This window comes from Scleropages formosus, chromosome 9 (assembly GCF_900964775.1).
Source record: "Scleropages formosus chromosome 9, fSclFor1.1, whole genome shotgun sequence".
Classification (NCBI taxonomy): Eukaryota; Metazoa; Chordata; class Actinopteri; order Osteoglossiformes; family Osteoglossidae; genus Scleropages; species Scleropages formosus.
This window is the reverse complement of record NC_041814.1, coordinates 5,810,932-5,935,607: the sequence shown is the minus strand read 5'-3', so window position 1 is coordinate 5,935,607 and position 124,676 is coordinate 5,810,932. Positions and strand designations below refer to the sequence as shown.

The 124,676-nt window shown below is 42.5% G+C and overlaps 7 protein-coding genes across 11 annotated transcripts; 5 read left to right on the top strand and 2 right to left on the bottom strand.

Moving 5' to 3' along the window:
* Window positions 1-28,137: 28,137 nt before the first annotated feature.
* On the top strand, window positions 28,138-48,727 carry kank3 (KN motif and ankyrin repeat domains 3). Of its 4 annotated transcripts, none has more exons than XM_018745926.1 (12): window positions 28,138-28,234; window positions 38,340-38,440; window positions 39,124-39,199; window positions 39,286-41,121; window positions 41,385-41,487; window positions 41,672-41,896; window positions 41,974-42,064; window positions 42,279-42,498; window positions 43,621-43,763; window positions 45,570-45,770; window positions 46,873-46,971; window positions 47,909-48,727. In XM_018745926.1, the coding sequence occupies exons 3-12, from the start codon at window positions 39,163-39,165 to the stop codon at window positions 47,969-47,971; spliced, it is 3,018 nt and encodes a 1,005-aa protein (XP_018601442.1). In that variant the 5' UTR covers window positions 28,138-28,234; window positions 38,340-38,440; window positions 39,124-39,162; the 3' UTR covers window positions 47,972-48,727. The 4 variants fall into 4 exon arrangements, with proteins under 4 accessions (XP_018601442.1, XP_018601444.1, XP_018601445.1 ...); XM_018745927.1 differs by lacking the exon at window positions 28,138-28,234 and adding an exon at window positions 36,327-36,488; XM_018745928.1 differs by lacking the exons at window positions 45,570-45,770; window positions 46,873-46,971; window positions 47,909-48,727 and having other exon boundaries at window positions 43,621-44,007.
* A 65-nt stretch (window positions 48,728-48,792) lies between these two features.
* Window positions 48,793-50,104, bottom strand: rps28 (ribosomal protein S28). Its single transcript, XM_018745930.1, has 4 exons — window positions 50,036-50,104; window positions 49,565-49,612; window positions 49,302-49,454; window positions 48,793-48,889 (listed from the first exon to the last, which is right to left on the bottom strand). Exons 1-3 carry the CDS (start codon window positions 50,072-50,074, stop codon window positions 49,332-49,334), a joined length of 210 nt encoding a protein of 69 aa, XP_018601446.1. The 5' UTR covers window positions 50,075-50,104; the 3' UTR covers window positions 48,793-48,889; window positions 49,302-49,331.
* A 300-nt stretch (window positions 50,105-50,404) lies between these two features.
* ndufa7 (NADH:ubiquinone oxidoreductase subunit A7) lies at window positions 50,405-52,553 on the top strand. The gene is made up of 4 exons (XM_018745859.1): window positions 50,405-50,511; window positions 50,844-50,893; window positions 51,077-51,214; window positions 52,391-52,553. The coding sequence occupies exons 1-4, from the start codon at window positions 50,428-50,430 to the stop codon at window positions 52,476-52,478; spliced, it is 360 nt and encodes a 119-aa protein (XP_018601375.1). The 5' UTR covers window positions 50,405-50,427; the 3' UTR covers window positions 52,479-52,553.
* A 2,429-nt stretch (window positions 52,554-54,982) lies between these two features.
* On the top strand, window positions 54,983-65,569 carry LOC108930521 (very low-density lipoprotein receptor-like). 2 transcript variants are annotated; one of them, XM_029254614.1, is made up of 13 exons: window positions 54,983-55,084; window positions 56,081-56,371; window positions 60,214-60,333; window positions 60,508-60,633; window positions 60,882-61,053; window positions 62,317-62,532; window positions 62,722-62,840; window positions 63,138-63,277; window positions 63,437-63,578; window positions 63,699-63,812; window positions 64,436-64,510; window positions 64,701-64,855; window positions 65,115-65,569. In XM_029254614.1, the coding sequence occupies exons 1-13, from the start codon at window positions 55,027-55,029 to the stop codon at window positions 65,148-65,150; spliced, it is 1,764 nt and encodes a 587-aa protein (XP_029110447.1). In that variant the 5' UTR covers window positions 54,983-55,026; the 3' UTR covers window positions 65,151-65,569. The 2 variants fall into 2 exon arrangements, with proteins under 2 accessions (XP_029110447.1, XP_018601319.2); XM_018745803.2 differs by lacking the exon at window positions 65,115-65,569 and having other exon boundaries at window positions 64,701-64,968.
* A 922-nt stretch (window positions 65,570-66,491) lies between these two features.
* On the top strand, window positions 66,492-69,724 carry LOC108930518 (potassium voltage-gated channel subfamily V member 2). The gene is made up of 2 exons (XM_018745801.1): window positions 66,492-67,914; window positions 69,285-69,724. The coding sequence occupies exons 1-2, from the start codon at window positions 66,607-66,609 to the stop codon at window positions 69,573-69,575; spliced, it is 1,599 nt and encodes a 532-aa protein (XP_018601317.1). The 5' UTR covers window positions 66,492-66,606; the 3' UTR covers window positions 69,576-69,724.
* A 3,633-nt stretch (window positions 69,725-73,357) lies between these two features.
* LOC108930515 (N-acetyllactosaminide beta-1,3-N-acetylglucosaminyltransferase 3-like) lies at window positions 73,358-79,499 on the top strand. The gene is made up of 2 exons (XM_018745798.1): window positions 73,358-73,548; window positions 76,910-79,499. Exon 2 carries the CDS (start codon window positions 76,918-76,920, stop codon window positions 78,100-78,102), a length of 1,185 nt encoding a protein of 394 aa, XP_018601314.1. The 5' UTR covers window positions 73,358-73,548; window positions 76,910-76,917; the 3' UTR covers window positions 78,103-79,499.
* A 3,912-nt stretch (window positions 79,500-83,411) lies between these two features.
* jak3 (Janus kinase 3 (a protein tyrosine kinase, leukocyte)) lies at window positions 83,412-108,088 on the bottom strand. The gene is made up of 24 exons (XM_018745946.1): window positions 107,981-108,088; window positions 106,406-106,634; window positions 105,824-105,947; window positions 105,330-105,447; window positions 104,493-104,638; window positions 103,817-104,117; window positions 103,504-103,626; window positions 101,476-101,633; window positions 101,060-101,171; window positions 100,715-100,895; window positions 99,823-99,947; window positions 99,375-99,506; window positions 91,489-91,576; window positions 91,103-91,230; window positions 90,848-90,986; window positions 90,562-90,713; window positions 90,310-90,460; window positions 90,080-90,216; window positions 88,293-88,482; window positions 86,794-86,918; window positions 86,510-86,682; window positions 85,409-85,526; window positions 84,265-84,378; window positions 83,412-83,640 (listed from the first exon to the last, which is right to left on the bottom strand). The coding sequence occupies exons 2-24, from the start codon at window positions 106,590-106,592 to the stop codon at window positions 83,521-83,523; spliced, it is 3,342 nt and encodes a 1,113-aa protein (XP_018601462.1). The 5' UTR covers window positions 106,593-106,634; window positions 107,981-108,088; the 3' UTR covers window positions 83,412-83,520.
* Window positions 108,089-124,676: the final 16,588 nt, after the last annotated feature.

Genomic DNA, 124,676 nt, shown 5'->3' with positions numbered 1-124,676 from the left:
ACAAAACATACTGTTTATTTTCTGGAGTGACGTGATCACATATGCTTATTGTTAAGTTTTTTGCACTTGCTCTATCTTGGCTGTGATTGTTGTGTAAGTCACGCTGGATAAGAGGATTTTTTAAATTATGTACTGGAGGATATAATATATGGGAATTATTGACACTCAGTATTTTTTTTGTATTTTTAGTTTTATTACTGTAAAGTTTTACAGTGTGTTACTCACATACTCAAGGTTTTTTAAAAAAACTTACATTCACAATATTTGTACCCCTAAAAGATGGACTTTCCACCTAAATATGGCTAGATATTTTAGACTATTTTATATATAGTAAATGTATAACGATACATAAAAATATATGGAATTTAATCTTTCTTTATTATTTTGGGAAACTAACACAGTAGGGCTCTGTTCCTGTTTTATGACAATTTGTTATCGAATCTGACCACAGTAAAATAGATTGTTATTTCATTGTAAATTGATCTGTCTTGTGGAACATTTATGATGAACATCTGTAGTGTTGGAATGTCCACTTTTCTGCAGATAATCCAGACAGGTATCTGAAAATCCTTTTCTGGGGAAATTATGACAAATGACCTCAAATTCTTGTGTGCAGTGGTACTCAATAAACATGTACCTGATTGTTATGTTTAAATTTTTAAAAATAAATGTTTAGTACTGGATAAGCCTATATGCAGCTAGTCATTTAATAAATACTAGTTCATATGGTGGAATGTGACAAATTGACTGTCCTCAAGAATCACGTGTCTGCATCCAGTTCTCTCTATCTGCTCCTGTAATGCACTCTTTGTATTGTTTCTGGAGAAAAGCATCTACTAAATAAATAAATATAAATGCACTGTACAGGTTACAGGCTATTCTTAATTGGATTAGAATAAATGAGCCAGGATTTGTTTTCATTGCACTAGCATCTACTCTGAACAATGTGTCTCATATCATATATACCAAATGGGATGTTACAGGGTATGGATGCCAAATTCAGCAGAATACGGGTCTTTGTGTTTTTTCTGCATCTTGATAGACACTGACACCTTTGTTAGAGCTTAGTGAACAAAGGGGCTTATACAGACTTGTGTATGCTGCTGCCATGTGCCAACATTTTGGGAAATTCAGTGTTTGCCTCTCTTCACTTTGTCCTCTGTCTCCATGCACCGCTCTTTCCCTTTGCCTTCAGTTGGTTTTGACAGATTCTCATTTTAAAGTAGTGATAGAAGCATACAATCCTTTAAAGCACAGAAAATTACACATGGTTCCTTGTGTTCTCAGCATAGGAGATGGTGGGGGTGTAGGAAGGAACCCCAGGTTTTTTGGGTGTCTCTAGGGGCACAGTCCCTTCCCCAGTACATGGGCTTCCTGCTCCTTTGCACGTCCACTGGCAAGTGTGGCAAAGGTTGCGCTAATAAATCTCGTGTATGCTCAGTCTGTCACTTGCATTTCCAGGGCTCACACAGTCAAACAGCTGCTTTTCATTATGGCCGCACAGCCTGAGAGCAGTGGCCTCAAATTCCAAGCGGCCGCATAACAAGACAGTCACCTGCAAGACGTGGGACACGTGTGTAAGCACACAATATTTTAAAAACATTTCTCTTTTCTTTCTTTTCTTTTTGAAGTCTTAATCAGGGTGCTGTGTTGTGTGTTTGACATTGCATTCATCATTTAACGTGTGTCTAATCTGTTCATCCATAAGTGTGAGAATTTTCTATAGGCTGGTCAGAGCATCTGCAGAGTTTATGAAGATTAGTGAAAATACATGAGCTAAACTAACTAGCAAAAAGAGTACAAGTAAAAAAGAATGTAGAATGAGAGGGACACCAAAAATGCTTGATTATTTTTTATTGCCAATAACCTTGTTTTCTGTTTTGGAAAAAACCTTGTAGCAAATCCATGTCATGGTGTGTTTTGTACCCCACATCAGTGTTTCTGAACAAAGAAGAGCTTTTCAAACACATGGCCTGCTAGCATTTTTTTAATACATCTCCTCTTCTGATGTCATTGGCTCAGATGTTTAAGTTTCCAGTTAAACCAATCTTTCATTCAGTTATCAGATAGAAACATTATATAACAACATTACACATCTGCTTCTTTACCACAATATGTCTCAAAAGGATGCTCTTAAAATTGTCTCAGACTAAACAACAGACATTTTATCAAATGGTGTCAAGGACACAAGAGGGTTAATTTCAGTCCTTCCAGGCTCTTTGACAACTCATTACGGGAACTACCCAGGCAGCTGTTATTCCAATGTGACGAAGAAAAAGCTTCCCTTCACTAAAAGCCTTGTGACCTTTTACCCAGATTCTAAATCCATTGAGACTGAAAAATGAAATTGCTCAACTCAGTTGTTTTGGGTAAAATTGCTGTAATATTACTGAATGTTACTGTAAATTCCTTTCAGTTCTGCCATATGAAAATTTATTAAAAAACATTTTGTTGAACTTTTTTTTTGTTGCAATTTTATGGGGGTAATTTCAAAACTGACAAAACAACATAGATTAAAGTTTATGTGGATTACAAAAATCACTGCCTTTGGGCTAATGTTACAATAAAAAATATTTTAACAGGTTGTATTTTTATGGATTATCTTTCATAAAATCTTTCAGATATGATTAAACAAAATATGACAAACAGATGTATAAGTTTTAGCAGACCAAATTAGAAATATCCACATAATAATAAACCGGATTCACACACACATACACACACATTGTCAGAACCGCTTGTCCCATACGGGGTCGCGGGGAACCGGAGCCTACCCGGTAACACAGGGCATAGGGCCGGAGGGGGAGGGGACACACCCAGGACGGGAACCGGATTCAGATTTTTTTCATTTTTTCAGTATAATGTTGCAGTTAAAATCTATAAAATTTCCTTGCAAAATGCTCAGAATGTCTAAGTATGTTCTCATTTGAGTCTGAAAGGTCTCAAACTCAGATGAGAACATCTTCTTGTGACACTATGTTGTTACACACGCCGCAATTTTTTTGCCTTTCTTAGTGGATTGGTTACATGATCTGTTCAAATGGTGTTGAAATGCTGTTAACAGTAAAGTCAACAGCAATGTTTTTGGTTTTTTGTCATAGCTTCTTTTTTTTACAGAAGGTCACATGGTTTTGTTCTTTTTTTTTTGATGAGTGTGTCTTCTTGGATTTATTGGGCAGCACAGTGACCACTGTGTAGCACAGAGCCTGGGGGCTGCAAGAGGACATGGGTTCAATCCCTGCTCAGTCTGTGTGGAATTTGCATGTTCTCCCAGTGTCTGGGTGCTCTGGTTTCCTCCTACAGTCCAAAGACATGCTGTTCAAGTTTGCTTATAATGTGTGAGGGACAGAGTGTGTTCCACTGATCTATGGATGAGTGACCCATTGTAAGTAATGTATCTAACAGTGTAAGTCACCTTAGTGAATAAGGTGTGTCAGCTGATAACACTACACAGAGTTCACTGGAAGTCGCTTTGGAGAAAAATGTCTGCTAAATAAATATAAATGTTGTCATGTGTTGCATTTAGCATAACCTGAGAATACCTCACATCCAAAGAAAAACAATTTCTGGTCTTTTGCTTTAGGTTTGTAGTTTTCTATAAAACAGGTCTAGTTTTCTTGAGGTTTGTTGTCCTTGTTATACCCAGAATGGCTCCCTGTACAGGAGAGCAGTTTTTAAACAGTCATTGACCTTGTATATGAAAAAAGTTGTAGTATTATATTTTGGGAATACAGAAATATAAAAATTATTCACAGCATATAACAATAGTAAATGGATTTTTGTAATAATATTAAACATTTCTAGGGGGTGCGGTGGCGCAGTGGGTTGGACCGCAGTCCTGCTCTCCGACTCCGGTGGGTCTGGGGTTCAAGTCCTGCTTGGGGTGCCTTGCGGCGGACTGGCGTCCCGTCCTGGGTGTGTCCCCTTCCCCCTCCGGCCTTCCGCCCTGTGTTGCCGGGTAGGCTCCGGTTCCCCGTGACCCCGTAATGGACAAGCGGTTCTGAAAATGTGTGTGTGTGTGTATTAAACATTTCTGGTGTTGTCATAGTATCTTCTATGCCCAAATGTTATCAATTACTATTTCTACTTAGAAATTTCTATTTCTTCTAATTATACCATTTTACTGCTGGACAGCTAAACGAATTATATATTTAAAATGTAATATTTGGATCTAGCGTTTAAATTTAACTAAAAATGCTGCTCAATCAATATCGTCTGAAAATTAACAGCCAATTTTGTTCACACACAGTGAGGAGGAGAGATGCCACACCGCCCCCTTGTGGCCGACACTAATATGAGCTCGTGTTTCTGTGAAAGGATCATTCTGATTGAATAAATGACAGGTCTCCCTGCTAACAGACACATGATAGCTAACACTGCTTTGCAATGCTCTGTATTTACAGTTAAAATGTCCACTGTTTCCCTATTTTTGGACTTTTTGCTATCGTAATTGAAGTTTGTTGGTTCAGGAAAACCTTCCCTTGTTGCCTTTGGAAACAACGCACTTACTGTACACAAGTGGGTATTCTTACTGGGGTAAGTACCTTGCTCAAAGGTAGTATAGCAGGAATAGGAATTTCCAGGATTGCAAGCTAGCAGCTTCAAGCACTACATTACAATAAAGTACAAGAAACTCTTCAGGTTGATGAAAAATTGAAAATGATATCGGGATGGACAGGGGTATCCAAGGAGTCTTGAGCACCCTGGTGTACACAGATGTCTGTTTAAGTATCATATCAACAGTTTTGATCATGTGGTGAAGTCTGAGCTTGGGCAAAGCCCTGAAGAAGCCTAACTATACTCTGGGCAAGGATCATCGCACTTGTGGCTGTGAAAAGGGGCAGTGGACCCACTGCTGCTGCTGCCAGTAACTCTCCTACATGGTGCTGTGTGACCTGAGGTGTGTATAAAGAAAGCTAACAGCACGGCAGTTAACCGACAGGAATCCACATCCTGCCTTTAATTAATTGATCTGGCCATGAGCATGGAAATAGTAAAGAACATCAGACTTGATTTTAGCACTCAACGGGAAGCAATTCAGTTATGATGCATATCATGGAAAAATAAGAAAGAATTGTAAATGGTGGAGAAGTTCCAGGTGTATTTGTCCAAAGAAGGGATAAAGTACTGGCTATCCAGATTGAAATGGAGTCTGTATTCAGTGAGAACAAAGACTCAAAATGCATAAATGTCTCCTGTGTGAATTCTTTACCCTGCTGATGAGACAGTTTTTTTGTAGAGATGAAACCCCACTTAACTCATGGAATTGTCTTTGTTTTGCAAAAATGTGATGTGACTCATGCTACTTGAAAACTGCCCCTCCCTGTCTGTACTTGGATTGAGATTTAGATGCTTGGAAGAGGCCTTTCTTTCATTTTTTAGCAAGTTCTCTAATTTTCCTCTACAGAGGAGGCTTTATTTAACCATATTTTCTGGACTAGAGATGAGCCTGAAAATCCTTTACTGGGAAACAGACCCTGGCACCTAGTCCCAAGACCTTCAGCCAAAATCCTGAGGACTTAAACCAAGTCTCTTTTTTTTGCAGTTGGAATGTCCATCACCTGTTGTAAAGAATAAAAGGACAACATGAAGGCAGCTGAGAGCAAAATCAGGATATCTGTTCCGTTTTTATTATTGTGTTGTACTAAAGTGTCTATCTCTGTTGTGATTTAATCAACTTTACTTGCTTACACCAAAAAAGTTAGTTATACTGTACTTAGTTACGGCTTAGTTGTACTTTACTTTCCTTTGGTTTCACTGCTCTTGGCTCTATTAGGAAATAACTGTCTTTGATTTTATTAACATTTCAGCTGCACTTTTAATATACTGTACTTGATTTTTAGAAACTGAAACCAGATCGGGTATGATACTGGTGCTCCTGAGTGTAAGTGGAAATCTGAAGCAAAAACCAGAGAACTCATACTGATTTATTGCAGCATGCATGGAGAGCTCAAAACTGACAACCCACATTGATTGTGTCAAACTTGGTGGTGAACAGTACTCACTTTTATCTAAGTAAGATTTTCTTCCTCAATTTGTAATGTCAGCAGTCTAGCGCACAAGTTTCTGATTTACAGAGTTATTACGTTGAAGCTACTGAATAGTGCAGACAGCAACTAGTATCATTGTCAGAAGCACTTACACTGGCTAAGACCGAACTAGAGGGCATCATGGATTCGCGGATATTCTCTAATTTATTATTGAAAAAACTACATAAATTCATATGGGAGCAGAAATACATTGTTTATCTTTGTGTTTACCAAGTAAACGAACAGGAAACGAGGCTAAGGGTTCTTCTGATTTTCATCAATTAACTTTGCGTAGTATTCGGATCTGGCATGAGAAAGTGCCTTTTTTATATTTAGACAATCGGACCAAGCTACATAATAAACGTTCAGTTTTGCTGAAATCCATTTTACACTAATTCACAACATTCTAACTGCACGAGTTGATTCGTTGAACCACGGCGAGTTTCTTACAGTTCCAGTAAGTTTAGTTTTTGGTGGAGCTGCAGAATGTAAGGCGAATTTTACCACTGAATAATTGCACTCAAAACCATGTGATCAATATGAATATCTATGCTCATTCCAACATCAGGGCTTCTAATGTAATCAACATTTTTAACAGTAGTATTTTCATCATGTGGCACAATTTTGGTCTTACTGGTCAGATGGCACCGGCAGGTATAGATCAAAAGTTAATAGGTAATGATCAGACGACACGTCTATATGAATATTGAGATCACTCATCAATTTTGTCATGCGTGATGACTAAATTGGTTATAAACAAGTTACTAAATTCCTCGAGAAAACACAGGTGTATGGTCCAGGTGGACCGGTAGAGATGGGCCATGGGAATAATTTATTATATTCGACTTGAAATCTAGCTCTAGAACTTCAAATGAGGTAAAGTCATCACGATTTCTTGGTGTTATTTGTAATCTATTATCGAGAAAAACGCCGACTCCACCTCCACGAAATACAGAAGGAGATTTACGGAAATAATTATATCCGTCAGGAGCGGCTTCTATTAACGGAATCGTATCGGACTGACCAAACAAGGTTTCAGTAAAAAAGATCAGACGTGTAACTTAATATTAAGTTGTTGTCTAAAACAGCTTTACTTGTCTCACACACACACACACACACACACACACACACACACACACACACACACACACACACACACACACACAGTCCGAACCGCTTGTCCTATACGGGGTTGCGGGGAGCCGGAGCCTAACCCAGCAACACAGGGTGCGAGGCTGGAGGGGGAGGGGACACACCCAGGACAGGACGCCAGTCTGTCGCAAGGCACCCCAAGCGGGACTCGAGCCCAAGACCCACCAGAGAGCAGGACCTGGTCCAACACACTGCGCCACCACACCCCCGTGCTTTACTTGTTAGTGAACGAATATTCAACAGACAGCATTTTATATTACAGTTTGGCCAAAGTAGCAAGTTGAGAACGTTTATTGAGAACGTTTATTTGTATTTTAGATTGCTGGTGGAAGCGTTCCTATCAGTATCACTAACTCTAGTTAAACATTGTGGCCTTACAATAGTTTGTTTCATGGTGTTCCCCCGGCGCATATGCGTCGGACCCAAGTGCGGAGCACAAGAAGTGAAGTCAAGGGGCAATCCAGTACACATGATCAGGAAAACAGGCAAAATGGTCACTGATCTGTGAACAGAATCCGAGGGTCAAAGCCGAGAGTCCTTGTCCAGTAAACAGGCGAGAAGTTGTGGGCGAGGAGCAGGAGCAGGAGCAGGAGCAGGAGCAGGAGCAGGAGCAGGAGCAGGAGCAGGAGCAGGAGATCTAAGGTGAGAATGAAAATTGCAAGCGAGTAGCGAGGCTGAACAAGGTTCCGGGCTGTTTATGTGCCCTGACCCTGATCAGCTGCAGGTGTTGCTCGTTACTGAGGTGGAGGGCATGACAGTTTATTTTTTATCTGCAATTAATACTTTAATTTAAAGTTTTGAGGCCCACACTGGACATAGCACAAGAAATCCCATCACATGAAAAATGACCACTGATACCAGAATGAGTAACAGACCCATCAATACACACAGCTGCTAAAGGAGATGATCCATGGCTGAGTCAGTCCTGCAACATGCAGGTCAAGTTCTGGGACAGAACAAACGATCCCCTCCAGTTGAGGCGTACACCATCACATGTGAAAAACCTGAGCCTTTCCCAGAAATCACCCCAGCAATTAACAAATGAAACACCATTAGTGCGGCACCACGTCTTCAACCACCTGTTAAAGGACACCAGTCTACTGTACACTATGTCCCCCATGAAGAGTCTAGGTAAAGGATCAGACACTATTAGATTATAACATTTCCTTCTGGCTTTATTATACACATAAATAAAACGGCTCTTTAACACCTCAGACTGCTGGTAATGAATATCATTACCACCAACATGCACCATAATAGTAAACACGGTATTACCGGCCAGAGAAGTGACACGAGCCTCGACATCAGACACACGTATGCATGGGAAACACTTCACCTTTGCACTTCGATTCCCAGGCCCCTGAACCTTAACATTTCGGGTAACCGAATCTCCCAAAATAAGCACATTATTATTAGGTGAACTGCTAAGTGCGGAATATCTATTTTGGGTTTGGACGGGAGAATCTGAACCAGCAACCCGTGGCATAGGCTTCGCTTTATTCGACTTACTATGAACAGTAACCCAGTCTCTGTGAGAGTGGTCCAGGGTACCGGTCTTCTCATTGCTGTACTGGGGCTTGTAAGTATCGACGCTGAGTTCGACACTACGGATGCATCGGGATACACTGAGTCCAACTAACTCTCTGTTTCTTGGACAGAAATCAAATTCTTAATACGTTCTTCTAAATCACAGACTTTCCGCACCAAGTCATTATTTGTCACACATTTCGAGCAAACGAAATGTTCGACAATGTCAGCAGGTGCAATTAAGCAGTACATATTACATGATACACAACACATAGGTGTGCCATCAGACGATACGTTCAGGATAGAACTTAACGTTGAACAGGGACTCCATTCTTTCGTAGGACGCCGTCTCGGCTACTGGTGTTTGACTCCTCGCTCTGCCTCACTCTAATGTACAGCTGCTGGCCTCACTTGTGCTGTTGGAATGTGAATTTCTGTAGATCCATTAAATTTGTATAGAATGACAGGGTACTTACAGTGGTGTTTTCATGCTTTCTGGTGGTTCTTGGATTTGAGTCCCACTTGGGGTGCCTTCCAAAGGACTGGAGTCCCATCCTGGGTGTGCCCCTTCCCCCTCCAGCCTTGCGCCCTGCGTTGCCGGGTTAGGTTCGGGTTTGCTGCGACCCTGCTTGGGGCAAGCGGTATCAGACAGTGTGTGTGTGTGATTGTCTTAAGATATGATCATCTAATCTGTTTTCATTATTTTGCATTCAGGCCAGACTGCATTGTATTATGTCTGCAGAAAGGATCTCTGGATGTTGCCTGTCTACAATACCAGGACCAGAAAGAGTCCATGTCAGATAATCACAGACTCTTCCCACCCTGGCAATCACATCTCCTGAGCCGGAAAGTGAAACAGGTCAATCAGCACTCGAAGAGCACGGCACAAAAATCGCTTCTTCACTCATGCAGTGTTTCTTATCAACAGCTGAAGTGATCATAATAATGCACATCACACTTAAATGGACACTACACTTTAAATGTTATCATCCAGCTCCTAAGCATAATGGATACAGCACACTGATAATACATCAATGTTAGTATCAGCTGTTTATACGTATTTAGTCCTCCCATTGATTGCACTTTTATGCTTATACTCAGATATGCTCTTACACATCCCTGAAAATAATTGTAGAATTTGTACAGTACTTATTGTTGTCATGGCAAACAGAGGAGGCAGAGGAAGCAGGATGCAAGTGCAGGATCGTTTATTCAGTGCCAAAGGGGTAGATGTGTTGTCACGGTGGGGGACAGGCAAATGGTTGGTCGACTGGCAAACAGAGCAGAGGCGAAGATCCAAAGTCGTGGTCGGGGAACAAGGCGGGCAGTCGTTTACCAAAGAGACGTGAAGTGGGACTTAGGAAATGCAAAGCGAGGTAAGTTTGATAACACAGAGGGGACAATTGTCTCATGTGAGATTCCACAACTGGGAAGGGGTTAAGAGGTGTTTTATATAGACGAGTGCTCCAGTTAAAGCCAGGTGTTTAACTGGAGCCAGGTGCTACTGGTTGAGGAGCGGGCATGGTCGTGACAGTACCCCCACTCACGGGCGGCTCTCAGCACCCTATGATGCCTGGAAGGAGAGTGACTTCTGGGACGATACATCACCTGGTCCGGATGGTCCCTATGGAAGTCAGCAATGAGGGACGGATCAAGGATGTTGCATGCTGGGACCCAGCTGCGTTCCTCTGGCCCATAACTCTTCCCAGTCCACCAGGTAGTATAGACCCCCTTGTCGACGCTTGGAGTCCAGAAGGGCACGGATGGCATAGGCTGGTGCCCCATCCACATCCACAGGAGGGGCGTCGAGTCTTGTCGGGTAGCCCGGAGCAGGGAAGTACTATAAGGCTTGAGCAGGGAGACATGAAAAGTGGGACATATACATGTGGTGGCAACTGTAACCGGTAAGTGACGGGGGTGATGCGTTGAAGGATCTTGTAGGGACCGATGTAGCAGGGGATTTCTGGAGGGAAGCTTGAGGCGGATGTCACGGGTAGATAACCACACCTCTTGTCTTGGTTGGAAGGTCAGTGTGCGGCGATGTTTGTTGGCCTGCTGTTTGTAACCATAGATGCTTTTATGCAGGTGATCCCAAACCGCACACCAGGCCTCTTCACTTTTCTGGAACCAGGAATCAACAGCAGGGACATCAGAGGAACCAGGGTGCTATGGGAACAGGGGAGGTTGATACCCAAAGAAACACTGGAACAGCAAGAGACCCGTGGAGGAGTGAGAAAGAGTTATGGGCATACTCAACCCATGGCAGGAACTGTGTCCACTGGTCCTGGTCTTGGCCACAGTAGCTTCGAAGGAAGCTGAAGGTGTGGAATGCTGGAAGGTCTTGATTCATTTACTCCACTTGTCCTTTAGCCTGATGGTGGTACCCGGAGGTGAGGCTGATGGAGATGCAGAACACTTACTGAAACAGCTGCTCTGCCATGGCTAGAGCAGTGGGGAGCTGGGGCAATGGAATTAAGTGGCAGGCCTTAGAAAACCTGTCTAGGGCTACCAGGATCATGGTGTTACCAGCGGAGGGAGGCAAGTCCATAAGGAAATCCACTGCCATGTGGGACCAGGGCTGGGATGGCACTGGGAGCGTTCCAGCAACCCCCTGGGCTTTTGGTTCAGGGTTCTGGGCACATATCTCGCACGCCTCCACAAATTCCTGTACATCCTCACAAAGGAAAGGCCACCAGTACCTCTTTTCCAGCAGAGCCTGAGTCTGTCTGGGTGGCCGGCTGTCGAAGCGTTGTATACCCAGTAGAGCAGCTCTGACCACATTCTCATTGGAACGTACTCCTTGCCCTCAGAGGTGTCCGCTGGTCCTGGGTCCTCCTCTTGGGCCCTCTGGAGGTCCTGCGTGAACTGCCACTACACAGGAGCCACAAAACATGACATCGGCAGGATGGTCTCTAGTGAGGCAGGGGTCGGGTCCTTGCTGTCAAGACTAGATAAGGCTTGTCATTTTTCGAGCCAGGATGATACAACCTGTTGAACTGGAACCTGTTGAAAAATAGAGCCCAACGGACTTGTCTAGAGTTTAGTCTCCAAGTGGTTCTTAGGTATTTCTGATTCCCGTGGTCTGTAAGGAGCAAGAATGGGTGAGCAGCCCCTTCCAGCCAGTACCTCCATTCCTCTAGCTCCAGCTTAATGGCCAGTAACTCCTTATTCCTGATGCTGCAATTGCACTTTGTGGGTAACCGCTAAAGGGGGGCGTGGTGGTGCAGTGGGTGGGACCAGATCCTGCTCTCCAGTGGGTCTGGGGTTCGAGTCCCGCTTGGGGTGCCTTGTGGCGGACTGGCGTCCCGTCCTGGGTGTGTCCCCTCCCCCTCTGGCTTTACGCCCTGTGTTGCCGGGTAGGCTCCGGTTCCCCGCGACCCCGTATGGGACGAGCGGTTCCGAAAATGTGTGTGTGTGTGTGTGTGTGTGTGTGTGTGTGGGTAACCGCTTATAGGAGAAATAAGCACAAGGATGGAGCTCAGAAAGGGTCCCCTTGTCTCTGACAGAGTACCGCCTCTACGACGACAGTCGAAGCATCCACTTCAACAACGAAGGGCAAAGAGGGATCGGGGTGCCTGAGTACCAGGGTGGTTGTGAACTGTTGTTTTAGCTCCTAGATGGCCTTCAGGGTCTCTGGCTGCCAAATGAGCCTGGACCCCTTTCCCTTGAGTAGAGAAGTGAGGGGAGCAGCGATACTGCAGAAGCCGCGAATGACTTGGCGATAGAAATTAGCAACCCCAAGAACCTCTGTAGAGCTTAGATGGAAGTCAGATGGGGCCAATCGAGCATTGCCTGGACCTTAGCCAGGTCCATTGCCACATCCGGGCCAAGAATGAAGCCCAGGAAGGCCACATGCTCCTGGAGCAAAAGGCATTTTTCACCTGCCATACGTGTTCCACACGTTCAGTCACGGAGCAGGACCCCCTCCCCCGGACATGACAGAGCTCAGGTTTCAAAGACTTGTCTGTTGGGGACCTTAAAAAAACTCCAAAGTGCTGACAGATAAACCCCTGAAACCACTGTTTTGTTGACTCATGTTTTTCTTCCCTCCTCCGTGTGTTTATCTGTAGCAAGCAACTTATATTCCCATTACATACTAATTACTTTTGAAGCAACTTCTTTTCATGAGAACATTCTTTAAAAATGCCATCCTATTTATTCCTTTACAACTCTACATCAAGAGAATAACACTTTTATCCTTGACTTTACTTGGACCTTGTATATTACAAAACACACTTGTGCATTCAACCCTTAGAACTAGAGAGTTCCCTGTGACATTACATATAAAAGCTGCATCATAACATAGCTAGACTAATCTTTAATAAAATTTAGGTTCCAGCTGCCTTTTCCTGAATTTTTTTAATTTAAGCTTCTCTCATATTTAAAGATTTGTACACATTTGTATACAGCTGTGTAAGATGACAGGAAGTAGTTGAGTGGTTAGTGCCACGCCCACACCCTCAAGCCGACACAGAACACCTGGGACTCGGTGCAGACTGGGGCATAAATGATGCAGAACCTTGTTCAGCCTTGTGTCAAGGGTCTCCTAGTCCCTGACACCTTCCCTGATCCCATCCCTTGATCCTGTACCTTTCTATGATCATTGACCTCTTGCCTGTGTATTGACCTTGCCTTTTGGATTGCCCCTTCAACGACGTTCTTGCCTTGAAGACCGATTGCGTCAAAAAAATTAAAGGAACACTTTTTAATCAGAGTATAGCATCAAGTCAATTGAACTCCTGGGATATTGATCTGGTCAATTAAGTAGCAGAGGGGGTTGTTAATCAGTTTCAGCTGCTTTGGTGTTAATGAAATTAACAACAGATGCACTAGAGGGGCAACAATGAGACGACCCCCAAAACAGGAATGATTTTACAAGTGGAGGCCACTGACATTTTTTCCCTTCTCATCTTTTCTGAGTGTTTTTCACTAGTTTTGCATTTGGCTAGGGTCAGTGTCACTACTGGTAACATGAGGCAATACCTGGACCCTACAGAGGTTGCACAGGCAGTCCAACTTCTCCAGGATGGCACATCAATATGTTCCATTGCCAGAAGGTTTGCTGTGTCTCCCAGCACAGTCTCAAGAGCATGGAGGAGATTCTAGGAGACAGGCAGTTACTCTAGGAGAGCCGGACAGAGCCGTAGAAGGTCCTTAACCCATCAGCAGGACCGGTATCTGCTCCTTTGTGCAAGGAGGAACAGGATGAGCATTGCCAGAGCCCTACAAAATGACCTCCAGCAGGCCACTGGTGTGAATGTCTCTGACCAAACAATCAGAAACAGCCTTCATGAGGGTGGCCTGAGGGCCCGACGTCCTCTAGTGGGCCCTGTGCTCACTGCCCGGCACCGTGGAGCTCGGTTGGCATTTGCCATAGAACACCAGAATCGGCAGGTCCGCCACTGGCGCCCTGTGCTTCTCACAGATGAGAGCAGGTTCACCCTGAGCACATGTGACAGACGTGAAAGGGTCTGGAGAAGCCGTGGAGAACGTTATGCTGCCTGTAACATCGTTCAGCATGACCGGTTTGGTGGTGGGTCAGTGATGGTCTGGGGAGGCATATCCATGGAGGGACGCACAGACCTCTACAGGCTAGACAATGGCACCCTGACTGCTATTACGTATTGGGATGAAATCCTTGGACCCATTGTCAGACCCTACGCTGGTGCAGTGGGTCCTGGGTTCCTCCTGGTGCACGATAATGCCCGGCCTCATGTGGCGAGAGTGTGCAGGCGGTTCCTGGAGGATGAAGGAATTGATACCATTGAATGGCCCCCACGCTCGCCTGATCTAAATCCAATAGAACACCTCTGGGACATTATGTTTCGGTCCATCCGACGCCGCCGGGTTGCACCTCAGACTGTCCAGGAGCTCAGTGATGCCCTGGTCCAGATCTGGGAGGGAATACCCCAGGACACCATCCGTCGTCTCATTAGGAGCATGCCCCGACGTTGTCAGGCATGCATACAAGCATGTGGGGGCCATACAAACTACTGAGTACCATTTTGAGCTGCTGCAATGAAATTTCAGCAAAATGGACTAGCCTGCTGCATCATTTTTTCACTTTGATTTTCGGGGTGTTCTTGAATTCAGCCCTCTGTAGGTTGATAACTTTCATTTCCATCAAGCGATGTGGCATCCTTTCGTTCCTAACACATTACCCAGTCCATATCAGTATAGATATCCAGCATGATTTTTTCCCCATTGAGATCTGATGTGTTTTCAAAGTGTTCCTTTAATTTTTTTGAGCGGTGTATATAACTACAACACCAGCAAGCAGTGCAGTAGTTAAAGCTCTTGCTAATTGCTTTCCTCCAAAAGATATCCTGTTCAAGTTAATTGGTGACTGATAATTGCACCCAGTACCTTACAGCACTTTTCTGAGATATGGCAGTAGTCCTGTTTGTGTTCCTGAAGTCCTGGACACTAGTGATGACAGGATGGTAAAGATGTAACGTTACAGTATGAAGAAGCACTGATACATCTTTAAGTGCAAGTTTACGCCCACATCGAGACCTATTCACATTAGTGTTCATATTCACCTTTTCCAAACTCACTACTCCCATGGTAGGGGGGTGTGGTGGTGCAGTAGGTTGGACCAGGTCCTACTTTCCAGTGGGTCTAGGGTTCAAGTCCCACTTAGGGTGCCTTGCAATGGACTGGCATCCCATCCTGGGTGTGTCCCCTCCCCCTTCAGCCTTATGCCCTGTGTTGCTGGGTTAGGCTCTGGCTCCCTGTAATCCTGTATAGGACAAGTGGTTCAGACTACTCCTATGATCTCTTAAATATGTGTTCATGCTCTATAAGTTTAAGATCATAATAGATAAGCTTTCATGCATCTACTCATGTGACATGTTTGTTTTAAAAAATGTGATTAGGAACTGTCGATATTCGGATAAAGTTTTATGCAGCTACTCGTGGGATGTACAGTACATTGGTTCATATAGTGGAAAATAACTGCTTTAGAATAACACATTTGCATCTAAGTCTCTCTTCCTGTTGGTGTAATGCACACATTGTATTTTCTGTGAGATGTACATTGCTTTGGAGAAAAGCTAAATGAATAAATGTAAATGATTGTGATGTAGTTGAAAGCTAAGAATGAATAAATCCTTAAAAATTAAATCAGCTGTTTCAAAAAGTGTCTGATGTTCTGAAGTTTCACAAATCTTTATTATCGCGATAAACATTATAATGCATGAATTTTGCATGACGGTCCTAAATACATTTGGGATAGTGAGGCATGCTGTTTCCAATTTAATAGAGCAGTTTGAAAAACTCATACAACCAGTATCTAGGTAAGAATGTGAGAAGGCTTTGTTTACTTAGCATGTATGTGTATATGACGTCTTATTTGACTGATATTTTCTGGGCTAAAGGGCAGAAACCAATGTTCTTAGCATTCTAAGGAGGTCACACGCACACTTGAAAACAAAGTTTTATGATATGTGTGATTGTGTACGGATAAAAAATTTATAATACATTTGATAGTAACCTTTTTTAACTCCTTAGTGAGATGTAACATCCCAAATAACAGCAGTGGCAGGGTTTAAAAGCTTTGTCCTCATCTGTCTTTAGTTTAGTTTTCATAATTTGGAGCATTTTAGAGTATTGATGATAGATGTTATGTTCTGGGTGGAGGTGAACTTTCAGGGAGGAGGTGGTGTCGTGACTACTTTAAGGATGTCATTGTCTCTAGCCGGGGTGACAATTTGTGCTGTACTGTGTTGTACTATAGGGGCAGCTGGTAGAATAGTGATTAGAGCTGTTGCCTTTGGCCCCAGAGGTTGCAGGTTTGAATCTCACCTCTAGCTGTAGTACCTTTGAGCAAGATACCTACCATAAAAATTGTTCCAGTAAAATTACCCTGCTGTACAAAAGGGGAAATAATGATAGGTAGAGTAACACTGTAAGTCACTTTGGAGAAAAGCGCCAGCTAAATGAGTAAGCGTGCTGTATCACTCCTATGGCTTTCTTCACGTGACCCCTAGAGGACAGCAGATTCCTTCTTTGGCCGTTGTGTTGTGGGCCAGTGAAAGGCGCAAAATGTCTTAATTAGGATTAATGGTGAGAATACAACATCCAGGATGGTAAGTTTTTATTAGCACCAACGCGTCTTTCTGACAACAATTCACTGCTGACGATTAAAGCGACATCCCTTGTGAATATAGAAGAACTTTCCTGTTATAGACCAGCTGGAACTCAAAAGTAGTTGTAGTATCTTGAAATCCTGAGCTGTTCTGGCAAAAAACTCGGAAGGTAACTTTACATCTTTACAACAAACTCAACAGAAGACTGCGAAACACGCCAATAAAATTATTAGAACTGTGATCAGGAGTAATTTCTGCGTCGAATTTTAACTGAAACATTTCCATAAAGCATTTATATGCAAAGACTTCAATGTTCTCTGCTCTGACTAACCCCATGGGGCCCATGCCTCTCATGCAAATTTTTAAACAATAGACACATTCTACTGGACAAGTACTGAAGTTTTTAAGAGGTAGAATAATGAGAAATTTCACATATTTTGTGGTCTACCTCTGAGTAAACAGAAAGGCTTGTTATGTATAAAACTGGCACTTTCATGCTTTGTTCTCTCTGGGGTGCAGAAACAGAAGTTTCCGATGACTCCCAGCTTGTTTTATCCCTGCCTCCAGTGGTAATAATTGGCATTTTGTTAGCTTTCTGTGTGCTTTTGGGTTCAGGCTCACTGCCATACTTCAGATTTGTCTGTCATCTTAATATTCTATGTTAGATGCTTTTCTCCAAAACAATTTGCAGTCAACACTATGCAGTGTTATGAGCTCACACCTTATTCACCCAAGGGTGATTTACACTGGTACTGTTAATAATCCTACTAATACACTAGACTACTACTAAACTACTACACTACTATCAATGCTAGATACACCGCTTACAACTACTTATCTATTAACCAGTAATAAACAAGGGCGCAAATACGCTACAGTTGAGGTTCCAAAGTGAAGTAGCAGAGGCGATGTTCAGTTCAATTTATCCTTCACTCAGATTAAGCTTTACAAAATAAGTAACAAAATATTAAGTGGTCTTTATGTTAATATGCAGGAAATTCATACATCATTTGTTGCGTCCGGACGGGAGTCCGACACGGACGCGCGTTGCTATTACGTCCAAACACAGACGAAATATATAATGACTTCACGTGCAGTGTGAGGTTAGACGTGTACGGTGAGTATTGTAAGACACTCGGTGGAAGTGAAACAAGAAACACGAGACCAGGAAACACACACGGTGTTGGAACTACGGTGAACAGTGAAACGCTAATCTGTGAGTCTGACCGCAACCCTGAGACGTGACGAAATACCGGACAGGAACGATGGACCAGGACTGAAGAACAAGAGGCAGGAACTGACGGGACGGGCACTCGGGACTGGAACATGCACACCTAGAAAACAAACTGAGGGAACAAGAGACTACCAATCGCCAACGAAGCACAAGAGAACTGCTGATTAAGAATCCGCGACTAGTTCTGCTCCGCTGGCTCCTTTTATACCTCCATGTCCTACGAGACTGTGAGGTGATAGGTGAGCGTTAGCTAGCGGCACTGAGTGGCGCCGCCTCTGACCAGGAGGGGCAGTGACCCCGTGGGATGTGACAGTACCCCCCCCTCCAGGGGCGGCTCCAGCCGCAGAACGCCGGCGGGTAGGCGGTCGCCCCCGCCGTCGCGGAGCAGGCCGATCTGGATGACACTCATGGAAGTCCTCAATAAGAGCTGGGTCCAAGATGTCCCGTGCTGGTACCCAAGACTGCTCCTCCGGCCCATAGCCCTCCCAGTCGACCAGATAGTACAGCGTACCCCGTCTCCGTTTGGAGTCCAGGAGGGCCCTGACGGAGTAGGCAGGAGAACCATCCACATCCAACGGTGGAGGTGGAGCAACTGCTGGGCTCTGCAGGGCGGAAACACAATGGGGCTTGAGGCGCGAAACATGAAACGTGGGACAGATACGATAATGCGAGGGCAACTGAAGACGGTAAGAAACCGGGTTGATCCTCTTCAGGATCTTGAAGGGGCCGATGAAACGGGGGGCAAGCTTCCTCGAGGGCAAATGCAGTTTGAGATCCTGGGTGGACAACCATACTCTCTGCCCTGGCTGGTACAATACAGTCCTACGCCTTTTGTCGGCCTTCTCCTTTTGGTGGGATACCACCTCCTGGAGACGGACATGTGCGGATTCCCACACCGACTCACTCCTCTTGTACCAGTCGTCCACAGCTGGCAACCCACTGGTCTCCATCGTCCACGGGAACAGCGGAGGCTGGTAACCGAGCACACACTGGAAAGGAGTTAAGTTTGTGGACGAATGGACCAGGGAGTTCTGGGCGTACTCTGCCCAGGGGAGGTATCTGCTCCAATCCGCTTGATTCTGAGCACAGTAACTCCGCAGGTAACGTCCAACCTCCTGGTTGAGGCGTTCCACTTGCCCATTAGACTGTGGATGATAACCAGAGGAGAGGCTGACTGAGACTCCTAAGCGGGCAAAGAAGGCCTTCCAGACTCTTGAGGTGAACTGGGGTCCCCTGTCCGAGACGACATCCTCTGGCAGGCCATACAGCCGGAAGACATGTTGGAACAGCAGTTCCGCGGTCTCCAGGGCTGTAGGTAGACCTTTCAGAGGAATCAGTCGACAGGCCTTGGAAAAGCGATCTATGACGACCAATATGGTGGTGTTTCCATCAGAACACGGAAGATCAGTAAGGAAGTCCACCGCTATATGGGACCATGGACGGTTGGGAATCGGGAGTGGCTCTAAAAGCCCTGCTGGCAGCTGCCGTGGGACCTTGGCCTGGGCACATGTGGTGCAGGCAAGGACGAAGTCTCGTACGTCCTGTTTCATGGATGGCCACCAGAAGCGTTCAGCGAGAAGCTTCAAGGTTCGGTTGACCCCTGGGTGTCCTGTACTTGGACCATCATGGGCCCAGTGTAGGAGCTCGGACCGAACAGTGGACGGGACGTATTCTTTGTCTTGGGGCTGGTCGTTGGGACCGGGTTCTTGACGTTGGGCTGCTTGGATATCGTCCAATAAAGCCCAACGGATAGGAGCCACAAACTGCGTCGGGGACAAGATGGTGTCTGGTGGGGAGAGCTGAGGCGATACCTCGAACAAACGGGACAGGGCATCGGCCTTGCCGTTCTTGGAGCCAGGACGATAGGTCACCGTGAAACGGAACCTGGTGAAGAACATGGCCCACCGCGCCTGTCTGGAATTGAGCCTCTTTGCCTTCTGCAGATACTCCAGGTTCCGATGATCAGTTAACACTAAGAATGGGTGCGTAGCCCCCTCTAACCAATGTCTCCACTCTTCTAAGGCCATCTTTATGGCTAAGAGCTCCCTGTTTCCTACATCATAATTCTGTTCAGTAGGCGACATCTTGTGTGAGAAATACGCACATGGATAGAGCTTCAGGGGACTTCCCTGGCGCTGTGAGAGCACTGCCCCTACCCCGGCCTCAGATGCATCAACCTCCACAATAAAGGGCAGTTTGGGATCAGGGTGCTTCAGGATTGGGGCAGAAGTAAAACGCTTCTTTAGGTCTTCAAAGGCCTGACTCGCCTCAGGAGTCCAGGTCAGGCGCCTAGGGGCTCCTTTTAACAGAGCAGTCAACGGGGCTGCAACGGAACTGAAGTTCCTTATGAAGCGCCTATAGAAATTCGCAAAACCTAGGAACCGTTGCAGGTCCTTTACTGTCTTTGGCTGGGGCCATGACAGAACTGCCGAGACCTTCTGTGGATCCATCGTGACCCCGTTGGGTGTTAGGATGTACCCCAGGAAATCCACAGAGTGCACATGGAACTGGCACTTCTCCCCTTTCACGTACAGCTTATGTGCTGCCAGCTTTTGCAACACCTCCCTGACATGTCCAATATGCTCCTCACGGGACCGAGAAAAGATCAGGATATCATCCAGATACACTAATACTGAGCGATTAATTAGTTCTCTGAGTACTTCATTAACAAAAGCCTGGAATACGGAAGGTGCATTCGCCAGGCCAAAAGGCATGACCAGGTACTCATAATGGCCGAGGGCGGTGCTAAAGGCGGTCTTCCACTCATCCCCTTCCCTAACGCGAATCAGGTTATATGCGCTCCTAAGGTCCAGTTTAGTAAAGATGGTAGCACCGGAAACCTGTTCGAGGGCCGACGTGATAAGAGGCAAAGGGTGCGGGTACTTCACAGTAATGGCATTTAGCCCCCGATAATCAATACAGGGGCGCAAACCCCCGTCCTTTTTCTCAACAAAGAAAAAGCCAGCGGAAGCTGGAGAGGTAGACGGCCGGATGAATCCGGCTTCTAGTGCCTCCGTTATATAAGCCTCCATTGCCTGATGTTCAGGTTGAGAAAGAGGGTATACCCGCCCCCTAGGGGGTGTAGTGCCCGAAAAAAGATCTATAGCACAATCCCAAGGTCTATGAGGAGGCAGTTCTGCAGCCTTGTGTTTGCTAAACACTGCCACTAGATCTGCATACTCCCTTGGAAGCTGCAGGGGCAGATCTGCATTAGGGCTCTCTATGGATGTGGAGTTACAAGACGTCTCCAGGTGTTCGGGACACTGCTGTCCCCAAGACAGCAGTTTCCCCTCCCTCCAAGAGATAATAGGGTCATGGGTGCATAACCATGGATATCCCAAAATAATGGGGTTATCAGGGGACTTAATCAGATAGAACCATATCTGTTCCTTATGGAGTGGCCCTACCTGCATAGTAACGGGCTCTGTGCGCTGCTCTACACGCCCCGACCCGATTGGAGCGCCATCAATAGCTTTAACAGCCAGGGGTTTGGGGCATCGGGCACAGGGCAAGCCCCAGGACGCGGCCATATCATGATCCATGAAATTCCCTGCAGCGCCACTGTCTACCATAGCTTCCGTCTGCTGCTGCTGGAAACCCCAGGATACTGTAACTGGTAATGTCAACAGGGAGGTATGGAGAGATACATCACTCACCAGTAAGTCGGTCCGTTGGGATCCACGGGGTGGCCGCACTGGACAGGAAACCTGCACGTGATCCGCAGCTCCACAGTAAAAGCACAAGCGTTGCAGAAAACGGCGCCTCCTTTCCTCCTCTGTCAAACGCCCGTTACTGAGTCGTATTATTCCCTGTCTGACGCACTGTTCTTCGAGCCCTGCACAGCTGACAAGGTTGCGTGCTTGAGCCGGCTCACTGTCCACAGGGCTGTAGGGCACCTGCTGCCCTGGCGGCGTCGGGGTCCGGCTGGACCCGGAGTTGCTCCGGTAATCCGGCGAGAACTCCTGAGAGAGTGGTCTTGACAATCGGGGGCTGGATGTCTTCTCCACTGGAGACCTGGAACGCACCTGAAAACTCTTGGTGCTGGGGAAGAACTGTCTCTCTGTCTTTCTGTCTGGGCTAGGGGGTGACTCTGGAGAGTAGGGCCCTGGGAACAGAGAGGCTGGACTGGAGATTGAGTATTCTGTGTAATTCTGGTTCTCACCTCTACTACCTTGCAAAGCCTCCGGGAAGGGAACGGACAGCTGCTCAGTAGCGCTGATCCCATTGGTCTGCACAGGGCTCGTGGGCTCCGCGCGATGACCCGAGGAAGCATAAAGACGATCAAAAAGACATGTCCGCCAATCATCATGCGTTTGCGAACTGGTCGGATCGGCGCCCCGCCCACCGTGACTGAGGAGTCGTGTCAACTGCTCCAACTGATCTGTGAGGCGGCTAGCGGCGTTTGCGCAAACCAGGAGCCGTTCTTGGTTCGCCTCTGTCAGATCCGCCAGCTCACGCCATTCCGCTGAAGTCATATTAGCAGGCGGATTCTTCTGTTGCGTCCGGACGGGAGTCCGACACGGACGCGCGTTGCTATTACGTCCAAACACAGACGAAATATATAATGACTTCACGTGCAGTGTGAGGTTAGACGTGTACGGTGAGTATTGTAAGACACTCGGTGGAAGTGAAACAAGAAACACGAGACCAGGAAACACACACGGTGTTGGAACTACGGTGAACAGTGAAACGCTAATCTGTGAGTCTGACCGCAACCCTGAGACGTGACGAAATACCGGACAGGAACGATGGACCAGGACTGAAGAACAAGAGGCAGGAACTGACGGGACGGGCACTCGGGACTGGAACATGCACACCTAGAAAACAAACTGAGGGAACAAGAGACTACCAATCGCCAACGAAGCACAAGAGAACTGCTGATTAAGAATCCGCGACTAGTTCTGCTCCGCTGGCTCCTTTTATACCTCCATGTCCTACGAGACTGTGAGGTGATAGGTGAGCGTTAGCTAGCGGCACTGAGTGGCGCCGCCTCTGACCAGGAGGGGCAGTGACCCCGTGGGATGTGACAGTACCCCCCCCTCCAGGGGCGGCTCCAGCCGCAGAACGCCGGCGGGTAGGCGGTCGCCCCCGCCGTCGCGGAGCAGGCCGATCTGGATGACACTCATGGAAGTCCTCAATAAGAGCTGGGTCCAAGATGTCCCGTGCTGGTACCCAAGACTGCTCCTCCGGCCCATAGCCCTCCCAGTCGACCAGATAGTACAGCGTACCCCGTCTCCGTTTGGAGTCCAGGAGGGCCCTGACGGAGTAGGCAGGAGAACCATCCACATCCAACGGTGGAGGTGGAGCAACTGCTGGGCTCTGCAGGGCGGAAACACAATGGGGCTTGAGGCGCGAAACATGAAACGTGGGACAGATACGATAATGCGAGGGCAACTGAAGACGGTAAGAAACCGGGTTGATCCTCTTCAGGATCTTGAAGGGGCCGATGAAACGGGGGGCAAGCTTCCTCGAGGGCAAATGCAGTTTGAGATCCTGGGTGGACAACCATACTCTCTGCCCTGGCTGGTACAATACAGTCCTACGCCTTTTGTCGGCCTTCTCCTTTTGGTGGGATACCACCTCCTGGAGACGGACATGTGCGGATTCCCACACCGACTCACTCCTCTTGTACCAGTCGTCCACAGCTGGCAACCCACTGGTCTCCATCGTCCACGGGAACAGCGGAGGCTGGTAACCGAGCACACACTGGAAAGGAGTTAAGTTTGTGGACGAATGGACCAGGGAGTTCTGGGCGTACTCTGCCCAGGGGAGGTATCTGCTCCAATCCGCTTGATTCTGAGCACAGTAACTCCGCAGGTAACGTCCAACCTCCTGGTTGAGGCGTTCCACTTGCCCATTAGACTGTGGATGATAACCAGAGGAGAGGCTGACTGAGACTCCTAAGCGGGCAAAGAAGGCCTTCCAGACTCTTGAGGTGAACTGGGGTCCCCTGTCCGAGACGACATCCTCTGGCAGGCCATACAGCCGGAAGACATGTTGGAACAGCAGTTCCGCGGTCTCCAGGGCTGTAGGTAGACCTTTCAGAGGAATCAGTCGACAGGCCTTGGAAAAGCGATCTATGACGACCAATATGGTGGTGTTTCCATCAGAACACGGAAGATCAGTAAGGAAGTCCACCGCTATATGGGACCATGGACGGTTGGGAATCGGGAGTGGCTCTAAAAGCCCTGCTGGCAGCTGCCGTGGGACCTTGGCCTGGGCACATGTGGTGCAGGCAAGGACGAAGTCTCGTACGTCCTGTTTCATGGATGGCCACCAGAAGCGTTCAGCGAGAAGCTTCAAGGTTCGGTTGACCCCTGGGTGTCCTGTACTTGGACCATCATGGGCCCAGTGTAGGAGCTCGGACCGAACAGTGGACGGGACGTATTCTTTGTCTTGGGGCTGGTCGTTGGGACCGGGTTCTTGACGTTGGGCTGCTTGGATATCGTCCAATAAAGCCCAACGGATAGGAGCCACAAACTGCGTCGGGGACAAGATGGTGTCTGGTGGGGAGAGCTGAGGCGATACCTCGAACAAACGGGACAGGGCATCGGCCTTGCCGTTCTTGGAGCCAGGACGATAGGTCACCGTGAAACGGAACCTGGTGAAGAACATGGCCCACCGCGCCTGTCTGGAATTGAGCCTCTTTGCCTTCTGCAGATACTCCAGGTTCCGATGATCAGTTAACACTAAGAATGGGTGCGTAGCCCCCTCTAACCAATGTCTCCACTCTTCTAAGGCCATCTTTATGGCTAAGAGCTCCCTGTTTCCTACATCATAATTCTGTTCAGTAGGCGACATCTTGTGTGAGAAATACGCACATGGATAGAGCTTCAGGGGACTTCCCTGGCGCTGTGAGAGCACTGCCCCTACCCCGGCCTCAGATGCATCAACCTCCACAATAAAGGGCAGTTTGGGATCAGGGTGCTTCAGGATTGGGGCAGAAGTAAAACGCTTCTTTAGGTCTTCAAAGGCCTGACTCGCCTCAGGAGTCCAGGTCAGGCGCCTAGGGGCTCCTTTTAACAGAGCAGTCAACGGGGCTGCAACGGAACTGAAGTTCCTTATGAAGCGCCTATAGAAATTCGCAAAACCTAGGAACCGTTGCAGGTCCTTTACTGTCTTTGGCTGGGGCCATGACAGAACTGCCGAGACCTTCTGTGGATCCATCGTGACCCCGTTGGGTGTTAGGATGTACCCCAGGAAATCCACAGAGTGCACATGGAACTGGCACTTCTCCCCTTTCACGTACAGCTTATGTGCTGCCAGCTTTTGCAACACCTCCCTGACATGTCCAATATGCTCCTCACGGGACCGAGAAAAGATCAGGATATCATCCAGATACACTAATACTGAGCGATTAATTAGTTCTCTGAGTACTTCATTAACAAAAGCCTGGAATACGGAAGGTGCATTCGCCAGGCCAAAAGGCATGACCAGGTACTCATAATGGCCGAGGGCGGTGCTAAAGGCGGTCTTCCACTCATCCCCTTCCCTAACGCGAATCAGGTTATATGCGCTCCTAAGGTCCAGTTTAGTAAAGATGGTAGCACCGGAAACCTGTTCGAGGGCCGACGTGATAAGAGGCAAAGGGTGCGGGTACTTCACAGTAATGGCATTTAGCCCCCGATAATCAATACAGGGGCGCAAACCCCCGTCCTTTTTCTCAACAAAGAAAAAGCCAGCGGAAGCTGGAGAGGTAGACGGCCGGATGAATCCGGCTTCTAGTGCCTCCGTTATATAAGCCTCCATTGCCTGATGTTCAGGTTGAGAAAGAGGGTATACCCGCCCCCTAGGGGGTGTAGTGCCCGAAAAAAGATCTATAGCACAATCCCAAGGTCTATGAGGAGGCAGTTCTGCAGCCTTGTGTTTGCTAAACACTGCCACTAGATCTGCATACTCCCTTGGAAGCTGCAGGGGCAGATCTGCATTAGGGCTCTCTATGGATGTGGAGTTACAAGACGTCTCCAGGTGTTCGGGACACTGCTGTCCCCAAGACAGCAGTTTCCCCTCCCTCCAAGAGATAATAGGGTCATGGGTGCATAACCATGGATATCCCAAAATAATGGGGTTATCAGGGGACTTAATCAGATAGAACCATATCTGTTCCTTATGGAGTGGCCCTACCTGCATAGTAACGGGCTCTGTGCGCTGCTCTACACGCCCCGACCCGATTGGAGCGCCATCAATAGCTTTAACAGCCAGGGGTTTGGGGCATCGGGCACAGGGCAAGCCCCAGGACGCGGCCATATCATGATCCATGAAATTCCCTGCAGCGCCACTGTCTACCATAGCTTCCGTCTGCTGCTGCTGGAAACCCCAGGATACTGTAACTGGTAATGTCAACAGGGAGGTATGGAGAGATACATCACTCACCAGTAAGTCGGTCCGTTGGGATCCACGGGGTGGCCGCACTGGACAGGAAACCTGCACGTGATCCGCAGCTCCACAGTAAAAGCACAAGCGTTGCAGAAAACGGCGCCTCCTTTCCTCCTCTGTCAAACGCCCGTTACTGAGTCGTATTATTCCCTGTCTGACGCACTGTTCTTCGAGCCCTGCACAGCTGACAAGGTTGCGTGCTTGAGCCGGCTCACTGTCCACAGGGCTGTAGGGCACCTGCTGCCCTGGCGGCGTCGGGGTCCGGCTGGACCCGGAGTTGCTCCGGTAATCCGGCGAGAACTCCTGAGAGAGTGGTCTTGACAATCGGGGGCTGGATGTCTTCTCCACTGGAGACCTGGAACGCACCTGAAAACTCTTGGTGCTGGGGAAGAACTGTCTCTCTGTCTTTCTGTCTGGGCTAGGGGGTGACTCTGGAGAGTAGGGCCCTGGGAACAGAGAGGCTGGACTGGAGATTGAGTATTCTGTGTAATTCTGGTTCTCACCTCTACTACCTTGCAAAGCCTCCGGGAAGGGAACGGACAGCTGCTCAGTAGCGCTGATCCCATTGGTCTGCACAGGGCTCGTGGGCTCCGCGCGATGACCCGAGGAAGCATAAAGACGATCAAAAAGACATGTCCGCCAATCATCATGCGTTTGCGAACTGGTCGGATCGGCGCCCCGCCCACCGTGACTGAGGAGTCGTGTCAACTGCTCCAACTGATCTGTGAGGCGGCTAGCGGCGTTTGCGCAAACCAGGAGCCGTTCTTGGTTCGCCTCTGTCAGATCCGCCAGCTCACGCCATTCCGCTGAAGTCATATTAGCAGGCGGATTCTTCTGTTGCGTCCGGACGGGAGTCCGACACGGACGCGCGTTGCTATTACGTCCAAACACAGACGAAATATATAATGACTTCACGTGCAGTGTGAGGTTAGACGTGTACGGTGAGTATTGTAAGACACTCGGTGGAAGTGAAACAAGAAACACGAGACCAGGAAACACACACGGTGTTGGAACTACGGTGAACAGTGAAACGCTAATCTGTGAGTCTGACCGCAACCCTGAGACGTGACGAAATACCGGACAGGAACGATGGACCAGGACTGAAGAACAAGAGGCAGGAACTGACGGGACGGGCACTCGGGACTGGAACATGCACACCTAGAAAACAAACTGAGGGAACAAGAGACTACCAATCGCCAACGAAGCACAAGAGAACTGCTGATTAAGAATCCGCGACTAGTTCTGCTCCGCTGGCTCCTTTTATACCTCCATGTCCTACGAGACTGTGAGGTGATAGGTGAGCGTTAGCTAGCGGCACTGAGTGGCGCCGCCTCTGACCAGGAGGGGCAGTGACCCCGTGGGATGTGACATCATTACGGAATTTGTCCAGAAAAACCATCTGATTTAGACGGAATTTGAGCGTTTATGTATCTTAAATTATTCGTGAAGTGTTCCGTAAAACACATGTAATTCGTTTTATGTCCTGAGCCCAGGACCCTCCAGCTGATGGATGCTACAACACTACAACAGTACAAATGTCCCCATTGAATCCTCTTTTATTCGACTGAAACGATCATCCACCCGCTCTCTGCACTCATTGGCTGCTGGCCTCATTGACATCTGGATGTCATTGGATACTGATCTCGTTGAGTCCTGGAAGTACGCAGCGATTGGCCATCGGTGTGTCCATCACAGAGCTGTTTTGTCTTGGGTGGGCGCGAGACAGCCCGCTGCGCTCTCCCTCCCATTCTCCATATCCTGTTAGAATGTATTTTTTTTTAGAGGAGCCTTCAACAGTTTTGCTGACCCGTTATAGACCGCGAGAGGTAAGCTGCAGTCACTTTGCTTCTTTAGCTGGAGGCAGAAAAGTTAATCATACAGATGAAATGAAGCGCGGCGTGTACCGGAGAGTACAGACAGAGCGGGTTGGGTTTTTGGAATGTGCGGCTGAACTGTGTCTACTCAGAAGTTTATGTATGTTCTTCTTGGTGTTGCTGGGTTGATCTCTCTGACCTCGAAGATCTGCTCGACAGGACGGCTTTCTTATTAAGAGTTTTCTTTTTGTTAATTCATTGTTCTTTCGCGTTGCTGAGGATGGTATACTATATATTTAACTTCTCAGGGCTCCAGTAAGCTCCCCGCGAAATATCAGATTACTCTCACTCAACTTTTAATAATTCGGATTTATTTGACTGTTAATTTGCAGCCTTCTCAGGGCGCGTTCTCGCGGGGACCATGTGGCGCGTCTTCGAGCCCCCAGAACACAGCCCTGCCACCGCGAGGGTCTCGTGACATTTCAGTTTTTTAAACAAGCTTCAGATGACGGTGGTCATTGAGAACTGGACTTGTCCCCCGGTCGCGCGCTCACGAGGGCGACTCCCTCTCCGCTGGCAACGCACCTTCACCCTGTGTCATGATCGTAGTTCGACTTTTACATTTATTCAACTGACACTTTTCTCCAAAGGAACTGAGGTACCTCTAATTATTTACCCATTTCGAAGTTCAAGTTGCGATTTGAACCTGTGACCTTTGGGCTTAAAAGGAATCAGCTCTCCATCACACCACCAGCTGTCCTCTATGCTTTAGTCTTTCAAATTGCGACTTTCAGATGATGATGTGCCAAAGACAGGACTTGGGTTCACTTTGACAGGACAAACATGCTCAAGAGATGACTCCGGAGTGTTCATGTGTGCAGTGCTGCAGCCACATTTATTTGTCTCGCACATATCATCTGGTGAGGTGGTGATGCATATGACCAGTGGTGAGAAGGAGCCATGTGTAACCTGGTCCTCCGCTGTCTTCTCTTAGTGTCACAGACTTAGTGTGTCCATCAAGCTGGTGGTCTTTGCAATGCCAGTGTCAACCAGAGGCTGCTTGTCCCTCAGTCTCATGTGCCTGGTTTTGATTCTTTGGAAAGTGTTTGAAATAGGGCACGGTAATGTCCTTCAAGACAGATGGCTTCAGACATCATTACATATAAATTTATTCATTTAGCTGACACTTTTCCCCAGTGCAACTTACAGTGTTGTTTTGCCATAATTTACCCAATTATTCAACTGAGTTATATTTACTGGAGATGTTCAAATTAAGTACCTTGCTCAAGTGAACTACAGAAGGTGGTGTAATTGTAAGTCACCTTAGTATATGTCTTCAAATCAAGAGGGACACTATGGCAGTCATGTATGATATTATTTACAGTTGCTCAGTTAACTTTTCTCCAAAGTGACTTACAATGTTAAGGTTACAAATACTACAAGCTTACAATTATTTACCCATTTGTACAGCTGGGTAATTTTACTGGAGCAATTTTTAGGGTAAGTACCTTCAAGGGTACAACAGCCAGATGTGAGGATTGAACCTGTGACCTTTGGGTTCAAAACTAGTAGCGATAACCACTATGTTACCAGGTTAAACTAAAATGACAGTATGACTGAATGAAACTTTCCCTAAACCTGCTGCAACCTGTTTAAGTTTATTAATTGCCTGATTTTGAAAAGTAATGCCTAGCCTGGTAGTTATACATTTTTTCTTCCACGAAGATGCATGTAAAATCTGATGTACTATTTAAGAAAATTTTTTTCCTCAGTAATTATATTTGTCATTTTTAGTCACTGGAAATATTTTTAATCATCATGTGATATGAAGAACGGTGCTTTTATTAAGGTCAAGTACGCGTTAATTGTGTTTGCTGAATCAATGCAGTGAACACATTTTTACATGTCTTATGTGGTGAAATGGACTACTGCTTGGCTATCAGGTATACACTGCTTTTGTAGTTCTTTTAGACTCAATTAAATGCTTGTTCCATGAAACTAATATGGATGCTTGTCATCTTGCTGTGGGTAACCAGTTCAGATCAGCAAAATGTGTGTTGTTCTTCATTAAGTTCCCGGGCAATACTTTTACCATTTAAAGTGACGTGAGGTTCAAAAATGTCCTGAAATACTACTGGGAATAGGGATATCATCCACTTTGATTAAGGCATACAAAACTAATGGAAAATTACTTTGCAAAGCACAACTCAGTGACTGAAAATACCTTCAGTGGAGTTTGCAATTTAGTTTGTGTTTTGGTCATCTTTCTGACCTGGAAAGTGCTTGATTGAAATTTGTCCTTAAATTGTGTACAGTCTATTATGGCAAGTGCTCTCAGCAAAATTATTTCATTATTTCATGCACAAAAATACATCACTCCTACAAACCTTATTCTGTTTTATAGGGGCAATAGTATTTACATTACCTTGCATTGTCTACATGTGCTTGTCCTAAGTGGGGTCATTGCCAGCCAGTGGCTACCTTGCAACTTAAGGTGTGGGGCTAAGGGGGAAAGGGAAACACCCTCCACAGGACACCAGTCCACTGCATCCCATGCAGGGCTTGAACCCCAGACCCACTACACCACAGAGAGAGGGCAAACCTACTACACCACTGCACCCCACTTAGTGTTTACAGTTATGAACAAATAGTTTGTCACCAGCCTAAAACTGAAAACACTGTAGCACAACAAATCTCTCAGCACAGATGTGTTAAGATATGATAAGTTACCTACACGACGGGTAGATTTTTTTTTTTTTTTTTTTAAGCACGATTGACTGGGTCCTGCAACACTAGACTTTGGTATGACTTGCTCCATAGAGCAAGCTTAAAAATAGAACAAGCTTATCTCGAGTGAGGGAGACTGGCACCCACAGAGGAACAACGTTGAGAAGTCAGGAGATGCGTACAGGGGAATTACTGAGGCTCTGTTTTATGATTCCTTTATTTAAATATCATGTTTGATTATTGCATAAGGGGGGTGCGGTGGCACAGCGGGTTTGGCTGGGTGCTGCTCTCTGGTGGGTCTGGGGCTTGAGTTTTGCTTGGAGTACCTTGCGATGGACTGATCTCCTGTCCTGGGTGTGTCCCCTCCCCCTCCAGCCTTGCGCCCTGTGTTGTTAGGTTAGGCTCCGGCTCGCTGCAACCCCGCTCAGGTTAAGCGGTTTCAGACTCTGTTTGTTTGTTTGTTTGTTTGTTTGTTTGTGTGAGATTATTGCATGGACAATTCTCCACTGACAAACAAAATTTCAGTATATCATGCTATATTGATTTGTTTTATCCTATTTTCAAGCTGTCAAAGTCAGATTTTCATTCATGGTCTACAGTGTTTCCAATAAATAGACAGCTCTTATGGAAAAAGTGTGTGCCATTCCAATTTATGTTTGCAGGAATGACAGCAGCACATAAACTAATGCGTAAATAACATCACAGGAAGGAAAGGTTTGGACAAGTTGCCTTAATGGCATTTTTATTGCTGCTGAGTGAAGGGAGCGCAGGGGAAATTCCTGCTTTTACTAGAGCTTTACATCCCAGAGGGTACTGGTTTAGTGAGTCACTTGATCAATAAAGGTGTGATTGGTCCTGGTATGAGAGACAAACAAGGAACATGAAGCTCCCTCTGGAGGGATGTGGGGAATTCCAGCCCTAGTTATGGAGCATTAAGCAAATGCATCTGATTCTCAGTCCCTCAGTCTGTTTGTCCCTCTTTCCATCAGTTCATCAGTTTCTCAGTGTCAATATCGGTCTCTTAGTACCTTGTTCCCTCTGTCCCTCAGGCTAGGGTAATGTGTTCCTTAAAAACTCTTTGTAAGATGAATTCTCATAAATTCAAGACATAATTACCGTTAGCTTCAGTGATTTGAATTTTTGCTTCAGTTTGCTTCAAATTAGCTTCAACAAAATGAAATTTTTTTTTTTTTTTTTTTACATCCTTGAGCCTAAAATTCTCACCAGTTTATGCTAAAATATTATCAAATTCCATTCAAACGCACACAACTAATTCATTAGTTAACATTGTGTTAATACAGCATAACTGGGCAGGATCTTTCATTAAGTACTCTGTAGTACTCTGTGGCTGTCTACCTGTACTTGTTCAGCTGTTTTTTGTAGCTATTAGTTAGCGTAGGCTGAAGAAATGTTGACAAGGAAAACATACTGTATATATACATGACACACAATGTTTGTGTACGAATTCAACTTCTAAAGCAAAAAACAGAACAGTAAAAAAAAAAAAAGATACTAATGAAAACAATGCAAATGAATTTACACAAGTTGGGATCATTTGAATAGACCAAACAGACAATGATTATACAGATTATTTACATTTACATTTATTCATTTAGCTTTTCTCCAAAGCAATGTACATCTCACAAAAGAATGCAATGTGTGCGTTACATCAACAGGAAGAGAGACTTAGATGCAGATGTGTAATTCTGAAGTACAGTCAGTTTGTTACATTCCACCATATGAACCAGTGTACATCACACGGGTAGCTACACAAAAGTTTCTATTATAACAGGACTATAACAAGTGAGACTATCAAATAAAGGTTAATAGAGGTAGAGAACTTAGTGCAGCACGAACCAGATTATATCTGTGAAGAAGACCTCCTGTGACTCTGGTATTGTGCCATGCAGCTGCTGGGAGGCACTTAAAATCGAAATTTGGCCCTTGTAAATGTGAAGAAATGCTTTGTAAGCTTGCATAGAGGTATTATGTGAAACTTCTTGTGAAGTTAAATTCTCGTAACACGAATCAGCATTTCTTAGGATGTGGCTATATTCTCTCAGTCCCTCTCAGACTTGTTTTTGTATTTCTGTCTGTTGCTGTCCTCTTTCTTATGATCTTCATCATCTACCTATCATTGCAGCTCTTAGAATATCGTAGACTGAGCTTAGTGTGGGGATTTCACTCATGTTGCTACTGTGTCAGTTGTGACTCTTGGAGACATGTCTGTAAAAAAAGAAAAGTATTCTAGACTTGTATTTGACTTTTTTTTTTATTTTTTTTTATTTTTAGCTTAAGGAATCGTTGAGAACAATTTGGGGAGAGAAAGCTTTGTGCTTCCTGCACCTCCTGACCATGCATTCGAAACATCAATCCTTCTCCATGCAAGGTGCAAGGTCCCCATTGTAGGGTGCAAAGTAATCTTCTAATGTTCCAGTGCTGAGTGTCCATACAGTTTATGTGTAGACCAACATCAGAACCTGGCTGCAAATGTACACAGCTCACAATAAATCAGCTGACCTGACTCAAATGTACTGTCTTTCTGTTAATCGTCACTTTAAATATATTTACCTTACATTTGAAAGCGTTAAAAGATGCTTGGATAACTGCTGAAAAATATCCTTGAGCTCTAACTAAGAAGATCTCAGAAAGCAAGGCCTTTAATTTAATCTACCACCACGAGATACTGTTTATTCCCCTGTAAAGTGTATTCAGCTGCTTTTCACAAGAAAAAACTATTTGCTACAGCTTGTTTTGGAAACTTTGCTGCAAATCAGTTCTTCAGCTTAGCCTGCTTGTTTAGGATATTTCTCAGCTCATGAAAAGTGTGTTGTTTCTTAAAATAGGCAAAAAGATTTGGGACCAAATGCTAAACTGACACTGAAAAATGCAGCAGCATGACTAACAGTACCCTAGTACAAATGTGTTCAGTGAGGTGCCAATCGTGGGTTTTATTCTGAGCAATGAGGAGAGGAAAGCCTAGATACCCAGTGGAACATGAGCCGCTCTTTATTCGCTGGGGATCCTCAGCACACACAGCTAGCATGACACAACATCTTTTCTCGTTCTGTGAGTCCATTGTAGGTGAAATAGTGCAAAACCATTTAGGACAGTGACATTGCTTTATATTTTTTAAAAATTAATGCATTTTAGGGTGGCATGCTGGTGTCTCATAGCCTCTGAGCTGTTTGGGCATAGGTTCAAATCCAGCTCAGTCTGGAGTGTGTGTGTTCTCCCTTTGCCTGTATGGGTTTCTTCTGAGTGCTCTGGTTTCCTCCCACAGTCCACAGGTGTGCAGTTCAGGTGAGTTGACCACTCTAAACTGCCTTTTGTGTGTGAATGGGTGAGTGCGTGTGGCTACTCCTAAGCCTTGCACTCATTGTTTCCAAAATATGCTCTGGACTGTCCTGACCTTCACCAGAATAAGCGATAATGGAAAGTGAACAAGTATTTCATTTTATGTAAAATCATTTATGTGCAGAAAACTCTTATGAGGGCCAAACAGACGTGATTTCTGCATTAAACTGAGCGTTTTGCCTTTCAAGAAGTTCCTCAATAGCTACATCATGCAACATGATTTACTATATATACTGAGGGGTGTCTAGCATCTAGTGCTGTTTTATGTGTGAGTTTGTTTGTATGTGTGATGCGCCTGTTTAACAAGCATCTGGTGCACCAGTTGAATTACAACAACATGTCACAATAAAACAATGGGCCCTGTACACTTCCAGGTCCGGTGTGTGGAACATCTGGCCCATGGTTCCAGCTGTTGTTCAAAATTGGCAGATGGTATGTGAAACAGTGCCTGAGATTCTCAGCAATGGATCAGCGCAGTCCCATTTCATAACATGGCTGGAGTTCAATCCATCAGCATCACTGAGGCGCTGCTGTGGTATCATGGCACCTGTTTGCATCTAGCCTACCATTGTAGTGTGTGTGTGTGTGTGTGTATCTATATAAATATACACACACACACATACATACACACACACACGTAGCTCTCCAAAATAATGTTCTACTCTGTGTGGCTTTGAAGGAGCATTGCTCACATCAGACAGTGTCCATCCATTGTCCCATATTCGTAAGTCCATCTACTGTTCAGTTCTTATGCTTCCTGTACGTCTCTGCAAATACTCTTTGCAGTAACAAAATTCACTCTGTGTTTAGAAATATGGCTTAAGGATATTGATTTCAAAGGGTTAGAAATAATTTGATTCTGCTCTTGGTTTTTTTTTGTTGTAAAAAAAGAACTCTGATAGTTGTTTACTGTTTGCAGTAATTGTCAGATGTCATTTTTAAGGTTGCTATACATGCTTCAACTGCTGCAGTTTTTTTTTTTTTAAAAATTAAATCAAAAGAGTTTAAAGTTGCCTGTTTTAAACTGCACATTAGTTTTTTTAATCATTGCCTGTGGTCTTGTTACTACAGATCGACAGAATATGGTGGTGAATGCAGGCATGTTAAGGTTTAAACTATTTCCATGGTCTGTTAAGTTTAAAAAGTTGCCACTATTAACAGTGTAGTCAAAATTGCTGCATTTAAAGACGTGTTTGGTGAATGTGATGGAGTTGTTATCGTTGTGGAACAGTTCTATACATTTCCTTTCCTATACAAGGGAAGATTAGTTGTGTCTGACTCTTTTATGGACATGCATGACACAAGTTGACCTGGGGGCCCCTAATTTTTTCACTTTTTTAGACATTTGCGAACACTGAACTGTGAGCACTGTGACACGAAGGGGGGCTTGCTGAACAAGGAGACCTTAGAGAATTTTACAAACAACATTGCTTAACTGCAGAAGTGGCATAATACCTCATTGTGGGGACTGAATGTGTCCCATTGTGTGTGGACCAGGAACAGGGCAGTTAAAGGGATGCAGTGATGACGTGCATTTGGTCTGAAGTTGATAATGGCAGTTTGAAGAGTTTTGTATTAATTCAGCCGGCATTCAAATCTAATCTAGTTACATGGGGATGTTGTTCTCAATCAAGTTTGTGACTTTGCTATGTGACTATGGGTGTGTTTGCACTGAAATGTGGTTTTGTGAATTAATCATGGTTTTCGATGGCATGCAATGTGAGCATGGTCTCACAAGAGCTGTTTGCCCGTGTCCATGTGTCTTTGGAGCCTGTACCAGCAGAAGAGCACTCCCGCACTCTTGTATGTTTGTTCAGCTCTTGTTTTCCTTCTGGCCAACAGGAAACAGCTCAAGGCCTTGGCACTGAGTTTTGCTGGGAAGTGGCGGTTCCTACAGCCAGACAATAGGAGGTGTCCCAGGGGCCTGCAGGGTGTTCTGAAACCTGCTTCCCCTCAGGAAGCTGTGGATGTTATCTATGGCAGCTGACCGGGGGACACAGCAGAAACGATTCCTGTCCTGTTCGTGTCTCTGGGCCTTTGGGTGTTGAGATGTTGAGTGCCATCAGAGCCGTCTGGACTTGCACGTCTGCACATGTGCTGTGTGCCTTTATGGAGTGTGGTCACCGGGTGCTGTGTGACACTGATTTCAGAGCGAATCCTGCTGTCTGTCTGTCTCATACATGTGAGTGTTTTGAGAAGAGCGTGATCAGTTTATATACCCACACCAGTGAAATGCATAGCATGTTCATGTGTCTTGCCTTTATTTATAGATGAGTGGACATACCTTTTTCAGTGCCTGTGTAAGAGGTTTATCAGCCTAGTGGAGTCTGTAGTTTCTCCTAGGCTCAATGTTGTCACTCCTTAACTTAGTGAGATATCAAAAGTTAAAGGTCTGCATTCTCCATTGTCTACTGGACCTCACAGATCATCTGTTTCCTTAACAATGGGAAAAGGGGGTGGAAGGGTGACATCAGTGCTCTAAACAGAGCTCTGGCTAACCAGTTCTCGAGCAGAGTACAATGCTTTATGAGATTGCATGTATGAACTGTGAAATACTGTAATTACAAACGGAGGAACAGAACCTGAATTAGAAGTTTGAATGTGTAAAACTGAAATATCTCATGAATATAAAGTAAGTCTCCTGAGTGTGTTGTTCTTGAAGGACCCAGTGTCAGTATTTCTCTGTCTGTTACACATGTCCATTGACAGTATGTTTTTCAGTATCGGGGTGAAGTACTGTGTGATGTACATGGTTTTTGTTGTGCAACTGTTCAAGACAAAAAGAACAAGATGTGAGACTGTTTATTTGATGCCTCTGGCTTGGTGCTGGTTTTGATTTAGTTTAAAGCTTCCAACGGTTTTTTTCCCCCCATCGGATTCTCCCATATCTTTAAGGAGAAAAAGTTCTTCAGCTCCGCTTTGTCTGTCTGTGACAGCATATACATTTTTTTTCCCAGCCAATTGTGTGCGAGGAGATGATGGGTACCGTGGAATGTGACTTTTCCCTCCATGCCCTGTAATTTAGTGCCTGTCATCTGGCAATGGATGGAAACATGTGCACAACCACTGTGTGTCTGTTGGGAGCCAGAGGCGAGTGCAGCTCTTTGCTTTATGTAGAAATGGGTACAGGCAAGGTTGCAAACGGGGTGTCCATAGCTGCCAACCCTTCGTATTTTCCCAGAATTTCCTCAGTATGGAAATTACGATTTTTTTTTTTTTTTTTTTTTTTTTTTTTTTTTTTGCTGAAGTCCATTTTCCAATAAAATAAGTGAAAGAAATAATAAAAATTCACCACACGACACTGACATTGACACAATCGTCTCTGATCCCATCTTTTAAATCCATCATTTGTAGGGTTACTTGCTTCCGCGCATGAGCATCATACAAGCCTTACATGATCGCTTCGCAAAAACAATCACGTCTCGGATTCCTGCATGAGCATTGCAAACTTTCGCTGCCATGTCTTGTAACATGTAGTCTGTGGATGTTTTGCGGGTGGAGCTGAGGGCTGAGACACTGGTGGCAAAGCAGACAGAAAGTCATTGTCTGGTCTGATGAATCAGAGTTCTGATTATACTAGATATGCATAGTGTGGTCTCCGCATCATGACTCTTTCCTGCATTTTTCAGTGAAAAGAGTTGTTGCATGTTAATAATCAGTCAGCTTACAGTTCTTTTGTTCCTTATTAGTACCGTATTTTGAGGGACACTTATCTTGCTGTGACTGCGGCATGCAAGCATGCCACTGATACAAGTGTGTGCCTGGATTCCTTCACGTGACTTATCCTTGGACTGAGCCGTCTTGGAATAGAAAGGGAAGATAATGACCCTTTGTGCCCAGCTGCTCTCTTCTCCAGCATTCAGACATATGAGAGAAACATGCTGCAAGTTCCAGCCTGGCTGATGTGGCAGGATGTCAGAAGGAAGTGTGTCCTGGAATGTCCCTGGAGCGATGTGGGAAACTGACTGTGTGGCTGTTTATGTGTGTGTATGTGAGCTCCTCTGACTGACAGCTGTCTGCCCATCTGTCTCAGGAGGAGCTGAGCTTTGCCACAAGGGAACAGGACCTGTAAAGAAGAGCAGGCAGAGCAGTAACACCTAGAGGCCTATATGGTCCTTTGAGAGGTGTGTCAGGGTGAGTCTACTTTTATATGCACAACATGTGAATAGAGTAAAATAAACTGTTTTCCTTCTGTATGTATAGTTTCATTATCATACTTGTCTAACATATTTTGATTCTTGTTCCTGAATTCTTTGTATGGCCACATTATTCTAGCAAACATTTTTCTCCAAAGCAACTTCCAGTGAACACTACGTAGTATTTCGTTGACACCTTTTCACCCAAGGTGTCTTACAGTGGTTCATAGACTACGCTAAAATGAAACGCTAATCTATACACCAGAGCAACACACTTTCTCACACACACAATGGGTAATTTTAGAGTCATCAGTTCAGTTAAAGTATATGTGTTTAATTTATGTTTCTTCTGGGGGGAACCAGAGCACCTGGAGGAAACCAGCGTGGAGAGAACGTGCAGACTCCACACAGGCTGAGCAGGGATCAAACCCACATACTCTTGTACCACCCAGGTGTTATGACACAACAATGCTACTTGCTGTGCCACATGCTGCACATGTATTAAATTATAGAGAGCTAAAATTGGGGTGAAAATAAGTGGGGGGGGGAATTTACAAGAATTTTTTCAAAATAAGCCAAAAGAATCTGCACTCTAACACATTAGCAATTTCCCTTCACACACACACACACAAGCACAAGCTCTGTGTTGCAGTATTCATTCAGTATTGTCTCTTTCTTCAGGTGGTGAGGGTTGCTGTTGAAAGGTTGTGGCCCAATAACATGACTCAGTCTGTACAGGTTAATCATAAGCTACCTGGTAAGTAGAAACTTAATTGTATCTGTATAGTAATGAATCAGTAATGCTGGTGAATAATCCTTAATGGGTTTTCCTGTATTCTGTAGACCTGGGTGCACCATTCCTCTACAGCACCCAGGGTGAGGGTGATCAGGGAGGGTCCTACTCTGTACAAACTCCCTATGGCTTCCAGCTGGACCTTGACTTCCTGAAGTATGTAGAGGAGATTGAGAGTGGTCACAATTTCCGCCGAGCTGTGGTTAATCCTCGCCGGGGATCTCGAAGTACCAAGCCCTTTCAGCGGAGTGAAGGTGCTGGAGGACGTACCAGCGGGTGGACATCCACTGAATCGCTGTCGTCTTCTACCAGTGAAGAAAGTCGTGTGCCGCCCCCTCCTCCACCACGGAACCGTACCACCTCAGCACCCAGCGAAACACACCCTCTGTCACCATTGCCCATACTGACCCCTCCACTTTCTGCTGGGTTGAAGGTGCCACCGCTGCCACCAGTGCGCAATCCTAGAGTGGAGAGGACCCTGCTAGAAACCAGCCGGAGACTCCAGCAGGAGCAGACGCAGTTTCAAAATGACTTGGGATTCTGTTTTGCTGACCCTCCAAGGTCCAGTTCTGCCAGTAGCCTGTCACAGGAGACCCAGATGCTGAACGTTTCCTCAGTCTGCCTGAGTCCCTTACAGAGCAGCTGGACCAGAGCCAGTCCTCACAACTCTGGCAGGAGCACCCCAGCACATGGAAGTTCCACTGCCATCAGCCTGGCTCCAGTCCCCTCTGGTCAGCTCCAGACTGTGCGGGAGCAGATGGCAGCAGCTCTCAGGCAGCTCAAGGAGATGGAGGAAAAAGTAAAGGGTGTTCCAGCCCTGGAAAAAGAGGTGACACAGCTACGTGCTGAAAAGGACAGGCTTCTTCTGGCCCTTCGCGAGAAGACCTCGGCTGAGAGTACAGAAGTCCTGCAGCAGTGTCAGACTAAAGGTAACAGGACTAATAAAGCGGAGGTGATGTTAGATGACCAGGGACGTCAGCCACCTTTTCCTGTTTCTGGCAGAACCAGCAAGCTGGTTGAGCTGAGGAAACTGACAGAGAAATTAGGAGGCAAAGATGACAAAGAAGACGAGCCTATAGACAAAGTCTCAACAGTGGAAAGGGTAATCATAACGAAGAAGAGTGTGGCTGTAGGAGATGACCAGCCTCTTGAAGAAAGTGTGTTTTACTACTGCCAGGGCAAAAAAGATGTGGCAACTGCCACAACTCTTGAATTCAATGACAAAAGAGTTGGAACAGATTCAAAAGCTGTGTGTGAAAGAGGAGTAGATGCAAATCCAGAGACTAAAGAAGCTTCTGTATGGGTTATGGAGTCATTGCTTGGATTACAGACTGAAGCAGAGAGAGAAATTGACACCCTGCAAGACACCATTAAATTCCAGCATGAGTCCATTCATGTTCTTGAAAGTAGACTAAGCCAGGCTGATAATGAACTTGAGGCATTAAGAGCTCAGGAATTGCAGAGGAAATCCATTGTGATGATAGAGAGGGGAGTTTTGGTCAAACCTCAGGTAACCACTGCTGGAGTAGAAACTGAGGCCATAAGCCATGGTATGAAAATTGAAAAACAAAGTACTGCTGTGGGCTGTAGATATGAGGTTATAGATGTGCGTGTGGGCCCAGATTTTATGTCTTGTCAACTGGACCAGAGTACTCAGACTGATTTGGTCAACGGAACAGCTTCAGTCATTGTAAGAAGCACTGGCAATCAATGGGAGGATATCTGTGAAGAGGAAAGGTTGACATCAGATGAGAAACCTCTGGCTGCTGTACTGAAGAGAAGGCAATTGACTGTCACAGAAAGCTCTGTCACTCCTGGAGAAGTTAGTATCATGAAGAAGAACCAAGAACATGAAGCAGAAACTGTACCTTGCAGTCCTGCTGTGGGTGAGTGTTTTTTGTACTTTTCTTAGTGTGCGTTTTATTGCTATTGCTGTGGAACACAGATTGTGTACTAAACCTGAAAAGTGGGCCATTCCTGAAATAATGCTGTTAAAGCTCTTGACAGCTTTGCACACACAAAGCATTATGTTTAATCTTGGTCTAATAGTGATAAAATATGATAAATGTGCTTTATATCCACAAGGGTGGTTCTCAGAATGACTCATTGCAGGGTGTACTCCCCCCATGGTAACTCAACTATATTACAGGCACTCTGAAGTCCATCATGAAGAAGAAGGATGGGAGTGGCCCTTCTGAGCCACGCAGTGCCAACAAGAAGAGTCTGCAGTTTGTGGGAATTCTCAATGGGGGGTGAGTACTGCATCATTGAGCTGTGGACTGCACAACACAGTGGCTGAAGAACTACATTTATGTTTAAAACATTTCAAAGCCAGGTTTTTATGCAAAATACACACATTGGCCCTGGTTTCAGTCAGCATAGGAAGTTCTGCAACTACTTCTGGTAGAACAGTACTCAGTGTTGTTTAAAATGCAGGTATGAGTCAACCTCGAGTGAAGATGAAGTAGAGGAAGGTGATAGCTCATCGGGAGCAAGTGGAGCTGCTGGAAGCTCAGACAGCAGTGAGGATGGTGATGCAGCGCTTGAGGATACCTCTGATGATGAGAGAGACATCAATTTGGATGACAGTGACAGCGATGAGGAAGAACCAAGAGAAGCTGAAGTTAAAGGCGCAGAGGAGCTGCAAACTGTGAAGGAGAAGTGTGTTGTCTGTCTGTCCATTAGACGTACTACAGGAAGTTTCAGTGTGGTGTTAGTAATAAATAATTTTTTCATAGGTTTGAGCTGAGCACAAAAATGCGAGAAGCCTGTCTTATTCTGAAGAATCACCTTAATGATGATGTCTCTTCTTTGAAGAGTAAAGAAGTGGTGGGTGATGATATTTTTATTTTGACTTCCTCTTTGTGTCCCATTAGTTCAGATTCATCTATGCTTTTTTTAATTTTCATGGTTTTTAGACCAAAATATATGTAAAATTTGACAACTAAATCTGGCACTGGTTATTTTTGTAGTCTGGAACAGAGTATCTCTTTATTCCCTGCATTGGTGCCTCAGTGCAGCCTTTCCTGCCTCTTTTCACCAGCTCTCCAGCACTCACACTGTGCAGATGGAATGGTTCCGTGTGTCCAGCGCCAAGACAGCCCAACCTTCCCGTGTGTCAGACTATCTAATGGCTTTCTCAGAAGTGTCTCCTGCCCTGCTGGCACACGTGGTCAACATGACCGATGGCAACGGCAACACTGCCCTGCACTACAGCGTGTCGCACTCCAACTTTGCCGTGGTGGGACTGTTATTGGATACAGGTTTGTGTGAAGATTAACATGTTAGGTGATTAGAAATTTAAGGTTATGATGGTACCAGCAAGACTGAACAATAATTGTACAAGGGCTGGGTCAACATTTTATGTACAAGGTATCTTTTTAGGACTGTAGGTGATAAACGTTTCTTGTTTACAGTGTTTCCATGCATTGCTAGAACAGTAAACATTTAAAAAAACTGAAATCATAATTATCCTATTATAGAACTTACTGTTTTATCCTTTGTCATGGTACTTAACGTAAAGTCCCATTGGAATTTAAAGTTGCTTCAGATAAGAGTGGTGGCCAAGTTAATAAATAAACAAACATAACTAACTTGAGAAATGAGAACCTCCTGTTACAAATAGTCACAATTTTTTTAAAACATTTTCCAATTTATATATTTATATATGTATCTATTTTTAATTGCAATTTCTTCTTTGTTCTATTTTCTAAAATTTCTGTAACCTGTGTTTCTGTTTGCAGCAATTAGTTGGCAGTAAAATACCCCCAAAGTCAAGGTATATTTCAGATTAAATTGGTTCAACATGTTTTCACACTGTTGACAAATATTTACATGTGTTTATGGGAGGAGCTGATCAATAATAGTCATTGGGTAGTGTCAGTGCTGATTATGTAAAGAAAGTTGAAAGTAGCTGGAAGCTGACATATGTTGCGCAGCGTACGTAGGATTGAACAGATGATTGGGGAGATGCATTTTTTATTTTTCAGTCATTTTATATGAATTTTAATTTTGTATGAATTTAATCAAACATAATAAAAGTATTACACTGTGATGGACTGGCATTGTGTCCAGGGTGTCACCTGCCTCATGCCCTGTAGTGCGAGAATAGGCTCCAGACCACTGTGACCGTTGAGACCACTGGGAATATACAGTATATATCATATAGCTTTTATTGATTGTGACTTTGTGGTAAAAGTCCCTGGAGATATAAACAGTTGAAGCTATGAACAAATTGAGTGGTTGCTTTGACTTAAAGCTCCTTTGCGTGCTAGGCATCAGGAGTGAAGTCTCAGGGTTTGGCCAGGTTTGTCATCTTCCAGGAGGTCTGAATGACATTTTCCCAGGGACTGACTGTCTTTCTGTGCAATGTGTGCTCTCTGCAGGCATGTGCAATGTAGACCAGCAGAACAAGGCTGGCTACACAGCCATCATGCTGGCAGCCCTGGCAGCAGTGACAGAAGAGGAAGACATGAGGGTGGTGAGGAAGCTCTTTAATCAAGGCAATGTCAATGCCAAGGCGAGCCAGGTGAGCACCTGTCACCTTCTTACCACAGCACATAAATCTGCTTTTGTACAGTTTGATGGCTCAGTACCTTTTAATTTACAGAGAACTGTATGAAAGAATGTAGTTCTATCTGCTATGTATCAAAATTACTTTTTTGCAGGGCTTTTCATTAGCACAGACATATTTTATACAGGTATCCCCCATTATACGAACACATCCTCCAAACACTTAACAGTCTTAAAAAAATATTAATCAAACCATTAGGAGAATAAGATATTAAATATAATCAAGAAGGAAATTAACAAAGACTAAATTAGTGCAGAATTAATTTTTTTTTTTTTTTACTTTACAGTAAGGACACGTAAATATACGAAAAACACATTTGCTTTTACATTTATTCCTTGGGCAGATGCTTTTCTCCAAAGCGACATAAATCTCAGAAAACAATATAAAAGTTCGTAACATCAACAGAAGGAGAGATTTGGATGCAGCCACATTATTCTAGAGTATAGTCACATACCACAGCACAAACCAGTATACATTACGTGAATAGCTGCATATAGGCTTTCCCATTATTAAACAAACTGTTATTAAAAATTAAGCATAACAAATGGGTTCACGTTTATATAGCACTTATGGGATTTGGGGAGAAGTGAGTCGGAAAGAGGTGTTTAACCTCTTAACACGCACGCATGCACGCACACATTGTCCGAACCGCTTGTCCCATACGGGGTCGCGGGGAGCCGGAGCCTAACCTGGCAACACAGGGTGCGAGGCTGGAGGGGAGGGGACACACCCAGGATGGGACGCCAGTCCGTCACAAGGCACCCCAAGCGGGACTCGAGCCCCAGACCCACCAGAGAGCAGGACCCGGTCCAACCCACTGTGCCACCACGCCCCCGCGCTTTACTTGTTAGTGAACGAATATTTAACAGACAGCATTTTATATTACAGTTTGGCCAAGGTGGCAAGTTGAGAACGTTTGTTTGTATTTTAGATTGCTGGTAGAAGCGTTCCTATCAATATTACTAAGTCTAGTAGGACCCGGGCCAACCCACTGCGCCACCATGCCCCTCCCCCCTTTAACATGAACATTTTATATTTTTTTGTCACGTACCTTAGAGAGGTACATGAACAAAAAACATAAAAAAAAAAAATAAAAGGAAACCATTTCTCAAAACTGCAGTAAAACAGCTTGAAAAGCAATGCAAAATTAAGAAGAGGTTATCGGTCTGTCTCAAACACCTGAAAAAAGTCGTCTCTAATACTGGGAGCAGTCGGTCTGTATAACGAACATGGGTACTACTTTTTTAGGGCTGTTACACCGAAAGTCTGGAAACCGGGAGTCCGTGTACTCGGGTATACCTGAACTTTTATGATGGAGTTAAGCTCTGAAGTGAACTGAACAAGGGTGTCAGTGATCTTTTTTCATTTTTATTTGATAGATTATTCTATTGCAAGTGTTACTTAGTACTCAATATTGAAACAATTCCTTCTTAGACAGTGCTACGAGTGGGGTTCCTGTTTGGTAAGGCTAGGTGCCTCACTGTCTTTTAGAAGCTGAGATTCCTAATGCTGATGTCTTTGCAGTAGGGTATTCTGTCTTTGAGGAGTTAAGATGATAAACAATGCATATTTTTCCCACCAGTACTTAAATGCTAGATAATGGATTTTGTCCTATAGTGAAGGAGATTCTAAATAATTGGCTCTGTCCTGTAGATGATGGGATCATCAGATGTTTTGTAGAGTTTGAGACACTAGTTATTGCTCCTCTTCAGTAACACGTGGTGGGAAACACTGACATGGCCATGCTTCGCCTGTGTCCAGGCTGGGCAAACTGCCCTGATGCTGGCAGTAAGTCATGGGAGGCTGGAGATGGTGCGCATGCTTCTGGCCTGCGGCGCTAGTGTCAACATGCAGGATGATGAAGGCTCTACGGCACTCATGTGTGCCTGTGAACATGGCCGTGCAGAGATCGTCTCACTCCTCCTTGAACAATCCGACTGTGACATTTCCATTGTGGACAATGTGAGTACTGCATGTGTCTTCTAAATGCACTGAAATGTGCTGTCTTCTCTGGTAGTGGATCATATATTAGAGTCCTTTCATTCATTAATTTCCTGTCATTAACTGTTTGTACTAATGCAGAGTATGGTTGTTGAGAGCCTATTGTGGAAGCACAGAGTGTGAGGCTGGCAGAGTACAGGACAGGGTACCAGGCCACTGCAGTCTTAGTGTCCATTTTTTATATTTGACACTGTCCATGTTTTCATTTCTTTGTATGGGTGTTCAAGAAGCAATTATTTTATTATTTACAACATTACAATATTTGCAATATTTTTAATGAAGATACTTTTTGTATGCAAAGCTGTGGTGTGTGCTTATTTACAGTCTGCTGATATTCCGATGTTATATCTCTCGTGAGGTTTTTGTGTAACTTGAACTTGGATTTACATGAAACTTTGATTTAACAGTCAGAAAATGATGTGTTGCCACTCTAAAAAGAATCTTATCTGAAGCTAAGTCTTGTGTGTTCAAGATTCACATATCATGCCAAAATGGACATACTATACATTTAATTTACAATAAGAGAATGTGGTCTACATGGTAATTAAACTGCTTTTGTGAAGGTTTCAGTTCAGTGAAATTTTGTGTATTTTACTTAACAGGGATTATTAAGTTAAATTTCACTTGATGTGATGAGAAATCTAAGGTTATGATGGTACCTACAAGATTAAAAAATTAGAATCAATATATGCACTTTAAGCTAATTTTTTCCTGTGATTTGACTGGCTGTTGGCAGGTGTGTTCTTCCAAAAAGAACAATTCCTGATAAAACTTTATAAGGCTTTTTTTGATGTATTCATGTTTTTCATATATTAGATGGATGAAAAGTTCTGTATGTTTTAAATTCTGGAGTCTCACCCCATGCCACATTGTGACATATTTTCTGAGAGCTGGATGGCTGATCCTGTAAAAAAAAAAAAAAAACTGCAAGATTTCAGAATGTCTGAATTCTGTGTAGCTGTAGGCATTGCATGGTTAAGAACGGTGCTTTGAGATACCCCAGTTATTAAACCATAAGTGTGGTCTTCCATTGTGTGTCTTTTCTCCACCCTCCACTCTCCAGGATGGCAGTAATGCTCTTTCCATCGCCTTGGAGGCCTCCCATAATGACATTGCTGTGTTGCTTTATGCCCACATGAATTACTCCAAGACCCAAGCCACGGTTAGTTGCCTGATCTCTGGGAAGTCTGTTTCATATTTTTCAAAACAGTTGTTTTAAAGATATATCTTAAAAGATTTCACAGTCAGTACAATATAGGGCTTTTTGAAGTTGCTCATCCATAAAACGCTTAGTGAAACACAAGCAGATATTTTAGTTTTGTTTTCACAGTCTAGGTTTGGGGTGTGGTACTTGTGTTGTTAAAAGGATTGGGGAAAAAAAAAAAATGTCATACTTGTGTGAACAGTGACCTCTACAGAAAGCATTTCAGTTTTTGACTAGCAAAGTATTATGGGATAGTTAACTGTTCTTAGATTATACACATCAATAAATAAAAATTCATGTTACATAAGGGCTTGTTTTAAGGACACAATTGGGACAGCTGGTAGCATAGTGGTTAGAGCTGCTGCCTTTAGACCCAGAAGTTGCAGGTTCAAGCCTCACCTCCAGCTGTAGTACCCTTAAGCAAGGTACTTGCCTTACTTTGCTCCAGTAAAAATTACCCAGCTGTATAAATGGGTAAGTACCTAAGCATTGTAAGTTACTTTGGAGAAAACTGTTAACTAAATTAGTTATAGTTTTCTGGCTAGTACTGCATGGCAGAAGATGTGGTCCTACTGGATCTACTACCTACATTTTCAGTTAGTTTCTTTAGATGTTCACATAAAATCAGTTGCAGCAAATGGCTTAATTATGAATACCAGCTCAATCATTTGTGCAAATATTTTTTACCCTACAGTGTTATAGTCAGTATGGAATAATGAAACAAATTTGACCTAACTCAGTTTGGAGACATAAGTGCATACCTTAAATGCTTTAAAACAGTATCTAAGCCAAAAGTAATTCACTATGTTAAGGCATCCTAAAAATAATGGTGTGAAATTGTGATTGCAGAATATAGACTTTTGCAAAAATATGTAAAATGATCCAACTTTTTCAGGGCCCATCTAAGCCACACCCCCGAAGCCCTTCCAGCCCTGCAAAGATATGGCCTGCTGAGTGACACATCTGTCCATGTGAAATACCAATAACTGGACAATATGCTGCTGGAATATAGAGCCAACTGTACTGGAATATTTCATCATTTTAAAACATCTATATAATATATATCTAGAAAAATCTAATGGCCTAAGAATTTCATTAGTATCTAACACCGTTATCAAAGTACATTGTACTGCCATTTTACTTTTGCTAGTTTTAACACCTGAGTTTTATATTGCATATTATATGAATATCAAGGCCAAAAGAAACATGGTAAGTGTTAGAATTCTGATTTCATGCACACATCTGGAGCAGTAAAGAAGGTATTAACTGTTTCAAATTCAGTTAATTTTTGTAAAAACACTATTGAAAGGGAGACAAGGTTAACTAGGTTACCACTGCTAAAATGCTTTATGCCAAAAATATTCTGCATCCTGTATGAACTGTATATTCATGTACCTATTTTTATTAAACATTCAAAAAATATCTTGTTCTGTGGTTATAACCTAAGTTTCTTCCCCCAATTAGGTTAACTGGAACATAGTCATTGTGAATAGCTGTATACAATGATTAGTTGATTGTAAAAATTCTCTTAACTTACAAGGCTTTCCAGGCACTACACGCTTGCACTCATTCTGCGCACACACAGCAGAACCTTGTACAACTTTGCAAAAAGGTTTCTGGAAGAAACCACACCTCAGTATCACTTTAAATTCAGAGCACAAACACAGGGTGTATAACTGTCACAGCTAAACACAGAAATGTGAACAGGTTCCTTATGGTATTATTACAGCACTAGAAGAATATATTCTTTACATAAACTTGCACAGCTCAAACATCCAAGAGTATTCTCAAACTTTTATTGTCAAAGTAGACATGTCAAACACTTCACAACTTTCAAGATCTTCTCCATGGGTGATGCTCTCATCCACCTTTCAGACTGCAGGAAGAAAGGTAGCCAAGTTTTTAAATACATGTTTCATTAAAGCGATATTTATAACCATCCTACACTGCTAATTACCTATGGCCATTTCCGCATGTATTCAGCATAGCAACTTCTGTTTAAGCCTTAAAAGGGCCCTTTCTTAGGACTTGAACTTCCACATCACTTCCAAACACTTCAGATTAACACAGATCTGATCATGTGCAATGTAGAATTATCCAAACATTTGAATATGGTCAAAACATGCCTTTGAAGTCTAACCCCTGACTACAACAATACATTACCTATTATCATATATTTAGTTCATAAAGCAAAATGAGAGCACAAATGTATTTGTTTTAATAACATGCGATATTCTCAATCATGATGAGTCAGAAGACCGACACATACACACACACACAACACGTACATGATGAGTACAGCAGAAGCTGCTAAGCTGCTAGCGGAGCCTTCTGGCCTCTCGCTCGGACTCCAGCAGGGTCAGCACGTCGCCTTCTCTCACCGGACCCTTCACGTTACGGATGATAGAGCGGTTGCTGTCATCCATGAACTCAACTCGCACCTCCAAACAAAACAAGAAACACTGTTCACTTTCCTCCACAGTGACACAATGAATGATATGAATGAATGTCGAGAACGCGAACACACACAGAGAGAACGAGAACTACTCACCTGGGTGCACTGACCCTGGGAGCCGGTTCTTCCGAGGACCTTAGTCACCTAAAATAAATATAAAAAAGGTAGTTAAAGAGACATACAGACTTACACAGAACAGAATCTCTAACTGAAACTTGAAAGCAGGCTAGTTTTAAAACTTCACAAGTCAGAAATTCAATTTGCCAACTCTGGAGGTAATGTCTTCCTCTTCTCAAATTGTTGCAAATACCACTTAATATATTTGATTAAAATTCTGGGAAACACTCCACTTATTACACCCAGAAGGAAGGCAGTCAGCACATTTGATTGATTTGGCTCGTCAGAGATCGAATTTTTTCCCCACATGGTCTTGTTAAAATATCAGAAAACGCCCACACTGTTGCAAGTTTAGCGACTTAACCTTTCATTAAACAAGTTTAACGTCTTTAATTAACGATACACAACTATATTCGTGGTAATACATTAGAGAATTATCGAAATTCTTACTCTTGCGAGCTTTATCGGCTGCACGCGACTGGCGTCCATCTTAGCGACTTCAAGCAGAAAGGGAGTCACGTGGTGGAGAGGAGAGTATTTATACTCAAAACTTCTGTTAAAAATATTCTTAACAATTTAACCTATAGGATTTCACGTTTATTAAAAAGCTATTGTGAAGGCTCTAGTAAAAAATAAAAGCTGATAATAAAAATTTATTTACGTCAGGTTACGGCAGTATTTACGTCAGGTCTAATGACAGAAAATATTTCTCTTTAGAACGGTGCACAAGTATAATAAATAAATTTTAATACATACTCCAACGAAAAAAAAGATTTAGTTTTTTTGTATTTTAACGAAGACTTTGAATGCCTTAAAGCGATTTGTCCTACGTCACGATCTCAATGATCGCGATACTTTCTGTTAGCGGCACAGCGATGGCGTCTGCGACCAAGATCATTCAGAGACTCAGAAACTATTTATCGGGGGTAAACAGCCATTTTATTCTGGCAATGGCAGGACAACAGTTACATTACAAAAACAAATTCAGTAATAAACTTGCCTTATGTTTATCATTTGTATTTAGCATGATTGATGCAGACATGATGTTATAGTCTATCTGTATGTTACGCAGGTTGAATCCGTTCCGTTCACCGTTGTTGCACACATACAATAATTTAATTAAAATTCATTTATATTATTTGTTTCTCCTAAAATCCCGTTTAACCTTCTGATTAAACTGTACTGCGTTTGTATTTAACTTTGACGAATATTGCAGTTGCCGTATGAATTCCATGACGTTTGATATCTGGTTTTTCAGCAAAATCTTCAGGCGAAGCTTCAGTTGCGTTATGCTGAGATTTCCAAAAGGTGTGTAACCGAACACATTGCTAACGTTCCTATGTATATACATACGATACGATATTAATTGTAAAAGTTAATTGCAGTCGTTATTCTATAGACCTAATTTGTGACCTTGAAACAACACCGAGGGTGGTCAGTCAGTGACAGTGCTGTTTTGTGCACTTTGTGTTCCTCACTGAATGTGTGTAGGACTCAGCCCGCACCCAGACTTCCGGTCGGACCCAGTCACAAGTTCGCCTTTAACTACTACTGCCAAAGAGACGGCAGGAGGGAGGCGGTGCCGCCCACTGTAGTCATGTCATCTCAAAAGGCTCTGGAAGCTGGAGGGTAATTATATTTGCCTGTCTCTCAGTCTCTATGTAGTAGAATGTAACAGTTGATTACTGTTCAGGTACAATTTTTTTAATTTAAAGGTTGCATTGGAGCATCTTCTACTCTATTGACATTGTAGAGAGAAATGACAACTGGTAGTGTAGTTAGAGGTACTGCCTTTGGAACCAAAGGTCACAGCTTGAAATCCTGCCTCCGGCTGCAGTACCCTTGAGCAAGGTACTTACCCTAAATTGCTCCAGTAAAAAATGATCCAGCTGTAGAAATGGGTAAATAATTGTAGACAGATTAACACTGTAAATTGCTTTGGAGAAAAGCATCATCTTAAATGAATAAATGTAGAAATATAGATTTTCACATTTTTTAATAGATGTTTAGAGATCACAAATATACATGGATAGAAAAATATTTACTTGATAGTTGACACAAAAGTATCCATTTATTTTGGGGCTATTGAAAATGAAATTGTACATTTTTAAGCACATGTCTTGTGTTATCTTGCAGATACTGTAAAGGATAATTCTGGCCAATTCCACTTGTACAGCCACTATTTTTTTGAAATGCCAGGTTATTTTATATGTTCTGGTATTATGCTATGGTTCATCCCTGTAAATTGTTTGCAGTTATTGAGTTTTTGTATTTGTATTATATGCAAATATAATCCAAAAGTTTGTTCAACACATCGTTTTGGTTGCAAGCTTTTACCCTGGTTATTGGTAGGGTGTGCAGCCTGGAAATACTTAAAACACAGTGAAAAGTACAGCAGATTACAAGAAGACATAAAATGAGCTTTTTGCCAAACATGATTGCTGAGATGTCTTTACAACCATGACTGTACAGTAATGTCAAGTTATATTTGTATGAATTGTATGTATTTTGTTTAAAATCCATATATTTGTAACATTTTTGTTTTTGTTTTGTTTTATGCTAGCTGTATACTGTGAAGATTCTTTTCATATACATTTGACTTCATTGGCTACAATTACTGTTATATACAGTTCTCTTATTGCATATCCATATGCTTAAGAGTAAAATCCTTTGCAAGAACTCCCTCCCTATTGATAGCGTTTGCTATGAAATTATTTTATAATAACATTTATTACAAACTGTGAGTAGTAGAAGAGTTTAAATTCTAATTTTTTTCATACATTGTGAATATGTTTCTCAATACAGACAAGTCCCAGCTGTATCAGCAAAGCATCCAGTTGTGCCTGGACATGCCAAGGACCTTGAATTGTCTAAAGACCAGCCGTATCTTTGAAGAAAGACTGGCTGTCTTCTTTCCCTTACTTTCTTTGTCACCATTTCTGTAAATACCATGAATAAAACACAACATTAACACAAAACTTGAGTCTTTTTTTGGTTGGTAAAATGCACTTTTTCTATTTTTCCTCTCAGATGTTGTAACGATCTGGCTAATGAGTTAGCCCAGATTCTCACGTGGATTCCAGAAAGGCGTATAATTATATAAACCCAGTCGGACATGGAAAAAAGGAAGCTCTTCTTTTTAATATCTTGCAGGCAACTATGGATGACATATTTCACACAGCTGTCTTTACAATAAAATAAACAACATTAAAGTAAACTCCAAAACGTGCGAGGCACAAAATGTGTACACGGCCAAGTATATAAGCCTGCGCGCGCGCGCGCGGGAGAGAGGGGCGAGGGGAGGAGCAACCCCTTAGTCTCAACCATAATACGTCATCATTACAATGTACATAGCTTTGGTGAAAAGTGTCTGCTAAACAGATAAATGCAAATAGATATATGCTCTGTCTTACTTCCTGAAAGAACCTGGTGCATCACAAAGTAACTGAGTTAATTGATATGTTATATATCTATAGGAACTCAATTGCCCAGGTTCTTATACCACCTCCTACTCTAGAACCCTTGAGCAAGATACTTATCCTGAATTGCTCCAGTAAACATCCAGCTGTATACATGTATAAAATATTGTAAGTAGCTTAGCATTGCAAGTGACTGGAGAAAAGCTTCATCTAAATGAATAATAATAGTACTAAATCTGACATTTCACTTGTGATATTTGATTCACAAATTTATTTTTATAGAGTGCTCTTCTCAACAGTGACAGTGATTACAGGTAACAATACAAAATGGGTAGTAATATGTGAATAATAATCAAGTAAGCCAACTGGCAGCTGAGGATACGGAAACAAAAACAGATGAAGAAGGGGAGAAAAATAAACCTCTGGGCACCTGAGTACCAGTAAATTCCCCACCCTCCTGTGTATTCTATTGTGTTATCTTGGGCCAGCAATGGAAGTGGGGCAGATGGTGGCACTGCTGTCTCAGTGCCTGGGTGGTATGAGAGGACATGGGTTTGATCCCTGCTCAGTCTGTGTGGAGTTTGCATGTTCTCTCCATGTCTGTATGGGTTTCCTCCCACAGTCCAAAGACATGCTGTTCAGGTTCACCTATAGTGTGTGAGTGACAGAGAGAGTGTGACCCACTATGTATGGATGAGTGACCCATTGTAAGTGGTGTATCTAGCAGTGTAAGTCACCTTGGTGAATAAGGTGTGTGGTCTGATAACACTACATAAAGTTCATTGGAAGTCGCTTTGGAGAAAAACATCTGATAAGTAATAAATGTGACTACCTAAAAAGACCAGCTCATAAAGGTTACACTGAAGTAATATCTCTGAAGACAGAATTCTTAGTCTGGCCTTCAGGTTGCTGATCTGGTGGGTGCTGGTGTGCAGCTTCATCACTGACTTCCTATGTGACTGTGGTGGTCTGTACAGTGTTGTAAAGAACCAGGAGAAATGGACAGGGACAAGATAACTAGTGAGTACAATAATTATGGTCAAGGAGACATTCATTCAGATTAAGACAAGAGAGAGATGACAGACAGGTTAAAATAAATGAGACTTCAGTCTGGTTTTAAAAACAGCAACAGAGGCTACATACTGTAATTTGTTATAATAGGTAACATAGGTGCCCTATAGCTGAATGCTTTGGAGCCCACAACTGCAAATCTTTGGCATGGTGAGTAGGCCCACATCTTTTGAATGGAGAGCATGTACGTATTTTGGTAAGATCAGCAAGGTCAGACTTATGAGAGTAATATGAGAGTACTTTTTGGTACTGGTGACAACCCAAGTTGCTGCATTTTGGATCACTCGAGGAGGGGAGACACTTCTTGTACCTTGTTATGAATACCCAAGTTATCAATTTTTAAAGATAGAGAAATTTCCCAGTTTATTTACTATTCATTACATTTTCTTTTTTGTTTTATTTCCAAAAATTCTGCCTTTTTTGCTCGCCACCATGATTAGTTGCAGCAAAACACGTTATTATCAACTGTAGCAAAAATTTTGGGATTACTGTGTAAACAGCACCTGTTCACACCAGTTCCAACGTGACTGAATTCAGTCATTGTATAAAACCTATTCAAGTTAGGAGCAGAAGCAAAATGGAGAGGAATTCGATACCTGCTGCCGGGAAACATCTAGCACTGCATAAATTAACCGCACTCCTCCGCAGCACTGCGACGAGGCGCTGTTCTCCTGAGGAATCGAGTGCAAAAAAACCTTGTGATAAGAGCTGACTCGAGTCAAGATCGGCGCTAGAAGTACCTGGCTGTTCGAGATTTGTTCCAGCACAATATACTCTACATCTGAGGACATATCCAAAAGCCAATCAACACTAGCTGTTGTAATTATTTTTATGATTTATAAAATCCAATCAGATTCCAAGACGTCGAGATTTTTAAAAAAAAAAACTTTTCACCTACGTCATTTGTAAGCGCCTCGTGAACTTGGCAGATACTAGGTGAAGGCTGGAAGCATGGGATACTTCGGTACATTTGCTTTCCTTTACCTTTTGAACCCGCTTTGCATAATAGGTAAGAAAATTAAAAGCATTTTAATATTTTTGTCGACATTTCCATTGTTTTAAGCTGCGTTGTTTGTAGCCGTCCTAGCAAATTTGCACAAAAAAAAATTTAACAAATGTGGAGGCTACCGTGCTGCGCGCATGGTGTCCTCCCATCCGTTTGTGATTGGATAAGAGGTGGTATGTCATAAAGCTCCGCCTTTCTTCTTGTACCTCATTGGTCAGCAGAGTCGGCAGGTGACCACACCCACCGCATGTGCTCAGTCGCTGTATCAGTGAAGTAGGTGAAACGATTTATTTTTATGCGCAAACAAAAGCAAACTTCTAATGTGCAGCATTTATTAATTTGTAGCAGATCAAATAAGACTCATTACTTGGAATTCATTCATGTAATGCCAACGGTTCCTACATAATTCAAATGTACCGAACACCTCTCCGACATTATTATTAATTTTAATAGTTCATTTTTTGAATAATTAATAATTGCACTTTTCGGACTTGTAAACTGGTGGAAAATGAGTGGCCTTGAACCCTCAATTTTGTCTTTGCTGCAGTCTTGAGTCCCCCATAGCTGATAAATCATGTGCCTGTAAGTGTTATATAATATGTATTTGTAGATTTGGCCTCATATCTTTGCAAAGTCAGACAGAAAACAAATTTCTTATCATATAATTTTTTTTATAATCATATCAAAAATCAGTTTCTCTTTCAAAATGTGGCTGTGTCGGAATGAAAGCGGTATCTAACAAACAACTTAACCTTTGCGACTCTGGTGCGAACAAGTGGTTAATGAAAGTAAGTGACTGATTGAGCAGATATTTGGCTTTTTGTTCAGGTAAATGCTGCATACTTTTCCGATGTGATACTTTAAAACATTTGCATTTCCCCCCCACTGCACCAGTGGGTAAAATGTGAAGCAATTTGAAGTAGTAATTTCAGTGAAACTGCTGGTTTAGGTTGTTAAACTTTTAAATAATCTTTATTATGTATGATTTGGGACTGGCAGCTGAAAACTGTGCAGATGTTGGTGCCACAGCTGGCTGTCACCGCTGCGCTGAAGACTCCTTTCTCTGCGCCTGGTCGGGAACGTGCCTGCCTAGAGATAAACTGTGTGATGGCACCACAGACTGCCCCGATGGCCTGGACGAGCTTGCAGACAAGTGCAACAAAACTCGGCCTGCCCCCTATGTCTGCCCCGACAGCGAGTTCATGTGCCGGAGTGGGCAGTGCATTCCCCATTCCTGGAGGTGTGATCACACCAAGGACTGTGCTGATGGGAGTGATGAGGAGGACTGTGGTGAGTAACTACTAAGGCCCCTTTCCCTTCATCCCTTTATAACATCACTGACACCATGTTTCTGCTCCTTTGTGCTTTGAGTTAGTGCACATCTTTCGTGTCAGATATTTGTATAGGACAAGCAAGGCTCTTCTCAAGGTTCATTATTTTGTAATATGTATATAATAATGGTAGACAAAATTCTGTGAGCTGAGCTGTAGTTGACAGTAAAGTACTGTATGGTTTAGGCCTCTTGTTATGAATTTTTGAAGATAACATTTTCCAGTTTTGATTATTGTTTGATTGTATTTTCTTCACTAATCTGTTTTCTGAAATTTCTCTCTGTTGGTGAGTGAAAGCGACTGGCTTTTCCATGGCCAGCTGTTAGTTGGCAGTGAAACACACTCCCTAGAGTAGTATGGGACTGCCTTGATTAAACTTATTTCCATAGTGTTTATAGCTCATGTCTTGGTTTCCTCAGTGTACGTAATAAATAACAAGATGAGAAACCGTGTTGCACAGGTTTATAGGATACCCCATCAATAATCAGCATTGAATAAGAGTTTGAGGAAAGAAGACATTTTTAGTTTCAAGTGTTTTAAATTACTTTCAGTTGTTAATGGTGCTTCACAATTGCTGGGCCATGCAACTAGGCATGGATTTAATTCCCATTCAGTCTGTGTAGAGATGTTCTTTTCATGTTTGTGTGTGTGTGTTCTAGGTACTCTGGATTCTTTCCGCAGTCCAAAACTGTGTGTTTCAAGTGGATTAATGAGTTCACACTGCCCATAGCGTGTGAATGTTTGGTCAGATGTGATGCTGAGGGCTTTTTAGGTACACCGTGTGTGATATATGTCCTGTATGGAGGGGAGAGGGGCACTGATGATCCTTCCTGCGATGTTCACAATCCATTGTAGGGACTTGTGATCAGAGGCCTTGCAGTTCCCATACCATGCAGTTGGTCAGTACCCTTTCTGTGATTCCCGTGTAGAAGATAGTGAGGATGGGTGGGGGAGGCTTGCCTTTTTCAGCCACTGCTGGAAGTGAAGATGCTGCTGGGTTCTTCTGGTGAGAGCTGATGTGTGTGAGGACCAGGTGAGATCTTCAACACTATGCACTCCCAGGAACTTCGAGCTGATCAGTCTCTCCACAGTGGTGTCATGATGGTGAGGGGGGATGGGCAGCCTGAGCCTTTCTGAAGTTGACAATGACCTCCTTTGTTTTTCCTATGTTTAGGGAAAGGTTGTTATTGATTTTGCAGCAGGTAGCCAGTTGGTTCACTTCCTCTCTATTTGCTGTTTTATTGTTGTTGGTGATGAGACCCACCACTATCGTGTCATCAGCAAACTTGATAGTGCAGTTTGAGGCATGTGTTGCAGTGTAGTGATAAGTTAGCAGTGTGACCACAGAAGTCTGCTGAGTGCACAGCCCTGTGTTCAGTATAGCGGTTCCGGAGGTGTGTCTGTCGATCTGGACTGACTGCAGCTTTCTGGGAATGTCAGGAAGTCAAGCACCCAGTTGCACAGGGAGATGTTAAACTGTCCATCGTCATCAACTGCTTGGCATGGCAGGTCCCACTCTCTGGCTGGTCTGGGGTTCGAGTCCTGCTTGGGGTCCCTTGCGATGGACTGGCGTCCCGTCCTGGGTGTGTACTCTTCCTCTCCCGTCTTGCGCCCTGTGTTGCCGGGTTAGGCTCCGGTTCGCCATGACCCCGCTTGGTATAGGTGGTTTCAGACTGTGTGTGTATGTACATTCTTTCTTTAACAACATACAAAACTCTTATTGTAATACTGTAACTTTTTCCAAAAGGAATGCTTGGAAATCTAAAATTTGCTCTTTCCCATTGGCACTAATGCAGAAGACAAATAACTGTCTAAAACAAATTTTTTTTGTGAGATATCTAAGTGCCTAAGACTTTTGCACAGTACTGTATATATATATGTGTGTGTGTGTGTGTGTGTGTGTGTGTGTGTGTATATATATATATATATATAGTACAGAATATCTATTTTGTAGTTTCTATTGACTATGATAGAGTAGTAAAAGTGACATTGGATTTACAAACCAAGTTCAAGTTTATTGTCATAGGTACATGTACCATGTACAAGTATCATGAAATTCTTCCTGAATGCTTCTCCACAGACTATGGACAAAGACAGAGACAATAGAAATACTGCACAAACAAAACAATGACAATGACAGTGGGTAGTGCAACAGCAATAGCAATAAATAATGGTAACAGTAATAACAATAATACCGGTTGACAGTCGGATAACTCAGAACGAGAGGATGAGAATGCTTAAAGTGACAGTGTAATTTACCAATGTGCTTGGGAGGAGCAGTTCACTCTAGTTACTAAAGGTGGCACATTGGTTAGTGTTGTATACTCTTACAGCAGTGGGATAAAAGCTGTTCCTGTACCTAGCAGTGCGGGTTCGGATAGACCTGAGCCACTTTGTAGATAGCAGGGAAGAGAAAAGTGCCCGTGCGGGGTAACTGTAATCTTTCATGATGCGCATTCTTTTTCTGAGGCAGCATGTTGTGTAGATATCCTGGACTGCTGGTAGCTGTGTGCCAATGATTCCCTGAGCTGTTTTGACTACTCTTTGTAGGGCTTTTTGGATGGAGCAGCTGCCACCCCAGGATGTAATACACCCTGTGAGGATGGACTCCACAGCACACCTGTAGAAAGTGGTGAGGACTGTAGCGGACATCCCGGCTTTCTCAGACACCTGAGGAAGTGGAGACGTTGATGGGCCTTTTTGATGGTTGATGCTGTGTGCTCAGTCCGTGTGAGTTTGGCAATGAGGGTGACCCCTAGGAATCTGAAGCTGTTGATTCTCTCTACAATGTCCCTTCCTATGTAGATGGGTGCATGAACCATATCCTGTTTCCTGAAGTCAATCACCAGTTCCTTAGATTTACTGACATTGAGAGACAGGTTGTTGTCCTGGCACCACTCTCCCAGGAGCCTCACCTCCTCTCTGCAGGCCGTCTCATCGTTGTTGGTGATCAGACCTACAATGGTGGTATCATCAGCAAACTTTATGATGGTGTTGGAGCTGTGACTAGCCACACTCATGTGTGAACAAGGAGTACAACACTAGGCTCAGGACGCTTCTCTGTGGAGTTCCAGTGTTGAGGATCAGTGGGGAGGAGTATTATTCGCGTGGTCCAGTGTGCTGGTGGTGAGCCACGTCTCCATAAAGCAGAAAACACAGCAGTTCCATAAGTCTCTTTGGAATTTAAGTTGCCCTCTGAGATTGTCCAGTTTGTTGTCCAGAGACTGAACGTTGGACAGGAAAATGCTGGGCATCGGAGGTCGTGGCCCACGGCGTTTCACTCTCACCTGTATGCCGGCCCTGTGGCCCCGTTTCCGAGCGCGTGTCTTCTGAGTGATCCCAGGGGGGTCGCGGTCATGATGCTGTTTGCGGCAGAGCGAAGGTAGCAAGTTCAGCTCTCTAATGCTAAGAACTGTGTCTAATTGCACTATTTCACATATTTGCAGAAGTTTTTGGCGGTCATAAGTAATAAGTGCGTAAACTGGCTGGAGGGATAGTGACAAACAAAATAATAGACACTAACAAGTCCACGAGCAGAAGCAATCAACACGTTGCCTTGTGCCGGCGCCATGTTCCGAAGAAGACTTTTGATCCCAGCTGTATTTTTTTCAAGGCCAGTTTAGGGGTATCTAAAGATATTTTTGTACTTTGGCCTTAAAGTTTCTTTTAAGTGTATTTTTTCTAATAGCTAGACGCTTCTTCCCTGTACTGGAGCCCTCACCTTTTGTATTGAGCTCTCCGTGGGAATGGTCCCAGAGTGCTCCCTCAACATTCCTGATGCTGAGCCTCACCAATCCACAGATCGGAACGAGTGCCTGGAAGACAATGGCGGCTGCTCTCACCTCTGTATAGACCAGCCCATGGGCTTCGTGTGTGACTGTCCCAGTGGCATGAGACTGATACAAGACACCCAGTGTGAGGGTAAAGCCTATTGTTTGCCTAACCCCTGTCTTTTTCAGTGTTTCAGTAAATGCCTTCACATTATACCAAATTAGACGACTCTTTTTAGAATGAGTCTAAAAGAAATGATTGCTAAACTGTTCCTGTTTTTTGTTAATTATCTGCATTACTTAAGAAATCTTATTCTTGTGTTAGAAATCGACGAGTGTCTCGACACTGACTTGTGTAGTCAGGTGTGTGTCCATGTCAATGGAAGCTTCACTTGTGAGTGCCATGCAGGCTACAGGAAAATCCCGCAGATGGGGGAATGTAGGGCTGAAGGTGAGAGGAGAGTGATAAAGTCTTGCATGTAATGATCTCTCTTTACCTGGAAAACATTCAGTTGTGTTTGCAACAAAATCAGAAATGATTGAAAGACTTTTGGCTGTGTTGAACTCTATTTACAGACTTTAGAATGAAGGGCGCTACATTCAGGATTATTTTCCACATTCCTTTCAATGTGTAATTAAGATAAAATTAAATTATTTCTTGGTTTCACTTGTGGAACTTTAGTTTTTTTTGATTTGCAGGTGAAATGGGCCTGGTAGCACTGAGCAGTTTGGAAGGAGTGTGGCAGGCTGACACTGCTGGATCAGAACACAGGCTGTTGGCAAGCGGGAACCTGGGCTATGGTCCCCTGGCTGCTTTCACTGCAAAACACACTCTGTACTGGGGTGATTCAAAAAAGGGAGCCATCTACGGGTAAACTTTAAGTATTTCATTCATTCCCCAAAATTGACGAAAGGTGTCTTGTATCTCCAGCAGAATGTGGTACACATAACAAAAATCTCATACTGCAGTAAATAGCAATGCTTTAGCACACATAACAGGCCTTCAGCTCAGTATAGCGGGATTTTTTTGTCTATTTGCCAAATTTATCAATATGTTGCAGGTATAAAGTCAACCTTCTGTAGCATGTGCATATTTGGACTGGGGTATACAGATACAGACCCACAGCCAGGCATCTCTGAAACATGTTATTAACAAGCACAGAAGTGATGCTGTGCAGTACAGTAGTAACTGTACATCTGCTTCAATTTGTCCTCTCAAAATGACTTTCATGGGAGCCTTCCCCACTTCGGAACAATTTACATTAAGGGGTTAATATGTAAAATGAAAATAAATTGGCCAAAACCTCCAAAGTACCCATGAGTAATATGACAATTACAACAAGCTATAGAAAACCCAGAAAACTATGTAGGTAATTGTACTAATTAGTAAACAAGACTGTCATGTCCACTCTGGCCTTACCAGGACTGGCAATGCAGACACCTCACAGCAAACACAAACTAATGGAGAAATATTTACATTTAATGTAGAATTTTACAGTCTTCCAAATTCTTTCCACAACAGTCATTTATAAACTATAGACTTTGACCTCTATGTACTGAACATTAGCTGCAGTGTTTCCAAATGCAAATAATTAGGTACTGTATGATGATTATAGATATGATAAAATATGCTGGTGTGACAGTTTTCTGGCTTTTACTGTCTTTATATTGATATTTTAGTCATTCTAGGTGCAGCTTTGTCAGTCTGTGAACCTAACCCCCTCAAAGAGATACTAATAACTTACATTTATTCATTTAGCTGACACTTTTATCCAAAGCAACTTACAATGTTAAGGGATTTCCAGTTATTTACCCATTTATATAGCAGGGCAATTTTACTGGAGCAATTTGGGGTAAGTACTTTGCTTGAGGAAACTACAACTGGAGGTGTAAATCAAACCTGGGACCTTTGGGTCCAAAGGCAGCAGCTCTAACCACTAGATTACCAGCTGTCCAACTCCAGCCCTGTGTAAAGGTTCTTCACCCAGTGGAGTGATTTCATGGAAGTCTTTGGGCTTACTCAGTGGTGGGAACCTGTGCTAATATTGTGAGATCCTTGCTTTATTTTTGACTGGTTACTTTCCTGGTCTTTATTGAGGTAAAGATGTTTTCACAATTCCTGCATTTCTTTCAGGATATCCCTGGATGGAAGCTCCCAGAAGCCTGTGCTTGTGCTGGCTGGCCTTGGAGCTGTTCGTGGACTGGCTGTGGACTGGTTTCATGAACTTCTCTATTGGACTGATGCAAGCACCTGTTCCATCAATGTGGCGCCTCTTAGTGGGTCTGCTCAGCGCCTCCTGGTTGGTGGACTCTCTAAACCAACTGGCGTTGCTGTAGAGCCAGTGGAAGGGTAGGTTTCACACACACACACACACACACACACACACACACACACACACACACACACACACACACATACATACATATATATTTACTGAACCGCTTGTAGGTTACCCCATAAAAAGAAAAAGTCAAACATATGTCCATGTTAATCATACCAGCTATATAAGAATGTTTAACCTTCTCAACTGTTCTTCAGTTTGCTCTTCTGGGCAGACAGTGGCAGCTCTGCCAGGATTGAACGGGCTAACTTGGATGGTCAAGACAGGATGGCATTGGTCACTTCAGCTATACAGAACCCTGTCGCTATCTCTCTGGGTGAGTTGTGACACTGTGCTCATCTCATATTTCATTGCTGAAAACCTCGTTAGCAGAGTTGAACAAAAGAGAGAGGTCAAAGCGAGCTTTAATCACATGTTTTCATTCTGTAAATGTATTTCAAATTGGCATGCCTCATGCATAGATCACAGCAACCTGAACTGGCTAAGTGGTTGTTGAAAATGGGTGGGTGAAAGGGATAAACAAGCTCTTTCAGTCACAGATTGGATGTCATGTTGTGGTATTTGCTGGTCCGGGTTACAAAGAATTTTCTTACACATTGCAACTCACCTGCAGACATACCTCGTCATCTCCTGTACTGGGTGGACTCTGGGCTGCGTACCATCTCCAGAGTTGGGTTGGATGGGCACCACCGCAAAACAGTGCTGGAGTCCAATGGATACCTTGACAAACCTTTTGGCCTCACGGTATTTGAGGTACAAATGTGGCTGAACAATGCTTAAAGAAAGTGAAAAGTTCTCAGAAAAATACATTATTGTTTGCTAGACTTTCTTCAGATTCCTCTGAGCTTATTTTCTGTGATGGAGAACCTTCATGTCTACTTTTGTGTGTTAAACATCTTTTCTGTTTTCTAGGGGCAGGTGTTCTGGACCGATAAGGAAACGCACTCGCTGTGCAGTGTAGACAAACACAATGGCACTTCCTTCAGGGTCCTGCTGTCTAATGTCAGGTCCCCTGGAGGTCTGGTGGTCATTCACCCTGTTCTGCAGCCAAAGGGTACGTCCTTAATATTGCACTCATATGCACAGAAGCTTACGTTTAGCTTCTATGAAATATGCTTCAGGCTCATTTCTGTCTGGTATGTTATGTATTTGTATGGTGTCCTGGTGTGTGCAGGCCAAGGTGTGTGTGGACGGCCAGGGCATGTGTGCCCTTTCCAGTGTGAGCCCCGGCTCTTTGGTGTAGATCTCCCACATTTCTTCTGCTTGGTGCCGAAGGGTGGAGTTGAAGGCGAGTGAATATTTGAGTCTCTGTTTCTGCGTGTCTGATGTAGAAAAAGAAACAATATCATTTCCTCACAGTATTTTCCATATGCAAGGTGGTGTACATGGCTTGTGCTCCTAGACAAGTTTTTGTGCTGTCCTAATGCAGGCAGGATTTTTTGCGCTTTCTTCTTGCCTTCTACATTTGTGCTGTTTTCTTTCAGTCTTGCTCAGTTCCTTTGAAATGAAACCAGTTTTAAAGATGCACACATGCAAACTCATGCTGTACCAATGCCTGTGATACCAACATGTAAAATAATAGTTGTTTCATAAAACTGATGACATTAATTGAACAAAATGTACACCCTCGTATGTGTGCAGTGAATTTTACACATTGTATTATCTCCTCTCCTTGTTAACCTGGAGGACAGTTTATTACAAATGCAGGAATAAAGAAAATTAATTCAGTTTACAATTTCTGCAGTATGTTGTGTAATTAAAAATTGTGGGGTTTATAATTTACTTTAAAATGAAAATTTTGATTAATGGCCATGGAATTAATTATATTAATGAGAATATTATCGAGATGTTTTTCAGTAATGTTACATTTTCTAACAGTGGAAAATGAGATGAATCATTTCTCTGCTCCAGGCCAGAATGAATCTCACCCAGTGGAAGCTGCAGCCTTTCCTGATACCACATCTGCAGGGCTTCTTTCATTGCTTGGTGAGTTTTTGCTCTGTTTCCTTGGGCCTTTATGACCATACTTTGATATGATGTCATTACAAGTCGAGCTTGTTAACCGTTTTGTAACATGCAGCAGTATGCATACTCACTAATGTGTGTCCTGTGCAGTGCCCCTCTGAGGTAATTCTGGATCATTATGCTCAGTTTTCTCTCCATTTTCTATGCGTAGTTGTCCTCAGTGTGATTCTAGCTGGTTTAACACTGTGGTGGTGCAGAGCAGAGTTGAGCCCCTCTAGGACCATCGGGCTGCACACCAGTATCTCCCTGAAAGAATCTCAAGATCCCCTTGTTCCTTGTGGGCTCTCTGAGTCTGAACCTCTCAAGGTGAGTGCAACCAGTGTACATCTTCATACACTGGAAGTGTAAATACAAGGCAGTGATGCCATATTTGTAGGTGTAATCCTTTTTGCACTGTGGCAGTATGCAACTAGTCTTCCTCCAGCGGAGCTTTACAAGCCCTTAACTGGCTTAAAGAGAGAGAGAGAGAGAGAGAGAGAGAGAGAGAGAGAGTGTGTGTGTGTGTGTGTGTGTGTGTGTGTGTGTGTGTGTGTGAGAGAAATCTTTGTGTAATCTCTTTCTTTAGGACACGCTGCTGAACATGGATGAAGTCTCCAGATGAATTGAGCTAGCCACCACGTGACACTTGGGCTTGTTTGTCTTTCCTGCTGCCTTCCTATTGTGGGGCTGTGAGTTTCTTGAAACTGTGTCCTTTCCGTTGCAGTTAAAAAGTACCGATTCCGTTGCATTACAGCGAATTCACTCTTGCACTCAAGTGTGAGTCTGTCTGTCTGTTGTCTCTTACACACTACACTGTATGTTGAAGACGGGTAAATGGGGGCTCCTTAAGTACATTTTACATATGATCCATATGTGTGCCACTGAAGTATTTCTTTCATGGCGGCTGATGACAATGTCATGTAGTGCTGTATTTAGTGCCACTAGGTGGCAGAGAAGCGCACACTCCAGCATAAAGCACTATAGTAATTTGTCTTCATACTGCTGAAGCAGGCAGTTTCAGCAAGTGTATTTATTTGAAAGTTAAACTCCAAAATATAATCTAAAAATGTCAAACTACTGAATGTATTGATTACTCTGAAAAATGTGTTTATTTTTGAAAGACATAATACTTGCTTTCTAACTTGATGAATAAATTTTGATTTTTAAGGTTTAATTTTTGGAAGTCTCAGAATACTGGATATTGTGCAATTCAATAAATTCAAAATATAAATTTCTCGAGGTGTGTGTGTGTGTGTGTGTGTGTGAGAAACATTGGAACCTTATGTAATAAAAACGTATTTTCATTTTTAATATATGTGATTAACCCATAATGAATATTGTCAAGTTATCTGGTTTTTATAAAGCTGTATAAATCTAATACAGAAGTAATAAATTATATTGTAATGAATGATTTCTTTATGCAAGCTAAGAAAAAAAATGCTATAACTGAAAAATTAATTGCCAGAATAATTGAAATTTCAATTCTTGAATTTTAAGACTGAAAATATGTTTTTGACAAAAGTCTTGCACGCTCTTGTGGGCTATGGCAAAGATCTGGAGCCTTGATACCTTTAAAAACCAGTTCCCAAGTGGCTGCTGTTGCTGCCCTACCTTTTCTTGTCTTACAGCAAAATCCTTAAATCAACTTTGCTCTAATCCTCAGACTGTATTTATAACTATTCTTAAGAGACGGGAAGGACAGCAATGGGATTAAACCCCAAAGGACGAGAAAAAAATCTCCAGCAGCCGCGCTTGATCTTCTCACAGGCCAATGCAAATGTCTTTCTTTTCACAGCAGCATCTGTTGGACAGGGGAAGAAACTGAGATACGCGTGTTTGTGGCTCTGTGGACTTAAGCGACACATTTCAAATAGGTCCTTCACGAGAGCAGGGCCTGCGGAAGGAGGGTATGTGGCAGGTAGCAGCAATTTCTTTTTAACCCTGACTTGCCACAGCAGACTGATCAGAGTATAACCACGTCTGGTTGTACTTGTCTTATGCTGTTTTGTCTATAAGTAGTTAAGTTCTAGTTTTCTTTGTTATTGTATTTTTCTTTTCTACTCTTAAACAAGTACATTATGGACTTAACTCAGCAAATGCTCAAGAAGAAGTTGAAGAAGAGGCGCTCAACACTGTTCGCAAGCCTGAGGCTGGGTGACAGCTTTGCAAATAGCACTGATGAGGAGGAGAGCGCCTTTCCCTTTTCACAGGACAGCTCGGTAAAGCCATGGAATTCCATGGAGAACCTGGACAGTCCAGTACCAGCTGGTGAAGGACGAGGGAAGGGAAAGGTTAAAGAGACAGGGCAGCCTCCGTCAAGGCCAGTGAACATGATAAACATCAATGTTGGGGGCAAAGTCTTCCACATTGCTAAGAACATTGCTGTCCGATACCCCCAATCTCGAATTGGCTCGCTGGCCTTGTGCACCGATCGAGTCAAGCAACTGACACTCTGTGATGACTACTCGGTGCTCACAAATGAGTTCTTCTTTGACCGTGATCCTGCGTTCTTTTACTACATCTTCCACTTCTACCGCAGTGGAGTGCTGTGGGTGATGGAGGAACTTTGTCCCATTAATTTCGAAGAGGAGATGGAATACTGGGGTCTTAGCATGAAGGACACTCAGAGGTGCTGCCGCATTCTTTTTGAGGAGAAGGTGGATGAGATTAAGGACTACCTTAAAGTTGAAAGGGAGCTCATGGCAGAAATAGAGCCCAAACATGATGAGGAGGGCTTCAAGCGCATGTTCTTAGGTAGTTTCCGAAAGACTTTATGGGACTTGATAGAGAACCCTTACTCTTCGCTGGCTGCTAAATCATTTGCAGTCTTTTCTAGCCTATTTGTGCTCATCTCAATTGTAGCTATGACACTCAACACTGTTACAGAATTGAAGAGCTGCACTATATATGGCAAGACTTACATGGAATGTGTGGAGATTGTCTCTATCCTCTTCTTTACCTTTGAGTATTTCCTACGCCTATTTACAACATGTGACATTAAAAGCTTTCTGAAAAGTGCACTCAACTTTGTTGATCTGGTGGCTGTCATGCCTTATTTTATCCAGTTGATTTTTGAGGCCTTTGCCAACCAGGAAGATCTGAGTGTTCAGGAGGATTTGCAGACCATGGCACGAGTTAGTAAAGTCAGCAAAGTGCTCAAGGTCGTAAAGCTCATGAGAATCTTTCGCATCCTCAAACTGGCACGACACTCAACTGGTATGAGGGCATTTGGGTTTACTATTCGTCAGTGCTACCAACAGGTCTGCTGCCTGTTCCTCTTCATAGCCATGGGCATCTTTACCTTCTCTGCCCTCTTGCATTCTGTGGAGCATGATGTTGCTGGGACCCCCTTCAGTAGCATTCCTGATGCTTGGTGGTGGGCTGCGGTGAGTAAATCCCTGATTTATTAATCCTGAGCTTTTATACTCCTACTGTTTGTCCAACAAGGCAACATTATTTTCAGCTTAGATTCCCTTAAAGATTTTTGTGGTAAGGCATTTTTGTATTGCAACTTTATGTAAATTCTATTTGTTGTAGACTCTTGATATAACTTTTAAATGTGAATTGTCTCTGTAAGAGTTCATGAGGAACAGAAAATATTCATTAATAATATCTTACATTAAAGATTTTTTATGAGCTAAAATTAATTTTTGTATACATTCGGTGTTTCTAAAAAAAGCACTAAAATATTTTTGTCCTCTAAGGATTTATACAGTAGACATAAAAATAACTGTGTAATTCTACAATTGAACACAAGGGGGAGCCTCTGTTTTAGTGGAAAAGGTGATTTACATTTACGTTTACATATATTCATTTAGCAGACACTTTTCTCCAAAATGATGTACATCTCATAGAAAATACAATTTTTGCATTACATGAGCAGAAAGAGACATAGCTGCAGATGTGTGATTCTTAAGTACAGTTAGTTTCATTTCCAATGTTTGTTACACGAGTAGTTGCATAAAACTCAGAATATCCTCGATTCTTGATCACCTTCCTACTATGTTTTTTTTAGATAGAGATACACAAACATTTATGGGCATTACAGGGGTATCTGTGTAAAGAACTGATCTAGGCATGATCATAAAGTTAGAGTGCATGAACCTTACATGAAGTTAAGAGATCATGGCTGAAGTAATTCTGGAAGAGGTGAGTTTTAAGACCCTTTCTAAATGTGGACAGAGTTTCAGCAGTTCTGAGTGAGAGGGGGAGATCGTTCCACCACAACGGAGCCAGAACCGAGAACCTACGTGCTTTACCTTTCATACGCAGGACCACCAAGCAGGCAATGTGGAAGAGTGTAGCAGTCTGGTTGGGGTGTAGAAGATGATCAAGTCTGTAGATATCTGGGAGTAGTTCTATTGATGCATTTGTGGGCCATAACCAGGGTCTTAAATTTGATCTGGGTTTGATGATTTCCCAAACATAAGCTGACATAAGATGTATCTTATGTTTTGATAGTAAGCCAGGTAAAATACTTAATCTTCTGCCCTTAAAAACATTTCTTGGCACTATGACAAAGTGAACTATGCAGGGGAAAATATTAGAGGAAAAGTGACAGTACAGATGTTGCCACAACCAATGCTTTTCAGAGCCGAAGCACACTAGATGCTTTCATTTCAAGTGAGTAGAGCTTTTAAAAAGAGGATTATTTTAAGATAAAGACTGTGAAAACAATGTGTAATACCGTACACTTGGCAGTGTTTAGAGCGAGCTAAATGGTAACAGTATCTCTTTTGATTATGCCTCCGTACAGGTGAGCATCTCAACGGTGGGCTATGGCGATGTGGTGCCCGTGTCCTTCCTGGGTCGGGTGGTTGCATTCGGCTGTATCTCCTTCGGTATCATTCTGAATGGCATGCCTATCTCCATCCTCTTCAACAAGTTTTCTGACTACTATGCCAAGCTGAAAGCCCAGGAGTACACAAACACCAAGGTACAGCGCAGCTTGAAGCTGAAGGCCCGCTTGCGACGCAAGCTCGACATGTGCTTCCAACCCCACTCTGAAGAGTCGGATGGTGACATCGAGCCTTCGTGCCAGCACTAACAACCCCCAGCACCCTCCGTTGCCTCACCATAGGCATCTCTGCTGAGCCATTCTGGAGAAAAGACATGATGGAAAAAAGGCCCTTCTGGCATCAGTGAAGGGTGGATGGCTGGTGAGCTATGGTGGGATGTGGAGGAATATGCCAGTGTTTTGAGGCCAAGGACAGAAGTGTCCATCTAACGATTGCTTATATAAGTTGCTTCAGCTTACTTTGTTGGAAAGGGCCTAAAAGTAAGGTTAAAATGGCCCAAAAACTAATGACTGTTTTGTATTGCAATATTTTTATTTTTATGTTTTTTGTGATATGATTGCAACTTCATAATATTATTTAATGTCGAAGTTATTATGATTTATTATGCAATAATATTTAGAAATTTGAAAAATTAAACAAAATGCTGAGGGTCAGTGCTTAACGTGTACTTGAGCTATTGATCACATTTACACCTGTAATTTGATTTGCAGTTACATGATGAAATATACATATTCTTCATGTACTCTTTTAGCGTGCTCAAGTGCGTGTGTGTGTGTGTGCGCGCGTGTGTGTGAGGACAACATGGTGACACAGGACGTAATACTGTTAGCTCACAGAGCCTGGGCTGTGTGTTCAAGCACAAGTCAAAGTCAGTACAATGTATGTCGAATTTGATTATTCTCCCTGTGTTTACATGAGTTTTCTTTGTGTCCTCCCACTGAAAATATGTTTTTGGTGAACTGGTGACACTGTACATTTCTTGTAGTTTGAATGAATGTACGAGTATGAGGTTGCTCTGTGACGAACTGGCATTTCCTCCAGAATGCAGGGTGTACTCCCCAGCCTGGGACCCCGTGCTTCTGGGAAAGGTTCTGCATCACTGTGACCCTGCATTACTACATGTGGCTACTGATAATGAATGAATAAAGGAATGTATCGATATACAGTGTATATGTCCAATCAGTCTAGACATATTTTAATTTGCTTCCTTTGGGCTCTTGTGCCAAACTGTTTTCACCTTGTTCATATGTCTCAGTTGTATTCAAACTGTATTCAAATTTAGAAGACAGTCTGCAAATTTTACCATATATGCAGTTGCATGTACTAAATTTATTTATTTTTTATTTAGTAGTTGTACTCATTCATCCTAAATATTTATGATATCATAAGTAGTGTATGAACAAAGAAGAAATGCCAGGGGAACTACATACTCAAAATACTCACAACTGTCACAGTAGTTTTGAATGTAAAAGTTAACGATTAGAGGAGGAAGTAGTAAAGATGAGTCAAAGATCAAAACCTGACATAATACAAGAAAGCAAGCTTTATTTGTAACAGGATTTTAAAGGTACATCTGGTGACTGTATTTCTACAAGTAATCCACATGTTGCTCATCAAATGAATGGAAGCTGCATTTTACTCTTGTGGTTACAGGAGCATGCAGGTGAAAAATGTTATCTGATACAAGAAAAATCATTTAGGCAAATTTGGTTGCTGTTTCTTAGAACAAGAAGTATAAGCTGTGTGGTTAAAAAAAGTGTACATGTATTTATCCTTTAAAATCAATACCTCATACTTTCTGCATAGTTACAATTCTGGATTTAAAACCTGAAAAGTAAACATTGATAAACTCACAATACATTAACCCAACACTAGATTTAGATATATTTAGATAAACCAACCACAACAGCAAAGTTCATATACAGGTGGTCCCCAACTTACGATGGGGTTGCGTTCTCCGAAACCCATCGTAAGTAGAAAATATCGTAAGTCGTAAATGCATTTAATACACCACTTCTGCGTGGCAGACTGGGAGATGTGGATTGCTGCTGCTGCCCGGAATCATGAGAGTATCGCACTGCATATCCTTTGATCGGGGAAAAAATCAAAATTCGAAGTACGGTTTCTACTGAATGTCTATTGCTAGCTCCCGTTGTAAAGTAAAAAAAAATCATAAGTTGAACCATCGTAAATTGGGGACCACCTATATGTAGCTCTGCATATAATAGTAAATTTTTCAAAAACTTTTCACTCACCATTTAGTGGAAGCTCTTATTCAACTGAAAGCACAATAGACTGAAATGAAGTGTCTCATTTCAAATCAAAGCAAGTACTGGAGACCTTCTTAAAACTGCACAAATTTTGATTCAGGTGCCTGTTGTTGGCTGATTTGGCTCCAGAAGAATTGGACTGTCAGAAGACCCTCCTTAGGAGCTCTTGATCTCCCTGGAGATTGTACAATGTCTGCCAGTATTTTCCATGATCACCATGTTCCTTAACATTGCTTCTCTGCAAGAGGTGGGGGAAGCTCTTGTACAGCAGATTGCCCTGAACTCCTGCCTTGCTGAAATGGCACACAGGGTATTATAGCTGGAAGTTAAATTTGAACTGTGACCTTTGGATCTAAAGGAACCAGCTCTAACCACTACACTAACAGGTGTCCCCACAATTCCTACTCATACTGGGTTTACTGTAAGCAAAGCAGAAGATCAAAATAGTCATGGTAACTACAATGCGAAGGCCTTAAGTACTTTCTGGCAGAGATGTTATTGATGGTATGGACTACAATTCTTCTGAGGTGCTACCACAGTAACATTCCCATGCCTGATGCTGGGGAAAGTGCTCTGATTCCAACTGGAGGCTGTGTATGTTTTGAGACATGGATAGAAAGAAACTTGAAACGGTTTAACTGTGTTCACCAAAAAGATAGGCTAGAGTCAACATGTTCACCCTGGGTAACAAGTGTGACACGTTTCAACGTTTTGACACAATGAATGTGAGGAATGTTTGAATTTGAGCCTCATAGCACTATGGCATACTATCATGCTATGGCACACTTTTTGGCTTTTCATCCGTACGTACGTTACCACCTCTTGTTTCCTTACAAGTCTTAGTAAGCCATTGAATTGACGTTATTTTTTTATTTGCTTAACGTAATCCCTCCACAGTGCTTCTTGCACAATTACAAACGTGCAGGTAGAGCGTGGCACTTTGAAAATGTTCCTCATCGCGGCAGGAAAAACCAACGATTTCCTGTTATGATTCAGTAAGGCAAATAGCAGAGAGAGAGCAGAGAAAACAGACCAAGAAGTAAACACAAATAGAATAGGCAAATTTAATGGTCTCTAGAAATGCAAAAGTCACCCGTGTCCGCTGACCCTTTACCAGCGTCAGCAAAGCAGTCAATTTGTATTAATCTAACATTTCATTACAGTTACTTTACTCACTGCATTCCTAGAGGCGCAATATTGTTTCTCTTGAATGACTAGTAGTGCCGGACTCACTGCCAAAAGCTCGATCATGTTCTTTCTGCCCTGAGGGATAGCACTGCAGGGAGTAGTCTACACAAGTAACTGTCCCTCCCTGCCGATAATAACAGTTATCCCGGGCTTAGCTATCAATATCAACTGATATCAATTCAATATCAATCATTATCAATAACTGCTTTTTACCATGCTTATGTCGCAATAATTTATACAAACAATGTCATGTACTGCACTCAATAGCTCAAACGTTCGCAACGCATTCTATATTTACATTTTTAATATAATATTAATATTTCTTTTGAACTTTTTTTAAAGAGATTTTATGCAATTTTGCCCCGCCAAAGTAATCCAGCGGGCGAGCAAAGTTTCAGAGCAAGATTTTAGAGAACAAATGTATTTCGCAGTAACAGCATATTTCCTGCTCCGCGACACTCTGTCACACGGTGTAGCTGCAAAGTTCCCGTTTTTTTAAAAAAGAAACAGGCTAAAAAGGGACTCGAGTTCGTGTCTTTTATTCTACTGTCAAGAAGAATGTGAATTAATGTCAAAGTGTGACAATTTCAGATAAGGACAGTGCAGGGTGGAGCCGGATTACAGGAAACTCAAACCTACTAGCGTCATATCTTTCTGGTCACACAGCTCGCACACAGAACTGGCGTGAGATCAGCTCTCAGAGGCAATTGAACCACTATAAGAAACTGCCCTCACATCTCCGTCAAGAAATACCCTGTTTGAGGTAGGAAGGACAAAAACTCACACTCATGAGATACCTAGGCTAAACCAACAGTTTCATTTTATTTCAACCTGGCTGACTATATACGTAAATCTGTCAAATATGATTCAGTGTATCGAAAATTTAAATTTAGATTGCTGACATTTTATCGGAAGAAGAGAATGCAGGACGAGCTAAAGTTGCCCGAATATCAATCAGTTAAAGCGTAATAGTATATATTATAAGAAATGAAGGGACCCGCTAACTAAGTGCGTTCGGTTCGTTTTACGGCTAACTGCACATCCTCTTCCAGCAGCTACTTGTACTTCAAAAATAATATACGAACAAAACACAGTTGTGCTATTTTATTTTTTTTAATACTACTTTTGTTTCTTCGTCGTCCAAATTGTGGTATTCTAGCCCGCTTTAATATACTCTGAGGCGATAAAGTTTGTGTAAATCTATGGAGGAAGAATGTAAGTTTCGGGGCGGACTGAGTGAAAAGGCTCTCCATTTCAGGAGGATTTAGAGCGGCTCGGTTTTCATTTCGCACGCGGAATGTTACAGAAAGAGCACTTGGTGGCATTTTAGAACCTGGTCAACTCGGACTTTGGAGGCGCCGCAGCACAGACAGCCAGTCGGAAAGACGCGATTTAAATTTTCACTTTTGGCATTCATCATTCATTTTTAAAATTAAATAACCCATTATATATAAATAATGGCATATATTGTACAGATTTTTGTTGCCCGGGCAAGTGTAAAAACGCAGCTTTAGTGTTTTTTTTTTCCATTGAAAATGGAATTCCAGTTGAAAGACTTTGCCATATGTGACGCTGTATAATTCATTGTGTCACTCTTTTGTAACTTATTTTATTCATTGAAATGGAAAGAGGGGGTGCAGTGGCGCAACGGGTTTGGCCAGGTCCTGCTCTACTCTGGTGGGTCTGGGGTTTGGGTTCTGCTTGGGGTGCCTTGTGATGGACTGACATCCCGTCCTGCGTGTCCCCTCCACCTCCAGCCTTATGCCCTGTGTTGCCGGGTTAGGCTCCAATTCGCCGTGACCCCACTTGGGACAAGTGGCTTCAGCAAGTGTGTGTGTGAGAGAAATGAAAAGAATTACTACAGAAGAGATGTTTTATGGACGGGGGGCGTGGTGGCGCAGTGGGTTGGACTGGGTCCTGCTCTCCGGTGGATCTGGGGTTTGAGTCCCGCTTGGGGTGCCTTGTGACGGACTGGCGTCCCGTCCTGGGTGTGTCCCCTCCCCCTCTGGCCTTACGCCCTGTGTTGCCGGGTAGGCTCCAGTTCCCTGTGACCCCGTATGGGACAAACGGGTCTGAAAATGTGTGTGTGTGTGTGTGTGTGTGTGTGTGTGTGTGTGTGTGTGTGTGTGTGTGTGAGATGTTTTATGGCAGTATACCTTTGAACTCCAGGAAGTGAGAGAAATTTTTATCTACACCCTGATTCAGGCTTGAACTCTCCATAAGTATTTGCTAGATATATGGTGATTGTGTCATGAACATGTGACCTCTTAACTAGTTCAAATCTCTGTTCATGCACGATGCATTTTTGGGGTTTTTTCCTTTGAAACATGCTGACAGTTTTAAATGAGGAGAAAAGCAGACCTCATGTAGTGATTTAAGGAAACAAAAGTCAGATGTCCTTCCTCCTTGTGAAGATTGCAGTGGTAATAAAAGAGAGGTGTGCCAACTTTTTGCTTGGTATTTTGTTGAATGAAACACATATATAAATAACTAAACAGTTACATACTATTTGTATAATAGATTACATTCAATATGTAGGAGTCCGTGAACTGTGAAATGTGTTGTAACAAAAAAAAGCACAAAATGCAAAAAAAAAATTAAGACCCCCATCCACTACAAAAATATCTATCAAGGAATTGTGTACGTGTTTAAAACACCTTTGAGCGATAAAATTATTTTAAAGCCTTGGGAAGCATATCACCTCACTGAAATCTTTTTTGTTTGTATTAGTCTTTCTTGTGAATACAGTTCTTTTGGCCCTGTTTTGGCACATGAGTTAGGTAAATAATGTAGCTTATCTATTGGTAAGTAAAATTTACATAATTTTCTAGAATTCCACCAGGACTTAAATAAATAAACGCAGTAAACTTAAATAAATATACGCATATTGAACTACGGACTCACATATACAACAAAACAGTGTAAAACCAACTGATATAATAATGATCTCTAATCAAAAAAATTGAAAGAATTGCTAAGCAGCGTTAAAAGGAAAACCTTACTTATCAATTCATTCGTTGTAGTGATAAAATGCATACAATTCCATTGCAAGGTAGTGGCTTTACAAATGACTTTGTGTGATACTCTTCATTTATCACTAATAATACTTTTTCAGATAGCTCAGAGAAGAGTTATAAGTGTTGCCAGTGATTGCAGTAATGACAAGCATTGCTAGTTTAGTTCTAATATACTTTATTTTATGTAGTGCCTTCAAACAGCCTCTCAAAGTGCTTTATAATGAAGGTACACGTCACTCCACATATGACTAAGATTCAAGCAAAGATAAAAACATTGTCCAGTTTATTTTCACTTGCATTATCTTAACCCCTCCTCCCCTCCCACTTTTTTTTTTTTTAACAGTTTCTCTGTTGGGGAGAGAAACTCATGTTTCTTCCTCCCATTGTTTGTTAGCAGCAAAACACATTCAGCAGGAAAGCAGGAATGTATTCAGACCACTTTTTGCACTGTTTTTGTAAGTGTTTGTGATTAAGATAGTAAACCTGTTTGTGGAATGAATCAGTTAAAAGCCATAGTTTGTGAAAAGAGCATGTTTCTATTTTCAGCACACACACACACACACACACATTTTCAGAACCACTTGTCCCCTACGGGGTCACGGGGAACCAGAGCCAACCCGGTAACACAGGGCATAAGGCCGGAGGGGGAGGGGACACACCCAGGACGGGACGCCAGTCCGTCACAAGGCACCCCAAGCGGGACTCGAACCCCAGACCCACCGGAGAGCAGGACTGTGGGCCAACCCACTGCGCCACCACGCCACCGCACCCCCTCTATTTTCAGCACTTTTAACTAATTCTAATGAAAGCTAAGTAGCGATTTTACTGATTTCTTTCAAGATTTTCAAATTAACATGTCCCTAAAAAAAAAAATCAAGTGACCATTAACCTTTATGTACTTGGTATCAATGGCATACGAGTTTACTGTAAATCACATCAGAAAACCAACTAAAGCTAACTACCTGAATGCCAAACATTCATCCACACACTCATTGTCATTTAGTGTTTATACAGTATAGGCTCATTGTTCTATTCCCAGAATGGGCTCAAGACAATCTAAGGATTGTGAGCCTTCATGACCTCACTGTTTTGTTTTTAATCTTACAGGTTCAGACATGAGGAGATCATCGTATACTTTTGAAGCTGTTTCATTGCTTCTGATTGTGACTTTGTGTTTATTCATACTTTTCAACAAAGATGATGCAGCCAATGACTTGGATGACAGCAACAACCAGCCCCCCATAAAGCAGTCAGTCAAACTATACAAGTCATTTAGAATGCAGCAATCTCAGAACCTCTTGAAAACCAGCAACGAGACACATTTCTGGTTAGAATGTGAGCAAAACACCTCTGCTGCTAATGTTTCTGGGTTCTTGACCCTCCCAAGGCATGTCCAAGACTTCCTGTATTATCGGCACTGCAGACAATTCCCCATGTTGCTGGACGTACCTAATTTGTGCGGAGCCACTCCACAGGAGTCTACAGATGTTTTCCTGCTGTTAGTTATAAAAAGTTCTCCATGGAACTATGACCGTCGTGAGGTCTTGAGAAAAACTTGGGCAAAAGATCGCCTGCAGAACGGTGTATGGATCCGACGGGTTTTCATCTCAGGGACAGTAGGCGTGGGCCGAGAGAAATACAAGCTGAACAAGTTAATGGAACTTGAGAACCAAGAAAGTGAAGACATTCTGCAGTGGGACTTCCACGACACTTTCTTTAACCTGACACTTAAGCAGATTCTTTTCCTAGACTGGATGCAAAAACGCTGCCCACACGCCCGCTTTCTGCTCAACGGCGATGACGACATCTTTGCCAACACAGACAACATGGTAGAATACCTCCAGGGTCTCAAAGATAATAATGGTGACGAACACCTGTTTGTGGGTCACCTTATTCAGTATGTGGGACCCATCAGAGAGTCTGGGAGCAAATATTATGTTCCTGTCCAGGTTCAAGAGTCTGATTCGTATCCCCCATATTGTGGAGGAGGGGGCTTCCTTTTGTCAGGCTTCACTGCTATGACTATATACAAAATGTCCCACAGCATCCCTCTGCTGCCCATTGATGATGTTTATATGGGTATGTGCCTGGAAAAGGCTGGGCTGAAGCCAGTGTCCCATTTTGGAGTGCGGACTGCAGGACTGCATGTCCCCTCCGAAACAGCTGATGCATATGACCCCTGTTATTATCGTGAGATTATCCTAGTACACAGGTTCTTGGTACATCAGATTTACGTCATGTGGCATAGAATTCATGACCCCAATTTAACATGTACCTCTTCGGAGAGCTCTGGTATATAAAAGTTTTCACAATTATGAAATGAATTGGTTGGATCTACTTTTCATTTTGTCTTTTAAATATACCATCATACTGGAAGGCATCAATGGAAGTCTACTGTTTCTTAGTTCTATTGTCACTGACCGTTAGCAGCAGGATATCAAGATTTCTACCATATTTATTAAGTTATTATATATTCTGTTTCAACTTGGAGTTTGCTGAAACATGTCAGCAGAAAAAAGTTCTAAACATGTATTAATGTGAGAACAACTCCTGATATGATCAAAGGTAAAATATATTCAGACTATTATACAGTATCTACTGTATAATGGTACAATTAAAGTCATGTGATGGACAAAACACCTCGAAATGCCCAAGATCTTAACAAAAAAATAGTTGATTTTATTACCACTTTCGATGCAATCTGGAGAAGAGTGCTCTAAAAATAAGTTGAAATTGAATTGAATTTTCAAGTATTGAGTTACATATCTTATTGTAAGATGCATCTGTTTCATTTGCATGTGTACATGTGGGGCAATTCTGAGAGTATAAGTTTACGAAAGAAATGGTTTCCATGCCTCTTTAGAGTGGAACCCTCTGAAGTTTTTCTGTTGATTGCGTTAGCAGTGTGTTGTAATTTATAGCATTTGTCAGTTTTGGTGTTGAGGGGTTAATTAAGTTTTTTGTATTGTTTTAATGCCTATATGTTGGTTATGTTCTGTCTTATTATATCGGGGAGATGCAAAGCTATGGAGATTTTTTGTGGAATATCAAAGAATAGCTTAATGTGAAAAAATGTTATTGCACAATACATACAAGGATAAAAATGTTAATGTTATGCGTTCATCAATAATGATGATTCAGTCAGTTATGAAAAGCAACCATTACTGCATAGATACCGAATACCTATAGTTCAGAGCAAATCAAATGCACCAAGTTTTTAAAATTATTGTTAAGTTTTTTAAACTTTTTTTTCATACTGAACACTTCTAATTAAAGTTTTTTCAGTATCAATACTCACTTTCTCAGGCTGTTGTATGTACTGCTCACATCTACTTTAACAGCATTCTCAGTTAACATGTTGTATGTTTCAAAGTGATTTTTTTAAGTATCCTTATGGCATATTGCCAGGAAGTGTAATTATCTTTACAGTAAGTAGGTATGTCTGTGTGCCTATAACTTGTTTTATATTGCAGTTCAGCACTGCATTCAGCATGCATTTTTGTAGTGTATGCTGTGTGTTAAGTAGGATTTTCTAAAGGGAGACTGCTAAATTAAGCTTTTAATGTAAATTATGTTTAGGATTTTGGACCTTCAGTTTCTGGTTAAACAGAACTCCATACAATAAAATTATTTTGACATATACTTGTGTAAAGTAGGTTGGCTTTTGTTTTAATTAGGGTAAAATATATATCTGGACTCTGGACTGAAAACTGTTTTTAATTAAATGATTAAATGCGATGTTTTAAAAAAATCATATGGATTTGTTACATTCATTGCTGTGTCAATTAACTCTAGTCATGGGTTTTTCAATGAGTATTATTGTTATTATTAGTACTACTTGTCTTTTTTTAGCTAACGCCTTTTATATAAAATACAATGTGAGGTCATTCAAGATACAGAGGACATGATGTTATACCCCATGTGTATTTTTCAACGGCTGTACACAAGGACCCAGTCCAACCACCAACATGAAGCCACAGAGAACACCCAGCATAGCCAATATACATCTCCATGACTCGAGACCAAGAAGTTTAACTAACTTCTCCAGTCCACCCAACAAAAAACCAAACCAAACCCACTAACACAAAAACCAACTCTGGGGCACACCCAGGATGGGACACCAGTCCATCACAAGGCACCCCAAGCAGGACTCAAACCCCAGACACACCTGAGAGCAGGCACAGGCCAAACTCGCTGCTCCACTGTGCCCCCCCCCCCCATCATCATCTAACGTTAGATGATTTTGTAGAGCTCTAATAGCATGGAGCTCACATGACCGTGATCTTGGAAAATTTATTACAGACATTGTCGAGCATTGTGAATTTAGCAATGAAATGCTTGACAGATAAATTTCCAAAGTTTTACAACAATATAATAGAAGATCATGAAGGCAATCATCACAGAAGGATTGCTAAGTGGAAATTATTTTGGCCAAGATGCAATGATATATACCATGTGTCCAGAAAAAAATTGCAATTTAGGGTGCAGAATTAACTGTCTTTGTACAACAACTGAAACAAAAGGTAGCAAAAGGGAGCTACTACTATTACTACCCCACAAATACTTATTAGTGTTAATGCTATTTTGAAGAGTTTTAATCGCTTAAAACAAGATGCTCTGCGGAATGGCTTCTCTATACAGCTACCTAGATGAGAAGCAGCATAATGGAATCCATGCTTATTTCTAGACTCAACTTTCTGCCCTTTAATTCCGGTCAATGTAAGCTGATGGAGTCATTGGACTATGGAGGCATTATATCATGGTTCAAAATGAAGCCTTGACATCTTCTTCTGCAACATCAAAGGTATGAGTTATTTGTCACTGCAAGGATAACAAAGTGGTTGTCATTGAAAGATAACAGTTGACATAAATTCTGCTATAGTGGCAACAGTGGAGTCATTCAGGTTACTGGGCACCACCATCTCACAGGACCTGAAGTGGGAGTTCCACATAGACTCCATTGTGAAGAAGGCCCAGCAGAGGTTGTACTTCCTTCACCAGCTGAGGAAGTTTAACCTGCCACAGGAGTTGCTGATGCAATTCTACTCTGCAGTCATCAAGTCTGTCCTCTGCACTTCCATAACTTTCTGGTTCAGCTCAGCTACAAAATCAGACCTCAGAAGATTACAGCGGATAGTCCAGACTGCTCTAAGAATCATTGGTATACCCCTCCCCACTCTCCAAGAACTATTCAGAGTGAGTAAAAGGGCTGGCAAAATCATTCTAGACTCCTCACATCCAGGCCACTTCCTCTTTGAACTTTTGCTGTCTGACTGGTGCTACAGAGCACTGAGCACCAGAACAGCCAGGCACAAGAAAAGTTTCTTTCCTCAGGCCATCTACCTCATGAACAGCTAAATGCCCCCTAGAGAGTAAACTGGTGCAATACACAACACTATTTATACTTATATTTATTTATCACATCATATCTTTTATTTACATTCCCTTGCATTTGTATATAACATACCTGTACATACATATAATGTCTAGTGTCTATTTTGTATATGGTGTACTTTATATTTTATATATTTTTTATCTTTTATTTACTTATTCTATTTTTTATTATCTGTGTCTTGTCACTGTCATTCTGTCTATGCTGGGGAAGTTTTGTCATCGAAACAAATTCCTTGTATGTATAAACATACTTGGCAATAAGGCTCATTCTGATTCTGATTCTGATTCTTTGTTGCTGTAACACCCTGCACTCTACAGGGAAGGTTTCCACAAGATTTTGGGGTCTATCTGTAGAAATTTGTGCCCATTCACCCAAAAGAGCATTTGTAAGGTCAGGTACTGATATTGGATAAGAAGACCTGGCTCACAATTGGCATTCCAGTTCATCCCAATGTTGTTCAATAGGGTTGAGGTCAGGGCTCTGTGCAGATCACTCGAGTTCCTCCACATCAAACTCGTTAAACATTGTCTTTATGGACCTCGCTTTGTGCACAGGGTCACAGTCATGCTGGAACAGAATAGAGCCTTTGCCACACTGTTGACACAAAGTTGGAAGCATACAATTGTCTAAAATGTCTTTGTATGCTGTAGCATTAACAGTACTCTTCACTTGAACTAAAGGGCCTCACCCACACACACATCATCTGAACCGTTTGTGCCATACGGGGTCGCAGGGAGCCGGAGCCTAACCCGGCAACACAGGGCATAAGGCTGGAGCGGGAGGGGACACACCCAGGACGGGATGCCAGTCCACCGGAAGACACCCCAAGCGAGACTTGAAGCCCAGACCCACCGGAAAGCAGGACCTGGTCCAACCTGCTGCACCACCGCGCCCCAAACTCTGAAAAACAGCCCCAGACCATTGTTTCCCCTTTACCAAACTTTACAATAGGCACTATGCATTCCGGTATGTAGCGTTCTGCTGGCATCCGCCAAACCCAGATTCTTCCATCTGACTGCCAGATAGTGAAGCATAATTACTCCAGAGAACACATTTCCACTGCTCCACAGTCCAATGGCAGCATGCTTTGCACCAGTCCATCCAAAGCTTGACATTACACATAGTGATCTTCTACTTGTACAAGTACTGATGATCTTGTGATGTTATTTCATTCAACAAAAGTTTAAAAAAGTCACTAAGCTGCTGAATAATGTATTACAGTATATAAAGTTGACACAATTTTTTTTAAAAAGGAGCAGTCTTTTATTACCTCAGTATCCCAACATCTAAAACCACTTCCTTTACTGAAAACCGGGCAATTATTTCCTTGTGAAACAAACTAACAGGATAATTTTCCATACAGTTTCTGAATTAATGTCATTAACATATTTAATATGTTTAGGTTACTAACATGTAGTACTATTTCAAATAAAGAAGGTATGTTTTTACATCCTCATTTTAGTCTGCAACTAATGAACATTTACATAATATTACTGATAATAATATTAAGAAATAGCTTGGCCAAAGAGCTAGAATGTACATGGGGAACTTGTACCAATAATATATATTTCATGTCTAGAGAACCAGGTTTATTTTTTAACTGAAACTAGAATCAAAAGTTTAGATACAGCATACAATAATACTGATGGCATATCATTCAAGTTTTGTGAATGTAACATCTATTTATATTAACATTTTGGAAAATATTTTAATAAAATAGACCATGCATGCACCACAACCCTGCTCAAGGTAAAGTGGCTATTGAAATTGCATGGATGGGTTATGCAAGTATTATTTATTTATGAAATGAAAGAAATACATTCACTACAAAATAACAATAATGGGGATTATTAATACAAAAGACCATAGTCAACGCTGAACAACCAAGGACCAGAAGGTCAAGTTCTTACATGAGCATTCTTATTTCCTTAAAAATATTGAAACATAGAGCCTATTGACACAGTCAAAAATGTACAGGTCTGCAGTTCCTCTTTACCTTTTAGAAAACATCCTTCTCTTCTTCCCTGAAAAATGTTGTGTAACAACGAGAGATCAAACAATACAGTGTAAGAGAAACAGGATAACCATGGAACATGCGGAACCAAACATAAAATACAGAAAAAGTTAATAAAATACAGTTCATTAAAAATGACCTAAAAATGTAAGAATCACAACATTACTGCAAATAACTCTAAACTTTCTGAATGTGCAAAATATTAAATACTTCTTAAGGTTGAATGTTGAAATATGCTGAAATAGTTAAACTTATTTTACAACTAGGGTTGGCTGAGGACAGGTTTTCATCTTGTCATCAAGCTGACATTCAACCTTTGAGACACTCTCTGTCGTCCTGGATATAGGTCTTAATTTGTTCTCCCAGGCTGGAGAAAGATGGTCTGTCTTCAGAGTTATAGGCCCAGCAGTTCAACATCATGGCATACACCTGTGGAACAAATGATGTTCGATATGAGAAATAAATTCTGTCTCCTTTAGTCCTAGTAGATTAGTAATAGTAAAGATTTACTGGTGCAGATTTTGTAAATTGGCTTTGGTACAATAAATAATTACAATAACAATCAAAGTACAATAGAAATTACATCAGCAAGCTAAGGTGTAGAGCTTAATAGTTTTAATGCCTTGTTTTCCTAAAGTGACATTGTGGTCCAAAGAGTTGCACTGTTGTCTCATAGCACCATGGCAGAGTGAGGTGACGTGGGTTTGATCTGGGCTTAGTCTGTTTGGAGTTTGTCTGTTCTCCCTGTGTTCAAATGGGTTGCTTTTCACAGTCCAAAGACATGCTTTCAATAGATTTGGTGACCATTATTTTTGTGCGTGTGTCTATGTGTACGAAGAATGATTGATAGGTAGCATGTCATGCATTGTTAAGTCACCTTGGGTGAAAAAGTGTCAGCTAAATACCATCTATTGTTCATTGTAAGTCCTGTTGGAAAAAGTGTCTGCTAAGTGTAAAGTAAGTAGACAAAATTAAACATTGAAAAGCAAATATATTGTGTGATATGTATTTCCTTTTTGGCAAATCTTCAGTTTAGTAGAACAAATGTCTTACTCTTGGTGGACAGTGCAGGGGAGCTGGTAATCTCCAATTCTCCTTAAGTATATTAACAAGGTGCATTGCAATAGAGGGGCTCTGCATATCATTTCCAATCATCTGAAGGCAGAGCTGCACAACGAGAAAGAAAAAAGATTTACAATATTGATCTTTTAAAAAGTTACAGTTAGTACATTGAATAAGAAAACAAATGGGTTCGCTTTTTTTCAAAAGTAGACAAGATTTTAACTAAATTGTTTACAAAACAGAGCAAATAAATGTATAAGATTTCATAAACGAAATACAAGCAGAGTGAATTGAACAAAGTTTGTAATTCATCTTACAAATTATTCTGAAGGATCTTGGTCATAAAGAAAAGTCAGTGGTAGAACAACTTTGAGGGAACAAAAACAGGAACAGTTCTCAGTGACGTTATACATAGGATTGTTTGAACACTGGAGATCGTGTGTCTTTGTTATGTCCTTCTATTTTTTTACTGATTGCAAATGTTGGATGCCCATACAGGTATATAAAACAAGGATCTTGATATTTTACCATCTGAATTGTACTTTCCCTTTGTAATAAAGCAAAAATATTTTCATACGGGGGGGCGCGGTGGCGCAGTGGGTTGGACCGTGGTCCTGCTCTCTGGTGGGTCTGGGGTTCGAGTCCCGCTTGGTGTGCCTTGCGACGGACTGGCGTCCTGTCCTGGGTGTGTCCCCTCCCCCTCCAGCCCTACGCCCTGTGTTGCCGGGTAGGCTCCGGTTCCCCGCGACCCCGTATGGGACAGGCGGTTCAGAAAATGTGTGTGTGTGTGTGTGTGTGTGTGTGTGTGTGTGTGTGTGTATTTTCATACGCATATACTAAATAAAAATCCAAAAGATCATGAAATAAAGAGTGTCTTTTGCAATAATCAGTGATTGCAATGGGGATGGTCCTTTATCTGTTAGTCTTTAAATTTGATTCATTTATGTAAGCATATTCTTGGCAGTTGAAACTATTTCAGGAAAAATTATTTAGACTGAAAAGTACCTTCAGTATACAGTATAAGGGCTTAACCTGATGTTGTTAAAAGGATTAGGACCACTAATTCAGATTTTGCTACTTTAATATTTTTTTCGCTGGCGCTTGTCATTTTTTAATGAGCTATTTGCACACTCACCTTTTTTGGGTTTTGTTTATGCTCACAATAGGAAAAGAGCTCATGTAGGACAATTCCAAAGCTCCACACGTCAGACTTGTGTGAGAACTTGAACTCAGTGATTGACTCAGGAGCATACCTGTATTTAGGAGATGAAGACAAATAGAAACAAAACTGAAGAAGTAATAATCTGAAAATAACAATTATACACTAGTGCCATGTGTTACAATCATTTAGGTTATGAATTTTTAAAGATGCAAATACTTCCTAGTTTGTTTCTTTTATTTGTATTTTATTCACTGCTCTGTTTCCTAAAATGATGAAAGTGGGTGAATGAAAATAGCCTGAGTCTCTGCTCACTTCAAATAGTTGACAGCAAAAGGGACTAGAATAAAATAAAAACTAGAATAAGAACTCAGTGGTGCCATTTGTCAGCTTTATGAAGCCATACAGGATTCATTTCACTCCAAACATCTAACAGAGTTATTAGTGTGAAGTTAACTGATATGTTCAAATAAAAGGCTTAAAGTGTATTTTTATTTATTTATATCCAAGACTTTCAGAAACTCCCTAGTGAATAAACAGAGCTATGTAACTATTATCATGTTTTCTTTATTGTGCACTGAAAGTGGCCAGATTCTGACTGACATTGCCCACACTCATCTGATGAACTGATCTCGTCATTCTTGTCTGTTTTGCTGTGTCCTCAGTTGCAAATGAGACACATGTCCGTATTTAAGGTCTAAAACGTTTTACTGCTCTGTCCTCATGCTGTCCTCCTCTACACTCTTAAGTCATGTGCATGAGAAACAGTGAAAGTCTTACACAGAATTCTTAATTAATTATACCTTTATCTGATATTTTTAAGAAATCATAACCTATGAATAAATCGAGGATTAAGCTGTGTTATTGAGAATTTAATGACGGTGAGATAGTGGTTGGACGTAACAATTTGAGTTACAAAGACATTTAGAAGCTCAGTTGTGTTATAATAATAATAATAATACACACACACACACACACACACATCTTAATAATAATAATAATAATAATAATAATAATACACATTTATCATTTACTATAGATTATTAGTGAAAAAGACAAAGAGTTTATAATATGTACCAGAATATGGGACTTTCTCCTGGATGTGTCACCCGGTAGTATTCTTTGTCAAAGGGAATTATCTTAGTAAGTCCAAAGTCTGCAATTTTTACTAGTGTCTCACTTGCCACCAGAATATTCCTAGCAGCCAGATCTCGGTGGACATAGCGCATGCTCTGTAGGTACTCCATTCCCTGTATATACAGAACAAAACTCCATTTTTACAGTTGCTATAACTGTTACAACACAGCAAGACATCATGGAAAAGATTTTGCTCTTCACTATAGAAATAAAAGGATTCTTACTTTGCAGATCTGGGATGCAAAGAGTAGCAACCGCTTGCTATTAACATTTTGTCGGTTTTTCTCCAAATAGGAAACCAAACTGCCATTTGGCAAGTACTCCATCACCAAACTCATATTCAGACGACCTGCCAAGAAACACATATAGAATATAATTTTCAATTGCAAAATTGATGATTTTAAATTGCCTACAGTAAGTAGGCAATTGAATATGCATATGTGTGTGTATGTCTACCCTGAAATGGATTTAGGCCTGTTTAGGTTATACCCTACTTGGCCCTGTGACCAGTGCTCTAGGACAAGGTGTGGACCACTGCGACCCTGACTTGGAGAAGTGGTTAAGGAAAGTAGGTGAAAAACTGACCAAGTGATGTATTGCTTTGACATGAATTTAAACTAAAACATTGAACTAGCTATATAACTAGTTTTGAATTCAGCTTGAAGTTCAACTGAAAAATAATGCCTAAATGAACTAAACAGAGTAGTATATTTGTTGCAATTTGTATTAGCACATTCAATATTCTTTCTTAGTGTTCTATAATTTTTTGTTAACTGGTGAAAGGCCACTCTTTACTTCAATATGTTGATATTTTAAGTTATTTTAGAAGATGTTCATTTGCCTATAGAGTACATTGATAAAGAAATTATCTATAGTGACCTTGAACCAGATACAACCTTTTTGAGAATAAATAATTATTACGTTGCAATAACGGACTGACGTCCTGTCCGGGGTGTGTCCCCTCCCTCTCCAGACTTACGCCCTGTGTTGCTGGGTTAGGCTCCAGCTCCCTGCGACCCCGTATGGGACAAGCGGTTCAGATGGTGTGTGTGTGTGTGTGTGTGTGTGTGTGTGTGTGTGTGTGTGTACGTTGCAATAAGGTAACACTGTGCATTTATGTTATATTTGACACTACTGAAATACTTCTCATTTTCAGCTGGCAATGTGGTGGCAATGTGGTTTTCATCCTAACGTATAAACAGGGCAGTTTTTTTAAAAAAAGGTACACTGAAGTTACACCTGTCTGTTTTTTTTTTTAAATGTATCTAAGCTTGCAGGAATGGTCAGAAGTGTCATTAGGAAAGTACAAAGCTGTTAATGTTCTGCTAACATCCTCAGTTTCTGACTGAAGTGAGAGGGTGTGTGTATTTATTTAACAAGTCTTTAACGTCTGGTTTAATGATTGCCCAGTAAGTAAATGTTTGATGGTTGCAGAGAGGCCAGTTGCAATATGTTGGCTTTGTTTACATTTTTGTATTCCAAAACGTTCACATGAAAAAAATCACTGCTGTTAGGAGAATACAAAAAATTCATGAAAGTGCATTAACTTTGTAAAAAAGAAAGAGGAAGCAACTGAGATGCAATCTACTGGATTTGAATACCTAAATACAACTTTTTATTTTGAACAATTCTATATTTCTACAAGTTGGCAAACATATTATATTATACATATCCTTTATATTGCCATGTGCCTGTACATAAAAAAGTAGGATTGATTACTTACCCATGCTGTAGCAGACACCAAGGTACTTGACAATGTTTTCACAGTGTAGGGAGCTGATGGTGTGGATCTCCCGCTGAAATTCTGCCATGTTCGACTGTTTATTAGGCTGGAGCTTCTTCACAGCAACCAGCTCTCCAGTATTGTCCCCCAGGGGATCATAACGGCACAACTCCACACTGCCAAAGTTACCCTTTAATACATTACCAAAGTGTGGATCAAGTTAAACCTCTGCTTAATATTTTAGCTACTTTCATTTGTCAAACAATTTATATTTCTATTTTTCAACAAAAAAAAAAAAACAATTTAACACATCATACAAAGATTTTCAACAGTGACAAGCATTAGATTTACATCAAAATTTCATGAAGGAAGGTGTGTGTAATATCAGATTCCTGTAATTACTTTGTTCCTTCCTTAAGCTAACAGTACCTGCAGTTAGTCATCAGGCTTATTGTCATCTTGAGGAAGAACTGCAAATAGTGGCACCTTGTGTGCATACTCTATATAGGTCTATGTGACGAAGAGAATGACCTATTCTAAACTAAACTAGCAGGCTGATGTTCCAGGTGGTGGGAGACCAAGTAGTCTAGGTCACTGACCACTGTGCTGGTAGACCTTGGCCATCCAGAGGTTTTTTCGACAGTTTCAATTTTTTTCCCTGTGACTTTTTTCAATTCCTCATTATAAAGTATACTGTTCTTGACACTATTATATCTTATATTTATATATTTATATTTGTTCCTATTATTTTAGTTATACCTGTTACTTTAATATATCATGATTTAACCAAATATGTGTTTCATGTGATGGTTTGTCATTTGCAGTACTTGTATCCCTGGGAACATGCTATGGGTCTGTCTTCATGATAGAGAGGCATGAAAGGATGAATTATTTAGTATTATACCACTGATGGAGTGGAGTTTTGCCAGAATTGTTGAAAGAGAAGTCAAAACTATATTCCCATTGGATGCATTTATAGCATTTCAAGATAATAAACTTTTTCTGCATGATCATTGATACTTGAAGTCTTGTAATCCATGAACCGGAGCCTAACCTGGCACACAGGGTGTAAGGCCAGAGGAGGAGGGGACACACCCAGGACGGGACGCCAGTCTGTTGTAAGGCACCCCAAGCGGGACTCAAACCCCAGACCCACTGAAGAGCAGGACTCAGACCAACCCACTGCGCCACCGCACTCCCCTTTTAGGTAGTCCACTGCATTAATATTTTTCTGAAGTGTACACGGCTGCCACCTGTTCTCAAGAACGTTTGTCAAATTACAAAGGACATTCTTAAAACTTGTGTACGGGCCATCAATTTCTGTAACGTAATCTAGATATTAAAACTTTTTTAGTAATTATAAAAATGTACTGTGAAGCATAAACAGTAAGAATGAGAGAATCACAGCACTGCAGATTATCTCCCATAGTTAATAATTCCATGGCTGTGCTGTTACTATATTATCCATTTGTAAATTCAATGTCAATTTCAGGGAAGTATTACCCTCCCAGGGGGGGCGTGGTGGTGCAGTGGTGCAGTGGGTTGGACCAGGTCCTGGTCTCCTGTGGGTCTGGGGTTCAAGTCCTGCTTGGGGTGCCTTGCAATGGACTGGTGTCCCATCCTGGGTGTGTCCCCTCCCCCTCCAGCCTTATGCCCTGAGTTGCCGGGTTAGGCTCTGACTCCCCGTGACCCCGTATGGGACAAGCGGTTCAGAAAGTGTGTGTGTGTGTGTGTGTGTGTGTGTGTGTGTGTGTGTGTGTGTGTGTGTGTGTGTGTGTGTGTGTTACCTTCCCAAGGAGGTTAATGTAGCGCAGATGTCGTTCCTCATACAGTGATGGCTCCTGCTGGTAGGAAAGGTTAAATGTTCTCAAGAAGCTGTCCTTGTCTGCATGTGCACTGAGCCCTGGATCTAACAGCTCATAATCTGTGGGAAAGAGTAAGTAAAAAGTGCCATGAGGGTGAGATTGTTACCAGAAATCAGGTGATGAGTACTTGAACAGAAAAGGTTTTCCAGTACCTGAGGTAATAAGACTGTTGAGCTGGCGGATGATCCCACGACTTGAGGGACGCAGTGCAGGATCATACTCCATGCATCGACCAATCAGATCAGCCAGTTCTGTCCACTTAGGAGAAGGCAGCTGCTCATGGTTTTCATAGAACATCAGCTTCTGTAAAACATGAAAACTGAGCCTATCAGTAATGAAGTCTACAGGGATAGCCCCTGAAGTGTTTAATTTCTTAAGTTTTTGTATCTTGCTGATCTGCATGCCTGCTGAGGGTCCAGGCCTTGCAGGGGGGCTTTTCCCCCATTGAAGATCTCCCAGAGGGTGGTACCAAAACTCCACTTGTCACATTCCATCCCCCAAGTCTCTGGTGCCTCCAGCACTTCTGGTGCCACCCATGGGATCCTGTCCAGGGCCACTCCATACAAGAAAAGCACACAACCACAGATAAAGACATAATTATTCTCGGGATATTTTGATATTTTGTGTTAACAATTCTTAAGGTGAATGATCCCATGCGGGAAAGAATTTTGTTGCATAAGTGAAGTTTACCATCTCTGCCAGTCACTGCTACACTGATGCCAGGGTCGCTTAGCTTGATGAAGGGGGAAGTGCCAATAGATGAATCGCCTTCTCTGGCTAGCAGTAGATTTTTAGCAGATATGTTTCCATGAACAATCTTTTTTTCCTCCTAACCATGCAAAAACAATATGAAAAACACAAATGTAGACAATTTATTAATACTGTGCAATGCTTCATTTAATAGTCTAATTGAAATGTGTCAGAAGGTTTGTCATCTTTGTTCACCAAAAAATTTAAGACACAGGCTAGCTGTTTGGCAACGTCAAGTTTCCAGCTGACAGGAACAGATCCTTGTTTTTTCCTGAGGAATAAATCCAGGGCACCGTACTTCACAAACTCCTGCACCATGATATCTACAAGGTACAAAAAGACAAGAAAAAAATCCTAAGAATTCAAAATATTCTCAAAAATGATCACCATGGAAAGTCACAGTATTGAACTAGGAGAAATGAACAGGTTTTGTTGGATTTAGCCTTTTTTAAATCTCATCTGTTTTTTTAAATCAGTGTTTACTGAAAATTCCTAACATGAACATATCCATACAGTAAGGTCATGGGTATCAGAAAAAAGTAGAAAGTAGAAGTGAAGTAGAAGTAAAAAGTGTGACATACTCTCTGATCTGTGGACACTTATCCCATAGACCAAGAGCAGGTGCTTGTGTGAAATCTGACTCATCAGGCTGGCAGCTTCAAAGAATGACTGGTTTGGGAGATACAAGTGGAAAAAAATATTCTCAGTGTCTTTATCCAGATATAGCAGTATGTATAATCTGTTTCAACAGAAGAGAGTCATAACAACATACAAACAAAAACAGTATACACCCATTCCTCACACAACGGTGCTAGTTTGTTTGATGAAATCACCTCATTAGGCAAAGTCTCATTGTCAGGAGGTCAAATTAATATTTATTCTGCAAAAAAATTTATTGAGCTGCTGGATGAAAAATATTTCACCTAAAATGAATTGAAATAGCAAAATAAAAAGAATTTTTACACAAAACAATGTACAATATTTTAACTAAATTTATAATTTCTAGCTTGTTTTTATGTAATATTGCATTCTTTCATTCATTATCTTTTTTTAAACCAAGGTTACTGTTTCCAGACGCATTGCAATACTAGGCCAAAGTAGTGTGGTTGGAGCAAGCTCATAGTTCTGCTCCAAAAATCTGTTAAATTTGCAAACCCCCAGTGAGCGACATCAGAGATTACACTAATAAGAACACACACACACACACACACACACACACACACACACACACACACACACACACTGTCTGAAACAGCTTGTCCCGAGTGGGGTCCCAATGAACTGAAGCCTAACCTGGCAGCGCAGGGGACAGGGAACACACCCTGGATGGCATGCCAGTCCGTCACAAGAGACCCCAAGTAGGACTTGAATCCCAGACCCGCCAGAGAGCGGGCACAGGCGAAATCCGCTGTGCCACCACGCCCCCCCCAATAAGAACAGATGCTACAATTTGATCTTAGCCAAAAAGCTGGGAAAGCAAAGTTTTTTGCTAAAGATCTTTTGAATAGGTGAATGAGCACTATTGTAGTAAATGTATTTTGTATCACTTCCCTGACACTGTGTCTAGAAAAGTACTATGGAGGTGTACTGCAGTGAGGCAAATTCTATGAATGAACTTTGGCACATACTGCATAGAAAGATTTTTGTATTGACTGAAAAAAAAGTCAAGATCATACTGCTTTGGCTTCCTCAATGCATCATAATGACAGATACTAAAGTTTGATAAAACAGTATACAGTGTACAGACAGTGCTACTTGAAAGTATGTAAACACTATAGGGATGGTTATTATTGCATAAAATATTGCAATAAACTTATAAAATTTAAAACTTTAACCTTAAAATGAACTTAGCTATTAAGATCATACAAAATCATTATGATAATGACTTAAAATTAATAAATAATTACAAATTAAACACCTGATTCTATTTACCTCCTTGGTTTAACCAAAGTAACTTGGTAACAAACATTCCCTTATTTTTGGAATTGCACTACTTAAATTTTTCTGCTACATGCATGACATCCTCTAAAACAACGTCTGAAATTGGTAATTACACACTTATTATGTAAGATGAGAATGACTGCTTCTGATTAAAGAACGATTTACCTCTCCAGCTGATACTGAGTGGTGCTGCATGAGTTGTATCTAACCTGTCAAAATGTTCTCATGTATCTCCCTTCTGTGTCTCTTTCATTGGCTTCCTATAGCTGTCTGCATCAAATTCAAGGCTCTGGTTATGGTCTACAAAACCATCAACAGAGCTGCTCTCCGATATCCACAAGACCTGATAACCCATCACACCCCAAACAGACCACCATGCTCCTCCACCTCTGACCACTTGGTGCTCCCACATACAAGAGGTCCAAAATCAGAAGCACAAAGGTATTCAGTTCTGAGTCCGATATGGTGGAATGACCTTCCTGTCCCTCAAAACTACCAAATCTCTCAAGAATATGTCTCAAAGCACATCTCTTTTTGACTCACTTCTCCTCTGATCTTTTATGTGCCTGATAAACATATATTATTGTAACAACCCAAGTTACCGAGAGTTTGAGCGGGAACTGTTTATTGTAAATAGTTGAATTATGGGAAAAATGTAATGTTCAACCACTGGGGTGAATTACAGGGAATGTAATGGGGTGACTGTGTTTGCCAGTGAGAAAGCCTGGAGGGCCCTAACCAAACTGGGAAGGCTGGCAAAGGTCCTTGAGGAAAAGGGGTCCTAGAGCATTATTTCCTTGTGTGCTGATGTTCCAATAAACATTTATAATGAATGCTGCCTGTGCATCCTTGGTTGCTCCATCTGAATCCAGAGTGCAGCTTGCCACATTGGTTCAGAAAGGGGATGGAGTAGGATGATGAGAGGCTGGATTTGGGAGCTGTAGAGCACCGAGGATGAAGAAGCGGGGACCAACGTGAAGAAAAAAGCTGCTGGGGCAAAAGAATGGCAACTGGCAACAGAAGAGCCTGTAATGGTAGGGGTCGAGGTGGAAGAGTGTATGGATAAGTGATCCATTGTAAACAGTGTATCTAGCGGTGTAAGTCACCTTGGTGAATAAGGTGTGTGGGCTGATAACACTACACAGAGTTCATTGGAAGTCACTTTGGAGAAAAGCGTCTGCTAAATAAATAAATGTAAATGTAAATGTAAGAGAGTGTCCGGGACCTGTACTCCCGACTGAAGGCACGTTGGAGACAATGCTGAACTGTGGGACATTTCTGGGGCAGGTAGCAGCGAGGATGCTGCCTTTTTTTTGATGGGGGGCAATGTAACGACCTGCATTACTGAGAGTTTGAGCAGGAACTGTGTTTATTGTAAATAGCTGAATTATAGGAAAAATGTAAGTGCTCAACCACTGGAGTGACTCAAAGGGAATGTAATGGGGCGACTGTGTTTGCCAGCAAGAAAGGAAGAAATCCTGGGGGATGCTAAGCATGTTGGGAAGCTTGGCTTGAGGTAAAGGCCCTTAAGGAAAAGGGGTCCTCAGACTGAGAGCATTATTTCCCTGTGTGCCAATGCTCCAATAAACGTTCGTAATAAACGTTGGCTGTGCGTCCTTCCTTGCACTATCCGAACTTAGAGCACAGCTTGCCACATTATGTTATCTGTATATAAGAGTTTTCAGCTACTCATGTAATGTATACAGGTTTAAAATGTAAGGTCACAGAGCCCACAAAATGTCTGTATGTGTTAATGAGAAAGAGTGTGTTCCACTGGTATAATAAGTGACTCACTGTTGGTAGTGTATCTGGGAGTGTAAGTCACCATTGGTGAAAAGGTGTGGGCTAAATACTATGTAGCGTTCATTGGAAGTTGCTTTGGAGAAAAGAGCCTGGTAAATGTAATGTAAATAGTTTTAAATTGTTTTAAAAAGTGATAAACATAATTACATGCACATTTTATATTTTAATATAAAAATCTGTAATATTTTGTACTGTAACCATTCAAGCCGACTATTACTGAAAAAGTTTATTTCTTAAATAAACAGAGGAATGTACGACTGTGAAAATACATTTGCTGTAACTTTCAAAACATGACCATAGCATAAAAGAGAAGTATAATTTTGTGGTAATTTAAAGGTTTGCAGTTGGGAGGGGTGCAGTGGGTTTGGTCTGTGTCTGCTCTCTGGTGGGTCTGAGGTTCAAGTCCCCCTTGGGGTGCCTTGTGACAGACTAGCATCCTGCCCTGGGTGTGTCCCCTCCCCCTCCAGCCTTATGCCCTGTGTTGCTGGGTTAAGGCCTGGCTTGCTGCAACCCTGCTTGGGACAAGTGGTTTCAGCCTGTGTCTATGTCAAAAACAGGCTGTAGCATGCCACATCTGCCCAGTTCAGGGAGTGACCAAGTATGATGAGAAAAAGCTAACAAAAGAGAAAGAACTCCTCTTATAGAAAAGAAAATTGTGTTTTTTTCAGCTGATTGAAAGGACACTGACATTCTTTTCTGGTTGTGTGCTGGTGTCATTAAATCAGAGAACAAAAGTAAATGCAAAAAAACAATTAACCAAATTAACATTCATATTAAAATTAAAAATAACATTCATAATTTTGGATTTTGCTATAAAGATGCATAATATTTTATCTTTATAAAAGGTGTAAATTTCACTTACATTTATTCATTTAGCATATGCTTTTCTCCAAAGCGACATATATCTTAGAGACCAATATGAAGAGTGTATTACGTCAACAGAAGGACAGGAAACAAAATATAATTTCCCTATGGCTACTATAAGCCTGTGTGGTAAGCAGAAGCATAGCTGCACCCACCCCTGAGATTTTTGACCACACTTCACTAATAAAAGTTACTGAGAGTTTGAGCGGGAACTGTTTATTGTAAATAGTTGAATTATGGGATCATTATACCAGTAGCATAATGATTAGAGTTATGGCCTTTGGACCCCAAGGTTGCAGGTTTGATCCCCCACTCTGGCTGTAGTACCCTTGAACAAGGTACCTACCCTAAGTCGCTCCAGTAAAAAATTCCTAGCTGTATAAATAAGTAACCCTAACACTGTAAATTGCTTTGTAGAAAAGTGTCAGTTAAATGAATAAATGTAGAGTGATAATATTTAAATGGACAAACAGAGGTCTAGCATGTATGCACTGTGGAGAACAGACCCGGTGTAGATGCAGAAGTTCCTGTTTTGTTTTTATGCTTCTTACACTGTTTGTTTAATATTCTGAAAGAAATAACTCTGTTAAGTCCACCCTGTACTGTCTCATGCCATGTCACTCCCTGAATTAGATATGCAAGAACCTGGCTGTAGCCAAAACTACATGATGAACTTCTATGAAATCAAAAATATAATTAGCATCACGTTCAGTTTTGACATTTGTCAAGACTCAAATACATTGTGGTTTTCTCACAAGTTTTCCTCTAATTTCATCTCTACAATCATCAACTCCTCACTCTTCTCTGACTGTTTACCAGTTGCCTTCAAAACAGCTCTAATCTCACCTCTGTTAAAAAACCCTCCCTGGACCCCAATCTGGTTGAAAACTACAGATTGGTTTCTCTCCTCTCCTTCCTGTCTAAAACCCTACAGTGCGCATCCTGTGATCAACTGTCTGATTTCCTCACCCGGAACCATCTCCTCGATGGTTATCAGTCTGGTTTCAAAGTTGGTCACTCCACTGAGACCGCCCTTCTGGCGATATCTGACGCTCTCCAAGCTGCTGGAGCTGCCTCCCTCTCCTCGATCCTCATCCTCCTCGATCTGTCTGCAGCGTTCGACACCGTCAATCACCAGATTCTACTCTCCTCTCTTAACCAGCTTGGGATCAAAGGTGCAACACTAAGATGGCTTGAGTCCTACCTCTCTGACAGATCCTATCAAGTGGTCTGGCGGAGCTCTCGTTCTTCTCCTCTGCCTCTCTCAACCAGTGTTCCATAAGGCTCGGTATTGGGCCCTCTTCTTTTCTCCATCTACACCTCCTCCCTCGGTCCGGTCATAGCCTCCCATGGATTCAAATCCCACTGCTATTCTGATGATACCCAGCTTTTCTTCTCCTTTCCAGCTGGTGCGTCAGACATCTCCGCACACATTGCTGTCTGCCTGTCAGACATCTCTTCATGGATGTATGATCACCACCTCCAACTCAACCTCTTCAAAACAGAGATTCTTTACCTCCCAGCTGGCCTGTCCTCCTGTCACGACCTGTCGATCAAACTGGACAACTCACTCATTTCACCTAGCTCCTTCGTTAAGAGTCTGGGAGTAACAACTGAGTCTGTCATTCTCTCAACATATCGAAGCCACAACCCGGTCCTGCAGATACATCCTGCATAATATTTGTAGGATCCATCCCTACCTCACTACTGACTCCGCCCAACTACTTGTCCAGGCCATGGTGACTTCCGTCTGGACTACTGCAGCTCTCTCCTGTGTGGCCTTCCTGCTAATGCCATCAAACCTCTGCAGCTTCTACAGAATGCTGCTGCACGAGTTGTGTTTGATTTGCCAAAGCGCATGTATCTCCTCTACTCATTTCTCTGCACTGGCTTCCTAGCTGCCCGAATCAAATTCAAAACCCTGGTTACTGTGTACAAATGCATCAATAGAACTGTTCCCAGCTATTTACAAGACTTAATCAACCGCTATACCCCAGCTAGGCCCGTTCGCTTGTCTACTTCTGCTCGCTTGGTGGTCCCGTGCACAAAAGGTAAAGCTCGGAGGTTCTCGGTTCTGGGTCCGTTGTAGTGGAATGACCTTTCCTTGACACTCAGAATTGCGAAAACTCTGTCTATTTTCAAGAAGGGTCTGAAAACTCACCTTTTCCAGATCCACTTCGCCCAAGATCTCTCCAGCTCATTTATGATGTAAGTGTTCACACATCGTAACTCCATAAGCATCCCCAGATACAACCTTTATTCAGCCACTACTCTGGCATTGTACTTGCTCAATTGTGTATCTTATACACACACACACACATTTTCAGAACCGCTTGTCCCTTACGGGGTCACGGGGAACCGGAGCCTACCCGGCAACACAGGGCGTAAGGCCGGAGGGGGAGGGGACACACCCAGGACGGGACGCCAGCCCGCCGCAAGGCACCCCAAGCGGGACTCGAACCCCAGACCCACTGGAGAGTAGGACCTGGTCCAACCCACTGCGCCACTGCGCCCCCCGTGTATCTTATAATATTTAAAAAAAAAAATTGGTGGGAGGGTTTCAGGATTTGTCTAGCCTGTGTTTTATGCACCTACTCGAACGATGAACCTCGGTGCAGCAAGTGGTAGGGAACAAACTAGGTTTGCTTGAGACTTTCATGTCTGCAGCTATGTCTCCTTCTCTTAATGTAATGCATAAATTGTACTTTTGCTGAGATGTACGTTGCTTTGGACAAAAGTAAATATAAATTAAATACTTCTATTGCTTAACGTTACGTCAATAATTTTTGTTATAAAAGATATTTTGAATATCACAGCCTTTCATCAAACATCCTACTATGATCTTTGATGTAACATGAAGATGATACTGTTTTGTCCATCTGATATGAAAATGTAGCAATAATTAAGTAATAATGGCTTATTCATTGTTTTATAACTGCCACATTTTTCATTTTTACATGCTAGGCCTGTGGACCTGAACAAGAATTTAAAATCTATTGTATTGTAATATATATGACACCTGGCCTTGACTGATAAAGAAATACTTGTTTTGTGCAGGTTTATTTGAGGATGTTATGATAACAAAATATTGTATTAAATTATACAGAATAAATTTCTAGATTGATTTTAAAAACATAGCAATTTAACTGGTCAATGTATAGGTGGTCCTTGACTTACAATGGGGTTATGTTCCGCAAAAGCCATCATAAGTTGAAAATGCATTTAATACACCTAACCTTCCAAACATCACAGCCTAGCATACGTGCGATGGCCATTATGGCCTTTCTGCCTTCATGCTAGGCAGTTATCTTGAGTTTCTCCTCAAGAGTAATTGCCCTCCTTTTCTTCTTCCCACCAGTAGCAGGAGACACAGATGGGCGTTTCTGTAACATTATGGATGCATAAAACACAATGCATAGCAGACTGGGGGATACTGATTGCTGCCACTGCCCAGCATCACGAGAGAGTATCGCACTGCATATCGCTTGTCAGAGAAAAAAATCAAAATTCAAAATTCTAAGTACGATTTCTACTGAATATCACTAGCTCACCATCTTAAAGTCGGAAAAAATTGTTAAGTAGAACCCTCGTAAGTCGAGGAACATCTGTATTACAAAATAAAAAGGCCTCATATCTGAACAGCTCTCTTTTGATATAGTAAGACTGCACAGAGTAGGAATATTTAGGGAAAACTTTATAGATTAGCTGTAATGTGCTCATTGTTGTGCCACTAGGAACCAAGATGTGCAGATATTTTCCTGTAAGGTTTAATGTGACCTCTGCAGAACTAAATGTCCCTTGTCTGTTATAATATTGTTCTTAAAGTTACTGAAAGAATTGTGTAATACTGGAAACTCACCTCCCAACAGTTTTTATAACTGCCATCCAAGACTTTCAGGAGAACGTCTGTATTTTGTCTTTCCCCCTCACGAATATCAGTTTTTGAACCCTTGAAAATCCGTGTGAAAGATCCTCGCCCTAGACTTTCCTCCTGCAAAGAACACTTCTTCCTTCAGTCATCCAGCAAGCAGTTATTTCAACATTCAGCGTTTACATATATTTGTTGTCATCTTTTATTTCTCTGAAGCTGAGCCAGGGAGATGTACTTCCAGAGAAAGGGCTAGATTGACATGTTATCAAAACTACATAACACCAAAGTGAACACTCCAGGCTCCACTGACACAACTGACCAATCTCATATCTAAGAAAAACCAACTGGGCTAAAAAGCAACCAACTGTGTGGAAATCTGAGGGAGGAAGCTACAATCAAACATTCCACTACAGGTTGTTTCAGACAAATGACTTACCAGTCTGAGGTCTTCATGTCTGATCATCTGAAACTGGACATGACTGGCCTTACGTCTCTGCATAGTCGGTGAACCCAAGGCCTCTATTGAGCAGCTGTTGCGCATTATAATCAAGTTTGTGAGCTCTGTAGTGAAAACATATATCTTTTAAGAGTTTTTATACTATTCTACAATTTTTTTAAATAATGTCACTCACTCACTTTTTGTTTAACTGCTTTTTCAGGTCATGGCACTTAATTAAATAACAAAAATATACTTGTTTAATGCATTGCCCATTCACACTTACTGTTTTTTGCATGGAAAGAAAAAACACTGTCATTGTGTACTAATGCAGAACAATATAAAAAAATTGGTGCAATGCAGTACAAACTTATGGTTTTGAGAGCCATCACAAGATGCGATGCTGCTCTTTCAAAAGTGTACCTGACATTTTTCTTTATCGGGCACACCTCAAGGGTAACATAACATACAACACCTTTGTTCCAGTCACACAGACAAAGGGCTTTTCTTATGGATTACAAGAGAAACTGGTTAGTCATCATCTGAAAGACGGCTCCTCTGTAAATGTATGCAATCAGTAAAGCTATGAATCATGATCAAAGCATTTACTTGAGTAGGTAGCCATTTTTTACTAGCTGAACTTCTATGGCATATACACCTTCCTTTGGTACAGATCATATTACAACTCCAAGACTGAATATTATAGCTGTGCTTTTTTTAGAAATTAACTTGAAGCTTTATCAAAGATGTAAATTTTCTTGGTGTTGTTTGGCTTAACTTAGGGCCTGGTTAGGTTAACTTGGGTTAACAAAAAAGCCTTCCTGCTTCCTGAGACATGAAGAGTCCTGTCCTATATTAAGCTTTGTCCCTTAACCTGGTGATTAGACCTCACCGTTTGGTCGTGGAGGACAGCATCTTCCCAACTTTATAGGTACTTCTGCCAGCAGGAGCTCATTTTCTTGGTAAAATTCAACAAGTTCCATCAAAGTATGGAAAGAACTATGGACTCCGGAGAGACAGAACCCTTTGTCTTTAACAATCAGGCAGTCCTTATAGTCCATCCCGAGTGATGTCTGAAGAAGACATAGTTAGAACATGATATGAGCTAATCCATATAATTTCTTGCCTGTAAACAAAGATTCTGTTTATTAACCGTTTTCAGTCTATCCTTCATATTCTAGTCATATTCTACCCTATTATATTCTGCAATGACACAAACATTAATTTTGATGTATACCTGAACACAGACAGTGAGGAAATACTTGTGAAAGTCCTGAGGACTTCTTCGAAGAAGGAACAAGCCACTTTTCGCACCTGACTTCTTCAGCTTGTGGGTAGCACATTCTGACCTTGTAAGGGAAGAGTTAAATGAAATATTATGCAAAGACTACTGACTGAAAATGTTGATAATGCATTCCAGAACTGTACTTAACAGACTGTGATAGTGACATTGAAAGTCATAACTTATAGTTACACTTCTATGTTTCAGTTTTACAGGCTTCATTTTAACTTTTCATTAGTTTATTTTGTTGATATAATTACAATCTGTAAATTTGCTTGCTGAGTTGCATGTTCTTCTACACTTCCATGCTCCACATTTGTTTCACAGGCAGAAAGATTAGAGGCATAAATAAAATTATGTTTGTATCTTACGTGATTGGTCCATGACATTTGCTCTCAATGTCTTGGAGCAGGCTGGGAGGAGCAACCTCCTGACAGAAATAATGACTTGAGTCGGTGGTCAGCCTGAAGTAGCCATCAATAAGAGCAACAAATGATAGAGCTTCTGCGAGTGTTTGAAATTCAGCTTCCTGTTGATAGTCCCAGAACAATAAGGGTACATAATTAATTTTTATACTGAAAACTACAATCATATAAGAAATTATTCAAATGATAGCTTTATTGAACATTCATTCATTCACTGTCAGTAACTGCATGTCCAGTTCAGAGTTGCGATCTAGAGAAGAAGAGGGCATCATTTTGGGTACACCCTTAATGGAATTTCTCCATCACAAAACTCTAAACCAAATATACTTGCTTTTAACACAGTATATGACACACTTAATGCCACTAGAGTACAGTTTTCTTGCCTATATCTCAGCCCTTTGTGACAAAGGAATTTGTTGATCCATTACTTTACTTCTATTCATTTAGCTGATGCTTTTTTCCAAAGTAGTTTACAATGTTAAAGTTACAATCATTTATGCAGCTGGGTAAATTTACTGTAACAATTTAGGAGAAGTAGCTTGCTCAAGGGTACTACAGATAGAAGTGGGGATCAAACCTGCAGCCTTAGGATCCAAAGGCAGTAGCTCTAACCACTATACTACTAACAGTTCCCATTATGTGAAAACATGCACTTTCCAGTTTTTTTAATGAGGATTATGTCAGTTAATCTTTGAATTAACATAAATATGTGATTAATCATGCAAAATGGGAGCACAGAAGGTGATGTATTATAGCCTTTGAGTCAGACTTATGTGTAGCTGATATGTCAACATTAAGAAATTAATTTTTTTTAATGCTCTAAACCCTTACAATTTTTTAATATGACAAATATATATTAATCTACTCTAGTGACAGGAACACATGAATAAAAAAAATCCAATTAAAAAGAAATGATACATTTACAGTATAAGGGTACTCTCATCCTCAACAAATGGGCAAACACCCCACCTACTGTGAACAACTGCTTGTCCCAAATGGGGTTGTGCCAAGCCGGAGCCTAACCCGACAACACAGGGTGCAAGGCCAAGGGGGGAGGGGGCACACCCAGGACAGGATGCCAGTCCATCGCAAGGCACCTCAAGCAAGGCTCAAACCCCAGACCCACCACACAAGAGGCTCCAGCTGAGCCAGCCATGCCACCATACCCGCAGGGGCAAACATCTTATCCATAATAATTAACATGAAACTTCTGATTAATTGAATTGGATGTCAATATATGCATTAAGGGGGACGCAGTGGCGCAGTAGGTTGGACCGGATCCTGCTCTCCGGTAGGTCTGGGGTTCGAGTCCCACTTGGGGTGCCTTGCAACAGACTGGTGTCCCGTCCTGGGTGTGTCCCCTCCCCCTCCGGCCTTCCGCCCTGTGTTACCGGGTAGGCTCCGGTTCCCCGCGACCCCGTATGGGATAAGCAGTTTAGAAATAGTGTGTGTGTGTGTGTGTGTGTGTGTGTGTGTGTGTGTGTGTGTGTGTGCATTAAATATCTTCCCAGGATAATCCACGTTAAGACCCAGAATAAAACCAATTTTTTCACCAGATACAGTTGTGAAGCTAAAAAGAAACCCACTATATACTATGCTGCATTCATGACATTTTATTTCAATCTGGATAGTATTGATTTTCAGTATTGATTTCAGACTGGTTTGAGCACGACTGTAGCAAATGGGTGAACACCAAGCTAACAGAAGATGGTGACATTAATAGAAGCTGTAAACTGAAGAGCCTTCTAGTTGAAAAGTGGGACATCATTTTCTCTGTTTTTTGCTTTACTTTCTGTTCTCATGCAGTTTTTCTTCTTAAGTTTAAATACCCATTGAAGCTGTATGCACATGTATTTTTCTTGTGCACTGCTCCTATGCAAAAAAAAATTACCGATTGCATGGAGACTGCAAACTCATTTAGGTAAATTCAAGCCTATTGAAAATAATATGGAAAATCAAACCACTTCCACTAACCAAACATCTGTCATCCTGTCGGGTCACTGTGACAACTCTACTCTCCAAAGGCACTTGTTCTCGGTAGGCTTGCTTGATGCTAATCTCTGTTACCTCAGGGAAATCACAGAAGGTCTGCCATTCCTGTACACAGACCAACAGCAAAAGGTAAATTATCTTGTAGAGACCAAATTTGATTTCAGAAGAAACTCACACAAAAAAGCAATATATAAATACAATACTAAATGGAAATGGGAGAGAAGTTACTAACTAAAACATCTATCATTTCCTAGAAGCATATCTCTGTAGGCATATTATTAAGAGCTATCCTTACCAGGGTGTCAGTGGTTCTGGTCTGTATGCCACTCTCTCCAGACACCTGCAGGACTTTACACCAGGGCCCCTCAGTCTGTGCTCCCCGCCCAGGATTCTGCACATGGAAGCTCTCTGTGCCATACCGGGGCTCCACCCCTGCCAGCTCCATCAGGTACTTTAGTTTAAGGCTGTACCCTACTGCTGGGCAACGTCCCAATTTGTTCAGGAAGTGCTTTAAAGTCTTTCGAATGCGATAGCGGGCAAGACGGTTGAGCTGCTGAATGTCTTGTCTGTGGCTTTCAGGCAGACAGGACTTGTAACTGAAAACAGAAGAGGTTTGGATGGATACAGCTAATAGAACCTTTATTCAGATGAACAAAATGCTATTCAGACTATAATCCAAGTTTTAATTATTTCTGTCAGCTTCAACATTTATGAGAAATAATGACAGTTGAACCAATTGTTTTAATGTAGTTTGAAAATTTTTGAAAAGTCATTTGAAGTGATAAATTGTCTCAATTGAAATCTTGGAGCAGGCTGAACTCGAAAAAGATTTTCCTATATTTCAGGCTGAATATGCTTGATATATGTTTTTTTTGTTGAGACAATTTTGTAACATTCTGCAGCAATGTTAGGATTAGCTGCCTGTTTCCTGACCCTTGTCCATTCCACCCACAACAGCATTCTTTAGTCACCTGACTTTTTTGCAGACTTCCTTCAGGCTTTGGTTACACTCCTTGGCTTGTCGCCACAGGTCCAGCACTGCCATACCAAGGCACTCCTCTTTAGCGCTGAGTGAAGGTGAGACCCCTGCATGCCCATTCACAAAGTCACTGCGTGACTGAAAACACAAAAAAATTTCAAATTAAAATCACTGACTTTTGAAAACATCATGTATGAAGAATCACAATCAATGAGACAGAAACTACAAACTGTATTTGCTCAGGTTCTGTGCTGTATCTCTGCTACATATTTTTCAGGAAGTATCAGACATCATCCAAAAACCTTGGAATCTAAAAGCTTCTTATTTATGTTGGAAGAGAGATTTTTCTACAGAAACCTTGGGCAACATTCATCATTATGGGCTGTAACAGGTTTAGGCTTAAAATGGCAAAATATTAAAAAAACACACATATTTGAGCATAACATAGTAATAGCCTTTGGGCTGTTACATTTATTCATTGAGCAGACACTTTATCTCCAAAGGAACTTCCAACAAACCCTATGTCATGTTACCAGCCCAGATCTTAGTCACCTAAGTGACTTACCTAGTACTGTACACTATTTACAATGGGTCACCCATCCATCCAGCAGCTGAACACACACTCTCTATCACTCACACACTATGAAGAACCTGAAGAGCATGTCTTTAGAATGTGGAAGGAAAGCCAGACAAACACAGGGAGAACATGCAAACTCCACACAGATTGAGGAGGGATCAAACCCACAGTCTCTTGCACCACCCAGACACTGTGCAATGCAGTGCTACTTGCTGCACCAGCACGTCACTCATCACTTGCGCTCTCAAATACCTGAGAAAAGAGATAATCAATGACACAGTAGTCCAGTACTGCAGTGATTTGACTTCTGGCAAGAGAGTAGCGGCAGGTTTTTCTGCTCCCCTGTCCAAACCAGTTTAAAAAGAAAAATCTGTAAAACAGATCAAAGAACATAAGAAAATAAAAGTTATTCTCGCACTAATTCTCAATGCATTCATTAGTTTTCAGAGAAATGTATTTGTGAGAGTAAATTTCTTTACTGTTTTCATTTATTTCTCTAAAAATAATTTAGTATGGCTAAAGTTAAACACTGAAGACTTAAAAAACTAATAGAAACTGGCAAAACAAAAATTACTGTAGATAAAAAAAATATTTTAAATGAACTGTTAAAATGTAAAATGTGTGTGTGTGTGTGTTAAAATGTAGAGCACCAGAAATGTTTTCATATCTTTAATAAATATTGTAGAAAAGCCTGTTTTGTAAGTTATTTCTAAAATGTCAGAATAATCACTGTATTAAATGTTTACCTGACTCGATAGTGAACAGTGAGGCTTAAATATTCATCCACATTGAATACATGGCTTGGTGGAAACCAATAAGAAAGATCTTCAGAAGCCAGGGCAAACAGACTGTGGTATACAGGCAAAATTCCTGGGAAAAAAGAAGGCAGAATGCGGAGAACATATGATAGTAGGAAACACTTAAACAATTTTCCTTTTGGCTCCTCATTTTAATGGAGCTTAAGGCATATACCAAGGTTCAGAAACCAAATATCTTAATGGTTTGCACCTACATAATGTAATGAACCAAAAGATTCAAGTTCAGACCAATAAACCAGTTAAGGAAGGAATTCAGTCCTTCCATTTGGTGTGATGTCAAAAATAAGACACCTCATTTTTAATATCATACCCACATATACAACACAGTATTCAGAGTACAAATTATTAAAGATAAATTGAGCAGTATTTAGCTGCTAGTCACTTCACTGTACCTGAAGAAAAACAGCACTTTGTTGTTTTCTGAGCTTTTAAGAGAATATATCATCAGTTTAGAGTACTTTGTGGGTATGGTAATTTTTGTGGATGTCACCTTTGACACATTATTCTTACCACATTCTTTCGCTGCAATAAAGCAGACTTCCTCTGCAGATACCTGCCCAGCTCCTATCCAAAATGTTACTTCATCCCTTTGAGCAGGGCTATAGTAGAGATGGACCTGGAGGCCAGGCCCAGAACTTGACCTGTGGCTGCCCATCCGATCTCTGTTGACAAGGGGAGCTGTTTCCTCCTCATCCATTTGAGAAAAAAAAAAAATCACTGTGACCCCTTTAAGTAAATGCTGACACACAACAGAAAGAAAGATGCCATGGTTATGAAAATTCACTTTAAAATGCAGTTGTCTCAAAAGCATTCTCATTGTCTCCTTCATCTTTACATACAATTATTCCTATGTGATAACAACACAGTTACAGCAAAGAAAAGAAAATGTTTGCAAAACAAATGTTTTTTCCAATTCAGTTTTTATATGTTTAACTAACTGTAGAGTGTTGCTTTAAGAAGGGGGGCGCGGTGGTGCAGTGGGTTGGACCGGGTCCTGCTCTCCAGTGGGTCTGGGGTTTGAGTCTCGCTTGGGGTGCCTTGCGACAGACTGGTGTCCTGTCCTGGGTGTGTCCCCTCCCCCTCCAGCCTTACACCCTGAGCTGCCGGGTTAGGCTCCGGTTCCCCGCGACCCCGTATGGGACAAGCGGTTCCGAAATTGTGTGTGTGTGTGTTGCTTTAATATTTCTCCATTATCGATCAGGATAGCACCCTCACTTTCCGCTTCATAAACTGTATTAATGTTATATAATTTTGTATATTTTCATATAACAATATATTTTTTGGTGACAGTGCTCTAATGAATACACGAAAAAAGGGCAGTCTTAAGTGACACATATACTGGTATATTCACTCATCATTTATCAATCCAGCACTATGTTTAGAGTTCCGGGTATCTGGGACCACAAGGTACTTACCCAGCACACTAACAACGGAAGTGAAAAGTTTTTCAAGTTTCTACCAGTTTAACGTTACTAACAAACGCTTTAGCTTTTAAACTTTTTAAATAATTTATGTATAGTGCATAAAATTTTACCACCTACACAGAGAATATGGAGAATTAACATCAATCTATAAGATGGTATGAGCATAATTGAAATTACTGATACAAAAATAGTAAATGCTTATGTTTACACATGGAAGTTCCAAAGCAACATTTTGAAGTAAATATTCTTACGCTGTGTTCTACAAAAAATAAGGGTATATTTCCGTTAGGCGCAGTGAAGTTTTATTGAAAACATTACAAAAGGAATTAGAATGTAAAATAAATGATAAGTATGAGGAGCAGCATGTTTATATTTAAATATCTTTCTAAGATACAATGAAATGTATCCTAAAAATTATTTTGTTTCAACCAAGATGAAGACAAAGTTAAAAATGTATTACAAAGATAATATATTGATATTATACATAGAATATCTTACACATCTCATAGAAAGGCAAAATTACATTAAAGTAAAGCCCTGAATAACAAATAAAAACACATATTCATAATCATCCTTTTCAGTTCTTTAGAGTGGTATAACATAATACTCATCAGTTTATCAAGCTATTTTCCATATTCTGGAAACCAGATTAATTATTTACCTCAAAGTTTGATGTTCCCTGTCTGAACAGTTTTGTCCATGTAGCCTGCGTGTCTGTATCTTTGTTTTTGATTCTTCTACCTCTGTGCTTGATGATACGTGTCTGTTCTAGAAAGATTGGTAGTGAGCAAAATAGCTTCCTGCCTGAACCACAGGGAAAAAAAAATCTATTTCCGCTCACCATTTTGTTTTCTTTTCCTCTCATCATGTCTGTGTATGAATGTGCAAATGACAACAGAGGATGTTTGACTATAATCCTCTTGAAATTTGAAATACATGTATTTCAAACACATCTGAAATACATTAACATTTTTCCCTGAATTTGGAGCAAGGTTCAGTCTTGCATTTTTTTTTTTAAAACTTCCAAATTTGTCCCCTTATTTTATTTGATATGAAGAAAGTACAGGGCTTGTGTCATACGGCTGAATAACCTGTGACTAATAAAAAGAATACAAAAAACCTTACATGATTAACTGAGCAAAGAAGAAGAATGGTATACTGTCCTAAAGAGCGCACTGTACATTGCGGGATGTATCTTTCTGTGAAGGACCAAGGAATGAGCTGTTCTTGTATTCATAACCGCCAGCATTTGTCCCAGAGCATACACTAACTGTGTCAGACTACACAGTACTCAAGATCATGTATCACAGATCATTCTGTATCTGGACTTTTCATACATAATAACATAACTACTGTAATGGTATCATACTGACTAAACTTTGGGCAGGGGGATGGGCATACTGGCGAGTGTTTCTTAGCTATATACTCTGCTTTCTCATAATGAGATGTGCCGGGGGTTGCAGTGAACAATTTGACATTCTCAGCAGTACCCATGTCTTATCTGCCTTTAGGTGATCTTGTGAAGTAGAGAGATTCTGCCTGAAGTTGGAAAAACAGGAAATACATGTCTAATTCACCCATTATGACTGAGGCTGTGAAAGACGGAACACATTGTCACAGCCTCTCAGTCAAATATAATTAACTGCAGTTTGCAGTCAGATCTTGTTTCAACAGGAGTTGTACAACAATGACGGTAAGAACAAAGCCTTTTTCGTTGGTGGCACACAATGACGTATGTTCAGATAGTATGAGTATATGCAACAAAAGACTATAACATATGTGTTGAAGGTACTAGAATGAAATTACACAGATTATTTAACTAGAATAATTTCAATGCTTCTCGGGTATTATTTGGCAGCATGAGAAAAACAAAAGATGCAAAGAAATGAATTTGTCTTAATCTGAGCTGTGAAGGACTGGAATATCATCTGGGGTATACCCTGCCTTGCCTAGCAATCTATGCTGCTGGGACAGTATCCGGACCACCATGACCTGCAATAGGGAAAACCACTTTGAATCACTTTTGGAGATAAGTGTTATATTCTTGTTTTTACCTTAGCACAGAGTTTAAATGCTTTTCTTTGTGAACCTGAGAACCATACCTTAGTGCAAATAAATGTGCTGAAGTCTAATTTCCATCTTTGTTTATGTTTCCCTTACCTTTGGTGCTATCCTCTCCAGTTTGTTGCCTTTAGATAGGACTGGCTTTTTTATTTTATGCTCTGTTTCTTAGTGGCTGCACAATGTTACACAGACCTCACTTCACTTCTTGAACATTCTTATATACTAATAAATCCACTGCTCTGGCTTTGTAGTGAAAGAAATAGGCTTCTGAATAAATGATAAAATTTACCTTGAATACTGAACCTGCAGCTAAATTAAAAATGTAAAATCTTTTTTCTTAATAAAACCTCAAGACACAGCTGTGATTTAGAGTTTCATAGTTTATGCAGTAAACACATTTTAGATAAAGCTTTGCAGGGAGGTGTGGTGGGGCAGCAGTTTTGGCCTATGCCTGCTCTCTGGTGGGTCTGGGATTCATGTCCTGCTTGGGGTGCCTTGTAACAGACTGGTGTCCTGTCCTGCATGTGTCCCCTCCTCTTCCAGTCTTGTGCCCTGTGTTGCTTGGGTTATGCTCTGGCTTGCGGCAACCCCACCTGGGACAAGTGGTTTCTCTGTGTGTGTGTGTGTAAAGTTTTGCAACATTTTTAACAAGTGTTCATCATTTGAGACTAGAATGAAATGCTAGTTAATAGAAGTGAGCTTTGGGATTGACTTAATGCCGAGTATGCGGACACAGCTCTTGCTCCGTGTGTACAGAAACTGAATGGCCTGCAGTAGTGGCCCCGGCACCCCATACTCCCTAAGCACCTTCCATAGAATTTCTCAGGAAACACAGTCATAGGCCTTCTCCAAGTCCACAAACACATGTAGACTGGATTAGCAAACTCCCTTGCCCCCTCAATTATCTGTGAAAGGGTAAAAAGCTGGTCCACTGTTCCATGGCCAGGATGGAATCCACATTGTTCCTCTTCAATCTGAGATTCAACTATCAGCTGGAGCCTCCTTTCCAGCACCCTGGCATAGACTTTCCCAGGGAGGCTGAGAAGTGTGATACCCCGATAGTTGGCACACACTCTCCGGTCCCTTTTCTTAAAGACAGGGACCACCATCCCAGTTTACCAATCCAAAGGCACTGTCCCCAAGGTCCATGCAACATTGCAGAGGCGGGTCAGCCATGACAGCCCTACAACATTCAGGGCCTTAAGCAGTTCCGGGCAAATCTCATCCACCCCTGGTGCTTTGCCACTGTGTAGCTTTCCAGCTACCTCAGTGACTTCCACCAGGGAAATGGACTCTGATACCCCAGAAGCCTCTGGCCCTGACTCCTGTATGGGAGGCATATCTCTCAGGTTTAAGACTTCCTCAATGTGCTCCTTCCACCTCCGAAGCTCCTGAGCCACCGGATGGTTTTCCAGAACCTCTCTGAGGTTGAGCAATAGTAATTTTCCATAGCCTCACCAAACTCCTCCCATGCTCTGGATTTTGCTTCTGCAACCGCAGCCGTTGCCACCTTTTTTGTCTGCCAGTACCTATCTGCTGAGTCAGGAATCCCCAGAACCAACCAGGCCCTAAAGGCCTCCTTCTTCAGCTTGATCGTGTCCCTCACCACCGGTGTCCACCAGTGGGTTCTTGGGTTGCTGCCGTAACTGGCACCAACAAGCTTTTGGCCACAGCTGTGCCAGGCTGCTTCCACAATGGAGATTTTGAACAGGATCCATTCAGACTCCATGTCCCCTACCTCCTCCGGGACACGGGAAAAGTTCTCTTGGAGTTGTGAGTTAAAATCATTCCGGACAGGGTCCTCTGACAGTCGTTTCCAGCACACCCTCACTATATGTTTGGGTCTACTGGATCTGTTCATCAGTTTTCCCCGCCATCTGATCCAACTCACCACCAGATGGTGATCGATTGACAGCTCAGCACCTTTCTTCACCTAAGTGTCCAGAACATGTGGCCTCAAGTCAGATGAAATGATTACAAAGGCGATCTTTGGCCCAAGGAGCTCTGGTACCAAGTTCACTTATGAGCATCCTTGTATTCAAACATGGTGTTTGTTATGGACAAACCACAACTAGCACAGAAGTCCAATAACATTTTTCCATTTGGGTTTAGATTGGGCAAGCTGTTCTTCCCAATAACCCCACTTCAGATTTCCCAGTCATTGCCAACATGAGCGTTGAAGTCCCTCAGAAGGACTATAGAGTCTATACGTGGGGCCCTGTCCACAACCCCATCCACCCTCTCCAAGAAGGCTGAATACTCTGAACTGCTATTTGGTGCATAAGCACACACAACAGTAAAAGTTTTCTCCTCTGTGACCTTAAGTCGCATTAAGGTGACCCTCTTGTCCACCAGGATAAACTGTAACTGTATGGCAGCCAGCTAGGGGCTTGTAAGTATCCCCAACCCCACCCGGCGCCTTTCACTCTGTGCAGCTCCTGAGGAGGAAGGAGAGGGAGTTTGATTTCAGAGCCAACACTGTGAGTGGAGGTGAGCCCAACTATTTCTAGTTGGTATCTTTTAACCTTCTGCACCAGTTCTGGCTCCTTCTCCCCCAGTGAGGTTCATTCCACGTGCCAAGAACAAGTTTCTGCCCTGAGGGGGCCGCGACGCCATGCGTTAGCCTGCCCCTTCCTGCTTCCTGAAAAGCATTGCACCCGACCCTCATGTTGGACCTTGTGGGTGGTGGGCCCACATGGCCCCCTCCAAGTTGCTTTTTGGGCTGAGCCTGGCTGGGTTACGTGGGCTGCCCGACCACCAGGCATTCACCTAGGAACACTACCCCCAGACTTGGCTCCAAAGGTAGGTCCCGGTGACCCTATTCCAGACAGGGTAAAGGTTCTCTTGTCTACTTTTTTCTTGGGAGTTTTTGGATCATGTTAGTCTGGATCTTCACTCCAGACCTGTTAGCCTTGGGAGACCCTACCAGGAGTATACTGCTCCCAATGATACAGCTCTGGAGATCCCTAGATCACACAAGCCCTTCTGCCATGACAAGGCGCCAATCCAGGAAGGAATTTTATTATTTTTATCATTATTTTTTACGGATTTTGTCACACAACCAGATTTTACATATTTACATAAAAAATTAAGTATTACCACGAGCACAATGTTAAAGCTTATTTTGCATCTATATCATGTTATATGTAAATGGATGCCTTAGAACAGTCATATTGTGGCATGTGGTACTCTGGGTTGGGGTGGGGCGAAAGAGGACGCACAGGCAGCTTTCATGACGAACATTTTATTAGAACAGATCAGATCAGTTTTGACTGCCTGCTTTTATTTACCAAGCTCATACGTAATTCATTACAGGGCATCACAACAGGTGTGTCAGTGCCTTCCTGCTTCTCTGCTCTCAGTAAATTTCTGCTTCTTTGTTCTCAAAATGCCTTGCCTAAAGCTGAACCATCCAATCCCTATCATCCAGTTTATCTTAAACTGACCTTGCTCGCAGGCAAGGCAGGAATATCTGTCTGTGAGAACATTTCTTGTTATGCAAGCAGGACCACTATCAAGCCATCTCTACCTGGTGCCTGGTACAACCTGTTCCAGAGTGATTTTCCATTTCATAGCACAGTGCACAGCCTTAAAACATATTAAAAAGAAATATTACCAGTTACCATACTTAACTTCTATGATTAAAAAATTTGAGCACCACAGTAGTGAATGACCATTTATATGAGCTGAAAATATTTGGTCAAAATGCAAATCATTTTAAATACAACCCTGTGAGTTTCTGATGACCATTTGCAAGTTAAATATATACTTTGGTTTGGTTACCTTGATGCTTGTGAGATTATGAGAGAAGGAAGGGGAAAATACGTACACTGTGGTTTCAGCTTCCTCTGTAAGCTGTGGGTTTTTGCAGGTTCCTATAGAGGAACAGTGTAGAGTGTAGCTGTTTGAGAGGAACAGTTAATGACAATATCCCCATTACAAATGCCTTTTCTGGGGTCCTGAATCTCTTTATATGAAATTCTCTGAAAGTTTTACTGAATGGAATTACAGTAATCACTATAAATTTGAGTTTAGGGGTAAAGATACAGATAAACTGAAATACAGAGACGAGAAACAGATGTCCCTCACAAGGTTATGGCACTGCTGAAACGAGGCAGCAAGTCATTTACAAGTGATGTTTGAAAATGATGATAAAAAAGATTGAAATTGTTATGACCACCTCCACACCTTAACCAGCAGAACCTGGCTTCAGTTAAGCACATTGAGACAACCATCCCATCTGCACTCATAGCACTCACCACGTTCCATGTTCTGTTCCCTTTTGTCCCCGACTCCTGTTCTTTGTTCCCCATTTGCATGTGCTTTTAACAGATGTTTCTGATTAGATCCCTAATAACCACAGAACATGCTGAAAAATAATGTCTCAAAATGTTATTTTACACCTGGGGGTGCGGTGGCGCAGTGGGCTTGGCTGGGTCCTGCCCTCTAGTGGGGCTGGGGTTTGAGTCCTGCTTGGGATGCCTTGCGACAGACTGACATCCCGCTCTGGGTGTGTCCCCTCCCCCCCAGCCTTGTGCCCTGTGTTGCCGGGTTAGGCTCCGGCTTGCCACGACCCCGCTTGGGACAAGTGGTTTCAGTCTGTGTGGGCGTATTTTACACGCTTTTTCCATGTGATGCTGCTGTTGAAACACTAATTGATGGTTTAGCAATGTGGTTGTCACCATGGCATTTTCAGATATGTCCAGAGGAGGCTTTATAAACTAAATTTTACAAAAATACCAAGAATTTCCAAGAAAACTAAGAAAATTTTAACAGGCATGCTTTACTTAAACCTAAATGTATTTATTAATATTTTTATTAAACTGAATTCATTGTGGGGTGCAGTGGTGCAGTGGGTTGGACCACCGTCCTGCTCTCCCGTGGGTCTAGGGTTCAAGTCCTGCTTGGGGTGCCTTGCGACGGACTGGCATCCCGTCCTGGGTGTGTCCCCTCCCCCTCCGGCCTTACGCCCTGTGTTACCGGGTAGGCTCCGGTTCCCTGCAACCCCGTATGGGACAAGCGGTTCTGAAAGTGTGTGTGTGTGTGAATTCAGTGCATGCTGTACTACTTTTAACTGCTGAAAATATGCTCCAATATTTCTGTCTTTGGACATAATGAGCATGATAGAGCATCGACTGTTTTAAGATAAGATAACCTAACATATAGGATGGAGGGGAGACATGATGTGAAAAGGAAAACACCCAAAGAACAGAAGGTGAGGTGTACAGCAACACCCTAGACACAAGCCAGGTCTCCACTTGTCTTCTGTGGTGGAGGTGCCAGGTAAGTTTCCTTTCTTTATTTGTTGTCTTAGCCTTGGGGTATGTTTTTAATGTTTTTAGATTTTTTCATACAGTGTTTTACACATCACGCTACTGCAGAGATCAGCACCCTCCGGTCTTTGTTTGGACGTTACAGTAATCTGCGTCTGTGTCACTGTCTCGATTGGACGCAACATCACAGCTGCAGCCCATGTAGCAGCGGCTGAGATTGTAGGCTGCTGGTTATCTTGACGATACAGGTCTATGCCTTCTGGAATCTCCCAGCAGAAAGCATTACTATCTCAAAGAGTGCAGTTCAATCTCCATTGCTTAGTTTTGGGAGATATCCACAGAATATCAACTTTTTAAAAACACTGATCCATGGTCTGAGAGCTTGTTGTGGCCAATCTGGCAGGACTGACTGTATAAATAAAGCTGTTTTGGATGAAAATATAATCTAGTCTCAAATAAGAATTAGGCAGGGCAGAATGAAATGTGTTATCCTCAATGTGGCGGTGCAATTCTCTTCAGATATCAACCAAACCTAGACTGGAGCTCATATTCTTAGGAGTAGCAGATGACTTTAAATTTGACATAGAAGACATGGATGATTTATCTAATGCCTAATGCACAATTAAAATGGCCAGCCAAACAAGCAACACCTTTACAGTAATGGTGAATTAAAGACACCGTGCAGGACATGAAATCTGGGGACTCCACATTTAGGCCATAAACATTTTTAAGTGTGATGTGCTGTCCAGAAAGAGAGCCAGAAATTAAGATAAACCTGCCCTAAGGGTCCTGTTTATTGATAACTGAGAAAAAAGGGATATTCTTGCAGAGAACCGGAGCCCAACCCGGCAACACAGGGCGCAAGGCTGGAGGGGTAGGGGACACACTCATTAAAATACATTTAAACCCATTGAAACAGAGGAAAAAGATATCCTGACTGAAACTTTAATTGAAGATTAATTTAGATTAACCTTCTTCAGTTTTCCAAGAGAAGCAAGAAAAGAAGAGAAGCCCAGACAAATGTCTGAGATTCACCAGCATTGCCAAAAACATGCACAATGTAATGTAGTTGCTCTTGCCTTATGGCCAAGGCATTGCAGCCTTTATTGGTTAAACATTTCAAGAGTCTTCCTAAGACCATTTTTAGACAGCTCTTTGACCTTTTTACATTGCTATCTAATATCCCTGAATTCCCTGACTAATTCCTAATTCCCTCTCTATTTCAGATGATCTACTTTTCACACACACAAACACACACACACACACACACACACACACAGAATGAAATCTGTGGTTCCAGACCACTGGAACCCTGTATTGGACAAATAATTATTTTTAATAAATTGGTAGATTCAGTTGTTATTTTTGAAATGCTAATATTTACTGTATTTTTTTCTTCACAGTTGTAGCATATACAAGAAATTGATTAAAATAAACACCACATGAAAAAGAAGTTTAACTCAAGTACCTAAAGCACATTTTAAAATGCAGCTCTAAAGATGAGTCACATTAGGCTGACTGACAGTTAGGATATGTTAGCTGCAAAAAAGGAGAGCCTTGAATGATCTGACAATTAGCACATTATTAGCAATTAAAATGATCTCACAATTAACACTTTAATATGTGCGTTTTCAAAGAAACTAAAGCCAGATAGTGCATTATTCACAAAAACTGTAAAATTGTGTTAAATGAAACAGACTCAAGAATAATGAAAGCATATCCCAAACGTGGACAAACTACGTGAGGAAAGACTAGCAATAATTGCAAGCTGAAGACCACCGGCACAGATATATGGACACGTCAAAGCCTCAAAAATGATTCAGATTAGAATCGGCACTTCTGTGAGTCAAGTCTCAACAAAAACTGTGTTTCATGAGTGTCACAGAGCTGGAATTTATGGCAAGGCTACCATTTGATTTCAAAACTGCCTGTATCCAAGATCTCTCTTAAAATCTCTCTGAGATACATCGCCTTGGAGAAAAGTGTCTGCTAAATGAATAAATGTAAATGTAAGATCAACACACACTGACACATATCCTGGTGTAAGGAGAACAAAACCCAGACACCTATCATCTCCTCTGAAAATAAGCAAGTAAGGCAGATTCTTCCTCCTTTTCCAAAGCATGTATTGTTCTTTGAGTTGTATGTTGCTTTGGAGAAAAGCGTGTATGTGAATAAATGCAATTATATACAGTTCCTTTTCTGGGTATGTATACCATTGTGTTTTGTTGCACTGAGCTTCAGTAAGTTTAAAAGCTGAACTGAAACACTCACAAACACAATATATATGTATGATATTCAGTGTTACGTAGTAATTCAGTCTTTAATACAAAAAAACAAAGCAGTACAGACAAAAAAAGGCGGTGCCACAGCAAATAGTGCTGCTGTCTCACACCACCCAGGTGCTGTGAGAGGACATGGGTTTGATCCTTGCTCAGTCTGTGTGGAGTTTGCATGTTCTCCAGGTGCTCTGGTTTCCTCCTACAGTCCAAAGACATGTTGTTTGGGTTCACCCACAGTGTGTGAGTGACAGAGAGAGTGTGTGCGTTCCTCTGTGTTATCACAACATAAGGCAGTTTCATTTCATTAATTAGAACACTAATTGCCTTTTTAATTATCACTGTTAATACTGTATGTCTGTGTACCTGCACTCGCTCTGCTCTTTCCGAGCTCCTACGCTGAAACACCCACAAACACGAGATGTACATAACTAGTGTGTGTGCTAATTCAGCCTGCAGTGGATAAAATAAAACAGTAAGGATAAAAGAAATGCATATGAAGACATGCTAATAAATGAAGTCCAACAAGTGGGTCTTCGTACTGCAAACGTCGTTTACCAGGAAATCCAGAATCGTGGTCGGTGAATACAGGCAACAGGTCAAACACGAAAACACGGATCAGAACACAGGAAGGTAGAGGTTACGGGAGAAGGACTCGGGTGGATGGAATGGGAACAAGGATGAGAAGTGAGGAGCAGGCTGACTCAACCAGGTGAGCTGTGTCAGTGAACAAGGTTCCGCATCCTTCTCTGTTTGCTTCTGCCTTATATCCTGCCAGGTCCAGGTGTATCTGATTATGGTGATGGCGTGGGTGTGGCATCAGCAAGCTGTCATCTAGTGTATCTTTCTCTCTCGGTGTTATGACCATGCCAAGACCTGGATAGTGGTGAACTCAGATGTGAAGTTTTCACAAGTACAGGTGCTAAGTGCAAAAAGTGATCGGTACAGTTCTTATGCTGTGGTCATATCAGTACTGTTGAGAATGAAAAATTAAGGGACTGACCCACTGGTGATCCAGGAAACACAGAGATGAGAACTTGAGGGGTAAGGGATCCTCAAGAAAGTGACACACACACAGTAAACCCAATGAGTCACAAACTCAGTCTGCCAGTTTCCCTGGAATGCACTGGTGATTCGAGAATTTAGCATGAGACGTTAAAAATACGTTGAAGAAGAGTCTTTCGGTTTTTTACTAGTTTATCCTAGGGGTGAAAGGAGCTAAATTGGGCAACTGAGGACCTCTCGTGTTCCTTCAGTGTACTTCACCTAGAGGTGGTGACACTGAGAACTGGGGATGTGTCTGGACACTTTTCTGCCACGACATTGTACAAGATCCTGAGATCTGCTGTTAATGTAACTCTGTTGTAATATATAAATGTAATCATGATTTACACTAACATCAGTACACATATTTAATGTACACTAGGTCCCCGACATATGAACTTTGAAGAAAGAAACGTTTTATGTTTTTTCTGTTGCTTTTCTCCAAAGCAACTTACAATTTTAACCTGCCTACAGTTATTTACCCATTTATATGCCTGGGTAATTTTCCTATAGCAGTTTAATGTAAGTACCTTGCTCAAGGGTATGAGTAAAACTGATTTTCAGTCTGCAGGTATAATAAATGGAAAAATCCTCTATCAGGCCAAGTGGAAATAAGGGGATATCAATCCTACCTCTGTCAGTCAGTCAGGTCTGTGCAACAGAAAGAACTGTGAAGCTTCATTGTAGCAGGAAGCAGAGATATGCAAGCACATTAGTCCCACTGTCCCCCAGGAGAACAAAATCACTATTTCTGGTCACAGCTGAAGAAGCATATATTACACTAGTTTTAACAAATTCTTTACTGTTTGTACTAAAAACCATTCTGTCTCACCTGGATAATAAAACTGCTATGCAAGGCTATTGTTTGTAGACTATAGCTCAGCATTTAACACTGTCATCCCAACCAAGCTGATCCAGAAACAACTAGGGCTGGGACTGAGTGCTGCATTGTGCAGTTGGATCCTGGATTTCCTCACCAACAGACCCCAGCATGTGCGGATTGACAGTAATACCTCCTCCCCACTGATCCTCAACACTGGCACTCCACAGGGAAGTGTCCTGAGCTCAGTGCTATACTCCCAGTTCACACATGACTGTGTAGCCAGTCACAGCTCCAACACCATCATAAAGTTTGCTGACGATACCACCATTGTGGGTCTGATCACCAACAACGATGAGACGGCCTACAGAGAGGAGGTGAGGCTCCTGGCAGAGTGGTGCCAGGACAACAACCTGTCTGTCAATGTCAGTAAAACTAAGGAGTTGGTGATTGACTTCAGAAAACAGGATATGGTTCAGGCACCCATCTACATAGGAGGGGACATTGTAGAGAGAATCAACAGCTTCAAATTCCCTGGGGTCACCCTCACTGCCAAACTCATATGGACTGAGCACACAGCATCATAAACCATCAAAAAGGCCCATCAACGCCTCCACTTCCTCAGGCGTCTGAAGAAAGCCAGGATGTCCACTACAGTCCTCACCACTTTCTACAGGTGTGCTGTGGAGTCTGTCCTCACAGGGTGTATTACGTCCTGGGGTGGCAGCTGCTCCATACAGGACAAGAAAGCCCTACAGAGGGTGGTCAAAACGGCTCAGGAGATCATCGGCACACAGCTACCAGCAGTACAGGACACCTACACCACATGCTGCCTCAGAAAGACAATGCGCATCATGAGAGACCATAGTCACCCTGCACGGGCACTTTTCTCTTCCCTGCCATCTGCAAAATGGCTTAGGTCTATTCGAACCTGCACAGCTAGGTACAGGAACAGCTTTTACCCCGCTGCTGTAAGAGTATACAACACTAACCAATGTGCTGCCTTTAGTAACTAGAGCTGGACTGCTTCACCCAAGCACATTGGTAAATTAAATTACATTGCCACTTTAAGCATTCTCATTCTCTCGTTCTGAGTTCTCTGACTGTCAACTGGCATTATTGTTACTACTGTTACCATTATTTATTGCTATTGCTGTTACACTACTCACTGTCATTGTCATTGTTTTGTTTGTGCAGTATTTTTATTGTCTTTGTCCATAGTCTGTGGAGAAGCATTCAGGAAGATTTTCATGATACATGTACATGGTACTTGTATCTATGACAATAAACTTGAAACTTGAACTTGAATATTTTGCATTATGCCTGCCAGGTCTGACCTCAACAAGATATTCCCTATTCTCAGTTCTGCTGTACCGTTGCAAACATACACAATTGCTCACCCCATCAAGCTGCCTGGCATTGTAACTGTCACGCCCACGACATCACTCTTATCGACAGCACCTGCCCCAAACCAGAGCAGCAGGGTATAAAGAAGACATTCCTGTTCCCCTGGGTGTGGAATCTCATCTGGGAAACATGCATCTCCTCTGCTTTGAAAGAATCACAGTCTGCTTACCTGGCCTTCCCTGACCCTCATTTTCCTGCAGCCCTTGTCCCCGGTTTCAACATCCATGTCTCCCAACTCTAGCATCACTTCCTTGACCTCGCCTCCGGTTTTGCCCCAAGAACCACGTCTGCACATTAACCTACCCACACCTGTCCCCGACCACAACTCTTGTTTGTTCCTCTGTGTCAGTAATAAAAATCCCGCACTTGGGTCCACACAGACTCCTCAGTCTCCTGCTCTCATTTGTGACAGAAAATTCCGCAGTGTCAACACAAAGGGACACCGCTCGGTTCCCAAAACCAGACCCTGTAGCAGATTTTGGAGACCCTTCAAGGTCTGGTACAGGCGATCCAGGGAAGAGGAACTGCCGTATATGATGAAGCAGCCGCTGCCACCCTCGAGCCGAGCCCGACGACATCCACTGCTGCCTTGATTGTTCCTGCGACAGACCCACAGCTGGCCACGCCTAAACAGTATGTTGGCTTCCCTGAAAAATGTAAGGGGTTTCTTCTCCAATGTGAGCTTGCTTTCTCCAGCCTGCCGCATGTGTATCACACAGATGACAGCAAAATTACCTATTTGATTTCTCTGCTGACTGAACCCACACTTGAATGGACCATGGCCGTTTGGAAGAAATGCACACCAACCACCTATGACTACTTCAAAAAGCAGTTTGAAGCAGTGTTCAACCACCCCCTCTCGGGCCACACTGTTAGTGACCACCTTATGAAAATCCAGCAAGGCTACCGGTCAGTAGTAGCACATTCCCTAGAATTCTGGACACTGGCAGAGGAGAGTGGCTGGAAGCCCATGGCGTTTCTGGCAAGCTTCAGAAATGGCCTGAACCCCCGGATCCAGCCTGAGTTAGCCTACCGGGGGAAGGATTGGACTTTTCATTGAAAATGCCATTATGATTGACAACCTGGCCAGGCAGTGCAAACATAGCCCCTGGCTGGCTCCATCCATGTCCTGTCCCTACCTCAAGGCTCCGGAGCCCATGCAGATTGGGCAGGGGTGCTTGACCACCAAGGAGAGGCAATGCTAGCCCAAGGATGGTTGTACCTGTACTGCGACAATCCCGGACATTTCCGTGCTGCCTGCCCTGTCCGACCTCTTCCAAGAGACCTCTGCCAGGCACCAAAGGTGAGCGACCTGTGTCGACCAAAAAACCAGTTGTCAGTACCTATAGTGTTGTCTTGAAGAGAGAATCAGGTGGCTGCGTGCGCGGTGGTGGGCTCTGAGGTAGCTGGCTGTTTTATGGCTCTAGCCTTCACCAGGGTATAGGGCATTCTGACACGAGGGTGTGACGTCAAGGGTTTCTGCGCTCGACAGGCAACCACTGGGTTCAGGGGTGGTGGAGTCCCAAACCAAACCTCTTAGGTTACAATTTGGGGTGTGCCACATGGAATACCTTGTGTTCTTTCATATTAAACCCCCCGATACTTCCATCATCTTGGGTTACACTTGGCTCACCCGACACGACCCGGTGTCCTTGTGGAGCACCGGGGAAGTCGTTGTATGGGGGTCCTCATGTGCAAAAGCCTGCTTGTCACTCCCATGTCGGGCTACCTACATAGAGAACCCTGAAATAGACCAGCCCTTAGTGATTCCAAGGGAATACCAGGACCTTGCGGAGGTCTTCAACAAAGGCAGAGTCTCTGCCTTACTGCCACACCGGCCCTGGGACTGTGCGATTGATCTCCTGCCAGGCACCTCTCCCTTTTGGGGTAGAGTGTACCCCTTGTCTCTGCCAGAGCAGGAGGCCATGAAGGAATACGTGGTCAAGTCACTGGCCTCCGTGATCATTTGACCCTCGACCTCACTGGCCTCAGGAGGGTTTTTCTTTATTGAAAAAAAGGACAGATGACTGCCCCCATGCATTAACTACCAGGGTCTCAATGCCATAACTGTGAAATACCCTCATCCCCTGCCACTTGTCACCACAGCTCTGGAACAGGTCCATGGAGTGTGTGTGTTTACCAAGCTGGATTTGCGGAGTGCATATAACCTTCGGATCAGAGAAGGTGATGAGCGGAAGATCGCATTTAGCATCTCCCTAAGCCATTATTAATACATTTTTTTGCCTTTTGGTTTTTTGAACGTGCTCCCTTGGTCTTCCAGGCCTTTGTGAAACACGTGTTGGGGAATTTAGTGAACAAGTGTGTGCTCGTTTATCTGAGCAACATCTTGATTTATTCTGAGTTGATAGGTCAGCACGTTCAGCAGTTATTGGCGAACCACCTTTTTTGTAAAAGGGGAGAAGTGCCTCTTCCATCAGCGACAGGTTTCCTTCCTTGGGCTCATCCTGAGTGCAGAGGGAGTGGCTATGGACCCCAAGAAAGTCGAAGCAGTTCTGGAGTGGCCCAAGCCTACTTCCGTGAAAGCCCTACAGCGGTTCATGGGTTTTGCTAATTTTTACCGTCGATTCACTCAGGGTTTCAGTTCGGTGGCTGCCCCCTCACATCTGTTATGTGGAAAAGGGCACTGAGGGAATGATTCACATCTGCACCAATCCTCAAACACCTGGATCCCACGCTATCCTTTGTAGTTGAGGTAGACCACTCAATTGTTGGGGTCGGAGCAGTACCGTCCCAATGACAGGGATCTCCACCAAAACTCCATCTGTGTACCTACTTCTCACGCAAACTGTCTCCCGCAGAATGCAATTATGCCATTGGCAATTGGAAATTGTTAGCCATGAAGTTGACCTTGGAGGAATGGTGGCATTAGCTGAAGGGGGCTGCTCACCCATAACTCGTTCTCACTAACCACTGAAATCTGGAGTACCTACAACCCGCTCGTCACCTGATCCCCTGCCAAGCACGATAGGCTTTGTTCTTTACCCGCTTTCGGTTTACTGTGTCATACCAGCCAAGCACTAAGAACACCAAGGCAGATGCCTTGTCCTGCGTACATGACAAAGACCCGATTCCTGCCTCGCCTGAGCCTATCTTGCCCAAAACACGTGTTGTTGCTCCCGTCAAATGGCAGTTCTTACAGGAGCTCTGGTCAGCCCAGGAGGAAGAACCTGGTCCAGCAGACAAGCCAGCCAGAAAGGAATACATTCCAGTAAGTATGCAGTCCTCCACAGCTGCCGGGCACCCTGGCCACCAACAGACTCTGCAAGGGACTGCTGCAAGGGAGACTTTGGTGGCTCTCTATCAGAGCGATACTTCAAGAGTACGTGGAGGTCTGCGAGGTCTGTGCGCAGGCCAAGACCCCGAGTCAGAAGTCCGCGGGATTGTTGGAACTCCTGTCGGTGCCTTCCAGACCCTGGTCCCACGTGGTGGTTGACTTCCTGGTAGACCTGCCCCCATCAGAAGGTAACACCATTCTTTTGGTAATCATTAACCACTTTTCAAAGGCATGTCGCCTGATTTCCCTACCTAGACTCCTCACTGCTCTTGCAACAGCAGAGGCCCTGTTCCATCATGTTTTTCGCCTTTATGGTCTACCAGAAGATATTGTGTCCGATCCGGGACCCCATTTCAGATGGGGAACGCATTCTGGTGCAAGTTAGGGGTGTTGGTAAGTCTGAAATCAGGGTAGCACCCCCATGTGACTGGTCAGGTAGAAAGGCTTAACCAAGACATTGGCCGATTCCTCTGCCAATACTGTGGTCAGAAACAACACCGGTTATGTTTCCTGCCCTGGGCAGAATATGCTCGTAACTCTCTTTTGCTTCGTCCACTGGTTTATCCCCTTTTCAGTGCGTTTTGGGATATCAACCTCCCCTGTTCCCGTGGCATCCAGGATCTAGCGACATGCTTGCTGTCAACAGATGGTTCCAGGGCAGCACAGAGACCTGGCCTGCGGTGAAAGACCATCTCCATCAAAGTGTTTGCCGGCCGACCGACACCACCAAACTCTCTCCTTCTTGCCAGTACAAACGGTATGGTTGTCCACTAGAGATCTCAAGCTACCAAGGAGCCCAGTCCCTGTTACATAGGCCCCTTCAAGATCCTCTGGCGGCTCAACCTGGTGACCTACAGACTGACTGCCCCCACAGCTGCGTGTGGTTCCCACATTCCATGTATCTCTTCTCAAGCCCTATCGGACCTCCCTGTTCCACACCTCTCGAAAGGTTACGCAACCCTCATTGCTGCAGGTAGATGGGACTCCAGCATACACATTTTGGGCATTCCTTGATTCCAGGTGCCGACGTGAGGGGTTACAATACCTGGTGGACTGGGAGGGGTACAGCCCGGAGGAGTGGTGTTGGGTCCTGCGCAGGAATTCTTGATCTTGTCTTGATCTCTGATTTTCACGGGGACCATCTGGATCAACTAGCACCCCAGCTCTGGGGGCAC

What these genes read in the sequence shown, in the direction of transcription:
- kank3 (XM_018745926.1), top strand. Translation starts at nt 39,163, where the DNA reads ATGACTCAGTCTGTACAGGTTAATCATAAGCTACCTG. An exon ending in CTTTGAAGAGTAAAGAAGTG is followed by an intron (nt 42,065 to 42,278) that starts GTGGGTGATGAT and finishes TCTTTTCACCAG; the next exon opens with CTCTCCAGCACTCACACTGT. An exon ending in TCAATGCCAAGGCGAGCCAG is followed by an intron (nt 43,764 to 45,569) that starts GTGAGCACCTGT and finishes GCCTGTGTCCAG; the next exon opens with GCTGGGCAAACTGCCCTGAT.
- rps28 (XM_018745930.1), bottom strand. Translation starts at nt 50,074, where the DNA reads ATGGACGCCAGTCGCGTGCAGCCGATAAAGCTCGCAAGA. An exon ending in AGCCGATAAAGCTCGCAAGA is followed by an intron (nt 49,613 to 50,035) that starts GTAAGAATTTCG and finishes TATTTATTTTAG; the next exon opens with GTGACTAAGGTCCTCGGAAG. An exon ending in CCCAGGGTCAGTGCACCCAG is followed by an intron (nt 49,455 to 49,564) that starts GTGAGTAGTTCT and finishes TTTTGTTTGGAG; the next exon opens with GTGCGAGTTGAGTTCATGGA.
- ndufa7 (XM_018745859.1), top strand. Translation starts at nt 50,428, where the DNA reads ATGATCGCGATACTTTCTGTTAGCGGCACAGCGATGGCGTCTGCGACC. An exon ending in TCAGAAACTATTTATCGGGG is followed by an intron (nt 50,512 to 50,843) that starts GTAAACAGCCAT and finishes CTGGTTTTTCAG; the next exon opens with CAAAATCTTCAGGCGAAGCT. An exon ending in TATGCTGAGATTTCCAAAAG is followed by an intron (nt 50,894 to 51,076) that starts GTGTGTAACCGA and finishes GAATGTGTGTAG; the next exon opens with GACTCAGCCCGCACCCAGAC.
- LOC108930521 (XM_018745803.2), top strand. Translation starts at nt 55,027, where the DNA reads ATGGGATACTTCGGTACATTTGCTTTCCTTTACCTTTTGAACCCGCTT. An exon ending in GAACCCGCTTTGCATAATAG is followed by an intron (nt 55,085 to 56,080) that starts GTAAGAAAATTA and finishes TGGGACTGGCAG; the next exon opens with CTGAAAACTGTGCAGATGTT. An exon ending in CCCTGTTCTGCAGCCAAAGG is followed by an intron (nt 63,579 to 63,698) that starts GTACGTCCTTAA and finishes TGGTGTGTGCAG; the next exon opens with GCCAAGGTGTGTGTGGACGG.
- LOC108930518 (XM_018745801.1), top strand. Translation starts at nt 66,607, where the DNA reads ATGGACTTAACTCAGCAAATGCTCAAGAAGAAGTTGAAGAAGAGGCGC. An exon ending in ATGCTTGGTGGTGGGCTGCG is followed by an intron (nt 67,915 to 69,284) that starts GTGAGTAAATCC and finishes GCCTCCGTACAG; the next exon opens with GTGAGCATCTCAACGGTGGG.
- LOC108930515 (XM_018745798.1), top strand. Translation starts at nt 76,918, where the DNA reads ATGAGGAGATCATCGTATACTTTTGAAGCTGTTTCATTGCTTCTGATT.
- jak3 (XM_018745946.1), bottom strand. Translation starts at nt 106,592, where the DNA reads ATGGATGAGGAGGAAACAGCTCCCCTTGTCAACAGAGATCGGATGGGC. An exon ending in AAATGTCATGGACCAATCAC is followed by an intron (nt 101,172 to 101,475) that starts GTAAGATACAAA and finishes TTCCCTTACAAG; the next exon opens with GTCAGAATGTGCTACCCACA. An exon ending in TGGTGTCTGCTACAGCATGG is followed by an intron (nt 86,919 to 88,292) that starts GTAAGTAATCAA and finishes GTTTCTTGGCAG; the next exon opens with GTCGTCTGAATATGAGTTTG.